Source organism: Zea mays, chromosome 5, assembly GCF_902167145.1.
Source record: "Zea mays cultivar B73 chromosome 5, Zm-B73-REFERENCE-NAM-5.0, whole genome shotgun sequence".
NCBI lineage: Eukaryota > Viridiplantae > Streptophyta > Magnoliopsida > Poales > Poaceae > Zea > Zea mays.
Genome location: NC_050100.1, coordinates 137,183,069 through 137,326,773, shown reverse-complemented (window position 1 = coordinate 137,326,773; position 143,705 = coordinate 137,183,069). Strand labels below are relative to the sequence as shown.

The following is a 143,705-nucleotide window of genomic DNA, read 5'->3' as shown; positions in this document are numbered from 1 at the left end:
TTACCTATTTGGGTCGGATTATTACTACTTAGTCTGATGCTATTGCTCAACTCTAATCAATGAACATGATGTGATTATCTATGATACGCTGTTTTCCCGTTCTTCTTTATGATTATACTTGTGGCATTTAAGGGGACTCGAGCGGTTTCTCGAGTGCCTCTCCGTAAGGACCTGTTCTATGGATGACCGCCCGGGAAAACAGTGCAACCATGAGGGTGGAATGGGGTGCCCTTAGCTGAATAATTAGAGGATCCGGGATGTAGTTCACTTAGCCGTCGTGCCGTCAATGGGGCTCGGTGTATGCGGCTCGCTCTGCCAAGTTTGGGTTCGCCCCTTGGGGAGGAGTGCGGTGCATTTAGGAAACCTAACGGGTGGCTACAGCCCCGGGGAATCTTTGTAAAGGCTACGTAGTGAAACCCTGCCTATTCACCTTGGTAGTGTTTAAGGGTTTGATCGGCCCGAGGCAAGAGGGAATCACGGCTTGTGGGTAAAGTGCACAACCTCTGCAGAGTGTTATGAAACTGATATATCAGCCGTGCTCACGGTTATGAGCGGCCAAGGGAGCTCCAGAGATTAGTGATACTTGATCAGAGATATTTTGGTACAGGTGGCAATGAGATTGATGGTTCTGGTTATGATTATGGTATTGGTAAGTGGTATTCTTTCCGTTTGGAAAGGATACATTGGGTTAATAACTTGGGTTAATGTTAAAACCTGGCTTTCTACTAGTAAGTAATAACCTGACCAACTAAAAGCAACTGCTTGACTTATCCCCACATAAAGCTAGTCCACTACAGCCAAACAGGATACTTGCTGAGTATGTTGATGTGTACTCACCCTTGCTCTACACACCAAACCCCCCCCCCAGGTTGTCAGCATTGCAACCACTGCTCAGGAGAAGATGAAGCTGTGGAAGGAGACTTCCAGGAGTTCCAAGACTACGACGAGTTCTAGGTGTGGGTTAGCGGCAACCCCCAGTCGGCTGCCTGTGAAGGCCGTGTTATCTACGTTTCGTTTTCGCACTTTGATTTATTGTAAGAACTATATGGACGTCTCAGACGTATGATGTAATCGACTATTATTTCCCCTTTTAATACTATTTGAGCACTGTGTGATGATGTCCATGTTATGTAACTGCTGTGTACGTGAATAACTGATCCTGGCACGTACATGGTTCGCATTCGGTTTACCTTCTAAAAACCGGGTGTGACATAAGTGGTATCAGAGCCGTGCTGACTGTAGGACCGCTAACCTAGAGTAGAATGGTCGTTCTAAGGACTATAGACCTCTGTCTCTGCCTTGACTTTGATATCTCTTCAAAAGTTGGTCATACCGACCAAACCTATGTTCTACTATATATTATACCTTGCTAAAAATTGTGTTTCATTCTGATCCTTCATTTACTTATTACTTGCTGGTCATATTAATTCTGTTCTCACCCTTTTGCTTGCGATGTCTTTTGTAGATGGCTCGACTTAGACACACTGCACGAAAGTCCGTCATCCCCTTCTTACCCTCCCGCCTTGCTGAGCGTCCGCTTCGCCGTCCCGTGGCCGGACAGTCCAGCCACTTGGAGAGACTGCACCACCGCCTGCATGAGGAGCAGGAACGTCGACGACAGGAGCAGCAGAGCTCTTCCTTCTCGCTCCACCAGGAGATAGAGTCTGTGAGGAGCTGCTCTCCTGTGCTTCCCCTGGAGGCGCCCCCTGCACCACCACTGGGCGTCCCAGCTTCTGGAGTAGCTGCTGGAGGAGACCCAGACGACGGAGATGGCGACGACAGCTCGAGCCACGACACCGACTTCTCTGCTAACCTTGAGCCGGAAGGATGGGTTGCTCGACCCATCACTCGCGACGCCGCTCGCGGGTGTCACTTCCACGATGCGCTCGACACCCTGCTACGTCGGGCATTTGACCGGCATACTTGGTCCGTCGAGTATCGCTGTGTGGTCTACCAGCACAGTCGCGGGGTCTACCCGGATCGCTGGGAGGCAACTTGCTTGGTGCGCTGCCCGGAGAACAGTCTCCAGGGAGCGGAGGCTTGCTCAGAGCACTATTCTATCTCTGAGCGGGACTCAGCTGAGGCAGCCATGCAAGATGCTGCACGGCGTGCGCTTTCGCACTACTGCTCGGTTTTCGGTGGGGCAGCTGACGGCCTTGACCTGAAGTATTACCCCCGCCGTTCATCTGGCAGCACAGGAGGCGTGATTGTCTCACCTGTCGGTGAGGGCAATCCTAGGTTGAGCAGCACAGTCAACCTAGCCGCCGTGCTAAACACGGAGCTGGACCATGCATTAGACGAGCTGAGTAGGGCTCGTGCTGAGATCGCCCTGCTGCGGGCTGAGCGTGCGGAACGTCGTCACCTGGACGGTGGTTCCCCCGCTCCCGTCGGGACTCAGCACCCGTACCGCTCACCTCAGCGTGGACACCAGTCTTATGGCAATCCCGACTGCAAGACCAAGATCAATCTAGAACCATAGATCGTTAGAGTTGAATCTTGTAATTAATACGAAATAAATATATACATGGAAGCTTCAGTCTTAGCGTTAGTCTCGGTCTTAGTTAGTTTTAGTTAGACAGGGTAGTTTGCTATATCCTGTGCATTTATGTTTGTCATGATGAACTATGTTTGGTTTGGATCTTTGTAATGATTGTCACCAGAGTGTGGGTATCCCCTGCATTTTGGTTTACATATTATGTCAATAAAGTTAGTTATATAGTTGGGAAAACCTTTATTCTACTTTCCTCTTTATCTGAGAAGCTGTGTGGTCTGTGTTGGAGATCAGTGAAGATGCTCATCTGTTCAGTGCTGTTGGAGAATTCTATACTCTTTTCTTATGCTGCAAGATTTGCCAGATCAGTTCTGATGTGTGGTTGCGTTCTGCAGATGTCAGAGAACAGGCGCAGAGGAGGAAGGCGTGCTCAGCAGGAGCAAGCCGGTCAGCAAGATGAGGCGCCCCAGCAGCAGCAGCTGCCGCCCCCGCCCCCGATGTCGATTGAGCAGATGTTTCTGATGCAGACTCAGGCAGTTCAAGCCATCGGTCAGACTCTGGCCGCTATTCAGCAGCAGCAGCAGCAACAGCAGCAAGCACCACCCCAGCCTCAGATGCCTCAGATGCCTAGAGATAAGCGTGCTGAATTCATGAGAGGTCATCCACCAACGTTCGCTCACTCTTCTGACCCCATGGATGCTGAAGATTGGCTGCGCACTGTGGAGCGAGAGTTGCATACCGCTCAGTGTGATGACAGGGAGAAAGTCTTGTATGGTCCCCGTCTGTTGAGAGGAGCAGCCCAATCGTGGTGGGAGTCTTACCTCGCCACCCATGCCAACCCCGACACCATCACCTGGGAAGAGTTCAGAGGTAGCTTTCGTCAGTACCATGTGCCTGCAGGTCTGATGACAGTGAAGAAGGAGGAGTTCCTGGCCCTTAAGCAAGGGTCATCGTCTGTCAGTGAGTATCGGGACAGGTTTCTGCAGTTGTCTCGCTACGCTCCCGAAGATGTCAACACCGACGCCAAGCGACAATACCGTTTTCTGAGAGGCTTGGTTGACCCTCTGCAGTATCAGCTGATGAATCACACCTTCCCGACATTCCAGCACCTGATTGACAGAGCAATCATGACAGAAAGGAAGCGTAAGGAGATGGAGGATCGTAAGCGCAAGATCAGTGGACCCCAGCCTGGAAGCAGCAGCCGTCCCCGTTTCTCAGGCAATCAACCTCAGCAGTTCAGGCAGAACCAGCGTCCACCTCAGCAGCATCAGCAGCGTCAGCAGTATCAGCAGTTCCAAAGGCAGTATCCTCAGCATCAGTACCAGAATCGTCAGAGCAATCAGTCAGGAGGAGGTCAGTTTCAGAGGCAGAATCAGCAGACACCTCGTCTTCCTGCCCCAGCAAATCAGCAGAACAGTCAGGCAGCACCAGCTCAGGTTGGAAACAGGGCATGTTTCCACTGTGGAGAGCAAGGCCATTGGGTGATGCAATGTCCGAAGAAGGCAGCCCAGCAGCAGTCAGGCCCCAATGCCCCAGCAAAGCAGAATGTGTCTCAGCCTGGAGCAGGCAACCGCTCTCAGCAGCGCTATAATCATGGAAGACTGAACCACTTGGAGGCCGAAGCAGTTCAGGAGACCCCCGACATGATAGTAGGTATGTTCCCAGTCGACTCCCATATTGCAGAAGTGTTATTTGATACTGGAGCAACACATTCTTTCATTACTGCATCATGGGTAGAAGCACATAATCTTCCAATTACTACCATGTCAACCCCTATTCAAATTGACTCAGCTGGTGGTAGAATTCGAGCTGATAGCATTTGTTTAAATGTAAGTGTGGAAATAAGGGGGATAGCGTTTCCCGCCAACCTTATAGTAATGGGTACTCAGGGAATAGATGTCATCCTAGGGATGAATTGGTTAGATAAGTATCAGGCAGTTATCAGTTGTGATAAAAGGACAATCAAGTTGGTGTCCCCACTAGGAGAGGAAGTGGTGACCGAGTTAGTCCCGCCTGAGCCAAAGAAAGGAAGTTGTTATCATATGGCTGTCGATAGCAGTGAAGCAGACCCAATTGAGAGTATCAAGGTTGTGTCTGAATTCCCATATGTGTTTCCAAAGGATTTACCGGGTATGCCACCAGAGCGGAAAGTTGAATTTGCTATAGAGCTTCTTCCTGGAACCGCCCCCATCTCTAAGAGAGCTTACAGAATATCTAGACCAGAGTTGGTTGAGCTTAAGAAGCAGATCGATGAGCTGTCAGAGAAAGGTTACATCCGGCCAAGCACCTCGCCTTGGGCCGCCCCTGTCTTGTTTGTGGAGAAGAAAGATGGCACCAAGAGGATGTGTATCGATTATCGAGCTTTGAATGAAGTCACGATCAAGAACAAGTATCCTTTGCCCAGAATAGAAGATCTGTTCGACCAGTTGAGAGGAGCCAGTGTGTTCTCCAAGATCGATCTGAGGTCAGGTTATCATCAGCTCAGGATCCGACCTTCGGACATTCCGAAGACGGCATTCATTACCAAGTATGGTTTATATGAGTTCACAGTGATGTCTTTTGGTTTGACCAATGCACCAGCGTTCTTTATGAACTTGATGAACAGTGTATTCATGGATTATCTTGATAAGTTCGTGGTGGTATTCATTGATGACATTCTGGTTTATTCTCAAAGTGAAGAAGAGCATGCAGATCATTTGAGGATGGTATTGCAGAGATTGCGAGAGCACCAGTTGTATGCAAAGTTGAGCAAGTGTGAGTTCTGGATCAGTGAAGTCCTGTTCTTGGGTCACATAATCAACAAAGAAGGATTGGCTGTGGATCCGAAGAAAGTGGCAGACATTCTAAACTGGAAAGCGCCAACGGATGCTCGAGGAATCAAGAGCTTCATTGGAATGGCCGGATATTATCGGCGATTCATTGAAGGGTTTTCGAAGATTGCGAAACCAATGACAGCGTTGCTAGGCAACAAGGTTGAGTTCAAGTGGACCCAGAAATGCCAAGAGGCCTTTGAAGCGCTGAAAGAGTAGTTGACAACAGCGCCTGTCCTAGTCTTGCCTGATGTGCACAAGCCCTTCTCTGTGTATTGTGATGCTTGTTACACAGGTTTGGGATGCGTGTTGATGCAAGAGGGAAGAGTTGTGGCTTACTCGTCCCGACAGCTGAAGGTTCATGAGAAGAACTACCCAATCCATGATCTAGAGTTGGCAGCAGTGGTTCACGCACTGAAGACATGGAGGCACTATCTGTATGGACAGAAATGCGATGTTTACACAGACCACAAGAGTCTGAAGTACATATTCACTCAGTCAGAATTGAACATGAGGCAACGAAGATGGTTAGAATTGATCAAAGACTATGAGTTGGAGATTCATTACCATCCAGGAAAAGCGAACGTAGTGGCAGATGCTTTGAGCAGAAAGAGTCAAGTCAATCTGATGGTCGCTCATCCGATGCCTTATGAGTTGGCCAAAGAGTTTGACAGGTTGAGTCTCGGGTTTCTGAACAATTCGCGAGGAGTCACAGTTGAATTGGAACCTACCTTGGAGCGCGAAATCAAAGAAGCGCAGAAAAATGATGAGAAGATCAGTGAGATTCGGCGATTGATTCTAGATGGCAGAGGCAAAGACTTTCGAGAAGATGCAGAAGGTGTGGTATGGTTCAAAGACCGCTTGTGTGTTCCCAATGTCCAGTCTATTCGGGAGTTGATTCTCAAGGAAGCTCATGAGACAGCTTATTCGATTCACCCTGGCAGTGAGAAGATGTATCAGGATCTGAAGAAGAAATTCTGGTGGTACGGAATGAAAAGAGAAATCGCAGAGCATGTGGCTATGTGCGATAGTTGTCGAAGAATTAAGGCAGAACACCAGAGACCAGCTGGATTGTTGCAACCGTTGCAGATCCCTCAGTGGAAATGGGATGAAATTGGTATGGATTTCATAGTCGGATTGCCTCGCACTCGAGCCGGCTACGATTCCATTTGGGTAGTAGTGGACCGTTTGACCAAGTCAGCCCACTTCATACCTGTCAAGACCAACTACAACAGTGCAGTATTGGCAGAATTGTATATGTCTCGGATCGTTTGTCTTCATGGTGTGCCAAAGAAGATAGTGTCAGACAGAGGAACGCAGTTCACCTCTCATTTCTGGCAGCAGTTGCATGAAGCCTTGGGCACGCATCTGAATTTCAGTTCAGCTTATCACCCGCAGACAGATGGCCAGACCGAAAGAACCAATCAAATTCTCGAAGGCATGTTGAGAGTCTGTGCGTTGCAAGATCAGTCCGGATGGGACAAGCGATTGCCTTATGCAGAGTTTTCCTATAACAACAGTTACCAGGCCAGTTTGAAGATGTCACCGTTTCAAGCGCTGTATGGAAGGAGTTGCAGAACTCCATTGCAATGGGATCAGCCTGGAGAGAAGCAGGTGTTTGGGCCAGATATTTTGCTTGAAGCCGAAGAGAACATCAAGATGGTCCGAGAGAATCTGAAGATAGCGCAATCAAGGCAGCGAAGCTATGCAGACACAAGAAGAAGAGAGCTGAGCTTTGAAGTCGGAGACTTTGTCTATCTGAAAGTGTCACCGATCAGAGGAGTCAGAAGATTCGGAGTCAAAGGCAAGCTAGCACCCCGCTACATTGGTCCGTATCAAATTCTCTCAAAGCGTGGAGAAGTGGCTTATCAGCTCAGCCTGCCAGAGAATTTGTCTGCTGTGCATGATGTCTTTCATGTGTCTCAGTTGAAGAAGTGTTTGCGTGTGCCAGAAGAGCAGTTGCCAGTGGAAGGTCTTGAAGTCCAGGAGGACTTGACCTATATTGAGAAGCCAGCTCAGATCCTTGAGGTTGCAGATAGAGTCACCCGAAGGAAGACCGTCAGAATGTGCAAAGTCAGATGGAGTCACCACTCTGAGGAAGAAGCAACCTGGGAGCGTGAAGATGATCTGATGGCCAAGTACCCGGAGCTCTTTGCTAGCCAGCCCTGAATCTCGAGGGCGAGATTCTTTTAAGGGGGATAGGTTTGTAACGCCCCGAATTTTGCAGTTGAATTTTTTTCTTTTCTTTACTCGCCAAAATTCGGGCGTTACCTTTCCCTTTTCTTTTTCCCCTCGCTAAACCTTGACCTTTTTCAAAGTTTAGCGGGATTCGGTTTGGAATTCCCGTATGTATAAAAACCCTAAATACTTTATGTTGTTTGATGCACCATGCCGCCCTTGCATTTTTGGTTGTTTGAAAGTGCAATCGCATTCATCTAAAAGATCGGATTTCGAGAACAAGCGGAAAATCTTTTATCTTTATTTCTCTCTCTTTCTCTCTCCCCTTTCTCTCTCTCTCCCGCGCCCTGGGCCGACCCCGGCCGGCCCAGCCGCCCCCTGGCGCCCCCCCTTGGGCCCAATTGGCCCAAGCCGCCCCCCCACCCCCTCTATTTTTCCCAATTCTCTCTCCCTCCCTCTCATTTTCTCTCATTTTCTCTCCCTCACCCTAAGCCGCCGCCGCTCCTGCCCCCTACCCTAGGCCGCCGCGCCGCCCCCTGCCGCCGGCCGCCCCTCGCCGTCGATCCCCGCCGGTGAGCCCCCTCCCCCTCCTCCCTCTCCTCCCTCCCCTCTTCTCTCCCCACCCCCGCGCGCCCCCTGGCCGCGCCGGCAGCCGCCCCAGCCCCGCCGTGGCCCCTGGCCGCCGCTGGCCGGCCCTCGGCCGCGCCCAGCCGGCCCCGGCCGCCGCTGGCCCGCCCCGGCCGCTCCCCTGGCCGCCCTGGCCCGGCCGCTGGCCGCCCCCAGCCGCGCCCCGCCCGGCCGCCAGCCGCCCCTAGCCCGCGCCCCGGCCGCCTGGCCCCCTGGCCGCGCCCCCCTGTCCCGGGCCGGTTCAGCCGGCCTCGGCCCCGGCTCAGCCGCCCCCGGCCCCAGCTCGGCCGCCCCCCGCGCTCGGCCGCCCCAGCTCGGCCGCCTGCCCCCGGGCCGGTTCAACCGCCCCTAGGGCCGGTTCAACCGCCCCCCCCCCCCCTCTGTTTTTTTATTTTTTTTATTTTATTTTATTTACTTTCTGTGATCATAATTACTGTATTTTAAGTAGGCTAATCACTGTTCATGCTATGGGAAAATAGGAAGTTTAATTTAAAATTCCGTTATGCTATTGATTCACGTAGTTAATTGTTTACCCTGTGCAATGTTGATCAACTAAAAGTGATTAGGTTTCCATTAGTATATATAAATATATATAACAGAATTATTTTGTTAAAAACCAATTGTGTCATTAGTGCATAAGATTTAACCCCCTGCGAGACCTTTCCCGTTTCTTTCTAACCATAACAAATGCGTTATCGAATGTCATACTTGGTGCATATTCACTTTATTTGTTATCTTGTATGGTGTACTGTTCTTTTGTATTAAATATGTGGATGGATGTATGTATGTTTGCGCTCGCATAGAGAACGATCCGGTCGAAGAGCCCGAGGAATTCGCAGGAGAAGCCCCTGAGCAGCAGTCGGTTGGTGGAGGCAAGTGTCCTTTGACCTATCTCTGTCCTATTCATTATTTAATTCACCTCCCGCATTACACATTTATACCTAAGGATTGACTAGCTTTTGTTATCCATGTCCTTGTTTACCTATTTGGGTCGGATTATTACTACTTAGTCTGATGCTATTGCTCAACTCTAATCAATGAACATGATGTGATTATCTATGATACGCTGTTTTCCCGTTCTTCTTTATGATTATACTTGTGGCATTTAAGGGGACTCGAGCGGTTTCTCGAGTGCCTCTCCGTAAGGACCTGTTCTATGGATGACCGCCCGGGAAAACAGTGCAACCATGAGGGTGGAATGGGGTGCCCTTAGCTGAATAATTAGAGGATCCGGGATGTAGTTCACTTAGCCGTCGTGCCGTCAATGGGGCTCGGTGTATGCGGCTCGCTCTGCCAAGTTTGGGTTCGCCCCTTGGGGAGGAGTGCGGTGCATTTAGGAAACCTAACGGGTGGCTACAGCCCCGGGGAATCTTTGTAAAGGCTACGTAGTGAAACCCTGCCTATTCACCTTGGTAGTGTTTAAGGGTTTGATCGGCCCGAGGCAAGAGGGAATCACGGCTTGTGGGTAAAGTGCACAACCTCTGCAGAGTGTTATGAAACTGATATATCAGCCGTGCTCACGGTTATGAGCGGCCAAGGGAGCTCCAGAGATTAGTGATACTTGATCAGAGATATTTTGGTACAGGTGGCAATGAGATTGATGGTTCTGGTTATGATTATGGTATTGGTAAGTGGTATTCTTTCCGTTTGGAAAGGATACATTGGGTTAATAACTTGGGTTAATGTTAAAACCTGGCTTTCTACTAGTAAGTAATAACCTGACCAACTAAAAGCAACTGCTTGACTTATCCCCACATAAAGCTAGTCCACTACAGCCAAACAGGATACTTGCTGAGTATGTTGATGTGTACTCACCCTTGCTCTACACACCAAACCCCCCCCCCCAGGTTGTCAGCATTGCAACCACTGCTCAGGAGAAGATGAAGCTGTGGAAGGAGACTTCCAGGAGTTCCAAGACTACGACGAGTTCTAGGTGTGGGTTAGCGGCAACCCCCAGTCGGCTGCCTGTGAAGGCCGTGTTATCTACGTTTCGTTTTCGCACTTTGATTTATTGTAAGAACTATATGGACGTCTCAGACGTATGATGTAATCGACTATTATTTCCCCTTTTAATACTATTTGAGCACTGTGTGATGATGTCCATGTTATGTAACTGCTGTGTACGTGAATAACTGATCCTGGCACGTACATGGTTCGCATTCGGTTTACCTTCTAAAAACCGGGTGTGACAATATATATGCTTATTAATGACATGATAAATTGTAAAGGTTATGCATGGTAAAATAGTACTAAGTTTAGTGGGACTCTAGGGTTTTTTTTGGGTATACTTAAGGGTTTTATACTTTCATCTTTGATATTTTTGAATGATATTACACTCTTTAATTATATTTTTATGTTCCCTGAGTTCCTTGGAAGGTTTTGGTTGTACATTATCTATTTCTCCCAAAATTCCCATTTTCTTCCTATTGTGCTTCTTATTAAGCATTTTTGAACTATCATGGTTAGTTAACATTTTCCAAAAATGCTATAAAAATTACAGTGGGTAAGCCATTATCTCTGTGGGTTATTCTAGAAGTTTGAGGTTGAAATTAATTCAGATACTACTTGTGCAAAATTAACAAAAGTAAGGGTAAAAGGACACTTTACACTATAGCTCTAGTTTCTGTGGGGTTTCTGGTTCAACCTTTATTTTTACCAAGATTCCTAGGGAATAATAGGTCTTTGTTTTAAAAATCATAGAAAAAGGCCTACTGAATATTTAGTTGTGATTTTCTAAAGTTTAATGCCAAAAAGGTACTTAAAACTAACTTGTTCTTTGAAAAATATCAAACAACAGAACTCATATTTTTCCTATATTCAAAATAACAAAATATTAGTTATCCCAAGGTTTGGGGTGCTTTCTCCTCAGGATTATTTTTCTGTGATTTTTCTATGTTTTCATTGTTTCCATAAAATAAAAGGTAATGCATTTCTTTTGTACTAACAGAGGGTCTAACAAACTTTTCCAGTGAACTATGTTGGATAAGTGGGCTAGCAAAAATTTGGTTGCCCCCTGGTTCTTATTTTAAACCACCTTTTTTATTTTCTTTAACTTTGGGCCAAAATGAGTTTAAATGGTAAACCCTTCTTTAATTTGGTGCACTGAGGATTGTACTATTTTTGAACAGATTAGGGGATGGTTAAGTACTTCTCTGATTTTTCTTAACCCTAGTCTAACAGTGTAGCTATTTTTTCCTCTTTTATTTAGCTTTTGGCCAGAGTACTATTTAATTCAAAACTTTAAAATCTTCTGCAATACTTAGGGTGTTTTGTATTTTTCCTAAGTAGTTCACATTATTCAAAACCTAGCAAAATTGGTTTGACTCATTTTGGTTGAATAAAACTGAAGTTATGAATTTTACAAGCTCTGTTTGTATTTAAGTGAGAAATGTTTAAAAGGTTTTCTGGAAAACCAGTTTACACCGAGGACCCTGGGCTTTTCCTAAAACAATCCTTTAACTTATACCCTTGCGCAACTATTCATCTGAGTCTCTGACCATTCAAAACCCCCCCTGACTTCTTTTCCTTCTTCCCCGAGGTCCTTCCCCCTTTTGAACAGTACCCGCGGAAGTAAATAGGGCGGCACGGCTTACCAGCGGCGAGGGAGGTCCAGCAAAGGGTGGGGTTGGCTCCAGAAAGTCCTTGCGGTCACGACGAGGTACGACTCGACGACGGTGATGGCCGAAATCGGCCGATCCACGTGCGCAGGCGGGCGAGCTCGTCGGCGACGGGTGCTCCGGCCTATCCACGGCGATATAGTTCAATCCAAGGGCACGGGAAGCTTCACGGGGTGCTAAGGAGTCTACCCGTGCAAGGAATTGAAGAAAGGCTCACCGTGGAGCCCGGTCTACGCTCGCCGGCGATCTGGTGAAGTCCGGTGACCCTGAATCGGTGTCTCCGGCGAGGCAGAGCTCGATTCTTGCTCTGGGAGTTTCACTGAGGCACGTAGAGTCTCTGTCAAGGGTCGCACGGGGCTAGGAATGGCTCGGTTGGCCGGTCTACGGTGGTGGGTGCTCAGGCGACCGCTGGCACGCCGTGTGCAGGGCAAACACCTGTGATCTTGCACTCCGGCGAGGTCAAGAGCGAGCGGGGGTGTACGGTTGAAGCCTTGGCTGGCTTTATAGGCGCGGGCGCGGGCAGTGGCACGGGCTTGGCGCGGCGCGGCGCGGGGCGCGCGGGGTCGGGCGCCGGGCGTGCTCTAGCGAGGTCAGGGCGCGTCGAACACGTGGAGGTGTTTTTCTATCCTTGTTCAAACGCTTGCTGGGATCGCAAACGTGAGAATCTTGGCAAAAATCCTGTGCAGACCTCTTCCTGGCACTAGGGCTATCTCTTGTATGTGAGTTCCAATGAGAGATATGCCCTGGCTAGGGAGATATGTGGACGCCAAAACTGGGTTGTCTCATTGTTCACCCCGAGACAAAAGTGATGTCAAATCGTGTCAAATGGCTTTGGCTCGGGTTCAAATTTTTCAAGTGGGTTCCTTAGGTAGTTTGGCTCCTTTTTGGTATTCAGACCAAGTGGTTTTGGCGCCATTTACTAAGTGAACACGCCTGATCTTTAGATTAGGGTTTATTTTTGACGTTGAGAAGATTAGAGAGCTCTAGTGTGCTCTCTACTTAAAGAATGGATTTGGGGTCTTTAAGGGGCCTTTTTGTAATGATTCCTTTACTGTTTTTGTAGATACATTAGTGTACTTAAATTTTGGTTAAGGATTAGAAACAAGAATTGGCCATTTGATTAGCTTGCCCACTAATCCCTTGCTTGGAAGTCTAGTGCTTTAAGCGGTCTAGGGTTTAACCTCCTTTGCCCAAGGTGACAATTGCTCAAAATGTTTGGGTAAAGATTTTGTCATTAACATTTCTTAGCTAATCCAGGGTTTCTAAGGTTTTGGGGCTCCCTCTCCTCCACTTAAACACATGTGATGACAGGTCATGAGTGCTTGCATTGAGCCAGGGCCTTGGGTAACACCTGGGGTGTTACAGCCCTCCCCCCTTAAAGGAATCTCGTCCCGAGATTTTGGGTAGGGATCCTTTAGAGGGGTACCAATAAGGTGTGCTGGTGTGTTGCATTTTCCTTTAGCCAAGTTTCTCTAGTTAACTGCTCTTTGAATGCCATTCTCTTTGCAACTTCAGAAGGAAGTCCTTTTAAAGTTATTTTCAAAGCTTACTTTACCCTTAACAACTAAGTTTTTCTTATATTTTGATTCAAAGGGCAGGTGGGGGTGGGGGTTTTGGGTTACGTACCGACTCCTTTGGTTAGAAAGTTGGGGAAGCGAGAATGCAGAAAATCCTCAGCCTCCCAAGTAGCCTCTTCTACGGAATGGTGGCTCCACTGAACTTTATACATCCTGATCGACCTTGCCCGAGTTGACCTCTTCTTTTGGTCCAATATCCTAACGGGGTGCTCTTGATAAGACAAGTCTAGTTCTATCTCCAATTCTGGTGCCGGTAGCACTTCCATGGGAAAGCGAACACACTTCCGTAGCTGAGATACGTGGAATACATCATGAATTGCTGACATATGCGGTGGCAATTTTAATTGATATGCTACATGCCCACAAGTCTCTTTGATTTCATAGGGCCCAATGTAGTGAGGAGCTAACTTGCCCTTGATTCCAAACCTCTGAACACCTTTGGTGGGTGACACCTTAAGATAAACATGATCTCCCACTTCAAATTGTAGAGGCTTCCTCCTCTTGTCATGATAACTCTTCTGCCTGGCCTGAGCAGCTTCTAGGTTCTTCTTAATGACTCTGACTTTCTCTTCAGCTTCAAGTACCAGGTCAGGTCCAAAGATTTCCCTCTCCCCAGCTTGTGACCAATTTAGCGGTGTCCTACACCTTCTCCCATACAGGGCCTCAAAAGGTGCCATCTTTAGGCTGGACTGGTAACTGTTGTTATAAGAGAATTCTGCCAACGAAAGGCACTTGTCCCAATCCTTACCATAGTGTAGCACACATGCCCTCAACATGTCTTCCAAAATCTGATTCACCCTTTTTGTCTGACCATCTGTTTGCGTATGGTATGCTGAGCTTCTTATTACATGGGTCCCAAGTGATTCTTGCAACTGCTCCCAGAAACGTGCTACGAATGGTGCTCCTCTGTCAGACACAATAGTCCTTGGTATTCCATGCAAACGAACTATCTGGCCAATATAAATTTCTGCATACTTTTCTGTCCGGTGGGTGGTATGTACTGGCAAGAAATGAGCTGTCTTGGTCAACCTATCCACAATGACCCAAATAGAATCGCGGTGCCGGGAGGTATTGGGCAATCCCACAATAAAATCCATGCAAATATCCTCCCATTTCCAAGATGGTATGGGAAGGGGCTGTAAGGTGCCTGCCACCTTCAAATGACTGGCCTTGACTCTTTGGCAAGTGTCGCATTCAGATATATACTTAGCAATTTCCCTCTTCATTCTAGTCCATCAGTACAAGGATCTGAGATCATGATACATCTTGTTAATGCCGGGGTGCATGGAGAATTTGGAAAGGTGAGCTTCATCCAATATTCTCTTTCTGAGCTCGGGATTCTTAGGAACAACCAATTGGTCTCCAAACCATAGAATTCCTTTGCTGTCCTGACGGAAGCATTTGTATTTGTCCACCTTTTGTTCGATCATTTCCTTAATGACTTGTACACCCTTGTCACCAATCTATGCCAAGACTATCTGCTCATGTAAAGTGGGCTCCACTGAAATATAACTCAAGGCACCTGAGGAAACAACTTCTATGTTCAGCTTGCATAACTCATCGCACAGAGTGGCAATCTTGGAATCCATACTCACACAGTTGCACTGGGCCTTCCGGCTTAAGGCATCTGCCACAACATTGGCCTTGCCAGGATGGTAATGCACTTCCAAATCATAGTCCTTGATTAATTCTAACCATCTTCTCTGCCTCATATTAAGATCCACCTAAGTGAAAATATACTTGAGACTCTTGTGATCGGTATAGATATTACAATGAGCTCCCATCAAATAATGTCTCCATATCTTCAAAGCATGAACTACGACTGCTAACTCCAGATCATGAGTGGGGTAGTTCTGCTCATGAGGCCTGAGTGCTCTAGATGCATAGGCAATAACTCGGTGGTCTTGCATCAAGACACATCCCAATCCAGTACCTGAAGCATCACAATAAACCTCAAAAGATTTGGTGTTATCAGGCTGTGCTAGCACGGGTGCGGTGGTCAGATGTTGTCTCAATGTATGAAAGGCATCCTCACATTTCTGACTCCATTCATACTTTACTCCTTTCTTCAACATTTCAGTCATTGGCTTTGCAATCCTGGAGAAATCCGGAATAAATCACCGATAATACCCTGCCAATCCTAGAAAACTCCGAATCTGCCGTACCGTGGTAGGGGGCTTCCAATTCATCACTTCTTCAACTTTTTCAGGATCAACCGATATCACATCCTGAGAAATGGTGTGACCCAAAAATTTAATTTCCCTCAGCCAGAAATCACATTTGGACAACTTGGCATATAAGTGATGATCACACAGTCGCTGAAGTACGATATGTAGATGCTCAGTATGCTCGTCTTCATTCTTGGAATAAACCAGAATATCATCAATGAAGACCACCACAAATTTGTCCAGCTCTAGCATGAACACTGAGTTCATCAAATACATGAAATAAGCCGGGGCATTGGTCAGCCCGAAAGACATCACCAAGTACTCATAAATCCCATATCTGGTGGAGAAAGCTGTCTTCGGAATGTCACTGGCACTGATCTTAATCTGATGGTAGCCAGAGTGAAGGTCTATCTTGGAAAATACCTTGGCTCCCACCAACTGATCAAACAACACATCAATGCGGGGCAATGGATACTTATTTTTGATGGTCACCGCATTAAGAGGGCAGTAATCAACACACAATCTTAGACTCTCATCCTTCTTATTTACGAACAAGGTCGGACATCCCCATGGCGAAGTACTTGGACGAATGAATCCTTTGTCCAACAACTCTTGTATTCCGACAATTCTGCTGGAGGCATCCTATAAGGTTTCTTGGATATAGGGGCAGTTCCGGGTTGCAACTCAATTGCAAACTCTATGTCTCTATCGGGTGGCATCCCTGGCAATTCATCCGGAAAAACATCTGGGTATTCACAGACCACTGGAATCCTTTCGACGGGTGACTCTATCATGGTGAATGCACAGGAACGGGTACAACCTTGATTAGGCAAATATAATGTAGTTTCACCACAAGAAGGAGAGTGTATCTCAATGGCTCTTGCTACAATATCAATTACTGCCTGATGCCTTGATAACCAGTCAGTTCCTAATATGATATCCACACTATCCAATCCCAAGATAAGGAGGGTGGTTCTAATCACAAGACTACCAAATTTTATAGGCACCTGCCTGTTTATTTGATAGGTGGCAACCCTGCCTCCTGGTGTTGAAATTGTAATACCCCCATTGGTGTGATGGAAATGTAACTGGCATTTGGCACTAAATTTTGCACTGATAAAACTGTGTGATGCACCAGAATCAAAAAGAATGATTGCAGGATTATTCAAAACAGAAAAGATACCAGTCATGATGGGTGCTCCCTCTGGAATGTCAGCCATGGTGGTGAAGTTCAGTCTGCCTTGTCTCACTTGCACCTTCTGCCTCTTGCCTTGATTCTGATTGGAATTCTATCCCTGCCTCTGCTCATTCCTAGGGCAATTCTTGGCATAGTGTTCAGTGTTACCACAAGTGAAACATCTATTGTCATTGGCCTGACGGTATTGCTGCTGTGGCTGATTGTTGTTCCTCTGAACTGGGGGCTGAGAGCGGTTGGGTGCCTGCTGCTGCTGTGGTCGGATCACCCAACGTCCTTGCTGATGCTGAGGTCCCCTATTCTGAGTATCAGATACAATCCTGAAGCGCTGAGGCTGGGTTGAAGGTCCTTCCATAGGGGTCTTCATCTTCTTCTCTGCCTGACGGGTTGTGATGCAGTCCTCCTGGGAAATGGCCATGTTGACTAACTCATTGTAGCTGTTGGCCCTGACTGTGTTGAGACGGTCGCGGAGCTTAGCACTGAGGCCCCTCCTGAACATGTCCCTCTTCTTCTCATCAGTATCTGCATGATAGCCTGCATACTGCACAGGTCGTTGAAGGCCTGAGCGTAGTGCAACACAGTATGATTCCCCTGAGTGAGTGCCAGAAACTCATTGAGTTTGCGGTCCATGATGCCTGCCGGTATGTGATGCCCTCTGAATGCTGCCTTGAACTCTCTCCATTCCACCACGTGGTCAACTGGCTGCATAGCGAGGAAGTGGTCCCACCAAGTCCACGCGGGTCCATTAAGCAGTGGGAATTTGGATTCCACTACCCTGAGCCAAACATCGGCATCAAGTGGGTCCTCTGCCCGAGTGAACAACGGTGGCTGAGTGCTGAGGAACTCCTGATAAGTGGCCGCTGCTAGGGGACGCTGATGGTGATCACCACCACCATAATGCTGAGGTGGCGGTTGACGCTGAGCCAACTGTCGCAGAATCTCATTCTGTTGAGCCATCAGTTCTTGCATGGTAGGGGTGGTGGCGGGGGTGGAGGAATGCGCTCATTCTGTCCACGGTGCGCCCTTCCTGCCATCTGAAAATTTAGGATGCTCTTAATATTATACTTCTGATGTCAGGGTTCATACGTGGTGAAAGATTCAAAAAGGACAAGATTTGCAAAATGCCAACATTTCCTTGCATACTTCATAAAAGATACCACATGACATAAAATTTCCTTCATAAACTAAAGTTGACATCATCCACCATCCATAATTCCAAAAGAGTTTGTTACGATTACATCAACGATCAAAAGACTCAACTCTGTCTAGCCTAGTACCCCAAGGGTGCAAAAGCTAAGCTAGCTTCGAGGAGTTCTACCGCCACACACTCCTAACCCTATCCCTGCAACCTAATGAGCAAACGAGGCAACGCTTGACTCGGGGGAAGAGGGTCTCCCTGAGCCAGCAGTGTCCAGGCTGGATGCGGGCTACGGCTCCACTCCTCCCTCGATGTCAACATCCTCGTCGGCCTCCATGTCCTGAATCTCCTGATGGTGCATATCCAAGTGCCGGTTGGCTTCATCAAGTTGCTACTGAGTGTTTATAAGTTGATCCTCGAGAACTTCGATGGTGTTCTCCCTGGCTCCCACTAGCTCCTCAAGCTCTTGGATCTGGGTGGCCATCTGCTCCACCTGGAGGTCCTTTTCCACCATTTCAGTGGATAGGTCTACCACAAGTTCCTCACTGTTATCCAGTGTGATCTTAGTAGCCTCAACAAGCCCATTAGCTGAGACATTGCCTCTCCTCGCACCGCTTGCAGGCGGTACAGGGCAATCATGCATCGCACCGTCAAGTGAGCAGTCTGCCCTAGGTAGAGAGCCCACACATCCTTGGCATGCTCCACTCGATCCTTCCACATTGGGTCATCCTCCTTTTCAGTGGGGAACAAACCAATGGGGTGAGTGGACAGCTCCAAGGGGTGAAAGCCACAAAAGGTCGTCAGTCCGTGGAGGGCAATGACCTCGATGGTGTCTTCAGCCCGGTATCCGAAAGACTCGGAGTCCAACGAACGCCAGCCCGGCTGCAAGGGATGAGGCTCCAAGGTCATCCTCACCCTACAGCGGGGTACCCGGTGCTCCTCAAACAGCTACATCGCGTACTAGGGAGGCGTCGTATAACCGGCTCCCTGCAGCACTTCCCACAAGATGCGGGGAAAGCCCTCTCGTGGAAGTCCGTCCGTGTGGGAATGTGCGTTCCCTCCTTCCGAGGATCCGTGAGAAGTCATCTGTGCACGGGTAAGCGTAAGTGGAAAAAGAAAAAGAATTATAAAAATAAAAGGGGATTTAATGCTCGGCCCTTCGAAGGTTATGATAAGGTCACTGAGCATACTTAATCTTTCATTATCATGCATTTAAAGTTCTTACCCAATTACCAAGTAGTTTAAATAAAGGATGCATGCATGCTCATCCTAAACAACATCACATCAACTTAGAGGGAATAGGGAAAATCCCCATCCCTTACAGTAGCCGGTAGGGCTCACTCAATTAGCCACCTAGCTACCCTCCCATTATCCTAAGGCTTCACGCTCTATGTTCACCCTTATCGCCTTACCGCTCAATCCAACATGGGTTTCTAACATGTTTTACTTTTCAAAAAGGATGGTGATTATAGTTTACTAATTCCTCTGTGGTGGTACAAGCTCCGATACCAGCTGTGGCGGAACCACCCGAATTATTCCAACTTAAGTGCCTAAGTCCCACCTTAACGGCTAGACCACACTTAAATGGGAATAAAACGTCGGTCCCTCGGATCTAGTCCGACGAGGCCACTAACAGGATCAAGTACCACGTACTCACTCGATGATGAGGCACAGAGCAAATAAAATAAAACATAAAACCATACATTAAGGAGTATTAAATTTATTACAACATCATCGGAGTTTAGCAAAAGCAGTGATCATTGTTCGGAATACATCGGAATAAAACTAACGAAAAAATAAACGGAGAGATGGGGAAGCCTGTCCCATAAATCCTCATGCTCCTCCTCTACCGAGGTAGGGTCCCACTCGACTGTCCAACCCGGTGGCAAGATGGACGGCCAAGTAACTCCAGCAACCATGTCCTCCAGAGAACCTGTAAAATTATGCCACAAGCAAGGCTGAGTATATTAATACTCAGCTAGACTTACCCGGTGTGGGGAGTCTACTCCTCTACCTCTAGACATGCAGTTGTTTGGCCGAGGGGTTTGGTTTGCCAAAAGCACTAGCTGAGTCTAAAATCAAGTTTTAGCTTTTTCAGGTTTTAGTGTGACTCTCTTAAGACTAAATGTGTACCTATCTAATCATACATGGTATCAAGCATTTAGCATTCAACATCTTTTGCCAAGTCAACACATTTCCACTTGTTACTCAATGTAGCAGCATGGATCAAGCAGTCTCATTAGCTGCAAGAAGCAGACGATTCGAATCGAGTTTCAACCTTGCAAGGTAAACCTAAACACACGACGTGGCGAGGCACTCCATCCCCACACACATCAACCGTCCCCATCGATTCCCCGTCAGTAGAGAGGGGCTCACCGCCTTGGCGTACAATGCCTCACTGACCCCGACTTCCGTCGTGCAATGACCGCACTTGTACACACCATAACCGGAATGGGAGACCACGTCTCAGGTCGCGTGAGGAGGGCAATCTGCTGCCAGGTTCTCTCAGGTACTAGGCTTACCGATTTACCATATTTCTCGGTATGTGCTTAGTACGTTCAAACGCTTGACACACGGTACCACACCTTAATCCTTATTCCAATTTCCGTCTTGTAGACAATAAATCCCCATGGATTGTTGTCCACCGACCAACATCATTATGATATGAAAATGGATACAACCAGTTCCTGACCTCGCGCGAGTGCTAGAAAAATCACTCGACTTCTACCGAGATCCCTAATTTAGCAAAGCAGCTACTCGACCTAGCATACTAGTATCCATCACAACGGAGAACCTGAGTTCGTGCAACTAAGGTTCCAAACAACTCCTACACTTAAGTGCACATTTCAAACCTACAAACAATAAGTGTAGTAAAATAACATAATAAGTAGGTTATGCATAAAACCGGGGCTTGCCTTCCAAAGTTGGGACATGCAGATCCTCGAGGGTAGGGTCTGGTGCTGGATCCTGGGCTACCTCCTGAGCAACTCCTTGCTCTGGCACGAGGATGTACTCCCTGTCAGCGAGATTACAGTCTATCGAATGCAATGAATAAGATATATGCTTATTAATGACATGATAAATTGTGAAGGTTATGCATGGTAAAATAGTACTAAATTTAGTGGGACTCTAGGGTTTCTTTTGGGTATACTTAAGGGTTTTATACTTTCATCTTTGAGATTTTTTAATGAAATTACACTCTTTAATTATATTTTTATGTTCCCTAAGTTCCTTGGAAGGTTTTGGTCGTACATTATCTATTTCTCCCAAAATTCCCATTTTCTTCCTATTGTGCTTCTTATTAAGCATTTTTGAACTATCATGGTCAGTTAACATTTTCCAAAAATGCTATAAAAGTTACAGTGGGTAAGCCATTACATTTATGGGTTATTCTAGAAGTTTGAGGTTGAAATTAATTCAGATACTACTTGTGCAAAATTAACAAAAGTAAGGGTAAAAGGACACTTTACACTATAGCTCTAGTTTCTGTGGGGTTTCTAGTTCAACCTTTATTTTTACCAAGATTCCTAGAGAATAATAGGTCTTTGTTTTAAAAATCACAGAAAAAGGCCTACTGAATATTTAGTTGTGATTTTCTAAAGTTTAATGCCAAAAAGGTACTTATAACTAACTTGTTATTTGAAAAATATCAAACAACAAAACTCATATTTTTTCTATATTCAAAATAACAAAATATTAGTTATCCCAAGGTTTGGGGTGCTTTCCCCTCAGGATTATTTTTCTATGATTTTTCTATGTTTTCATTGTTTCCATAAAATAAAAGGTAATGCATTTCTTTTGTACTAACAGAGGGTCTAACAAAATTTTCCAGTGAACTATGTTGGATAAGTGGGCTAGCAAAAATGTGGTTGCCCCCTGGTTCTTATTTTAAACCACCTTTTCTATTTTATTTAACTTTGGGTCAAAATGAGTTTAAATGGTAAACCCTTCTTTAATTTGGTGCACTGAGGGGTGTACTATTTTTAAACAGATTAGGGGATGGTTAAGTACTTCTCTGATTTTTCTTAACCCTAGTCTAATAGTGTAATAGTGTAGCTATTTTTTCCTCTTTTATTTAGCTTTTGGCCAGATTACTATTTAATTCAAAACTTTAAAATCTTCTGCAATACTTAGGGTGTTTTGTATTTTTCCTAAGTAGTTCACATTATTCAAAACCTAGCAAATATGGTTTGACTCATTTTGGTTGAATAAAACTGAAGTTATGAATTTTACAAGATTTTACACCGAGGACCCTCGTCTTTTCCTAAAATAATCCTTTAACTTATACCCCTGCGCAACTGTTGGGGACTTGTTCTCAAATGCTATGAATCAAGAACAAGGCAACATAAAGTGTTAAATATCAAAGCCCTTCGTCCTTCAAATCATTATTTCCCTTCGGATATAACGAATTTATGACGAAGGTCATGAAGGACATACCCTCATGATTATGATAAAATATGGAAAGCATTCGAACAAAGTACAGAAAGTAACATAATTTCTGTAAACATTATTATTAATGTATTTCCATTCATACTACTTGTGTAAACAATGATAAATTACAAATGTACCTTCGGCTTGAAGGAAAAAGAATACAGGCGTGACGCAAAAGTGAATGCCAAGTCAGCGTGAACAGTACGGGAATACTGTTCACCTATTTATAGGCACGGGTCGCAGCCCATGTAAAATTACATTAATGCCCTTTTCATTTATCAATAACTCTATAGTAATTCTTCGAGGTTTAATCTAGCTTTTCATCTTTAAGTCGGTTTCCCTTTCCGCCATTATGCCGAAGCTCTTCTGCGCATAGCTTCGTGATCGTCTTATCCTTCGTCGTGATTACCGTCCCAGTTAACCTTCGTCTTAACCATGCTTTTGTATACTCGCAACTTGACTTCGAAGCTACCTGTTCACATATTTCTTTTGGAGAACATAGTCAAATTACGTTTTTGAGGACCTTCGAAAACCGAAGGCCCCCAACAGTAGCCCCTCGCAATATTAATTTGCTGTAAAGATAAATTTATATTGCGATATGGACGAAGGCTATGGGCCGAAGGTCCGAAAAAACACCTTCCTTTTGCTAGAATAGCAACAGTCATTGACAAGCGGGACCCTCCAGTTTTCGACATAATGGGTGTATAAATAGGGGCTCGCTACAAGTTATTTGGCACGCTCTCTTGCCATCTGTTTTACCTGCTCAAATAGCTTTCTGCCCACAAATATTTGGTTGCCTCCCTAGTTTTCAGCTTCGGAAGCAAGAGGCAGGAATTCCGAAGGGATGTCTGAAGAGAAGAAAGTTGCTGCCGAAATGAAGCTGAGCCTTTCTGAGGAGAAAAATCTGGACTTCATTGAATCAATAGCGAAAACAAATACAGAGAAAATTACTAGGGAGATTTTGGAAGGCTTATCTGAAGATACTGGTGAAAGTGACAGTTATGATGCAGACAGTGGGGGTGAGGATTCCGAAGATCGACCATGGCGACCAAGCCATTCAGTCTTCGGAAAATCAACTATTGGGCAAAGTCACCTTGAAAACATGAGGGGAAGATATTTTCGAGATATGTCCATCGTGAGGGCAGATGACGGAGAGAAGACTGTGCCGACTCCCGAAGATAATGAAGTCGTGATCTTTCGAAGCTTTTTTAAAGTTGGGCTACGATTCCCTATAAGCAGGTTTGTGGTAGAAGTTTTGAAAATATATCAGGTTTACCTTCATCAACTTACCCCTGAAGCAATAATAAGAATGAGAATCTTCGTCTGGGCTGTGAAGAGCCAGGGCCTAGAGCCAAGTGCGAAAAGCTTTTGCAATATACATGAGTTATTATATGAGACGAAACCCTGGGGTAAAGAGCAATATCATAACAACTTTGGTTGCTACAGCTTCGGTGCTCGCTCTGGATCAAGCTGTCCAGTGCCAACCTTTCGGAAGAGATGGCCCGGAGAATGGATGAAAGAATGGTTCTATGTAAAAAATGATTTGAAGGTTCGAGAAGATATTAAGGATATCATCATGTGCCCTATCTGGCAGCGCTTCGGACTCCGGAAACCGAAGGTAGAAATGGATGAAATAGCCGAAGAATGCCAACGGGCCTTCAGCGTAGTCTGCTCTTTTATTGGGACAAGGGATTTAATACAAGAACACATTGCCTTCAGAGTGTGGCCTCTTGCAGATAACTGGGAAATGCCGAAAGAAACTGTTAAAGAAACTGACGAAGGTGGGCTAGTCAGGCTGAAGTATACATTCAAGTATGGAGACAAGTTCGTTGAACCAGATGATGATTGGTTAAAGAGCATTGAGACTGTAAGTGATGAATTGCTTGGGGTATATTCGAAGGCCGAAGACACTGCATTGTCAGCGGCCTTCGGAGGCCGAAAAAAGAAAAGACTCAACCGAGTATTTGATGCAATCGGGTTTGTCTACCCCGACTACCACTATCCAATGCGGGGACAAAAAAGAAAAGGCACAACTTCTGCGAAAGAAACTGCTTCAGCCGCTCCTAGCGAGCCAGCGCCGAAGAGAAAAAGGGTAAAGGTTCTCACACACCGACCACGCTATATTGAACCAGCCACGGTGCCTGAGTTCGCCGGTGAGACATCTTCGGCCACCGAAGCTAAAGAGCCAAGCCTGATGCCAGAAGTCAAAGAGTTGGCCGAAGTGCCAGTGACAGAAAAGATGGAAGAACCAAAGACGGAAGAAGCGAAAGCATCAGCTGAGGGAGTGAAAATATCAGAAATTTTAAGTCCTTCAGAAGAAATTGAAGCAGCAAAAATTAAAAAGGGGCCAACAGTGACCCCGAAAAGAAAAAGAATGGTTAATGTGCTAGATGTTTTGGAAACAATTAAATTTTCAAGCATAACTCCAAAGAAGACCGCTGAAACTTCTGAAGCGTCTGCTGAAGTATCTGTTGCTGAAGCTCCGAAGCAATAGACTGGAGTTGAAACCGGGCCTTCAGAGCCAACCAAGGTAATACCTTTGGAAACAGAAGAAACGAAAATTGCAAAGGCAACCGAAAAAATGAAAATGTCAGAGCCAATTTTGGTTGAAGAAATTGATACCGCTACCCCCGAAGCATCTTCCAAAATATACGATTATATTGTGCGACATGCTTCGGGGAATAAGTTATCCGAAGAAGAAGTTTTTGAAGCTAATCACTATGCCAAAGAATTGAAATATCTGAAGGGGGCACTAGTGTTCAATGGGACGAACGAAGAAGATTTCCTATACTGCCTCCCAGATAACAAAGAATTATCCGTCTGTCGGGAGATGGCTAGAAGTATGGGGTTTCCGAAGCTTGAAGCTGGATTATGCGCTATGACAAAGGACGATCTTGCGGATAGTCTTGCGTACAATAGCCTGAAGGTATGAGAACTGCGCGTTTGGAAATTTTATAATTCGCAACTCATTCTTTTATTCTTATACCAACTCTTTTACATATAGGGTTTAATACTAAGCAACGCGTTGAGAGCGCAAAAGAGTGCCGAAGACGAGAGCTATGAAATTGCTTTCAACAACCTACGATCAGAGGTTATTAAACTGAGAAACGAAGCTCTGGAAAAGGATAAAATTCTGCTTACATTGGTGGACAAGGTAAAAGAGGACGAAGCTGCTTCAAAGGCCCAGGCTGAAGCCCAAAAACGCGAAATTAAAGATCTTCAGAAACAGCTAGCTAGAGCTAAAGAAGAACGTATACTTGAAGAGACAAAACGAGAGCTTAGTGATCAATGGGCCAATCATTTAGAAATAAGTGTTAAAGAGCTTCGTGCTTCCCAGAGAAAATACTATGTTAAATCCATAGAGTGCGTTAAGAAGATAAAATCCAGCTTCGCCAACGTTGGCGCATTCTCTAGTGAAGAGAATTTCTCAAGAGGCAATCCCGAAGGTCCAATGGAATGGATCAGTCATGAAGCAGAGGCCTTCGAGGAAATCCTGAATAGCCGTGGTGACATATGTGCTTTTTTGGGTGCTAGAGGAATTGCTACTGTTTTGGAGAGGAAAGGTTGCGAGCATGTAAAATCCTTAGCGCAGTCCGAAGCTACTTTGTCCTCCGAAGACATTAAAGACCCCTCAGCCGAAGCAAGCATGGTCGGCGGAAAATTCTTCACCGATATCTGGGACAACGGCGGCCGAGAAATGGCGCAAGAAATTATTCAAAAGAGTGAAAAAGGCATCCACGATGCTAGAAAAGTGACAGAAGCTGCCGAGAAAAGTACAGAGCCCGAAGGGCAAATAGGTATTAATTAGTGGTTTTTATTATGTTGTAATTTTTAATTCCAGACTTTGTTCGCGGTTTGTAATAGTAATATAGCCGTATCTTCTCTTCCCTCAGAACCTGCTGAGGCATCTCCGGGCCCCCACCCGAAGGGGGACGATGAAATTAGAAAAATGGCTGAAGCCATTATGGACAAGGTTGTCGACCAGCTATTGAACGAAGCTGCAGAAATAGTTCTTAAGGAGGATTAAACGCTATTGTAGAAACATTTGGAACGTAACATGTGTAATACATTGTAACTTTGAATGTAATATATAATCTATTTATAGTTTAATTCTTTACGATGCATGAAATTTTGCATACATACCATTTTTTGAGCCTTCGGCGAAAAAACACATTCCCTTCTTTTCATGCTTCGTGAAGAAAATCTTTTATATATCACAAAAATTTGCATATTTCTCTGATGAAGAATATCCAAGCTTCGTGAAATATTCTCCGAAGCTATAAAAAAGTTTTATGTTGCCTCTCTAATGAAGCTACACTTCGCCTCGATTTATCTTGTGCCTTAGCACGATTTTCTCTTTTCCAAAATATTCTCCGAAGATCAACATTGTATCCCCTTGTTCCACATGCAATATGTTGTATGATGCTTATGTTATGCAAAAATAATGTGATGATGTTATGTTATGCAAAATGATATTTGTGCCGCAGATACATGTCCCTGTAATAGAGCACACACACTTTTTATATCAGCGCTGACTTTTCGCTGTAAGCCTCCCTTAGGAGCTTCTTCGCCTTTTACTTTCAGCGGAATCAGCGTTTATTTTTCGCTGTAAGCCTCCCTTAGGAGCTTCTTCGCCTTTTACTTTCAGCGGAATCAGCGTTTATTTTTCGCTGTAAGCCTCCCTTAGGAGCTTCTTCGCCTTTTACTTTCAACGGAATCAGCGTTAATTTTTCGCTGTAAGCCTCCCTTAGGAGCTTCTTCGCCTTTTACTTTCAGCGGAATCAGCGTTTATTTTTCGCTGTAGGTTCAGAAAACTTACACTGCGCTCCCTTAGGAACGACTTTTCACTGTTTTTGAACAATTTGCACTGTGTCCGTTAGAACAACTTTTTGATAATACAAAGGTCCTTCATGCCACCATAAATTTGTATGCTTCGGCAACTCAAGCCTATGGAAAGGACATATTTTTATTATGGTAAAAGACGAAAGTGTTACAAGAAATTGAAAAACGATAAAAGACACTTAAACTTCTCATAATTGTTCCTTATTAACAAAAAGGTAATACTGAATGTAAAAATGCGAAAAAACTGTTGTTGAGGTAGGATATTTATCAATAAATGTGCTTCGACTCTGGCACAGTGCTATTGACTGTGCGAGCTTCGGACTCCTCTCTGAAGTCTCTCTGAAGGTGATTGTGCTGACTCCCTTCTGGCTACTGTCCTCGCTGCGTCGGCGGTGGTGGTGGAGGCTGCTGCCAAGATGCTTGGGGTTGGCTTGCCGAAGCAACAGAAGCTGCAGGGTGGTTGCCTACATATTCTGGAATATAAGGCGAATGATACAAAGCAGTATGCATGACCTGCTTCGGCTGACTTTGTTGCGCAGCTGCTTCTGCTATCTCCTTCTGCTTCTGGATGGTAACGTGGCACATCCTGGTGGTATGGCCCTTGTCTTCACCACAGAATAGGCAATAAATTTTTCTTGGCTGATCTCCAAACCTTCCCCCGAAGCCCCTGGCGCCTCTGCCCCTTGGCGCTGGCGGCCGAAAAGAACTTTGCTGCTGCCCCGAAGCTTGTGAAGAGTATTGTGGCCTTTGCTGCTGGTTCCCTCGATCATCACTTTGAGTAGAGTTATGAATTGACCTAACGTGCCTCGGGTGAAATCTTCCTCCGAAGCCCCTGGTCATTTTAGAGAACCTGAATGCTTCCTCCCTTCTTTGACGGAAGTCATTGTCAGCTCGAATATATTCGTCCATCTTCTGGAGCAGCTTCTCCAAAGTTTGTGGTGGCTTCCTGGCAAAGTATTGCGCTGAAGGTCCCGGCTGAAGCCTCTTAATCATGGCCTCAATGACAATTTCATTGGGCACTGTTGGCGCCTGTGCCCTCAGACGCAGAAACCTTCGGACATACGCCTGGAGGTATTATTCGTGATCCTGAGTACACTGAAATAGAGCTTGAGCAGTGACTGGCTTCGTCTGAAACCCTTGGAAGCTAGTTATCAACATATCCTTCAACTTCTGCCAAGAAGTGATTGTCCCTGGCCGAAGAGAAGAGTACCAGGTCTGAGCAACGCTCTTGACGGCCATGACAAAAGATTTTGCCATGACTGCAGTATTGCCACCATATGAAGATATGGTTTCTTCATAGCTCATCAAGAATTGCTTCGGGTCTGTATGACCGTCATACATGGGGAGCTGGGGTGGCTTGTAAGACTAGGGCCATGGTGTAGCCTGTAATTCTGTTGAGAGAGGAGAAGCATCATCGAAAGCAAAATTTCCATGATGGAAATCTTCATACCAGTCGTCCTCATTGTGAAAGCCTTCCTGATGGAGCTCTCTGTGTGGAGGCCTTCGGCGCTCTGGTCATCTTGAACAAGATGACGAACCTCTTCGGAAGCTTCGTCTATCTGTCTCTGAAGGTCAGCTAGACGAGCCATCTTCTCCTTCTTGCGTTGCACCTGTTGCTGAAGGATCTCCAGGTTTTGGATCTCCTGATCCAAGTCATCTTCCGGAGGTGTTGGACTAACAGCCTTCCTCTTCTGGTTTTGGGCCTCTCTGAGAGAAAGGACGTCCTGATTGGGATCCAGCGGCTGTAAAGTACCAGCCCCTGTCGCTGAAGCTTTTTTCGGCGGCATGACGAAGGTGATGCTTGCCGAAAGTGTTCACGACTAAAAAATGGAAGTGAGTTCACCGGAGGTGGGCGCCAATGTTGGGGACTTGTTCTCAAATGCTATGAATCAAGAACAAGGCAACATAAAGTGTTAAATATCAAAGCCCTTCGTCCTTCAAATCATTATTTCTCTTCGGATATAACGAATTTAGGACGAAGGTCATGAAGGACATACCCTCATGATTATGATAAAATATGGAAAGCATTCGAACAAAGTACAGAAAGTAACATAATTTCTGTAAACATTATTATTAATGTATATCCATTCATACTACTTGTGTAAACAATGATAAATTACAAATGTACCTTCGGCTTGAAGGAAAAAGAATACAGGCGTGACGCAAAAGTGAATGTCAAGTCAGCGTGAACAGTACGGGAATACTGTTCACCTATTTATAGGCACGGGTCACAGCCCATGTAAAATTACATTAATGCCCTTTGCATTTATCATTAACTCTATAGTAATTCTTCGAGGTTTAATCTGGCTTTTCATCTTTAAGTCGGTTTCCCTTTCCGCCATTATGCCGAAGCTCTTCTGCGCATAGCTTCGTGATCGTCTTATCCTTCGTCGTGATTGCCGTCCCAGTTAACCTTCGTCTTAACCATGCTTTTGTATACTCGCAACTTGACTTCGAAGGTACCTGTTCACATATTTCTTTTGGAAAACATAGTCAAATTACATTTTTGAGGACCTTCAGAAACCGAAGGCCCCCAACAGTAACTATTCATCTGAGTCTCTGACCATTCAAAAAAACCCCTGACTTCTTTTCCTTCTTCCCCGAGGCCCTTCCCCCTTTTGAACAATACCCGCGGAAGTAAATAGGGCGGCGCGGCTTACCGGCGGCGAGGGAGGTCCGGCGAAAGGCGGGGTTGGCTCTGGGAAGTCCTTGCGGTCACGACGAGGTACGACTCGACGACGGTGATGGTCGGAATCGGCCGGTCCACGTGCGCAGGCGGGCGAGCTCGTCGGCGGCGGGTGCTCCGGCCTATCCACGGCGATATAGTTCAATCCAAGGGCACGGGAAGCTTCACGGGGTGCTAAGGAGTCTACCCGTGCAAGGAATTGAAGAAAGGCTCACCGTGGAGCCCGGTCTACGCTCGCCGGCGATCTGGTGAAGTCCGGTGACCCTGAATCGGTGTCTCCGGCGAGGCAGAGCTCGATTCCTTTCTCTAGGAGTTTCACCGAGGCACGTAGAGTCTCTCTCGAGGGTCAGACGAGGCTGGGAATGGCTTGGTTGGCCGATCTACGGTGGTGGGTGCTCGGGCGGCCTCTGGCACGCCGTGTGCAGGGCAAACGCCGGTGATCTTGTGCTCCGACGAGGTCGAGAGCGAGCGGGGGTGTACGGTTGAAGCCTTGGCTGGCTTTATAGGCGCGGACGCGGGCAGTGGCACAGGCTTGGCTTGGCGCGGCGCGGGGCGCGCGAGTCGGGCGCCGGGCGTGCTCTGGCGAGGTCAGGGCGCGTCGAACACGTGGAGGTGTTTTTCTGCCCTTGTTCAAACGCTTGCTGAGATCACAAACATGCGAATCTTGGCAAAAATCCTGCGCAGACCTCTTCCTGGCACCTAGGGCTTTCTCTTATATGTGAGTTCCAATGGGAGATATGCCCTGGCTAGGGAGATATGCGGACGCCAAAACTGGGTTGTCTCACTGTTCACCCCAAGACAAAAGTGATGTCAAATCGTGTCAAATGGCTTTGGCTCGGGTTCAAATTTTTCCAGTGGGTTCCTTAGGTAGTTTGGCTCCTTTTTGGTATTCAGACCAAGTGGTTTTGGCGCCATTTACTAAGTGAACACGCCTGATCTTTACATTAGGGTTTATTTTTGACTTAGAGAAGATTAGAGAGCTCTAGTGTGCTCTCTACTTAAAGAATGGATTTGGGGTCTTTAAGGGGCCTTTTTGTAATGATTCCTTTATTGTTTTTGTAGATACATTAGTGTACTTAAATTTTGGTTAAGGATTAGAAACAAGAATTGGCCATTTGATTAGCTTGCCCACTAATCCCTTGCTTGGAAGTCTAGTGCTTTAAGGGGTCTAGGGTTTAACCTCCTTTGCCCAAGGTGACAATTGCTCAAAATGTTTGGGTAAAGCTTTTGTCATTAACATTTCTTAGCTAATCCAGGGTTTCCAAGGTTTTGGGGCTCCCTCTCCTCCACTTAAACACATGTGATGACAGGTCATGAGTGCTTGCATTGAGCTAGGGCCTTGGGTAACACCTGGGGTGTTACACTTCGGAACAAGGGCCCATTGCTATTCATGGAAGTGAAGAAGCTGCCAGAAAGGCCGAAGGAAATTGGACAAACTCAAAAGCGATCCACAATATAGATGGAGCCGAAGCTTGTGAACAGTACAAGTACATAAGAGAGAAGGCTGCTTCGGCTGATCAGCCGAAGACCATGCTTCTATGTGAAGACATAGCAGAGCAGAAGGTACTGCTGGGGTCTCAACTATCTGAAGAGCAGGAGAAAACTTTGATAAGGTTTTTATTCAACAACAAAGATGTTTTTGCTTGGTCGGCCAATGATCTATGTGGTGTCAACAGAGACGTCATTGAACATTCACTCAATGTCGACCCATCCTTCAGGCCAAGAAAACAAAGGCTTCGGAAAATGTCTGATGATAAAGCCGAAGGTGCTCAGAATGAAGTAAAAAGGCTTCTCAGTGCTGGTGTCATCAGGGAGATAAAATATCTAGAGTGGCTAGCCAATACTGTTATGGTGAAGAAGGCCAATGGCATATGGAGAATGTGTATTGACTTCACAGATCTTAACAAGGCCTGTCCAAAGGACAAATTTCCATTACCAAGAATAGACTCTCTTGTAGATGCAGCAGCTTCTTTAGAGCTTATGAGTCTGCTGGATTGCTACTCAGGATATCATCAAATATGGATGAAGAAGGAGGATGAGTCGAAGACTAGCTTCATAACTCCCAGTGGCACCTATTGTTATCTTTGGATGCCTGAGGGGCTCAAGAATGCTGGAGGAAGTTTCAGAAGAATGACAGCCAAGGTCCTTCATTCCCATATAGGCAGAAATGTGCTAACATACGTTGATGATATCATAGTAAAAAGCATGAAGCAAGAAAGTCACATTACTGATCTGCAAGAAACATTTGCTAATTTCAAGCAAGCTGGCCTGAAATTAAATCCAGAAAAATGTGTCTTTGGAGTGAAGAAGGGTAAGTTCCTTGGCTGTCTAGTTTCAACGAAGGGGATTGAAGCTAACCCAAGCAAGATCGAAGCTATCCTTCGGATGGAGCCGCCAAGCACAAAGAAGGGGGCCCAAAGGCTGACAGGAAGACTGGCATCATTGAATAGATTCATATCTAGATCAGCAGAAAGAAACTTGCCATTCTTTGAAATACTAAAGTCAGCCAAAGTTTTTCAATGGGGCCCAGCTCAACAGAAAGCCTTCGAAGAGCTGAAGCAATACTTGATTGATCTAACAACATTAACTCCACCTGCACCAGGGGCTCCATTACTATTGTATGTGGCAGCTTCGCACTCTGCAGTGAGTGCGGCGCTTGTACAGGAGAAGCTTGAAGGACAAATTAAAAAGCAAGCACTAGTATACTTTGTCTCCGAAGTTCTAAGTTTATCAAAGAAAAATTATACAGAATTGGAGAAGGTGTTGTATGCTGTCTTAATGGCCTCAAGGAAGCTTCGGCATTATTTTCAAGCATACCACATAATTGTTCCTTCGTCACAGCCCCTAAAGGATATTATGAGGAACAGAGAAGCTACTGGAAGAATTGGAAAGTGGGCTACGGAGCTTAACGAATTCAGTATTGACTATATGCATAGATCCTCAATTCAGTCCCAGGCGTTAGCAGACTTCATTGCTGATTGGACGCTAGGGGCTCAGGAAGAAGAAGCAAATAAAGATGCCGAAGCTTGGACAATGTTCTGCGACGGTTTCTAGGGAACCTTCGGTGCAGGTGCGGCTGCCGTCCTAGTTGCACCTTCCAAGGTCAGAACATGCTATGCAATAAGGCTTGACTTCAGCTGTACAAACGATATTGCTGAATACAAAGCTTTACTTTTGGGGCTTCGAAAGTTAAAAGCAATGGGAATAAGAAGGGCAGTCCTTAAAACAGACTCTCAAGTTATTTCTGGTCATATTAACAAAAGTTGCAAGACAAGAGATCCGAAGCTTTCGAAATATCTGGACACAGTTCGAAGGCTTGAAGCTTCTTTCGAAGTATTTTTGTTAAGAATATTCCAAGAGGGGAAAATGAGCATGCTGATCTGCTAGCCAAGTCAGCGGCACAGGGGCTTCCTCTACCTTCAGAAGTATTTTTTGAGACAATAAGAGCACCTTCGATTGAACTCCTCGAAAGAGCAGTACTCACAATATCTCATGTCCATAGTGAAGATTGGAGGACTGAGATTATATATTTCCTCCAGGGTAACTGTCTCTCGGATGATGAGGTTTATAACAAAAGAATGGAAGCCAGAACAAGACCATATGTCATAATAGAAGGGGAATTATATAAACACGGAGTTTGCTCCCCACTTCTCAAATGCTTATCCAGAACCGAAGGTATAGAACTAATGAAGGAGATACATGCAGGATTGTGTGGATCCCACATTGGGTCCAGACCTCTTCTGGGAAAGGTTTTTCGATAAGGATTGTGTTGGCCGAAGGCAGCTTCGGACGCAACAGATTTGGTTCAAAAATGCGAGAATTGCCAAAAATGTGCAAGGGATCAGAAGCAACCCTCGTCATTGACTCAGCTAATACAACCAACTTGGCCATTGCAAAGATGGGGCCTGGATCTGCTAGGTTCACTTCCACCAGCGCAGGGAAACTTGAGATATGTCATGGTGGCGGTAGAAAAATTTTCTAAGTGGATCGAAGCGAAGCCTTTGGCTACAATAACTTCGGCTACAGTCCAAAAATTCTTCTGGCAGAATATAGTTTGTCGCTTTGGTGTGCCGAAATCTATAACTGTGGACAATGGAACACAGTTTGATGCTGAAACTTACAAAGATTTCTGCGATCAGATCAGCACGAAAATTCATTTTGCATCAGTCAGGCACCCAGAATCAAACGGACTAGTTGAAAGGGCAAATGGTATTATAATGACGAGAATAATGAAGTTAATCTTTAATCAACCCAGAGGAAAGTGGCCAGATGAGTTGGTTAAAGTGATGTGGAGCCACAATACAACTATATCAAGATCAACAGGTTTTACACCATTCAAATTATTGTTTGGCGACGAAGCTATAACCCCCGAAGAGGCTAAAGCAGGGTCAATAAGAACAGTAGCTTCGATAGAAGACGAAGCTAATTATTCTATGGAAAAAGATACTATAGAAGGGACCAGACTTCAGGCTGTGGAAAATATCAACAAATATCAAGCTGAAACAATAAAATGGTGTGATAGAAAAGTTTGGTTGAAAGTCATTAAGCCAGGACATTTGGTGCTTCGGAGAGTAGCCAACCCTGACACAGTAGGCAAGCTTCAGCTGAAGTGGGAAGGACCCTTTCTGGTAGTATCTTCGTCAAGACCTGGTTCTTACAGATTAAAGGACATGGACGGCAACGACATTCCTAGATCTTGGAATGCGGATGAGCTTCGACGATATTATGTATAAATTGATGTAATCTTTTTCATTTTTTCTATGGCACCCTTTTCCTTTCCAAAGGGGGAGAAAGGTTTTAGTGGGGCCATAGTTTGTAATTTCTCCTTTCTTATTCAGCTCTACGAGAGCAAAATCCCCCAAGATATGTGAATGTAAAATCTGAGCATGCACCATCGAGTGCAGAAAAAAGAAAAAAACAGGGAGAAGCTCGAAAGACGTCCCTAAGGGGATGCAGAGCACGACGAAGCTACAAAAAGTCGTTCCTAAGGGAGCGCAGCGTAAGTTTTCTGCTCAAAAGTCGTTCCTAAGGGAATGCAGAGCCAAATACCGCCGAAATATAAGGCGAAGCGCGAAAAGTCAACACGAATACCGCCGAAATAGAAGGCGAAGAAGTTCAAAAGACGTTCCTAAGGGGATGCAGAACTTACACCGAAAAATAAGTGGTGCAGCCGAAAAATAAACGGCAAAGAAACTTCAGTCATTCCTAAGGGAATGAAGGTTATGAATGTGGCTTCGTATGTGTGTGTTTGGGCATTCATTTGCACGATACATTACATCATACATTGCATTCATAAACATTCATTTAGACATACATAGGATCATCATCATCATATCATACAGAATCAGACAGTTGCTTCGGCTCTAAGGATACGGCTTCGAAAGCAGATTTATGCTTCGTTGTGTACGAAAAGAAGGGAAGGTGTTTTTCGCCTTCGGCTCAAAAAATACAAGTTTCGTCCACATCAAAGCAGTTCATATATGGACGGAAAGGCAAAAATATATTACAAGGTATGGACAAGTTTACAGAGTAGTATATGATTCTCAAATTACAATATTCTTTACAAGGATAATACAAGAGTTTTTCTAGAGTTTTTTCACAACAAGGTTTTCGGCTTCATTATCATCTGCTAAGCTTCAGATCATCTGCTAAGCTTTGGATCATCTGCTAAGCTTCGGCTCAATGCTCATCGGCTTCGTCATCTTGTACATATCAAAGCATTATAAGGTAAATTCAAGTTCCAAGGAAAAGGTAAGCACAAGGTATGAGTTTATTACCGGTTTAAGGTGACTTCGAGCTTCATCACCAGCCAAGTTTAGCCCACTCTTTGCCCAGATTTGAGTAACGAATCTGTTTCCGACGCTTCGGGCCAGGCTGGGGATGTCATCCAAGTCTGCTGGTGACAGACTGAAGTTTGGTTTGTTTACAATATTTCCATGTGTACAGCCAGCCTTCATGAAAGCGACAGTTGTGCCTTGAGAAGCTAGCAGAGCACAAAAGTCACCATGTCCAGCTATAACTTCGTCGAGAGCATCAACTTCACCTTCAATATAATCAAATGTGCCCGGCAGGTCTTCAATCGAAGGTTTAAACTTTTCGGAACTGGCTCCAACTGAGTTGAAGACCTGCTTCAGCCATTGAATGCACCGGCTGCCGAAGCCTAAGCATTTTTCTTGAAGATCCTTGAGTGATTTCTGCAGATTTGAACTTTTTTCAACTTCGGCTTCAAGTTTTGTTTTGAAATCTTTCTTCTCTTGCTCAAAGCTTTTTGACTTTAGGGAAAGTTCACTGTTGGGGACTTGTTCTCAAATGCTATGAGTTAAGAACAAGGCAACACAAAAAATGTTAAAGATTAAAGTCCTTCGTCCTTTGAAGCATTATTTCCCTTGGGATATAATGATTTTCGGACGAAGGTCATGAAGGACATACCTTCATCAGCACAACATATAATAATGAAGAAAGAATCATGTGAAGTATGAAAGATAATATAAACAATTATGTATTATTATCAACTCATTTCTATTTAATTATTACAGAAAAATAGAAATGATATTAAATTACAAATGTACCTTCAGCCTGAAAGAAGGTAAGAGTACAAGCGTGACGCAAAAGCAAATGCCAAGTCAGCGTGAACAGTACGGGAGCACTGTTCATCTATTTATAGGCACGAGACGCAGCCCATGTAAAATTACACTCATGCCCATTACATTTGCTAATGACTCTATAGTAACCCATCGAGGTCTGAATAGCCTTTTCCTTTTTAAGTCGGTTTCCTTCTCTGCTATTGTGCCGAAGCTCTCCTGCACACAGCTTCGGCTCTGCGCCAACCTTCGTGCTCTTTGTGCTTCTTCACACTGTGGTTCTGATCCGAGTCCGAAGATACCTGTTCATGTATTATACTCCAGAAACATTGTTAAATCATGTTTTTGAGGACCTTCGGAAGCCGAAGGCCCCCAACATTCACTGTTCAATCTGGAGATCTCGGCTTGAGCTTCTGCTAGTGAACCTTCCATCGTTTGAAGCACGAAGTCTTTCTTTTCTAGGACAGCTTCATGATCTTTAATCTTGTTCTCTAAGCCCTCAATTATAACTTCGTTTTTCTTGTCCTCGAGGTCTTGTTACATCCTCAAGGCTTTGCTTAGTAGTAGGCTCTGACAAAATAACCTTCATCAGAAAACATCTTCATATCAAAACAATAAAAAAGTTAAGGGAAGAGTTTTACCTTAAAGTTAGAATAAAACAAGCTGTTGGCAATATGTTGTCGCCGGTATCTGCTGAGGTCAGCCTCAAGCTTCGGAAAGCCAACACTCTTTGATAGAGTGCTGACAACCTTCGCCCCCAACTTGGTCCCGAAGGCATCCTAAACTCTCTTCGGCAACACCACCGAAGAGCAGCGCCCCCGGCTGATATAGCATAGTCCCTCAGTTCTCCTTTTTCAGCCTTAGACAACTCTTGCCCAATTATGTTTTGAAAGTTGAAATTCTTTTCTTCCGAAGCATCTTCGGCAAGCTCCTTCTCTTTTCCAGGCATCTTCTCCCTTTTTTCAGGCACTGCAGCCAAGATTTCCTCAGTAGCTGCAGCAGTTTCTTCCTCAGCCATATTCAAAATCATTTCATCAATGACAGAAAGCGTGTTTTCCAAATTTGTGGCTTCGGCTGCTGCGGCTTCGGAAGTAGAAGATTCGGCAGGAACAGCTTTGACTGCTGCTGTTTTCGGCGCTGAAGCCGACGACGGTGTTTCTTCAATAGCCTCAATGACAGTAATAATTCTTCGCATTTTTGGTTCAACGGGCTTCTCGGCAGCCGAAGGCTCCTTCTTCTTCTGTAAAAGCTTCATCATTTCCAGTCCCAGCGGACTTAGCTTATTAGGTAGAGATTCGGTCATTACCTTTAAAATTTCTTCAGCGTCAGCGGCAGAAGGTGTTGAGGGAATTTCTTCTTCTAAATCAGCTTTTGGCTTCGGAGCTATGGCTTTTCTTTTCTTCGAAACGGCCACCTTCGGCTTAGGACTGAATTTTTTCTTTTTTGCTAAATTTTCATCTTCTTTTATCATTTTGGCAGCTTGTCTTTGCATAACACTGATAGCACTTTTTCGTTTTGGCCCTTCGGCACCTTTGCTTAACCTTTCATAGTCTGGGTATTCAAACTTCAGAGAAAACCTTAATCCTGCTTTAAAGAAGCTTCTGAAGACTACCACCTCATCATTTTCTGGCTTCGGAGTGATTTCTTCTCCGCCAAAACGAATCAGCTTCTTCTCGGCTTCCCCGAAGTAGCCTAGCTTTGTCATCATCGGCATATCAGCTGTGGAGACAGTCGACTTCCCAAAATCCAAGTGGCTGGGTTTGGATGGCATAGTGGTGTTATAATCTATCTCTTCTTCATCAGCATCACCCTCTTCAATATCTGCCTGCTCGGCTTCGGCAGCAGGTGCACCTTCGTCAGAAGCACCCTCTGGCACAACCAGGCCTGATTGTCTCATTACTTTGGAGATTGGAGCAGTCTAAGCAGCTTCGGCCTCCTCTCCGTTGCATGTAACCCTAGCTGTTGAACGCACCCTGGCCATTTGATGCTGAATTTCTTACGTTTTGACGAAGTTGATTACTTTTTATCTTTGCTGAAGCTCCCTCTTGTGACGAAGCTAAAGCAAAACGATGCTTTGATTGAGAATACGGTGAATAAGCTTCGGCTGTGGTCAAATTTTTTCGGCAGCACAACAGTGCAATAGTAGTAAATGTTGTGGTAACTTCACACCTACCCGTCTGTTTATATAGTGCTGCAGGTGGGAAGGTAAATCGTCAAGCCGCTTGCACCCGCTGAACAGTCGCCTGCAACCACTAAACAGTGGACCATAGTGAGCGAGAAGGCGAATCACCAGACCACGCGTACCCGTCGTATGGTGGGACCACCTTACACTCGGAATATTTAAATCGTTTCTCGACAATGAGCTCAGGGAAGGTGTTTTTTGGACCTTCGGCATTCCGAAGCCTAAGAGAATTTTTCACGGCTCGAGCTCGTTACGAAAAACGATCTGGCACCGTGAAGGGGCTACTGTTGGGGGTCTGCTTCGTCGCCGAAGGTCCCATAAGAATAAACACCTTCGGAAGATCAACACAGAAGCAAAGCCGAAGCTATTGATCGGGGAGCTTCGTAGAGTACTTCCAGATTCACCGACTTAAAGATGAAATGACCAATCGGCCCATGAGAACTTGTATTATGATTGTAATCATTTGTAAAGGGCATGAATGTAATTTCTCACAGGCTGCGTCCTGTGCCTATAAATAGATGAACAGTACCCTTGTACTGTTCACGCTGACTTGTATTCGCTCGTGCGTCACGCTTGGATTTTTGCCTTCTGTCAAGCTGAAGGTACAAATGTAATTAAATATTGTCTTTATCTATTCAAGGTTATATAATAAAGATATATTAAGGACGTTATATGATTATTCATGTTATCTTTCATGTTTCATATGCTTCATCTTTCATTAACATATACTGTGATGATGAAGGTACGTCCTTCATGACCTTCGTCCGAAGATCATTATATCCTAAGGGAAATAATGCTTCGAAGGATGAAGAACATTAACATTTAATATTTTGTGTTGCCTTGTTCTTAACTCATAGCATTTGAGAACAAGTCTCCAACAAACCCCATGTTGTAGCACAACAACAAAGGTCTAGAGAGAGAACCCTAAGAGTAGCTAAACCATGGTATGAATCCGCTCTGTCATGGTAAGTCGCTTCTTGTGGCCTAGTTCATCCTCCCTATGCACTCCTACTCACTCAAGAAGTTGGTTTACCACATTGCCTCCTAGTGCCCATCATCATTGGAGCATGGAGTAAACCTTGGGCACATGATGAATCTATTTCATCAAAGCGTCTTGCGAGAAAATTGGGCAAAGGCATGCAGGTGGGCCAGAGGCCTATGCTAGTGTCCGAGAGAGGTCATATCTCTAGATGCTATCAAGATGTCCTCCATAAAACTCAATATAATTCGTTGGGACCCAACTAACACTAGTCTTGCTCGTGCCCTGGGGACCTACCTCATCTCTGACGAAGATAAGGGCCCATGATGTCGGTGGACCTAGTCTTGACATCCATCACATTGTCTGAGGCTCTCCTAGCCTAAAACGCCTGGCCCCTAGGTCTCTCAAGACTTTAAGAATCCCCAGTGTTCTAGAGCTCTCCTAGTCACCTGAAACCCCATACCTCTGAGGCCCTCGACCTTAGAGCATTGACCAATGCCTGAGTTCCCAAATTCTCTAAGGGTCCACGACCCATTAGGTCAAGAATGAGAGATCATGCACATAAAGGAATATGGTTTGCTCTACCATAGAGCAGGGCGACTTTAGAAAGTACATTGCCATTACCGTGTCTGACTCTACTTGATATGCTCACGTGATACTAACAGTCTAGATAGGTCCTTGTCCATCATATTAAATATGATGGATGACATTGCGGACAAGGAAGCACACCGTTGCCATGACATAGATAGGAGGCAGACTTAAGACCATTATTCAATACCTATCATTGTCTCTATAGCCACACTTAAATGAACCAATGCACTAGTGAGCATTATAAAGTACAAACTTTTATATTGACTACCAACTATCATGTACCCTATAGATATAGATATTAATTAACATACTAGTACAATGTTCATGTGTTCCTACGGTGCACAAGAACAAATGTTACACTTTATCTTAGTCAGAAGGTCTAGAAAGGTATGAGTTGAAAAGGAGCTCTACCCTCTTTTATAGTTTTCTCAATCGCTCGTCCTCCTCTAGCTAGTGGGATGGTACTATGTGGATGTGATGGCTCTACGTGCGACTCCCTATAGTGTTGGGCTTTGGTGGTTTCTCAAGGCCCATATGTAGGGCAACGACTCACTAATGTGCGCTTGGGTGTTTTTAGGGCCTATCCATGGGGTAAGGGTCCACTGGTAGGGGAGGGGAATAGACTATTGCGTGCGACTTCATGTAGTATTAGGCTTGAGTGGTTTCTCATGGTCCACCTATGGGGTAACGACCCACTAATGGAGCTTAGGTGGTTTTTACGGCCTATCTAGGTGGTAAGGACCCACTGGTAGGAGAAGGGAATAAACCTACACACTTCACCCATAATATAGGACGACCGTCAAAATCGATGCTTTATAATAGTAGAGATTTTCTCTTATATGTATTTATGATCTAGGGCTCAGAGTTATTTCATATAATCTCTTATACTTGAAAAACCAATACTAGGGCTCATGGTTGTACACACACTTAGAGCAACTCCAACCATGAGTGTTATAGTTAGTGTTGGTCACTTGTTCTTAAATGCTATGAATAGAACAAGGCAACACAATTGTTAAAGATTAAGGAACTTCATGCTCTAAAGTATTATCTCCTTCCGAATATAATAATCTTTAGACGAAGATCATGAAGGACAAACCTCCATCATTTTATGAGAATAAGAATTCATGGAGATAATATATGTCATTCATTCATTCATTCATGTATTTATTCCGCAACATATGTACATGAACATTGACAGAACTTATATTACATTGATAGCTTCGGTTTGATCGAAGGTGTTGACGCGAGAACAATTACCATCCAGCGTGAACAGTACAAGGGTACTGTTCACCTATTTATAGGCACGAGACACAGTCCGAATAAAATTACATTTATGACCTTAACATGTGTTCATAATTATAACATAAATCATTAGGGACTAGCTAGTCTTTTCCTTTTCGGCTCAGCATCATGCTTGATCTTCGACACCACTTTAAACCAAAGTTGTTGCTCTTTGGCTATAGTTTCGGCGTTCATTGTTGTTATTTTCGGGCTATATCTTCGTCTTAAAGACCTTCGGTAGAAAAGAAGACTGCCATCATGAACCTTTGTTTGTGACGAAGCTCCTGTAATATTCGACATTGTTCTAGAAACAAATGGTTAGTCGTGTTTTTGACGACCTTCGGAAGAGGAAGGCCCTCAATAGTAGCCCCTCACAATATTAGTTTGTTTCTTTGTAACAAATTCAGACTGCGACATGAACAAAGGCCTTTGGCCAAAGGTCCAAAAAACACATTCCCTTTGCTAGAATAGTGAATTATTCTTAATCGTGGGCCTCACTGCTCAGTGGTGCCTCGTGTATATATACAGAGGCTTGCACTATGAATATTTTTCATGCTATTTAGCTTTTTGTGTTGTGATTGACATTTTAGCTTTCTTCTTCTGTGAGCGCAATAGTTTTTTGAGCTTCAGCTTTTGCTGTGATCATCACTAAAATGGCCAAATACAAGAAAACTGTAGACCCCACATTTGCTGGTTTCTATGAAGCTATCTGGGGATTCCAGTGATGGCGATAGTTTTGATTTGGAGAGTGATAACGAAGATTTCGAAGATCGGCCATGGAGGCCGAGTCATGTTGTTTTCGGAAAATCCACTATTAAGCAAGGACAAATTGAAGCGATGAAGGGAGAATATTTTGATGATATATCCATTGTGAGGGCTAGAGGAGAGAGTATTGTTCCTCTTCCTGAAGCAGACAAAGTAGTGGTTTTAAGTGTTTTATGGAGGTTGGGCTTCGTTTTTCCTTGCACAGGATGTTGATTGAAGTGTTAAAGACATTTGAGATATACCTTCATCAGCTTACTCCCGAAACTTTAATTAAAGTGGGAGTTTTTATTTGGGCTATGAGGAGCCAAGGGCTGGAGCCAGATGCAAAATGCTTCTGCAATATTCATGAATTATCCTATCTGATGAAGGCAATTGGGAAGGAACAGTATCATAACAACTTCGGGTGCTACAGCTTTGTGCACCGCTCTGATGTGAGGTGTCTTGTGCCAACGTTTCGAAAGAAATGACCGGGCTCTTGGATGAAACAATGGTTTTATGTCAAAAATGATTTAGGCAAGAGGGAAGATGTGAGTGGTATGATCCAGCACCCCATACGGTCACGCTTCGGCATCAGGAGTCCATCGATTGCAAGTGGGTACGAAGTGCATGCGTGTTTGATGGCTTTCCACATGGTGTGTACTTACATCAGTACCATGGATTTGGTTCAGGAGCGTATTGCTTATAAGGTGTGGCCACACGTTAATGACTGGGAGATGTTGAAGGAGACTGCTGCTAGTTCTAGCGAAGGTGGTCTGGTTTACCTAAGATACACCTATCGCTACAGAAATCGGTTTGATGAGCCGAATGATGACTGGCTTGAGGCTGTCGAAGCTACCAATGACGAGCTATTGGGAGCTTACACGAAGGCAGAGGATGAAGCCATGACCACTGCCTTCGGCGCTCGTGGAAAGAGGAGCTTGAATAGAGTTTTTTATGTGATCGGATTTGTATCTTGATTATTGCTTTCTATCCGAAAACAAGGTTCGAAGAGAAAAATAGCAATTTTGTTTTCTTCTACCGCACCTAAGCCGAAGAGAGGTAAGGTTTTGACACATAGGTCGAAGCCTCATTCCTTAGAAAGGATAGCTACAATACTTGATACAAAGAGGATAGAGATTGCTGAACAGGCTGGAGTTATCCCCTTGGCTTTGGAGAAAATTCCTACCGTGACGGTCGAAGCTAGTGCTGGTCTAGCATAAGAGTCGGAAACACAGAGCTCACAGGCAGAAGAGCATTTGACAATGGGGTTGGTGAAGCTAACAATTGCTACAACAATGACTGCTAAGAAAAGGAGGATGGCCAGTGTTTTGGATGCTGTTTTAAAATCTACAAAGATACCGACTCCTGCTTCTACTGAAGCTCCCAAGGATAAAACTGAAGATCTGAGGGAGGTATCCACTACAAGCGCTTCTCCCACTCACGTTGAAGCTTAAACTTCGGGGGCTAAGCCAGCAGAACTAGCGAAGGAAGATCTTCATGAAAAGCCAACATTGCCTGCTCCTGAAGCACCTTTTCTCAAGTTGATTTAGAATATATTGTTCGTCATGCTTCGGGGAAACAGCTATCCGAAGAACAAATTGCCGAAGTGCAACATTATGCAAGGGATCTGAAATACCCCCGGGGATCCTTAGTTTATGGAGGGAGCGACGAAGATGACTTCCTTTACTATCTACCAGACAATAAGGAGATTAATGTTTGTCGGGAAATGATGGACAACATGGGATACCCGAAGCTTGAGCTTGGTCTGTTTGTAATGACAAAGGACCAACTTGCAGACAGCCTCGCTTATAGCAGCCTAAAGGTTTGTATATTTTGTCTTTGCATTTGGTAATTTTTGTTATGATGAACTATTTTGTGGTAATTCTTCTTCTTATTAATATTATTATTTGCATGTCTTTTGTTTGTCAGGGCCTAATTCTTAGCAAAGCTTTAAAGGCTCAAAAGGATGCAGAAGATGAGAGCAATTAGATAGCAATTGGAAATCTTCGTTCGGAAGTCATAACGCTAAGAAATGAAGCTCTCAAGAAAGATAAAGTCCTGCTCTCCTTGATGGAGAGATTGAAATCTAGTGAAGCCAGGCTGTCTAGCCTTTCCGAGGCAGAGCAAAAGATGAAGGAGTTTGAAGATAAGCAACAGAAGGATGCAAAGCGTATTTCTGACTTAGAGTATGCACTATCTGTTCAAGTAGGATTACACAGATCCGAGGTGCATGGATTGGAGAAGAAACTCGATGAAGTGACTGATTTTTTTGTTTGTTAGGGTATAATTCTTAGCAAAGCTTTAAAGGCTCAAAAGGATGCAGAAGATGAGAGCAATTAGATACCAATTGGAAATCTTCGTTCGAAAGTTATAACGCTGAGAAATGAAGCTCTCGAGAAAGATAAAATCTTGCTTTCCTTGATGGAGAGATTGAAATCTAGCAAAGCCAGGCTGTCTAGCCTTTCCGAGGCAGAGCAAAAGATGAAGGAGTTTGAAGATAAGCAGCAGAAGGATGCAAAGCATATTGCTGACTTAGGGCGTGTTTGGCATGGCTCTAGAGCAAAATTCCAAGGAGGAGCTGGCCAGGGCATGCCAAACACCATAACTCCAGAGTTGTAAACTCTATGGAGTTTTTGGAGCTCCAGTACAATTTTTTGGAGTACCTCTTTTGCTGATATGAAAACTCCAAAAAAAAACAACCTAGTCATGGAGTTTGAACTTATTTACCCGCCACTACCACCATTTATGAAAAACAATCTAAACTATGGAGCAGAGCTGCTCCACCTAGAGTTTTGGAGTAGAGCTACTCTGGGGTGGAGCAGAGCCATGCCAAACACGCCCTTAGAGTATGTGCTATCTGTTCAAGTAGGATTACATAGATCCTAAGTGCAGGGATTAGAGAAGAAACTCGATGAAGTGACTAAAAATTTTAATGTCGAGCAAACAAAACGCGAAATATCTAACAATGAACGACTAAAAGTTCAGAAAAATGTCGAGGAGCTTCGTCGAGCAAAAGAGGAATGCTACAATGTTGCCATGGAATGTTGTAGTAAATTGAAAAATAGTTTTGCCAAAGTTGGTGCATTCTCTATGGAGCAAAATTTTATCTGTGGCGATCCTGATGGAGTTATTCGGTGGATCAGCGGTGAGGCCAAAGCTTTTGACAAAATTTTCAGTGATAGAGGAGACTTCTGCGCCTTCGTCGGCATCCGTGGAGTTGTGTCACTCCTTGAGAAGGTTGGATGCGAGCATGCAAAGGCTACAGTTCAGCCAGAATTCTCGGTCTCAGCCAATGACACCAAGAACCCTTCAGCCGAAGTCGTTGCGCTGAGTGGAATTTTTTTCTGATGTCTAGTTGAGAGGTGGCCGGGAGATAGCTGACGAAGCTTATCAGAAAAAATGAGGAGTCTCATGCTGCTTTGGAAGAGGCGAGAAAGGCTGAAGCAGTTGAAGAGCGTGAAAGACTTATATGTATGCATGTCGTGATTCTAGCTTCGTAAATTGTTTTAGCTTTTGAACTAAAGAACACTTATACTATGGTGGAGCCAAACTTTCTCCCCCTCTAGAGCCATATGACCCTAAAGCTGATCCATCTCTGAAGGGGGCTCTTGAAGTAATCAGGATGGCTAACGAAGTTGTCGACGAAGCTGTAGATAGGCTTCTAAACGAAGCCGCTGAAAAAGTCCTAAAGGAGGATAGTTAGGCCTTGCTTGCTTGAACTGTAGAATCTTTGTATGTAGTTTCCCTTTTTAAGAAACAATTATTAACTATATGTATATTCAATGATGTAATATATTTCTTTGTGGAGCGTGAAACCTTCGTACGTACCATTTTTGAGCTGTAGGCGAAAAAACACCTTCCCTTCTTTTCACGCTTCATAAATAAAAAAGAAACCCCCTTTTTTGCCGAAGTAAATTTGAAGGTATTTGTTGTAGATGTTGCATAAGAATACCATTGTCGAAGATTCAAACTTCGTATAAAAACTCCTCTACAAAGGGCATAGATCTTGCATTATTGATACGCTTCTCTCGTGACTCTTTGTCGAAGATAGACTTAACCTCATGGGTTAGCCAGTATGTTTAAAGGAGCAATTTTCCTTCTTTTTCCACTTTTTCTGATGATGCAAGATGATGAATGATGCGATGTTATGCAACATGATATGATGATATGATGCAACTAATGTTAAAGCACGAATCATAAAAGTAAGGCTATGCATCCCCTTAGGAACGACTTTGGAGTCTCTTCACCTTTTACTTAGGTGGTATTTTAGCTCTGCATCCCCGTAGGAACGACTTTGGAGCTAAGCTCTGCATCCCCTTAGGAACGACTTTCCAACTTCTTCACCTTTTACTTAGGTGGTATTTTAGCTCTGCATTCCCGTAGGAACGACTTTGGAGCTAAGCTGTGCATCCCCTTAGGAACGACTTTGGAGCTTCTTCACCTTTTACTTAGGTGGTATTTTAGCTCTGCATTTCCGTAGGAACAACTTTGGAGCTTCTTCACCTTTTCTGTTACACTCGATGGTGTAACCCCAGATTCATTACAGCAGGCCGAAGGTTGTGCCTTCTTATATTGTCTTTGGGGAAAAACATAAAGGCAAGAAAAGCAAAGATTATAGTAAGTATGATTTTTTTATTGAACCGTTGTATTGTTTCAGTATATGTGTCTCGACTCTGGCACAGTGTTGTTGACAGTCCGAGCTTCAGACTCTTCACATGTATCACGTTTTTGTTGTGCCTGGCGATGCCCTTTTGGCTACTGATTGCGAGGTAAGGTTAGAGCTATGGGTGGTGGTGGTGGTAGCGGGGCCCATGCAGCTTGTGAGTGACTTGCCGAAGCAACTTATGCTATGGACTGCTGGTTGCCCACATATTCAGGGATGTATGGAGAATAGCACGAAGCAGTATGTAGAACCTACTTCGGCTGATTTTGTCATGCTTTGGCTTCAGCTATTTCCTTTTGTTTCTGGATCGTGACTTGGCACGTCCTTGTTGTATGTCCCTTATCCTCTCCACAGAATAAACAAAACAACCTTCTTGGTTGGGAGCTGAATCTTCCACCGAAGCTTCTTCCTCCTCTGCCTCTTGGAGCTGGTGGTATGAAAGAGCTTTGTTGTGTCCCTAATGACTGAGAGGTGTGCTGATGCCCTTGAGTATGATTTCCCCTGTCATCGCTTGAGCTAGGGTTATGGATCGTCCTGACATGCCTAGGGTGGAGTCTTCCTCTGAAGCCCCTGGTCATTTCGGAGTATCTGTAGGCCTCTTCTATTCTCTGTCCAAAGTCGTTGTCAGCCCTAATATATTCGTCCATCTTTTGCAGAAGCTTCTCCAAAGTTTGCGGAGGTTTCCTAGTGAAATATTGTACTGTTGATTCTGGTCGAAGCCCCTTGATCATGGCTTCAATGATAATCTCATTTGGCACCATTGGCGCCTGAGCTCTGAGACGGAGAAACCTTCAGACATACGCTTGTAAGTATTCCTCATGGTCCTGCGTGCACTAGAACAGAGCTTGGGCAGTTACTGGTTTCATATGGAAACCCTGGAAACTGGCTACCAGCATGTCCTTCAGCTTCTGCCATTACGTGATTGTTCTCGGGCGAAGGGAAGAATACCATGTCCAAGCCACGCTCCTGAGTGCCATGACGAAGGATTTCGCCATGACAGCCGTGTTGCTACCATATGATGATTTGGTCGCTTCGTAGCTCATAAGGAACTGCTTCAGGTCGGAATGCCCATCGTACATGGGGAGTTGTGGCGACTTATACGAAGGTGGACATGGGGTAGCCTGCAACTCTGCTGCTTGGGGAGAAGCATCATCAAAAGCAAAGTTACCATGATGGAAATCGTCATACCATACATCGTCATAGTTTGGGCTTTCCAGACGATGCTCTTTCTGTTGTGGTCTTCGTCCTTGTTCGTTGTGCTGTGTGATGTGGCACATTTCCTCGGCAGCTTCATCAATCTTCTTCTGGAGTTCAGCTAGTCGAAGCATCGTCTACCTTCTTTTCTCCACTTGCTGGTGGATAGCCTCTAGGTCTCTGATCTCTTGATCTAGCTCCTCTTCCTCTGGTGTTGGGCTGATGGCCTTTCTTTTTTTGGTTTCGGGCTTCTCTCAGAGGAAGTCATTCTTGGTTGATGTCTAGTGGCGCGTGGGCAGCCCCTGGCGCTATTGCCTTCTTCGGTGGCATGACAAAGGTGGTTGCTAGAACACGAGCTGTTTGTCAAAGGTGGTCGTTTGAGTTCACCGGAGATGGGCGCCAATGTTGGTCACTTGTTTTTAAATGCTGTGAATCAAGAACAAGGCAACACAATTGTTAAAGATTAAGGACCTTCGTCCTCCGAAGCATTATCTCCTTCCGAATATAATGATCTTCAAACGAAGGTCATAAAGGACATACCTCCATCATTTTATGAGAATAAGAATTCATGGAGATAATATATGTCATACATTCATTCATTCATATATTTATTTCACAACATATGTACATGAACATTGACTGAACTTATATTACATTGATACCTTCGGCTTGATCGAAGGTGTTGACGCAAGAACAATTACCATCCAGTGTGAACAGTATGGGGTATTGTTCACCTATTTATAGGCACAGGACACAGTCCGAATAAAATTACATTTATGACTTTAACATGTGTTCATAATTATAACATAGTCTTTGATCAACTCTAACCATCTTCGTTGCCTGATATTCAGCTCCGACTGAGTGAATATGTACTTCAGACTCTTGTGGTCTATGTAAACATCACATTTCTGCCCATACAGATAGTGTCTCCATGTCTTCAGTGCGTGAACCACTGCTGCAAACTCTAGGTCATGTATTGGATAATTCTTCTCATGAACCTTCAGCTGTCGGGATGAGTAAGCCACAACTCTTCCCTCTTGCATCAACACACATCCCAAATCAGTGTAACAAGCATCGCAATACACTAAGAAGGGCTTGTGCACATCAGGTAAGACTAAGACAGGCGCTGTAGTCAACTTCTCTTTCAGCGCTTCAAAGGCTTCTTGGCATTTCTGGGTCCACTTGAACTCAACCTTGTTGCCTAGCAAAGTTGTCATCGGTTTTGCAATCTTCGAGAACCCTTCAATGAATCGCCGATAATATCTGGCCATTCTAATAAAGCTCTTGATTCCTCGAGCATCTGTTGGCGCTTTCCAGTTCAGAATGTCTGCCACTTTCTTTGGATCCACAGTCAATCCTTCTTTGTTGATTACGTGACCCAAGAACAGGACTTCATCAATCCAGAACTCGCACTTGCTCAACTTTGCATACAGCTGGTGCTCTCGCAATCTCTATAATACCATCCTCAAATGATCTGCATGCTCTTCTTCACTTTGAGAATATATAAGAATGTCATCAATAAATACCACCACAAACTTATCAAGATAATCCATGAATACACTGTTCATCAGATTCATGAAGAAGGTTGGTGCATTTGTTAGGCCAAAAGACATAATAGTGAACTCATACAACCCATACTTGGTAATGAATGTCGTCTTCGGAATATCTGAAGGTCGAATCCTGAGCTGATGATAACCTGACCTCAGATCTATCTTTGAGAACACGCTGGCTCCTCTCAATTGGTCGAATAGGTCTTCTATTCTGGGCAAGGGGTACTTGTTCTTGATCGTGACTTCATTCAGAGCTCGATAATCGATACACATCCTTCTGGTGCCATCTCTCTTCTCCACGAACAGGACAGGGGTGGCCCAAGGCGAGGTGCTAGGCCTTATATAACCTTTCTCTGACAGCTCATCAATCTGCTTCTTGAGTTCAACTAACTCTGGTCCCGAAACTCTATAGGCTCTTTTAGAAATGGGGGCGGTGCCAGGAAGAAGCTCTATAGCAAACTCAACTTTCCCCTCTGGTGGCATACCTGGTAAATCTTTCGGGGATACTAAAAGGGAAATAGGCTTACACCTTTTCCTAAATTGATTTTGGTGGTTGAATTGCCCAACACAAATAATTGGACTAACTAGTTTGCTCTAGTCTATAAGTCTTACAGGTGCCAAAGGTTCACAACAAGCCAATAAAAAGACCAAAGATGGGTTCAAATAAAGAGAGCTAAAGACATCCCAAAAGGCATCCTGGTCTGGTGCACCGGACTGTCCGGTGTGCCACCGGACAGTGTCCGGTGCACCAGGGAACTCGAAGCTGAACTTGCCACCTTCGAGAAAATGGGAGGCCGCTCCGCTATAATTCACCGGACTGTCCGGTGAAGCACCGGACAGTGTCCGGTGTCACACCGGACTGTCCGGTGTGCCAGCGAAGCAATGGCTACTTCGCGCCAACGGTCGACTGCAACCGCATTCAATGCGCTACAATACGCGCCAGAGTCAGAGCAGCGCCAGACGGCGCACCGGACAGTCTACAGGACCTATCCGGTGCACCACCGGACAGCCCAGAGGCCTCACCAGTCAGAGCTCCAACGGTCAGAACCTAACAGTCGGCTGACGTGGCTGGCGCACCGGACTATCCGGTGCGCCATGCGACAGACAGCCTCCCAACGGCCACTTTTGGTGGTTGGGGCTATAAATACCCCAACCACCCCACCATTCATGGTATCCAAGTTTTCCAACTTCCTACACCTTACAAGAGCTATAGCATTCAATTATAGACACAACCAAAGAGATCAAATTCTCTCCCAAGTCCGGAATCACTCCAAATCAAATAGTGAGTAGAGAGAGCAACATTTGTGTTCATTTGAGCTCTTGCGCTTGGATTGCTTCTTTTCTTTCTCATTCTTCTTGTGATCAACTCAACTGTAACCAAGGCAAGAGACACCAATTGTGTGGTGGTCCTTGCGGGAACTTTGTGTTCCGTTTGATTGAGAAGAGAAGCTCACTCAGTCTAAGTGACCGTTTGAGAGAGGGAAAGGGTTGAAAGAGACCCGGTCTTTGTGACCACCTCAACGGGGAGTAGGTTTGCAAAAACCGAACCTCAGTAAAACAAATCCTTGTGTCTCACTCTTTGTTTGCTTGCGATTTGTTTTCCGCCCTCTCTCGGACTCGTTTATATTTCTATCGCTAACCCGGCTTGTAGTTGTGCTTAAGTTTACAAATTTCAGATTCGCCCTATTCACCCCCCCTCTAGGCGACTTTCAATTGGTATCAAAGTCGGTGCTTCATTAGAGCTTAACCGCTCGAAGTGATGTCGGGAGATCACGCCAAAAAGATGGTGATAGGCGGTGAGAAGTCCGCTACAAGCCACGGGAAGGCTCCATCAAGGGAGTCCGCCAACAAGAAGAAGGATGGATCCCCTTCACACATTTGATAGCACAAGAGTGGCGAGAAGAAGAAGAAAATGAAGAAAGTGGTCTACTACGAGACCGATTCTTCCTCGCCCTCTACATCCGGATCCGACGCCGCGTCCGTCACTTCTAAGCGCTAAGAGCGCAAGAAGTATAGTAAGATTCCCCTACGCTATCCCCGCATTCATAAGCATACTCCATTACATTCCGTCCCATTAGGCAAACCACCGGCATTTGACGGTGAAGATTATTCTAGGTGGAGTGATATGATGAGATATCACCTAACCTCACTCCACAAAAGCATATGGGAGGTTGTTGAGTTTGGTGTACAGGTACCATCCGTAGGGGATGAAGATTATTGTTGGGTCTATGCTTCGTCGCCGAAGGTCTTCAAGGGTGAAGCGGCTTAAAATGTGTGAGCAGGTATCTTCGGACTCGTATCAGAAAGGGAAAAGCTACAAAGGTTGACACAGCGCCGAAGCTGTGAAGCATGAAAGCTTCGGCATGTTCGCAGAAAAGGGAACCGACTTAAAGATGAAAAGGCCATTTAGACCTCGATAGAGTGCTATAGAATTGTCACCAAATGTAAAGGGCATGTATGTAATTTTGTATGGGTTGTACCCCGTGCCTATAAATAAGTGAACAGTACCCCCGTACTGTTCACGTTGACTTGGCATTTGCTTCTGCGTCACACTTGTATTTTCATCTCCTTCCAAGCCGAAGGTACATTTATAATTCGATATTGTCTCTATTTCTCTATGATGATATAATAAAATTAAATGGATGATGTTATATGATTATCCATGCTATCTTTTATGTTTTGTATGCTTCGTCTTTCATTAACGTATACTGTGATGATGAAGGTTCGTCCTTCATGACCTTCGTCCGAAGATCGTTATATCCTAAGGGAAATAATGCATCAAAGGACGAAGGACTTTTTCGTTTAACATTCTCTGTGTTGCCTTGTTCTTAACTCATAGCATTTGAGAACAAGTCCCCAACATTGGCGCCCACCTCCGGTGAACTCACTTCCACTTTTTGAGCTGATGGCTTCGTTCAACGACCAAGCTGGAGCTGCTTCGGACCCGAAGCTGGTGCTCCCGATCACAGGTGGCTCGTCCTCAGAGCCAGCTAACAAGAAACAGAAGAAGGAAGCACAGAGAAGGGTACAGCATGTTGGGGTGCAAGGACCCTTCATCAAGTCAAGATGGTCTCACATTCCTATTACCTTCTCCCAAGAGGACCTTCAGCTCAAAGATTACCCACACAACGATGCCATGGTTATCTCTTGTGTTATCAAAGGATTTCTGGTCCACAATGTCTTGGTTGACACAGGCAGTGCAGCTGACATCATATTTGCTAAGGCCTTCAGACAAATGCAAGAGCCAGAAGATAAGATTCATGATGCTACACATCCTCTCTGTGGCTTCGGAGGAAGACAGATTGTAGCATTGGGCAAGATCACCATGTCAGTGACCTTCGGGTTCATCAACAACACTAGAACTGAGCAAGTTGTGTTTGACATTGTCGACATGGAATACCCTTACAATGCAATTATTGGTCGTGGTACTCTCAATGCCTTCGAAGCAATCCTTCATCCTGCCTATCTTTGCATGAAGATACCTTCGGATCAGGGACCCATCGCTATCCATGGAAGTCAGGAAGCTGCAAGAAGGGCCGAAGGTAATTGGACTGACTCAAAAGCAATCCATAACATCGATGGAGCTGAAGCTTGTGAACAGTACAAATTCAGAAGGGAGAAAGCAGCTTCAGCAGACCAGCCGAAGCCTATGCTCTTATGTGAGGACATAGCAGAGCAGAAGGTGCTGTTAGGCTCTCAGTTATCCGAAGAGCAGGAGAAAACCTTGATAAGGTTTTTGTTCAATAACAAGGATGTTTTTGCATGGTCAGCCAATGATCTCTGCGGAGTTAATAGAGATGTTATCGAGCACTCACTCAATGTTGATCCATCCTTCAGACCCAGAAAGCAAAGGCTTCGGAAAATGTCAGATGATAAGGCCGAAGGTGCTCGCAACGAAGTCAAAAGACTCCTCAGTGCAGGAGTTATCAGAGAAGTGAAGTACCCAGAATGGCTGGCTAACACTGTTATGGTAAAAAAGGCCAATGGCAAGTGGCGAATATGCATCGATTTTATAGATCTTAACAAAGCTTGCCCGAAGGATGAATTCCCACTACCAAGGATAGATTCTTTAGTTGATGCAGCAGCTTCTTCAGAGCTCATGAGTCTGTTAGACTGTTATTCAGGCTATCACCAAATTTGGATGAAGCAGGAAGATGAGCCGAAGACTAGCTTCATAACTCCAAGTGGCACATATTGCTATCTTCGGATGCCTGAGGGGCTCAAAAACGCTGGAGGAAGTTTCAGCCGAATGACTGCGAAGGTTCTCCAATCTCAAATAGGCAGAAACGTGCTAACTTATGTTGATGACATCATTGTAAAAAGCACGAAGCAGGAGAATCATATTGCTGATCTGCAGGAGACCTTCGCCAGTTTCAGACAAGCTGGCTTGAAGTTAAATCCAGAAAAATGCGTCTTCGGAGTAAAGAAGGGGAAATTTCTTGGATGCTTGGTTTCAACAAAGGGGATTGAAGCCAATCCAAGTAAAATTGAAGCTATACTTCGGATGGAGCCACCAACTACAAAGAAGGGGGCTCAAAGATTGACAGGAAGATTGGCATCTCTCAATAGATTCATATCCAGATCAGCAGAGAGAAACTTACCATTCTTCGAAGTGCTGAAGTCAGCCGAAGTCTTTCAATGGGGACCAATCCAACAGAAGGCCTTTGAAGAGCTAAAACAGTATTTAATAGATCTAACAACACTGACTCCACCAATGCCAGGGGCTCCTTTGTTATTATATGTGGCAGCTTCGCACTCAGCGGTAAGTGCAGCGCTTGTCCAGGAGAAGCTTGATGGTCAAGTCAAGAGGCAGGCCCCAATATATTTTGTATCCGAGGTTCTTAGTTTGTCAAAGAAAAATTATACAGAGCTGGAGAAGGTATTGTATGCTGTCTTGATGGCCTCCAGGAAGCTTCGGCACTATTTCCAAGCTTACAACATAATTGTTCCTTCATCACAACCTCTGAAGGATATTATGAGGAATCGAGAAGCTACTGGAAGGATTGGAAAATGGGCTGCAGAACTCAATGAATTTTGTATTGAATATGTTCATAGATCTTCGATTCAGTCACAGGCGCTGGCAGACTTTATTGCTGATTGGACGCCAGGGGCTCAGGAGGAGGAAACGAATAAAGACAACGAAGCCTGGACAGTGTTTTGTGATGGATCTTGGGGAACCTTCGGAGCAGGAGCGGCTGCTGTGTTGGTTTCACCTTCCAAAGTCAAAATTTGTTATGCGGCAAAGCTTGATTTTAATTGCACAAATAACATTGCTGAGTACGAAGCATTGGTTCTAGGTCTTCGGAAGTTAAAAGCAATGGGAATCAGAAGGGCCATACTTAAAACTGATTCCCAGGTTGTTTCGGGTCATATTGACAAAAGTTGTAAGGCTAAGGATCCGAAGCTTGAAAAATATCTGGATATGGTTCGAAGAGTCGAAGCTTCCTTCGAAGGGTTTTGTTGGGGACCTTCGGCGTCCGAAGGTCCTCAAAAACAGGATTTAACAGTATTTCTGTAGTACAATGTGTGAACAGGTATCTTCGGACTTGTATCAGAAAGGGAGAAGCTCAAAAGATACGAAGGTTGACACAGTGCCGAAGCTGTGAAGCAGGAAAGCTTCGGTATGTTCGCAGAAAAGGGAACCGACTTAAAGATGAAAAGGCCATTTAGACCTTGATAGAGTGCTACAGAATTATCACCAAATGTAAAGGGCATGTATGTAATTTTGTATGGGTTGTACCCTGTGCCTATAAATAGGTGAACAGTACCCCCGTACTGTTCACGCTGACTTGGCATTTGCTTTTGCGTTACACTTGTATTTTCATCTCCTTCCAAGCCAAAGGTACATTTATAATTCGATATTGTTTCTATTTCTTTATGATGATATAATAAAGTTAAATGAATAATGTTATATGATTATTCATGCTATCTTTTATGTTTCATATGCTTCGTTTTTCATTAATGTACACTGTGATGATGAAGGTTTGTCCTTCATGGCCTTCGTCCGAAGATCGTTATATCCTAAGGGGAATAATGCTTCGAAGGACGAAGGACTTTATCGTTTAACATTCTCTGTGTTGCCTTGTTCTTAACTTATAGCATTTGAGAACAAGTCCCCAACATTGGCGCCCACCTCCGGTGAACTCACTTCCATTTCTTGAGCCTTTCAACATCTTCGGCAAGCATCACCTTCGTCATGCCGCCGAAGAAGGCTTCAGCACCAGGGGCTGGCACGCTGCAGCCGCTGGACCCCAATCAAGACGTCCTTTCTCTTAGAGAGGCACGAAGCCAGAAGAGGAAGGCTACCAGTCCAACACCTCCAGAGGATGATCTAGATCAGGAGATTCAAAATCTGGAAATCCTTCAGCAGCAGGTTCAACGCAAGAAGGAAAAGATGGCCAGGGTAGCTGAATTGCAGAGGCAGATAGACGAAGCCTCTAAAGAAGTTCGTCATCTTGCTCAGGACGAGCAACATCGAAGGCCTCACCATCAAGACCTTCATCAGGAGGGTTTTCCCAACGAAGATGATTGGTATGACAATTTCCACCATGGGAATTTTGTTTTTGATGATGCTTCTCCTCTGTCCGCTGAGCTGCAGGCTACACCTTGGCCTCCGTCCTACAAGCCGCCTCAGCTCCCTGTATTTGATGGCCACTCAGACCCGAAGCAGTTTTTGATGAGCTACGAAGCAACAGTGTCTTCGTATGGTGGCAATGCTTCAGTCATGGCCAAATCTTTCGTTATGGCTGTCAGAAGTGTTGCTCAAACCTGGTATTCCTCCCTTCGACCAGGAACAATCACCTCATGGCAGAAACTGAAGGATTTGTTGTTAACCAGCTTTCAAGGATTTCAGACGAAGCCGGTCACTGCTCAGGCTCTGTTCCAGTGCACTCAGGATCACGAAGAATACCTTCAGGCATATGTCCGAAGGTTCTTGCGTCTAAGGGCACAGGCACCAACGGTGCCCAATGAAATTGTCATCGAGGCCATGATCAAGGGGCTTCGGCCAGGTCCGTCAGCTCAGTACTTCGCCAGGAAACCTCCTCAAACTTTGGAGAAGCTTCTCCAGAAAATGGATGAATACATTCGGGCCGACAATGATTTTCGCCAAAGAAGGGAGGAGGCTTTCAGGTTTTCTGAAATGACCAGGGGCTTCGGAGGAAGGTTTTACCCGAGGCATGTGAGATCAATTCACAATTCTACACAAAATGATGACAGAGGAAGCCAACAGCAAAGGCCACAATGCTCCTCACAGGCTTCTGGTCAACAGCAAAGCTCATTCCGGCCACCAGCTCCAAGAGGCAGAGGCGCCAGGGGCTTCGGAGGAAGATTTGGTGATCAACCGAGAAGAATCTTTTGCTTATTCTGCGGTGAGAACAAAGGCCATACTACCAGGATGTGCCATGTTACTATACAGAAGCAAAAGGAAATAGCTGAAGCAGCAGCACAACAAGCCCAGCCGAAGCAGGTTATGCATACAGCTTCGTATCATTCGCCCTACATCCCAGAATATGTGGGCAACCATCCTGCAGTCTCTGCTGCTTCGGCGAGTCAGCCTCAAGCTTCCTGGCAACAGCCTCCGCCCCCACCTCCGTTGCAACAGGGCCAGCAGCCAGAAGGGAGCCAATATGCTCCACATCAAAGGGACTTCAGAGAACAGTCTGAAGCTCGCACGGTCAACAGCACCGTGCCGGAATCAAAGCACATCTATTGACAAATATCCTACCTTAATAGCAATCTTTTTCATTCAGTTTTATTTTCTGTAATAAAGAACATTGTTTAGGTTTCATGAATTAGTTTCGTTGATTCCTACAAGAAAAATATGTTTTCTTCACAGGTTTGTGATAATAAAAAGGACCTTCGGACTATCGAAAATTCTTCGAAGCAATAACAAGTCGTTCTAAGGAACGCAGAGTAAGTCTGACGAAGTCACAAAAAGTCGTTCCGAAGGGAGCGCAGTGTAAGTTTTCTGCTCCAAAGTCGTTCCTAAGGGAATGCAGAGCTTATACCGCCTAAGTAAAAGGCGAAGAAGCTCCAAAGACGTTCCTAAGGGAATGCAGAGCTTATACCGCCTAAGTAAAAGGCGAAGAAGCTCCAAAGACGTTCCTAAGGGAATGCAGAGCTTATACCGCCTAAGTAAAAGGCGAAGAAGCTCCAAAGACGTTCCTAAGGGAATGCAGAGCTTACAGCGAAGAATCAGCGCTGATACAAAAATATTGTGTGGGGATATGTGTGTATCTTTCGGAACAAATGTCATCTACATAACATAACATCATCACATCATTTTGCATAGCATGAGCATCATACATCATGTTGCATATGGCACAAGAAGGGGACACAGTATTGATCTTCGGAAGTATGCTTTGAAAGAGTGAAAATCGTGTTGTCACAAGGAGACACAATCTTCATCTTCGGAGTATAGCTTCGGAGAATGTTTTCACGAAGTTTGGATATTCTTCATCTGAGCACTATGGACATTGTTGTGATACATAGAAATTTTTCTTCACGAAGCATGAAAAGAAGGGAAGGTGTTTTTTCGCCAAAGACTCAAAAAAGGTATGTATGAAAAGTTTCATGCATCGTAAAGAATTGAACCATAAAGAGAAATAAAACAAATATGTTACATACAGGATTACAAGATATTACACATGTTACATTTAAAATGTTTTTACAATAGCATCTAGTCTTCCCTAAGTACCACTTCTGCAGCTTCGTTCAACAGTCGATCGACAACTTCATCCATAATAGCTTCAGCCATCTTTTTAATCTCATCGTCACCCTTAGGCCGTGCACCCGGAGATACTTCAGTAGGATCTGAGGAAGGACAGGACACGGCTGCTTTACTGTTACAAGTTGCAAACAAACCTTAAAGCCTAAGATTACAACACGATAAAAACTATTATTTAATACCTAATTGACCTTCGGCCTCTGCGCTCTTTTCAGCAGCTTCAGCCACTTCTCTAGCATCATGAATGCCCTTTTCACTTCTTCGAATAATTTCTCCGGCCATTTCCCGGCCACCATTATCCCAGATATCGGTAAAAAACTTTCCACCAATTATGCTAGCTTCGGCCGAGGGATCTCTTGTATCTTCGTAGGACAAGGCAGCTTCGGACTGTGCTAAAATTTTTACATGTTCGCAGCCCTTCTTCTCTAAGATAGTGGCAATCCCTCTGGCGCCAGAGAAGGCACATATATCTCCTCGGCTATTTAAAATTTCTTCAAAAGCTTCAGCTTCGTGGTTAATCCATTCGATGACACCTTCGGGATTGTCTCTTGAAAAGTTTTCCTCACTTGAGAATGCGCCGACCTTGGCGAAGCTAGCCTTTAATTTCTTGACACAATCTATAGATTTACTGTAGCATCTCTTTTTGGACGAACGAAGCTCTTCAACAGTCACTTCTAGGTGATCTGCCCATTGATCGCTGAGTTCACGTTTTGTTTCTTCAAGTATGCGTTCTTCCTTGGCTCTGGCCAGTTGTTTCTGAAGGTCTTCAATTTCGTGTTTCTGAGCTTCAGCTTGAATTTTACAAGCAGCTTCGTCCTCTTTTATTTTATTTATCAATGAATATAATATTTTGTCTTTTTCGAGACCTTCGTTCCTCAGTTCAATTACTTCGGAACGAAGGTTGCTCAGGGCTATTGTACACCCTTCGTCTTCAGCATCTTTTTGTGCTCTAAGAGCATTGCTAAGTATCAAGCCCTGCAAAAAGAAATATGTGTGTCAGTGGGTTTAAACGAGCGGAAAAATACAAGGATTTCATATATCGTACCTTTAAGCTATTGTAAGCCAGGCTATCGGCCAGATCGTTCTTCGAAAGCACTGAGAGCCCGTCTTCTAAAGTCGGGAATCCGAAGCTCTTGCTCATCTCCCGGCAGACAGAAATTTCCTTGCTGTCGGGAAGACAATACAAGAAGTCTTCTTCTCCACTGCCATTAAATATTAACGCCCCCTTTGGATATTTCAGTTTTTGGGCATAATGCTAGGCCTCTTGTTCTTCTTTTTCTGATAATTTTTTCCCCGAAGCATGACGAAAAATATAATCACGAATTTTGGGGGATGCTTCGGGGGTAACAACACCAGTTTCTTCAAAAGTTGGCTTTGTTATTTTTTCTGCCTCACTTTCCAAAGTTTTTGCGGGCTCTGAGGGCCCAGCTTCGGCTTCAATTTCTTGCTCTGGAGCTCTAAAACCAGAAATTTCAGCTGTTGTTTCAGGAGTAACAGCAGCCTTCTTCGGAGGTGTGCTCGAAGATTTGATCGTTTCCAGTACATCTAGCACATTAGCCATTCTCTTCCTCTTCGGAGTTGCGGCTGGCACTTTTTCATTTTTTGCTGTCCCAATGATTGCTGTAGGACTCAAAACTTCTGATGTTTTGGAGCCCTCAGTTGCTTCTTTTACCTCTTCAATTTTTTCTGTGGACGGCGCTTCGGTTTTCTCTTTTGTTTCTGACAACAAAATGTTTGATTGTTCTGATTCTATCTTTGGTGGCACTTCGGCCGTTTCTGCGATCTCTGGCAACAAGGCTGGCTCGGTTGGTTTTTCAGCTTCGGTGGCCGAAGAAGTTTTCCCGGTAAACTCGGGCACCGAAGCTGGTTCAATATAACGTGGCCGATGCGTAAGAACCTTTATCTTTTTTCTTTTCGGTTCTGGCTCGCTAGGAGCAGCTGCAGCTTCTTCTTTTGCAGAGGTTGTGTTTTTTCTCTTCTGCCTCCGAATGGGATAGCAATAGTCAGGGTAGACAAACCCGATGGCATCAAATACTCGATTCAGTCTCTTCTTTTTTCGGCCTCCGAAGGCTGCTGACATCGCATTATCTTCAGCCTTCGAGTAGGTCCCGAGCAGCTCATCACTTAAATTGTCAATGCTTTTCAACCACTCATCATCTGGCTCAATAAATTTATCTCCAAATTTAAAAGTGTACTTAAATCTGATAAGTCCACCTTCGTCGGCCTCTTTAATGGTTTCTTGTGGCATTTCCCATTTCTCCGCAAGCGGCCACACCCTGAAGGCGATATGCTCTTGTACTAAGTCCCTTGTTCCTATAAAAGAGCAGACAACGCCGAAGGCTCTTTGGCACTCTTCGGCGACTTCATTCATTTCAACCTTCGGCCTCCGAAGGCCGAAGCTTTGCCAAATAGGTCGCATGATTATACCTTTGATGTCTTCCCGTGCTTTCAGATCATTTTTTACATAAAACCATTCTGTCATCCAGCCGCTAGGCCACCTCTTCCGAAAAGTTGGCACGGGACAGCTTGACCCAGATCGAGAAACAAAACTGTAGCAGCCAAAGTTATTGTGATACTGTTCTTTACCCCAAGGTATTGTCTCGTATGATAATTCGTGCATATTGCAGAAACTTTTTGCATCAGGCTTCAGACCTTGGCTTCGCACGGCCCACACGAAGATGTTCAGCCTTATGATAGCCTCGGGGGTAAGTTGGTGAAGATAGACTTCAAAAATCTTCAGCACTTCCACGACGAAGCTGCTCAAGGGCAATCGCAGCCCAGCCTTCAAAAAGCTTCGGAATACTACGACTTCATTCTCTTCAGGGTGTGGACAAGTCTTCTCCCCTTCGTCGGCCCTCACAACGGACAAATCCCGGAAATACCTTCCTCTCATGTTAACAAGATGATTTTCTTTGATAGTTGATTTACCATAAACTGAATGGCTTGGTCGCCAGGGGCGATCTTCGGAGTCTTCGCCACCGCTGTCTACATCATAACTTTCACTGTCACCAGTATCTTCAGACAGTCCTTCCAGAATCTCATTGGTGATTTTTTCTGTGTTGGTCTTCGACATCGCTATAAGAAATCCTAAGTTCTTCTCTTCATCAAGACTCAGCTTCATTTCAGCAGCAGCCTTCTTAGCAGCTTCAGACATCTTCGGAAACACTAAAAAACTATTTTCAAATCCGAAGCTTCAAAGCTAAAAGCTTAGCAAAACACAGTGCACAAGAGCTAAAAATCGAGTGAGCGGGAGTGGTTGGCCAGAAAGCGTGCAAAATGAGTTTGCGGTATGGCCGTATTTATACGCTCGGTGCGTTGAAAGTTGAAAGACCCCACTTGTCATTGAATGTTGCTATTCTAGCAAAGGGAAGGTGTTTTTTCGGACCTTCGGCGTAAAGCCTTCGTCCATATCGCAATCTAAATTTATTATTTCAAACAAATTAATATTGCGAGGGGCTACTGTTGGGGACCTTCGGCATCCGAAGGTCCTCAAAAACAGGATTTAACAGTATTTCTGTAGTACAATGTGTGAACAGGTATCTTCGGACTTGTATCAGAAAGGGAGAAGCTCAAAAGATACGAAGGTTGACACAGTGCCGAAGCTGTGAAGCAGGAAAGCTTCGGTATGTTCGCAGAAAAGGGAACCGACTTAAAGATGAAAAGGCCATTTAGACCTCGATAGAGTGCTACAGAATTATCACCAAATGTAAAGGGCATGTATGTAATTTTGTATGGGTTGTACCCTGTGCCTATAAATAGGTGAACAGTACCCCCGTACTGTTCACGCTGACTTGGCATTTGCTTTTGCGTTACACTTGTATTTTCATCTCCTTCCAAGCCGAAGGTACATTTATAATTCGATATTGTTTCTATTTCTTTATGATGATATAATAAAGTTAAATGAATAATGTTATATGATTATTCATGCTATCTTTTATGTTTCATATGCTTCGTTTTTCATTAATGTGCACTGTGATGATGAAGGTTCGTCCTTCATGGCCTTCGTCCGAAGATCGTTATATCCTAAGGGGAATAATGCTTCGAAGGACGAAGGACTTTATCGTTTAACATTCTCTGTGTTGCCTTGTTCTTAACTTATAGCATTTGAGAACAAGTCCCCAACAGGTTTTCTGTCAAAAATATCCCTAGAGGACAAAATGAACATGCTGATTTGCTAGCTAAGTCAGCAGCACAGGGGCTGCCCTTACCTTCGGATGTGTTCTTCGAAACAATAAAAGCACCTTCGGTGGAACTTCTTGAAAGAGCAGTCCTTAACATATCTCCTGTTTTTAGCGAAGATTGGAGAACCGAGATCATCTCTTACCTTCAGGGTAAATTCCTTTCAGATGACGAAGCTTATAACAAGAGGATAGAGGCAAGAGCTCGTCCATATGTCATGATAGAAGGGGAGTTGTACAAACATGGAGTTTGTGCCCCGCTGCTCAAATGTTTATCCAGAACCGAAGGTATAGAGTTAATGAAAGAAATACATGCAGGCCTGTGTGGATCTCACATCGGATCTAGGCCGTTACTTGGAAAAGTTTTCCGTCAAGGGTTTTACTGGCCGAAGGCAGCTTCGGATGCAGCAGAATTGGTTCAAAAGTGCGAAGGTTGTCAGAAATGTGCAAGAGATCAAAAACAACCTTCGTCCTTAACACAGCTCATACAACCCACTTGGCCATTGCAAAGGTGGGGCCTTGACTTGTTAGGTCCGTTACCACCGGCCCAAGGGAACTTGAGGTATGTTGTAGTAGCTGTGGAGTATTTTTCTAAATGGATTGAGGCGAAGCCTTTAGCCACAATAACTTCGGCTACCGTCCAAAAGTTTTTCTGGCAAAATATTGTTTGTCGTTTCGGGGTGCCAAAGGCTATCACTGTGGACAATGGAACACAGTTTGACTCCGAAGCTTTCAGGGATTTCTGTGACCAAATTGGTACGAAGATCCATTTTGCATCAGTTAGGCACCCGGAGTCAAATGGACTCGTTGAAAGAGCCAACGGCATTATAATGACAGGAATAATGAAGTTAATCTTCAATCAACCCAGAGGAAAATGGCCAGATCAGTTAATCAAAGTGGTGTGGAGCCACAACACAACAACATCAAGGTCTACAGGCTTCACTCCATTCAAGTTGTTATTCGGTGACGAAGCAATAACTCCAGAGGAAGCTAAAACCGGATCAATAAGGATAGTAGCTTCGGCAGAATCAGATTCCGAAGCTGCTTATTCTATAGAAAAAGATGCTTTAGAAGGGATCAGACTGCAAGCCGTGGAGAATATCAATAAGTATCAAGCTGAAACAGTTAAATGGCGGGATAGAAAGGTTCGGCTAAAAAATATTGAGCCAGGGCACTTGGTCCTTCGGAGGGTGGCCAACTCGGAAACAGTGGGCAAATTGCAGTTGAAATGGGACGGGCCTTTCTTAGTAGCATCTTCGTCAAGACCCGGTTCATACAGATTGAAAGATATGGACGGCAATGACATTCCTAGATCTTGGAATGTGGATGAGCTTCGGCGATATTATGTATAATTCGATGTAATTTTTCATATTTTTTATTTTTTATTTCTTCTTTCATGGCACCCTTTTCCTTTCCGAAGGGGGAGAAAGGTTTTTAATGGGGCCATCACGTGTAATTTTCTTTTTTAGTTCTATAAGAGCAAAATCCCCCAAAGAATGTAAATGTAAAAGCTGAGAATGCACCATCGAGTGCCAAAAAGAAAAAACGAAGCTCCAAAGACGTTCCTAAGGGAATGTAGAGCTTACAGCGAAAAGTCAACGCTGATTCCGCCAAAAGTAAAGGCGAAGAAGCTCCAAAGACGTTCCTAAGGGAATGCAGAGCTTACAGCGGAAAGTCAACGCTGATTCCGCCAAAAGTAAAGGCGAAGAAGCTCCAAAGTCGTTCCTAAGGGAATGCAGAGCTGAGGTGTGATTGTTTTTAAGAAAATAATGGCTATGAATATGGCTTCGGATACGTGTTTGGCCATTCATTTGCACATCACATTACATCATCGCATTTGCATTCATAAACATTCATCTAGGCATATGTAGGATAATCATCTTCATCGCATAAAATGGTTGCTTCGGCAAGAAGAGAAAAAAGAAAGGGAAAAAAGAGCTTCGTGCACAAAGAAGAAGGGAAAATGATGTTTTTTATGAAGGAAGAGCTTCGGGAAAAAGGAAAAATGTTGTTTTCTATGCTTCGTTGCGTACGAAAAGAAGGGAAGGTGTTTTTTCGCCTTCGGCTCAAAAAAGGAAATTTCGTCCACATCAATGCATTTCTCATACATCAGTGAAAGGTTAAGGATATATTACAAGGTATGAACAGCATACATTAAAAACAAGTTTTTGTTTACATTTACAAAAGTTATCTCAAAAGTTTTTCAAGTACTGTCTGCAGTCTACTATCTAAATCTCCAAGGAGCTTCGGCTTCGGCGTTATTTTTGATCATCAGCTTCGGCTTCGTCATCCTACATGAATAAGGTCGTTGGAAGTCAGAGTCAAGTTTACAGGAAAAGGTAAGCACAAGGTATGATTTCTTACTGGATCAAGGTGGCTACGAGCTTCGTCTCCAGCTTTCTCTCGACCACCTTTTGTCCATATCATTTTTACAAATCGATTCGAGATGCTTCGGGCAAGATCAGGGATGTCATCCAGGATTGATGGTGACAAAGTAAAATTTGGCCTATTGACAATTTTCCCATGATCACAGCCAGCCTTCATGAAGGCTGCAGCAGTCCCTCGAGAAGCCACCCAGGCACAGAAGTCACCATGCCCAGCTATGACTTCGTCGAGCTCGTCAATCTCCCCCTCAATGTGTTCGAAGGTTTTTGGTAGATCTTCAGCTGAGGGGGTAAATTTTTCGCTGCTAGCTCCAACCGAGTAAAAAATCTTTCTTAGTCGTTGAATGCACTTGTTGCTAAATTCCAGGCATTTTTCTTGAAGATTTATCAGTAGTTTTCTCAAATCCGAATTTTGCTGAGCTTCGGCTTCAAGTTTTGCATTGAGATCTTGTTTTTCTCGTTCGAACTGCTCAGACTGGCGGAGAAGCTTCGAGTTCAGTTCTGATATTTTTGCTTTAGCTTCCGCCAGTAAGCCTTCGGCTGCCTGGAGCTCAAAGTTCTTTTTCTCAAAAGCATCTGATTGCTCCTTTATTTTGTTTTCCAAATTTCCGATTATAATTTCATGCTTTTTATCTTCAAGATCTTGCTGCATTTGCAAGGCTTTGCTCAATAACATGCTCTACATAAACACAACCTTCGTCAGACATGTTTTTATTAGAAGCAATAAAAGTTAAGGGACAAGTCATTCACCTTGAAGTTGGAGTAGAATAAACTACCAACGACATGTTGTCGTCGGTAGCGGCTGATGTCTGTTTCTAGCTTCGGGAATCCAATACTCTTGGACAGAGTACTGATAACTTTGGCCCCTGTTTGGTCCCGAATACACTCTAATTTCTCGTCATCAACGCCTCCGAAGAGGAGTGCCCCAGGTTTGTATCCACAGGATTGGGCATACTCTTTAAGCTCTTCTATTTCAGCTTTTGTTAGATGTTCTCCAACTAAGTTTTGGAACGCGAAGGCTTCGTTTTCTGAAGCTTCATCAGCAATTTCTTTTCCTTTCTTTGACGCTGCGGTCACAGTCTCTTCGGCAGCAGTGGCAGCTTCTTCTGCAGCCATGTCTAGCAGCATTTGGTCAATATGTTCAATTGTGCTCTCTAAATTCAAATCTTCAGCTGAGGTAACTTCGGCGGCTGCGGCCTCCGAAGGTGCAATTTCAATATCTGCCCCCTCTGCAGCTGCTCGTGTTTTTTGGGCCGAAGCTCTTGGCGGCGTTTTGTCAATTACCTCTGTCACGGTAATGATTCTTTGTTTCCTTGCCTTGATTGTTTTCTTCGATTTCTCGGGCTCCTTGTCCTTCTGAAAAAACTTTGTCAGTTGAGGACCCAGTGGACTTAGCTTCGCAGGTAAGGATTCAGTCATTACCTTCAGAATTTCCTCAACAACAGCAGCAGAAGGTGATGCGGGAGTTTCTTCTGCTTCGGATATTTGTTGCTTCGGAGAAGAAGCTTTCCTTTTCTTCGGAATTTTCTTCGTTACTGGCTCTTTTTCACCTTCATCTAAGGCTTCAGTTACCCTTTTTCTTTTTTGGCCTCCGGCACCTTTGTTCAGATTTTCGTAGTCTGGGTATTCGAAACCCAAGGCGTCCAACACTCGATTTAGCCTTCGTTTCGGACGGGTGCCGAAGGCTGCGGTCATCAATTGATCTTCTTTTTTGGAATAATTGCCAAGTATTTCATTACACATTGCTTCAATCGTATCTAGCCACTCTTGGCAAGGTGCTTTAAAGTACTTTTTAAACTTGAAATAGTAAGGTAAACGTACGAGTTCACCTTCTTTCTTTTCCCCCTGTAGCTTCGGCATTTCCCATTCTCTCAAACTGGGAAAAACTTTGAATGCTAAAAACTCTTGAACCAGGTCCCTTGTGCTGATATGCTCTGCAATAATTCTGAATTCACTCATTGCTTGTTGTGTTGGACCTTCGGGTGTCATATTGCAGCGAGGTCGGGTTTCTCCGAAGATTAATTCCAGCGGGCTTTGTACAAGCTTTTCCTTGTCGTCATCAACCTTGACATAGAACCACTCTGATTTCCAGCCTGCTGCCCACTTACTTCGGTAGCTAATTACAGGGAACTTTGTAGTTTTCCGATATGCAAAGTTATAGCAACCAAAATTATCGTGCAATCCATCTTTTCTAGCCTTTGTTTGATAATGTAGCTCGTGAACCCGGCAGAAGCTGTCTGCAAATGGTTCCACTGCTTGGCTTCGGAGTGCCCAGATATAAACAATAAGCCTAACGATAGCGTTAGGGGTCAGCTGATGAAAATAGATACCGAACCTCTTCAGTACCTCTCCAATAATCCCATGTAGGGGGAACCTTAATCCAGCCTTTAGAAAACTTTTAAAAATAACAATCTCATCCTTCTCTGGCTTCGGCGTAGTCTCTTCAGTAAAAAGCCCGCTTTTACCATCTTGGACAAATCAGCCTTCGAAACAGTAGATTTCCCGAAGTCCAAGTGGCTCGGCTTGCTTGGCATGGCAATGCGGTAATCGTCTTCGGAATCAGTTTCCTCAATATCTTCTTCCTCTGCTTCAGCGATTGCTTGTTCTGCTTGTTTTGCATCATCATGAGGGATCTTTTCTGAAGTCACTAGACCCGATCGTTGCATGGCTTCGGAGATGGGAAGAGTCTCCGAAGCTTCAGTTTCCTCCCCCTCGCGCTCAACCCTGGCGGTAGAGCGGACTCTGGCCATTCAATTATGAACTTGTGAAACTTTAAAATTTTCTTCCTCCGAAGCAGGTTTCAAACTGGAGCTTCGTTCGTTGCTTACAGACAAGCTTCGGCGATGGTTAAAAATTTTGGCAGGAAAACAGTGCAAATAGCAATGAATGCTGTGGTAACTTCACACCTACTCGTCTGTTTATATAGTGCTGCAGGTAAGAAGGCGAAGCGCCAGAGTTTTTACACCAGGCGCACACCCGCTTGCGCTCGCTGCGCGGTGGACCGCAGGGACAAACAGTAAACTCTGCAAGGTGGGACCGCTGCGTGCTGGGAAATTAAATCGTTTCTCGGCAACGAGCTCAGGGAAGGTGTTTTTTTGGACCTTCGGCTCCCCGAAGCTTAAGAGACTTTTTTCACGGATCAAGCTCGTTACGAAAAACGATCTAGCACCGCAAAAGGGGCTACTGTTGGGTCTATGCTTCGTCGCCGAAGGTCTTCAAGGGTGAAGCGGCTTAAAATGTGTGAGCAGGTATCTTCGGACTCGTATCAGAAAGGGAAAAGCTACAAAGGTTGACACAGCGCCGAAGCTGTGAAGCATGAAAGCTTCGGCATGTTCGCAGAAAAGGGAACCGACTTAAAGATGAAAAGGCCATTTAGACCTCGATAGAGTGCTATAGAATTGTCACCAAATGTAAAGGGCATGTATGTAATTTTGTATGGGTTGTACCCCGTGCCTATAAATAGGTGAACAGTACCCCCGTACTGTTCACGTTGACTTGGCATTTGCTTCTGCGTCACACTTGTATTTTCATCTCCTTCCAAGCCGAAGGTACATTTATAATTCGATATTGTCTCTATTTCTCTATGATGATATAATAAAATTAAATGGATGATGTTATATGATTATCCATGCTATCTTTTATGTTTTGTATGCTTCGTCTTTCATTAACGTATACTGTGATGATGAAGGTTCGTCCTTCATGACCTTCGTCCGAAGATCGTTATATCCTAAGGGAAATAATGCATCAAAGGACGAAGGACTTTTTCGTTTAACATTCTCTGTGTTGCCTTGTTCTTAACTCATAGCATTTGAGAACAAGTCCCCAACAATTATGATGAGGACAAGGTGGCCCAAATCGAGCACTTCAACTCCCAAGCCACTACTATACTCCTCGCCTCTCTAAGTCGAGAGGAGTATAATAAGGTGCAAGGGTTGAAGAGCGCCAAGGAGATTTGGGACGTACTCAAGACCGCGCACGAAGGAGATGAGGTGACCAAGATCACCAAGCGGGAGACGATCGAGGGGGAGCTCGGTCGCTTCATGCTTCATCAAGGGGAGGAGCCACAAGAGATGTACAACCGGCTCAAGACCTTGGTGAACCAAGTGCACAACCTCGGGAGCACAAAATGGGATGACCATGAAATGGTCAAGGTTATTCTAAGATCACTTGTATTTCTTAATCCTACTCAAGTTCAATTAATTCGTGGTGATCCTAGATATAAACTAATGTCTCCCGAGGAAGTGATAGGAAAATTTGTGAGCTTTGAGTTGATGATCAAAGGCTCTAAGAAAATCATCGAGCAAGGCGCCTCCACCACACCCGACGTGCAACCCATTGCATTCAAAGCAACGGAGGAGAAGAAAGAAGAGTCTACATCAAGTAGACTCCCCATCGACGCCTCCAAGCTCGACAACGAGGAGATGACACTCATCATCAAGAGCTTCCGCCAAATCCTCAAGCAAAGGAGGGGGAAGAATTACAAACCCCGCTCCAAGAAGGTTTGCTACAAATGTGGTAAGCCTGGTCATTTTATCGCTAAATATCCTTTGTCTAGTGATAGTGACAGGAATAACGACAAGAGGGGAAAGAAGAAAGAAAAGAAGAAGTACTCCAAGAAGAAGGGCGGCGATGCCCATATTTGTCGGGAGTGGGACTCCGACGAGAGCTCCACCGACGAGGACGCCGCAAACATCGCCATCAACAAGGGTCTTCTCTTCCCCAACGTCGGTCACAAGTGCCTCATGGCAAAGGATGGCAAAAAGAAGAAGGTAAAATCTAGAGCTTCCACTAAATATGCAGCATCTAGTGATGAGGCTAGCTCTAGTGATGATGAGGATGATTTGCTCACCCTTTTTGCCAACTTAAACATGCAACAAAAAGAAAAATTGAATGAATTGATTAGTGTTATTCATGAGAAGGATGAACTCTTGGATAGCCAAGAGGACTTCCTTATTAAAGAAAATAAGAAGCATGTTAAAGTTAAAAATGCTTATGCTCAGGAGATAGAAAAATGTGAAAAATTAACTAGTGAGCTAAGCACTTGCCATGACACTATTTCCAACCTTAAATTTGAAAATGATAAATTGATTGCTAAGGTTGAGAATATAAATGTTAGTGATGATTCTCTTGTCAACCTTAGAAATGACAATGCTAATTTGATTGCTAAGATTGACAAATTGAATGCATCTCCCTCTAGCCTTAAAATTGAGAATGAAAAATTAATTGCTAAGGCTAAAGATTTAAATGTGTGCAATATTTCTATTTCCAATCTTAGAGATGAGAATGCTATTTTACATGCTAAGATTGTTGAATTAAATACTTACAAACCCTCTACATCTACCATTGAACATGTTACTATTTGTACTAGATGTAGAGATATTAATGTTGATGCTATTCATGATCACCTAGCTTTAATTAAACAACAAAATGATCACATAGCTCAACTTAGTGCTAAGATTAATGAGCATGACTTAGAAAATGAAAAATTTAACTTTGCTAGAAGCATGCTCTATAGTAGGAGACACCCAGGCATTAAGGATGGCATTGGCTTCCAAAAGGGAGACAATGTCAAGCTTAATGCCCCTTAGAAATTGTCTAGCTTTGTTAAGGGCAAAGCTCCCATGGTTCAGGATAATGAGGGTTACATTTTATATCTTGTCGGTTATCCGAAACACAAAATTAGGAGAACTCATTCTAGGAAGTCTCACTCTGGCTCTCATCATGCTTTTATGTATAAGAGTGAGGCATCTAGTTCTAGGCAATCCACTCATGTTAAATTGCCTAAGAAGAAAACTCCTATTGCATCAAATGAGCCTATTATTTCATTTAAGACGTTTGATGCATCATATGTTTTAACTAACAAATCAGGCAAAATAGTTGCCAAATATGTTGGGGGGCAAACACAAGGGGTCAAAGACTTGTGTTTGGGTACCCAAGGTGCTTGTTTCTAATGTAAAAGGACCCAAGACCGTTTGGGTACCTAAGAACAAGGCCTAAATTTGTTTTGTAGGTTTATGCATCCGGGGGCTCAAGTTGGATAATTGATAGCGGGTGCACAAACCACATGACTGGGGAGAAAAGGATGTTCTCCTCCTATGAGAAAAACCATGATCCCCAAAGAGCTATCACATTCGGGGATGGAAATCAAGGTTTGGTCAAAAGACTTGGTAAAATTGCTATATCACCTGACCATTCTATTTCCAATGTTTTTCTTGTAGATTCTTTAGATTACAACTTGCTTTCTGTTTCTCAATTATGCAAAATGGGCTACAATTGTCTTTTTACAGATATAGGTGTTACTGTCTTTAGAAGAAGTGATGATTCAGTAGCATTTAAGGGAGTGTTAGAGGGTCAGCTATACTTAGTTGATTTTAATAGAGCTGAACTCGACACTTGCTTAATTGCTAAGACTAACATGGGTTGGCTCTGGCATCGCCGACTAGCCCACGTTGGGATGAAGAATCTTCATAAGCTTCTAAAGGGAGAGCACATTTTGGGACTAACCAATGTTCATTTTAAGAAAGACAGGGTTTGTAGCGCATGTCAAGCAGGGAAGCAAGTTGGTGTCCATCATCCACACAAGAACATCATGACGACCGACAGGCCACTTGAGCTACTCCACATGGATCTATTCGGCCCGATCGCTTACATAAGCATCGGCGGGAGTAATTATTGTCTTGTTATAGTGGATGATTATTCTCGCTTCACTTGGGTGTTCTTTTTGCAGGAAAAATCACAAACCCAAGAGACCTTAAAGGGATTCTTAAGACAGGCTCAAAATGAGTTCGGCTTAAGGATAAAAAAGATTAGAAGCGACAACGGGATGGAGTTCAAGAATTCACAAATAGAAGGCTTTCTTGAGGATGAGGGCATCAAGCATGAGTTCTCTTCTCCCTACACACCACAACAAAATGGTGTAGTGGAGAGGAAGAATAGAACTCTACTTGACATGGCGAGGACCATGCTTGATGAGTACAAGACTTCGGACCGGTTTTGGGCGGAAGCAATCAACACCGCTTGCTACGCCATCAACCGTCTCTACCTTCACCGAATCCTCAAGAAGACATCGTATGAACTCCTCACCGGTAAAAAGCCCAATGTTTCATATTTTAGAGTCTTTGGTAGCAAATGCTTTATTCTTGTTAAAATAGGTAGAAAATCCAAATTTGCTCCTAAGGCTGTAGAAGGCTTTTTACTTGGTTATGATTCAAACACAAGGGCATATAGAGTTTTTAACAAGTCCACTGGACTAGTTGAAGTTTCTTGTGACATTGTGTTTGATGAGACTAACGACTCTCAAGTAGAGCAAGTTGTTCTTGATGAGCTAGATGATGAAGAGGCTCCGTGTGTCGCGCTAAGGAACATGTCCATTGGGGATGTATGTCCTAAGGAATCCGAAGAGCCTCCATATGCACAAGATCAACCATCTTCCTCCATGCAAGCATCTCCACCAACCCAAGATGAGGATCAAGCTCAAGATGATGAAAATGAAGATCAAGAGGAGCCACCTCAAGAGGAGGACAATGATCAAGGGGGAGATGCTAATGATCAAGATAAGAAAGATGATGAGGGTCCAAGACCGCCACACCCAAGAGTCCACCAAGCAATACAACGAGATCAACCCGTGAACACCATCCTCGGCGATATTCAAAAGGGGGTAACCACTCGATCTTGTGTCGCTCATTTTTTTTGAACATTATTCCTTTGTGTCTTCTATTGAGCCATACAGGGTGGAAGACGCATTAAGGGATTCAGATTGGGTGTTGGTAATGCAAGAGGAACTCAACAACTTCACGAGGAATGAGGTATGACATCTTGTTCCACGTCCTAACCAAAATGTTGTAGGAACCAAGTGGGTCTTCCGCAACAAGCAAGACGAGCATGGTGTGGTGACAAGGAACAAAGCCCGACTTGTAGCCAAGGGTTATTCACAAGTCGAAGGTTTGGATTTCGGTGAAACCTATGCACCCGTAGCTAGGCTTGAGTCAATTCGCATATTACTTGCCTATGCTACTTACCATGGCTTTAAGCTTTATCAAATGGACATGAAAAGTGCCTTCCTCAATGGACCAATCAAGGAGGAGGTCTATGTTGAGCAACCTCCCGGCTTTGAAGATAGTGAGTATCCTAACCATGTCTATAAACTCTCTAAGGCGCTTTATGGGCTCAAGCAAGCCCCAAGAGCATGATATGAATGCCTAATAGATTTTCTTATCGCTAATGGCTTCAAAGTCAGAAAAGCCGATCCTACTCTCTTTACTAAAACAATTACAAATGATTTGTTTGTATGCCAAATTTATGTTGATGATATTATATTTGGGTCTACTAACAAATCTACTTGTGAAGAGTTTAGTAGGATCATGATACAAAATTCGAGATGTCTATGATGGGGGAGTTGAAATATTTCCTAAGATTTCAAGTCAAGCAACTCCAAGAGGGCACCTTCATCAGCCAAACAAAGTACATTCAAGACATACTCACCAAATTTGGGATGAAGGATGCCAAGCCCATCAAGACACCCATGGGAACAAATGGGCATCTCGACCTCGACACAGGAGGTAAATCCGTAGATCAAAAGGTATACCGGTCGATGATAGGTTCTTTACTCTATCTATGTGCTTCTCTACCGGATATTATGCTTTTCGTATGCATGTGTGCAAGATTCCAAGACGATCCTAAGGAAGTTCACCTTAGGGTCGTAAAATGAATCTTGAGATATTTTGTTTATACTCCTAAGTTTGGTCTTTGGTACCCCAAGGGATCCACATTTGATTTGATAGGATATTCGGATGCTGATTGGGCAGGGTGTAAGATTAATAGAAAGAGTACATCAGGGACTTGTCAGTTCTTGGGAAGATTCCTGGTGTCTTGGGCTTCAAAGAAACAAAATTTTGTAGCTCTTTCTACAGCCGAGGCCGAGTACATTGACGTAGGCCATTGTTGCGCGTAATTGCTTTGTATGAGGCAAACCCTTAGGGACTATGGTTACAAATTAACCAAAGTTCCTCTCCTATGTGATAATGAGAGTGCAATCCGCATGGCGGATATTCCCGCTGAGCACAGCCGCACTAAGCACATAGCCATTCGGTATCACTTTTTAAGGGATCACCAACAAAAGGGGGATATCGAGATTGCATATGTTAGCACCAAAGAACAATTAGCCGATATCTTTACCAAACCATTAGATGAGCAAACTTTCCAAACTTAGGCATGAGCTAAATATCCTTGATTCTAGGAATTTTGATTGATATTTTGCACACATAGCTCATTTATATAACTTTGATCATATCTCTTTCATGTGCTATGACTAATGTGGTCTTCAAGTGTATTTCATGCTAAGTCATAGATTGAAAGGGAAATAGAGTCTTCGGCGAAGACAAGGCTTCCACTCCACTCCATCGAATTATTCATCGTTCGCCGTCGCTCCGCACCGCTCTCCAACCTTGGTATAATCTTCACTCATATATTAAGTACCAAAGGGGAGAAAGTTTGATAAGGGCTTATATTTCACTCACAAATATCCGTTTTTGGCGATTCATGCCAAAGGGGGAGAAAGTATTAGCCCAAAGCAAAAGGACCGCACCACCACCAATTTCAAAAATATAGTCAGTTTTTCAATTGGTATCTTATTTCGATATAATTTCAAATTGGTATAACCTTTTTCAAAATTCATATCTAAAACCCTCTTGAACACTAAGAGGAGAATTTCATTAAGAGTGAGTTTTGTTTAGTCAAAGGAAAAACATTTGAAATAGGGGGAGAAAATTTCAAATCTTAAAAATGCTTCTCAAAATCTTATTCATATACCTTTGACTATTTGCAAAAGAATTTGAAAAAGAATTTCCAAAACTTTTGCAAAAACAAAACAAGTGGTGCAAGCGTGGTCCAAAATGTTAAATTAGAAGAAAGCATCCATGCATACCTTATGAAATGTATATTGGTTAAATTCCAAGTAACCTTGGCACTTACCTTATGCAAACTAGTTCAATTCTGCACTTATATATTTGCTTTGGTTTGTGTTGGCATCAATCACCAAAAAAGGGGAGATTGAAAGGGAAATAGGCTCACACCTTTTCCTAAATGATTTTGGTGGTTGAATTGGCCAACACAAATTATTGGACTAACTAGTTTGCTCTAGATTATAAGTTCTACAGGTGCCAAAGGTTCAACACAAACCAATAAAAAGTCCAAGAAAGGGTTCAAATAAAAAGGAGCAAAGAAAACCGAAGGCTGCCATGGTCTAGCGCACCGGACTGTCCGGTGTGTCACCGGACAGTGTCCGGTGCACCAGGGAGAATTCCCTCCAACTGCTAAGCTTCGGTTTTCTGGAATTGCCCTTCGCTATAATTCACCGGACTGTCCGGTGTAGCACCGGACTATCCGGTGTGCCAAGCGGAGTAACGGCTACAGCGCCAACGGTCGACTGCAAAAGTGAACATTGAACAGTGCTGACTGCGCGCGTAGAGTCAAAGCAGACGTCAGATGGCGCACCGGACAGTGAACATGACCTGTCCGGTGGCCCACATGTCAGAAGCTCCAACGGTCGAATCCTAACGGTTGGGTGACGTGGCTGGCGCACCGGACAGTGTCCGGTGCGCCCATCGACAGCAGAGTTCCCCAACGACCATTTTGGTGGTTGGGGCTATAAATACCCCCCAACCACCACTCTTCAAGGTACCCAAGCATTCACTACTACTCATTCAATACAAGAGCAATACACAACACTCCAAGACACAAATCAAAGCCACCGATCGAATCAAAGTCCACAATTCAACTCTAGTTTTTAGGACATGTGAGAAGATCGACTTGTGTTCTTTTGTTGTTCTTGTTGCTTGGTTGGCTTTCTTCTTTCTCTCATTCTTACTCTCAAAGCCTTGTAAGCGAAGCAAGAGACACCAATTGTGTGGTGGTCCTTGCGGGGTCTAAGTGACCCGGGAAATCAAGGAAGGAAGCTCACTCGATCTAAGTGACCGTTTGAGAGAGGGAAAGAGTTGAAAGAGACCCGGTCTTTGTGACCACCTCAATGGGGAGTAGGTTTGCAAGAACCGAACCTCGGTAAAACAAATCACCATGTCATCCGCTCTTATTCGCTTGTGATTTGTTTTCGCCCTCTCTTTCGGACTCGACTTTGTTTTTAACGCTAATCCCGGCTTGTAGTTGTGCTTAAACTTTATAAATTTCAGATTTTCCTATTCACCCCCCTTTAGGTGACTTTCAACATCGAAGACCACAGAACCCGAAGGAGCTCTTCAACCATCGCCACGCACTTCTGAGGAACCATGTGGAAAGGGGCTTTGGGGGTGCTTAAAAGCGCTTCCCCATTCTCAAAGTTGCCACGTTCCACACACTGGAAAACCAAGTAAAGATACCTATAGCTGCTACCATCTTCCACAATCTAATCCGATCACTTCATGGTGATGAGGATTGGTTAGATCATCAGCCGGATAATATTGATCCATCAAACTTTGTTGCTCTACCAAGTGGTGATCAAATGAGTGACCCAGGCACTACACAAGGCAATGCTTTAAGAGATACCATCGCCCAAGAAATGTGGGCTCAATACCAACAACATCTAAATTAGTATTTTCGTGGTTGAATAAGTTGTAATAATTTAATTAGTAGTATTGTAACATGTAAAACAACACTTTAAGTTAGTAGTATTGTAAAATGTAATAAGTTTTTTCTTTAAAAAGCTATGGTTGGAAAAGGCTCCCCAAGGTTCAACATAGGTGGTTCCCCAAAGTTGCGTAGGTTCATTCCTACAACAAGTGCTACTAAAAAGAAGACTTCTCCTAAATGCAGTGGGGCAAAAAAGAGTGGAAGTTCTCCAAGAGGTATTGTGTTCAATGTTTCTTCATGCTTTCTTATAAGTTTTGTATTACTGATGTGTGACCATTGTTTATGTAGTAGTGAAACAAAGAGCGGATTGGAATCCAGACCTTGAGAGGTCTCTGGTTGACATTCTCCATGAATTTAAAGATAGTGGATATAGAGGTGACAATGGTTGGAACTCCGAAGGGTGGAATAGAATGGTCAAGGAGTTTCATGTGAGGAACAAGTATGTCTCCTTTACAAAGTCCCAAATTCAGGATAAAGAAGGTCAGCTGAAGAGAGACTACAAGATGCTCAAAGCAGCAAAGCAACAGAGTGGGTTCACCTGGAATGAGAAAAGGAATATGGTTGAAGGACCACCAGCTTTGTGGGAGAATCTCATGGTGGTAAGTTGATTTCTTGAAATTCAATTATCAAATTAGTTAGGTAGGATAACCTTATAATGATAATCTCATATTTGATCAATGTTTTTTTAATTGTGCAGACATTTCCTAAAATGAAGAAGTTTAACAACAACAAGGCAACCTTCCCGCTCTTTGATGCTTTGGGAGAGCTTTATGATGGTAAGTTTCCAAACATCATAAAGCTTACTGGATTTTCTACAAAACATCATAATCCTTATGGGTACAATGTCTGCAGATGAAAATTTGTTAGTAGTCGAGTGCTTTTTTAATGTAACTTCAGCACTAAAAGGAGACTTGGCTGAAGGGACTCGTGCTCTGGGTAGAGACATATTTTTGCTAAGTTTATATTTCTTTGTTATTGTGTAGGACACTTGGCTGAAGGGACTTGGAATTGCACTTCTCTTGAGGCACCGCAAGAGGAAGAACCGAATGAGCAACTTCAGGATGCAGAAGATAGACCACAAGGCTTTGATCTGAATGTTGTTCATGATGTAGATGATGAAGTTGATGATGCACTCACTGAAAGGAATGAAGATATGCTTCAAGGAAGGGCTAATACTCTGTCACGAGATGAAGAAAGTGGACAGCGAAGACCTGCTGCGTCAAGAAACAAGCAAGAAAAGGAACCAAAGAAGCCTGGAAAGAATGATAACATAGAAAATATGATGAACAAATACATATAAATGAGGAGCAAGCAAGTAGAAGATGAAGATGCAAGAGAAAAGGAAGCAAGAGAAAAGGAGACAAGAGAAAAGGAGGCAACTCAAAGTGAAGATTTCTCCATCAAAAGGTGCATATCAGTTCTGAATGCAATGGAAGAAGTGACCAAACTGGAGAAGGCAAAAGCATATTCAGTCTTCAACAAGAGCAAAGAGAATAGAGAGACTTTCATATGTGCATGTGAAGCGGATCAAGAATCAGCTTTGATTTGGCTAAGAAATGGGATGGCTTAGTAGGTATGATATTTGTGTCTTTACCTTCCACTCAACCATATTCACTTGGGCCTTTATCTTCCAATCTAATTGTTCCATTTGTTTGGACAGGTTTGGGTGATCAATCGGTGATGCTTAGCACATCTGGAGGTTTCTTATTTTGAATTGACATGCTTAGTTCTAAAGTGATGTTTCTTCTTAGCACATCTGTTCTATCTCTTAGCTGTTGAAAATGTTAGTCTATCAAGATTGTTCTTTGCGTTTGTTGGCAAGACTATAATTTGTTTGTTGCTTTGCTGTTTAAAACTATTTGGTTGGTGATGCTTAGCTGTTGCTTATGTTGAACATGTTGCTTTGTTGGTGCATTTAAAACCATTTGGCTCGTATACTTGAACAAGTATGTTGCTTTGTTTTACTGTTGTTGCAAAGTATGTTGCTTTGCTAGAACAGCAACCTTTCAACTTTTATCTGTTGCTGCTGGAAACCATGTCTGTTGCTGCCGAACAGGGCAAAATTGCTGAAGCTGGAAGCGTTTCAGTTAAATTACTTCTTAGGCTGGAAAGAGTGAAAGACCCGGATTCACTAAGGTAGTGTTTGGTTGAGGAGCCAAGTAGAATGGAGCCGTTCCATCCCTGATTCTAGGAATGGAGCCGCTCTGTTCTGTGTTTGGTAATCTGGAACGGAGCGATTCTGTTTTTTGTTTGGTTGCAGAGTGAACGGAACGGAGTGTGACTGTGAGAGTGGGATTGGAACGGAGCGGCTCCGTCCCATTGATTTTTTTGGAGCGGAATGATTCCGGATCTGAGGAGAATATTCCCTAATTGGAGTCATTCCGTTCTAGTTACTTTGTAACCAAACAACAACAAAACTGGGACAGAATGATTCCATTCTATTTGGCTCTTCAACCAAACACTACCTAAATCCTGGTCTGGAACAGTTACGGCTCTAGAATTGATCTCATGCTGCCGAACCGGCCCTAAACCTGACCTTATCGTTGCCTCGGACTACAGCCCGTGGCGGTGGGTCCACGCCACACCCACCCACACACGAGTCGACCCACCGCACCGGCGCCGGCTCGCCGAGCGGACTGATAAATTGTCCCCCGCTCCCGAGCTGAGTGGTCGTTCCGTAGAAGCTTTCGTGTACCCTTCCCATCCCCGCCGTTCTCTCTCTCTTTTCCCACTCTCCCACACTTCCTCCATTGTTCCCTTTTTCTCTCGCGGAGTAGCGGTGATCCAGACACCGAGTGTCCTACGCGTCACGGACCGTGCACATGGCGGCGGGGTCGATCCGGGTCACCATGGAGGTGGGCGCCGACGGCGTCGCGCTCATAACCATCGCCAACCCGCCCGTCAACGCGCTCCACCCCATCAGTAAGCAGCCGACCGACGCCTCCCTTCTTCCTCGGTGTTCAATTATGCCGTGATTTTCTTTTCGGTGGAGTTTCGTTTTTGCGGCCTAATGCCGTCGTGCTCCCCAACCTCACGTGCAGTCATCGCCGGGCTCAAGGACAAGTACGCGGAGGCCATGCGCCGTGACGACGTCAAGGCCATCGTGCTCACCGGTCAGATCTCTCATCTCTCCTCTTCACTATTTAATTTGGCCTTCTATCAGTAGTCCCGTATATTGGGGAGTCGGGATCGTGTCTCTACATATATATCGCCGTACAAGGGGATAATGATATTAGTTGTACCACCTTTTTTAATGTTTGGTGCCATCCACGTTTGATATGGATAGTTGTGGAACTGGAAACATTGCTTTCCTAGTTTTCTACTATTTCTTCTCACCCCAATCCATCTTGCTCAAGTAGGCAGAGATGGAACTCAAGTGGTGGAAGCAAGAAAACAGGGCCGATACTTCGACATAACACTAGTAAACTGAAAGTACCCTGACACGTTTTTAAGTTATTCGACATAACACACATTTTCACCTTTTTTTCTCTTGTTTAATTGGTAACTAATGTGGTCGTGCTGCCAAATCCGTACACTATACTGGTATATGAAAGAGCTGTTCTGTTTCTGATTCTTTTCATTGTCCTGGATTCTGAATTGCCTAGGTGCTGGAGGCAAGTTCTGTGGAGGATTTGATATCAACGTTTTCACAAAGGTTCACCAGACTGGTAACGAAATGCCTTTCACTTGTGCTGTTGTTAGCTCTATGCCAGGCTTTCTGCTTATGAGCTGTTTGCTCGTTACTTCACTTACACGTGCAATATTGGTTGCATGCAGGGGATGTATCACTTATGCCGGACGTATCTGTTGAGCTTGTGTCAAATATGATGGAAGGTAATGTTTTTTGCCACATCACTTGTATGTCACTATATCTTTTGGCATGCCATATCTTTTTGCATATGTTTTTGTTTCTACCAATATCACAATTCCTGGACCCATTTATTTGCAGAGGGAAAAAAACCTTCTGTTGCAGCCATTCAAGGTCTTGCATTGGGTGGTGGCCTAGAGTTGACTATGGTATGCAATTTCTGCCAGATGTTGCCAGAGCTGATTGTTAAGCTTGCTGCTAAACCTAGTCTAAATCCATTGTATCTGTAAATGACATGATCAGGGTTGTCATGCTCGGATATCTACTCCTGAAGCTCAACTTGGATTGCCAGAGCTAACCCTTGGCATCATCCCTGGATTTGGAGGTATGGATATATCTATGCCTGAACAGATAACTATTTCTACAGTTACCCTGCTTTGTATTGGACTCTATCATGTCTTGGATCTAACTGTGTTAACTTATTATCTAGGTACTCAGCGTTTGCCGAGGCTTGTAGGTCTACCCAAAGCGATTGAAATGATGCTGGTGAGCTATTGAGTTCATCTGTTTCTTGTATAAGTGAATTCTTCCTTTTAAATTGGTAAAAACCCATTAACTAAACTCTACAGCTTTTCCCCCATGAAATCAATCTTGATTTCAGTATATTATTTTAGGTTGTGACTATAAGCTATTGAACTGTATGGATGGTGTCTAGGGTAGGGAAGGGATGAAACAACCAGTAACAGCTTAGCCAATGAAAGTACTGGGCAGATGGGAGGTAGGCTTAAGGGGATTGTCAATGAGTAACAACGCTAGGGTACTAGAAAGAGAAAGAGGGAGCAAGGAGCAGGTAGGTGGTCATGTTGATCCTTGAAACCAGTGGGAGCCAGCACACGGACACTTAAGAGAGGTTTGGGCTGCAATATGCGTAATATCCTGTTTACTTTTCTGTGTGTTGCCTCACCAGCACACACCCACACGCTTTATATCTGCATTATGCACAAAAGTCCATTACAAATGTTCTAATTCTAACAACACTCCCCCTCAAGATGGGCAAAAGATATCAACCATGCCCATCTTGTTACATATTGACTCGTTCTCATTTGGGCCTAAACCTTTCGTGAGGCAATCAGCTAATTGATTACAAGATTTGATGTGCTCTAATCTTAATACCCCAATATCTATCTTCTCCTTGATAAAGAATTTGTCAATCTCCACATGCTTCGTGCGCTCAAACTGAACTGGATTGTTTGCAATATTTATTGCAGCAACATTATCACAGTGGAGTCTCATAGTTCCATTCCTCAACACTTTCAACTCCTCTAATAGACGCTTCAGCCACATCATCTCACATATGCTTAATGCCATTGCCCTATATTCAGCTTCTGCAGTTGACCTAGCCACCACTGCTTGCTTCTTGCTTCGCCATGAGACAAGATTACCTCCAACAAACACACAATATCTAGATGTAGATCTTCGGTCATCTCTACTACTTGCCCAATCGGCATCACAAAACCCTTCCAAGTTCATGTGTTTGTTCCTTTTAAACCACAATCCTCTCCCAGGTGTTCCCTTCAAGTATCTCAAGATGCGATAAACAACATCCATATGTCCTGTCCTAGGATCATGCATATACCTGCTCACCACACTTACTGCATAGCATATATCAGGTCTTGTGTGGCACAAATAGATCAATCGCCCAACCAATCTTTGATATTGTAAGTAGAGGGACTCTAACTCTCATCAGAGGATGACACTATGAGTTGGGGCAATTTTCTGTTTATTTCTTCAAACACTACACAATGCCATACCCGTCTAAGGGTCGGGATACATATTTATAGCCCAAGGGGCTGCAGCATATGCTTCCTAGAGTTGCGAATATGCTGTCCTACAAACTGCACTAACCACTAGGTGCTGTTGTACTCTAGTCAAAAGGAAAAACTGCAGCAAGCTGCTGTCCTCCAAAAGCTGAAACTGAAAAAAGGAGATGCCTGCAGGCTGTCCTCGCAGTCAAAAGACTGCTGCTGTGCTGCCTGCCGCAGTCCTTGCTGTCTGCTGCAGTCCTTGCAGTCAAAAACTGCTGTGTTGCTGCTGTCCTGCAGCAGAGATGCTGTGCGGACTGCGGACTGTCCTCCACACATGACTTATTCCATCATTCTCCCCCTAAGTCTTGTGTGTCGCCTTGTGGGAAAGTTGAGCCATTCCGGACCTGGAGCAAAGCTCAACAAACTTAATCTTCCCAAGGGGCTTGGTGAGCAGGTCTGCAAGCTGATCCTTGGTGTTGATGTAGCGCGCCTTGATGCTCCCTTCTGCCAAGCAGTCTCGGATGAAGTGGTATCTCAGCCGGATGTGCTTGCTCCGTTCATGGAACACGGGGTTCTTGGCCAATGCTAGAGCGGACTGGCTGTCCACCCTGAGTTCCACCGCTCCAGTGTCTCTCCTGAGGAGATCACCGAGCAGTCGAGCCAGCCAGAGCGCCTGAGTCGAAGCAGTGGACGCCGCTATGTACTCGGCCTCGCAGCTGGACATGGCCACCACCTGCTGCTTGACCGATTGCCAGCTAATGAGGCACTTGCCGAGGAAGAAGAGGATCTCGCTTGTGCTCTTGCTAGTGTCGATGTCGCCGGCGTGGTCGCTGTCGCTGTACCCGACAAGGTGTGCCTCCCCAGGGCACCTCGGGTAGTAGAGACCGTGGTCGAGAGTCCCCGCAACATAGCGGATGATCCTCTTCACAGCCTGCTCATGCTCCGTCGTCGATCGTTGCAAGAACCGACTAACGTAGCCGACGGAGTATGCCAAGTCAGGTCGTGTGTGGACGAGGTAGCGAAGGCTCCCCACAAGACGCCGGTACTGAGTAGCATCCACCTCCTCCATCGTGCTGTCGCGACTCAGCTTCAGCCTCTCCTCCATCGGAGTGAGAGCTGGGTTGCAGTCGGTGAGCCCAGCCAGCTCAACAATGCGCCTGGCATAGGCGGTCTGGCGAAGTGTGATCCCGGAGTCTCCCTGGTGCACCTCAATCCCCAGGTAGAAGGAGAGATGCCCCAGGTCACTCATTTGGAAAGTGGCCTTCATCTCTTCCTTGAACGCTGCCACCTCTGCATCCTTGGCGCCGGTGATCACCAAGTCGTCGACGTAGACACCCACCAGCAGGGCATTATCTCCATTGCCCCGCCGATAGATGGCCGCCTCGTGCGGGCTTGGCATGAAGCCCATCCTCTTGAGCGTGGAATCCAGCTTGGCATTCCACGCCCTTGGTGCCTGTCGCAAGCCGTAGAGAGCCTTGCGCAGGCGCAACACCTTGCCCTCCTTGCCAGGGATCGCAAAACCTGGCGGCTGGTGTACATAGACCTCCTCCTTTAAGTCGCCGTTAAGAAACGCCGACTTGACATCCATGTGATGAACATGCCAGCCCTCCAGGGCTGCCAGCGCAAGGAGGAGTCGCACGGATTCCATCCGTGCTACAGGGGCGAAGGCATCGTCGAAGTCGATCCCCTCCTGCTGTAAGAAACCGCGTGCCACCAAGCGAGCCTTATGCTTGACGATGGCGCCGGCTTCATCCCTCTTCAGTTTGAACACCCACTTAAGGGTGATCGCGCGATGACCATGAGGGAGATCAGCGAGCTCCCAAGTGCGGTTCGTCTCAACCGCGTCCATCTCCGACTGCATCGCGGCACGCCAAGCCGCATGTTGCTCGGCCTCCGCGAAAGACCGAGGCTCACCATCGTCGCATGCAAGATGCAACTCTCCTGCCAGAATGCGAGATGCAGGGCCTGGCACCGATGGGTCGATGAGAAGGCCCTCCACCCTTCGATACCGCAACGGCTCGCCGTCGTAGCACGCGTCGACGCGCTCCTCGTCGCGGGACAGAGGGGTCACGAGCTCCACTGGGTCGTGCTCGACACGAGCTGGTGTCGGAGAGGACGTTCCCGGAGAGGGTACCGTCGGTGCTGGAGTACGTGGTGGCGAAGAGCTCGCTGTAGCCGGAGTCGTGGCTGGAGTGCGTGGTGGTGAAGGGCTCGTTGTAGCAGAAGCTGGAGAGTGTGGCGCTGGAGTCGGTGGAGACTTGGGGGCTAGGGTAGACCTGCTCGGAGAAGAGTTGCCTACTCCCCCAGCTCCCTTAAAGTGGACGTACTCGATGGTGAAGTCGTACGTCGGAGTCGTGCCGTCGTCCACCGCCTTGTCCCACGCCCATCCTCGCCCTTCGTCGAACACTACGTCGCGCGCCGTGCGCACACGCTGTGTTCTTGGGTCAAGGATGCGGTAGGCCTTCGAGCCCTCCGCGTAGCCAATGAACACCCCCGAGGTGCTCCTATCGTCGAGCTTGCTGATGTGGCCAAGCTCCTTGGTGAACGCGAGGCAGCCGAAGACTCGTAGGTGAGAGACCGCCGGCTTGCGCCCATGCCAAGCCTCGTACGGTGTCATCCCGTTGAGAGCCTTGGTGGGCGAGCGGTTGAGGATGTAAACCGCTGTCACCACCGCCTCTCCCCAGAAGACAGCTGGCATTCCTCTCTGCTTGAGGAGAGCCCGAGCCATCCCCACAACCGTCTGGTTGCGCCGCTCGACGACGCCGTTCTGCTGCGGGCTATACGGCGCGGAGTAGTGACGCTGAACGCCCTCATCCGCGCAGTACGATGCGAACTCAGCCGCCGTGAATTCGCCGCCGTTGTCGGTGCGCAGCACGCGCAGCTTGCGGCCGCACTCCGCCTCCGCAGCGACCTGCACACGCCTGATGGCGTTCGCAGCCTCTCCCTTGCTGCCAAGGATCATCACCCACATGTAGCGGGAGAGATCGTCGACGAGCAGCAAGAAGTAGCGTCGTCCTCCTGGTGTGGCTGGTGTCACCGGGCCACACAAGTCCCCATGCACGAGCTCGAGCCTCTCCTTGGCTCGGAAGCTCGACTGCTGGGGAAAGGGGAGTCGTCTCTGCTTTGTCAACACGCAGACATCGCAGAATTGCTCCACATGGTCAAGGCACGGCAGGCCTCGTACCATCTCCTTGGCGCTGAGCCGTTTCAGGGCTTCGAAGTTAAGGTGCCCGAAGCGCTCGTGCCACTGCCATGCCCCGTCGTCTCGACGAGCAGCAAGGCAGCAAGGTTGTGCCACCTTCACATTAAGGATGTAAAGCCGATTTGCACTCCTGCGTACCTTGGCAAGAAGGCGACGAGAGGGATCCCAGATCCTCATGACTCCGTGCTCGACCTCCACGCGCGAACCGTTCTCATCCAGCTGTCCCAAGCTGATGATAGAGTTCCTCAACGCGGGGATGTAGTAGACTCCGGTGAGCAGCCTGTGCTCACCAGACGCGGCGGTGAAGACGACTGAGCCGGCGCCCTTGATCTCTACGCCGGAGGCGTCCCCAAACTTGACGGAGCCTCGGACGCTAGAGTCAAGCTCGGTGAAGAACTCCCGTCGGCCGGTCATGTGATGAGTGGCGCCGGTGTCGAGGCACCATCCTTCGATCATGTCCTTGTTGGAGCCGTCGCCGAGGAAAGCGCGTGCTTTCGACTCATCAAGGTGGAGGAGTGCCGCTGCGGCCGGTGCCGCTGGAGATGGCTCGATGCTTGCATGTGCCAGGAGCAGGGCCTCCTCCTCCGCCTCCGCCTGTGCGACGTTGGCCTGGCCACGTCGTGGCTGCCGACAATCCCTGGCCCAGTGGCCAAGCTTGCCGCAGTTGTGGCAGCCGTCGTCTCGTGCCGGCTTCTTGTTGCCGACGGCGCCGCCTTGGGCACCTCCACGTGCACCACCCTCAGCATGTCCTCGCGCCCCGGCCTGGGCGCCTCCACGCGCCTTGCGCGGCTTGCCGCGTTTGCGGCCTCGTGTTGAGGAGGACTCCCCCTGCTTCTTGTCACCCTGGCAGGCCTCCCACTGCTCCCGAGTGAGATGTAGCTTCCCGCCGATAGTGATAGGCCCAGAGAGAGCCTGTGGTTCGTCGCCGTCGACCACCTTGAGGCGACCAATCGCCTCTTCGATCGTCATCGTGGAGAGGTCTAGCAGAGACTCGATCGAGCGAGCAATCTGCCTGTACTTCTCGGGGATGCAACGGAAGAGCTTCTCAACAGCTCTCTCCTCATCGTAGGTGTCGTCGCCGAACTGCACCATCTTCTGCAACAGAGTGTTGAGGCGGAGAGCAAAGTCATCAACATCCTCACCTGGCTTGAAGGCCAGGTTCTCCCACTCCTTGCGAAGTGCCTGCAGTGTGGTCTTGCGGGCACGATCGCTGCCGATGCGGGTCGCAGCGATGGCGTCCCAGGCCTCCTTGGCAGTCCGCTTCTGGGAAAGCGAAAACTGCATCTCGGGCGGGACTGCAGCAATGAGGGCATCCAGCGCCCGCCGATCCTCATGGTAGTCGACGTCGTCGTAACGAACTGCTTCCCACATGTGGCGAACCTGGAGCCGTACCCTCATCACCGCGGCCCACTCGACGTAGTTGGTCTTGGTGAGGGTAGGCCACCCACCGCCGGGACCGATGTCCCTGACAATGGCTTGGGCCATGCGACGACCATGGTACCGATCCGGGGAGGGAGAACCGCGCCGCCTGTAGAGGCCGCGATCTCCGTCGACTCGGTCGCCGCCGCCGGGAGCACCGCCGGCGCGTCTACGCCCGTCTGGGCTGCCGCCGCGTGCGCCCCCGCCTGGAGCGCCGTCAGCGTGTCGGCGCCTATCCGGGCTGCCGCCACGCGCGCCCCCATGGGGATGCGCGGCTGCCCACTGTGCCGCCTGCTCTCGCGCTGCTTCCCTCGCCAGCCTGAGCTCGTCGTCGGTGTTGTCGTCGACAGAAGCAGAGCTGCCAGCTCTACTGCCGCGCAGAATCTCGAGCTCTGTTGCCGCCGCACGTGCAGCATCCGCCGCCTCCGCTGCTTCTACTTCCGCTCTCGCCGCTGCCAGTTCCGCCGCCGCCAACCGTGCTGCCCTCGCCGCTGTCGCTGCAGCCGCTGCTGCTGCTCGCTCGCGTTCTTGTGCCGCGGCGACCTCGGCCTCCTGCTGGCGCCGCGCACTCGAAGTGGCCGAGCGTAGGGACATGGTGGGCTAGTGAGGGGTCGCTGCGTGTGGAAGAGGCTGTCTCAGACGAAAGGCTGCTCGTCTGAGCAGGGGAGGAAGGAACAGTTGGAGCTCTTGCTACCGACTGAGTGTGGGGAGAGGCACGGGAAGGAGATGAGCACGAGATGTTTAGGCTGCAGGATAGTTTGCCTCTGATACCAATTGTAAGTAGAGGGACTCTAACTCTCATCAGAGGATGACACTATGAGTTGGGGCAATTTTCTGTTTATTTCTTCAAACACTACACAATGCCATACCCGTCTAAGGGTCGGGATACATATTTATAGCCCAAGGGGCTGCAGCATATGCTTCCTAGAGTTGCGAATATGCTGTCCTACAAACTGCACTAACCACTAGGTGCTGTTGTACTCTAGTCAAAAGGAAAAACTGCAGCAAGCTGCTGTCCTCCAAAAGCTGAAACTGAAAAAAGGAGATGCCTGCAGGCTGTCCTCGCAGTCAAAAGACTGCTGCTGTGCTGCCTGCCGCAGTCCTTGCTGTCTGCTGCAGTCCTTGCAGTCAAAAACTGCTGTGTTGCTGCTGTCCTGCAGCAGAGATGCTGTGCGGACTGCGGACTGTCCTCCACACATGACTTATTCCATCAGATATGTCTCTTTGCTGACAGGATCCCCTAACTCAGCATGGATCTGGTGATTTTTATCAATAGGAGAGCAACATGGACGGCACCCCAACATTCCAGTTTCTGTCAACAAGTCGAGGACATACTTTCGTTGGGAAAGAACAATTCCCTTCGATGATCGAGCAATTTCAATTCCAAGGAAATACCGAAGCAGTCCCAGATCCTTTATCTCAAATGCTTTCCCTAGCTTCTCCTTCAACCACTTGATCTCTTCCACATCATCTCCAGTGATCACAATATCATCAACATAAACAGCCAATATAGTGATAGATGAACCCTTGTGCTTGAAGAAGACTGTATGGTCAGCATTACATTGGGAATACCCCATACCACACACAACACGTCTAAACCTGTCGAACCATGCACGTGGTGACTGCTTCAGGCCATAGAGTGACTTCTTAAGTTTGCACACCTTCCCAACAGTCTGTCCATTCGCAAACCCAGGTGGAATTTCCATATAGACCTCTTCCTGTAGGTCACCATGAAGAAATGCATTTTTCACATCTAGTTGGTAAAGGGGCCATCCAAAATTAACTGCGCATGAGATCAAAGTTCTAACAGTGCCCATCTTTGCCACTGGTGCAAAAGTCTCATCATAGTCAATCCCATATGTTTGACTGTATCCTTTTGCGACCAGTCTTGCTTTGTACCTGTCTATCTTTCCCTCAGGGGTCTGTTTTACAGTGAAGATCCACTTACAGCCCACAGCCTTCTTCCCTTCTGGGAGCATAGCAAGTTCCCATGTTTTGTTCCTTATGAGAGCATGTAATTCTTCTTCCATAGCCTCCTTCCACCTTGGATTCTGTTTTGCACATCTCCAATCTTTCGGGATGGACACAGTCTGCAGGGATGCAATGAAGGTTCTATATGCAGGCGACACATGACAGTATGACATGTAGTTAGCTATATCATACTCAAAGCCAAAGCGAGATGGAGGTTTGCCAGCATTGATTCTATGATTCCTACGTTGTGCAAGGGGTAAATCAACATGTTCAGGAGAAGGAGTAGTATTACCCATTTTAGGCAGGGGCGAGGAGTTTGATGGAGAGAGACCTGAGGAGAGATCTAGGACTGGAGATGCAGGTGATTGAGGCTCTGGCTGCATGAGTTGCTCCCCCTGATTTTTATACCGCCTTCTTTGATACACTATTACTTGTTTCTCATTAGTCTTCATATCATCTATCCTTACTTCTTTATCTTGATTCCCTCCTGTGTAGTCTCTTGGACATGGAATTGTCCCAACAATTACAACTTCATTGTCATCATGAACCTCATTCCTTTCCTTGGAACCATTAGTCTCATCCACAAGAGATGGGATTCTCCCAACAATTGCCTCTTCTTGTGTACTATTCTCTCCTTCTTTAGTGTCAATTCCACCCTCTCTACAGTCACTTTCATTGACTGAAGAGAACTCATCAAAGAAGTGATCAAGATCACACTTGTTTGAATAGTATGGTTCAAATTCACGGAAAGTCACATCCATACTTACAAATAACCTTCTCCTAATAGGGTCCCAACACTTGTATCCCTTTTGTGTAGATGCATAACCAACAAATACACACTTAACGGCTTGAGGATCCAATTTACCCACTGAAGGTCGATTGTCATGCACAAAGCAAACACAACCAAAAACTCTAGGTGGGACTTTAAACTCACGTTGTTCCCATAAGAGTTCAGCAGGTGATCTCATACCCAGTACCCTAGATGGCATGCGATTGATCAGATATGCAGCTGTCATCACTGCCTCACTCCAGAGATACTTAGGCACATTCATTTGAAACATCAGAGACCTTGCCACTTCTAACAGGTGTCGATTCTTTCTCTCGGCCACACCATTCTGAGAAGGTGTACCAGGACATGTGGTTTGATGAATAATCCCTTGATCTGAAATGAATGAGATAAACTCATTGTTCACATACTCAGTTCCATTATCAGTGCGAAGGATTTGAATCTTGGCATTAAATTGATTAGTGACCAGTTTGTAGAAATCCTTGAAACATCGAAGTTGACAAACCATTTAAAGCCACTCACAGATGTAGTTGAGCAAGGACCCCAAACATCAGAATGTATTAACATAAATGGATCACTGCTACGAAGTCCAATACTAGGGTAAGTAGATCTGGTGTGCTTGGCAAGCTCACATGCATCACACACAAGAGTTCCTTTCTCCATTCCCTTAAAGGATTCAGGGTACAATTTACTCAAGCTCTCAAAAGGTACATGTCCTAATCGACGATGTAGCAGCATGATTTCCCTTTTATTTCCTTCAGTTGTTGCTGACAAAGCTTGCTCCTCTTGACTGATGAACCATAGCCCATTACGCCTGACTCCAGTCCCAATCCTCTTCCCAGTTCTCTTCTCCTGAAAAACACATGATTGTTCATCAAATATAGCTAGACACTTAAACTGATCAATGATTGAGCTGACAGAGAGGAGATTGACTGGGAATGATGGTACATGCAAAACTGATGATAGATTAATGGATGGTGTACACTCTATAGACCCTACACCATGAATGAGTTGGGAGGTACCATCAGCAATTTGGACAGTTTCAGGATGAATAGAATGAGAGTATGTTTTAAAAGAGTCAATTAGTCCTGTGACATGTCTAGATGCTCCTGAATCTATTATCCAATCTCTATGACTTCTACATGAAGATGCAAGAGCTTGTGCCTGAGTACCTGCGCCCGAATGGGCGTAGTTGGCAAAGTTACCGAAGTGCTGGGTGGATGTAGTTGCCACAGAACCAAGAGGAGTGCTAGTTGGGCACTCAGATTCTTTTTCCTTATGCCATTCTTCCCACCGCTTAGCTTGTTCCCCAGTCAGGGTGATTGAGGGGGTGTCTTCAGTGACCACAACATTAACACGAGGGGCACCACGACCTCTACCCCTGGCACGGCCACCACGCCCCCTTCCATAGCCACCACGACCTCTTCCATAGGTACTACGAGTGGCTCCACGAGTTCCACCACCTCGTTCACCACTGCCACGAGGATGAGGACAATTGTAGCTCAAGTGTCCCTTCTCACCACAATTATAGCAGTCTCTATCATCAGTTGCAGTGTAGGCTGATTTCACAGAATCATTAGCTGTCATTACCCGGAGCCTGCTTTCCTCATTAATCATTGCTGACACAACCTCATCCATGGTAGGAAGACTCTCTTGGTGACAAAAGGCAGCTCTCCTGCTCTCAAAATCTGGATCCAGATTCTTTAGAAAGTGAGTCACTCTCCTGTCCTCTACCCACTTGTGGACAACTTGTGCATCCTGAGGACAAACCATTTGCAGAGGAGCGTAGTGATCTAGTTCTCCCCACAAATACTGAAGTTCACCAGCATATTGTTCCACTGGTCTCCCTGTCTGTTTCACTGCATCTGCCTTACTTTGGATCTCCATCATCATCATCACATTCCCCTTTCTTGAATACATATTGCTCAAGGTCTTCCAAATTTGTGCAGCAGTGCGCATGGCTTCAACCATCTTACTCACAGACGAAGACATGGATGCTAACAATTTTAATTCAGATGATATAGGCAAAGTCTTGGGGCCAATCATACCTAACCCCATGAGTTCCTGAATCATACTCCTCATCTCATTTCTCATCTCACTTTTTGTGATTAGTGGATCCTCTTCTTCCTTGTCACCACGAATCATTGCTCTTTTTTTAGCCTCTTCTTCCAACCTTTTTGCTTCAGTCTCCTCTGGACTCATCATCATTAATGCCCACAAACACTAAAACGAACCAGGCTTCCTTCCCTTCTCTCTATCAGTAGTACCTTCAACCTCTGCAGCAACACCACCTCCACTAGACGTAGCAGCAGCACCCTCTCCCTGCAGCAGCACTTCCTCTTCCACCGCTACCTGAACGCACACTGCAGGGCTGCACCAGGGAGAACCCGCCTGACGTCCTCGCCCTCCGGGTCCACCAGACGAGCTCGGGGCAGCCGATGGACAGGAGCTGAGTGCTCACGCAGGGCTGTTGGGTTGCAGCGTGCCGGGTACGGAGCTGGCGGCTGCCGCAGCCGAGCGTGGAGACGAAGAGGCGGCCCAGGATAGCAGCCTCGAGCTCAGCTTCGGCCTCCCTGCAGACTTCGCCCGGCCTTCAGATTTGGACGCCGCCAGGGAGGAGACGATGGTGGCTGGCGGCGGCCATAGAGGCACCGAGAGAGGGAGGAGGACGGAGCAGGAGGCAGACCCAAGCGTGGCAGCGAAGAGCCTCTGCGCGAGCGGCAGCACAACAGCGCCGTCCAGCACCAGCACAGTCGCGGACGGGAGGCGGCGCGCGGCGGAGAGGCAAACCCTAGCTCGATACCATGTTTACTTTTCTGTGTGTTGCCTCACCAGCACACACCCACACGCTTTATATCTGCATTATGCACAAAAGTCCATTACAAATGTTCTAATTCTAACAACATATCCTATGTTCTTTTGCTACTCATCGATTGATAAACATAAAGAAGGAAAATATTACGAGCTTGAACACCAGTGAGCATCAAGACCTAGCTCCCTCTCATCTCTTGGTTGTGGGAGTTCTAGCCTACTGATCCTAACCCCCCTTTATGCTTGCCCTTTGTAGAGGAAATTCTATTGGCTTGGAATCAGTCTGAATCCAATCGAATGGACGCCTTAAAACGTTACTCAACCACTCCTTTTTATAGTGCAAGGGAGGAGAGATATAACATGAACCTCAGATCTCACTGGCTAAAACCCAACTACTCTGTTCTTATCCTGTCCGTGAAGTTGTACTAGGGCCAATTCCCTGTTCATGGCATAGTGTCGCAGTGTTAGAGGTATCCTTTCCTAGACTACCAGTGTTAGAGATATCCTTTTCCAGGCGGTAGCCATACCTGCCACAGGGGCAGGTATGATACGTCACATCTACGAACATCAGGGTCTGTGCTGTTCAGTACAATGTAGTTGGTAGTAGATGTAGCCTTTTGTACAATTATATTTTATGGTACACCACGCGTGTGCACGTGTGGCTATAGGATCAGTGCACATACTGTATAGTAGTTTTAAGTACCCTGCAACCTAATTCGTGTCAACAACATGCTCGTCAGACCTGTAATGTTGCCCATCACACATTTAATTTGTTGTACCTTAGTCCTATTCATGAAGCTAACACTAAGGAGTAGCGTGCAGGCCTTTAGATATGGGACCCCTTTCCTAGGGCTGTACCATCCTTGGTGGGTCTAGTCACATCCTTCTGTTTTTGTGACATGATTATACTTAGTTGTGCCAAGTTCTTTACTCCCATGGGGCTCTAGGTCCCAAATGTCTGGAGCTTGGCCGCTCTCACGACATGAGTTCGAAGACTCTTAGGGACCTCACGACCGGTAGAGGGCCTTAAGTGTCTATGTGATGTTAGTGCTCGAGGGAAGAATTACCTCGAGCACTCATAGCCTTCTTATCACCCCGAGGTGTCTAAGGTGAAGAATGGGCGTGTTTTGGTGGGTTCTGCTTGCGTGATGTGCATCTTGTTGAGGCATACATCACAAGACGTTGAGGCCAGCCCCATCATCAACCAGGACATGCCTAAGCTTGATGTCGTTGATGGTGGGGTAGACGACAAGAGGAAGAATTCTTGTGCTTGCCATGTTATTGGGCAGTCAGAGAAATCGAAGAAGATCAGGTTATTGGCCCACTTGAGCGGCCTGATGGAGTGGTGCTGTGGGACAACAATGTGCATGTCTTGTTGCATGAGCTGCAGGTCTCGCTGGGAAATCAACTTCTCGATGGCTCCTTGGATGACATCCACCATCCGCTTTGGGTCTTGAAATTCCATGTCAATGTCATTCTCCTCAGAGGATGTGGTCCAAGCAATCTTGGGCTTCTGGCCTTTCCTTTTCTTTTGGGTCCCAAGCCTGCTTTTGTTGCTGCAGTTTGGGGGCGTCGTTGCTTCAGGCGCCTTTGATTGGGGCATTTTTGGTCATAGAGTTGGAAATGCTCGACTAGATCCTTGACTGTCCTACACTCAGCTAGGTCATGAGTGGTAGATCTGTGTCAGGTGGGGATAGTCTTTGCCCGGGAGGTTGGGTCGTTGTTGCCCTCTGTGGTAGCACAAACTTGGGGGACCCTAATACCTTGCCCTTCTTTCGGGGCTTGGTTTGGGAGGTTTTTGACCCCTGCAGTCCTGACTGCGTGTCACGGGGAGCGTGCCACGCTTTACCCATAGCGGTTCGTGCACACTTGTCTGCCAGAGAGAGCAACTCTTTGACGCCCTAGATATTGCGGGTGGCTAGCTTCTCGAGCATCTTCTCGTCACGTATGCCCTGTCGGAAGGCAACAATGACAGAGGCGACCGAGATGCCGGGATTGGTGTTTCGGACGCAAAAACGCTGCACAAAGGTGAGGATGGACTCACCAGGTTGTTGGTGTGGAGGTTAGATTGCGCTAGGCTGGGAGTAGGTTCCCTCAAAGTTGGACATGAACTGTCGATAGAGCTCTTCACAACACCATATGGAGGCCTTGGAGAGGTTTATGAGCCATGATTGAGCCGAGCTAGTTAGAGCCACATAGAAATAATTCGCCATAACCTTTTTGTCGCCCCTGATGTCGAGAAAAGTAGTGGCATAGATCTGAAGGAACTCGGTGAGATTGATCATCCCATTGTACTTCTCTAGGATATAGGGGTGCATTTTTTTCTGCTAAGCCACCTAGCGAAGCGTGGGGGCGAGGGCCATGCACCTGGCCCCGAACGAGTGATTCCTGTGGCCAACGTGCGTGCACGCAGGGGGCACAACAAGGGGCAAGGAACTATGGTTGGGTGTCCATGCCTTCATTGTGTAGACCCTAGGGCATGCCCTATGCTTCGTGGCGCTGTTCCTGTGGTTGGCATGGTGCTCGATGCTGATGTCAAGACGGCGACCAGAGCCACAGAGACCACGATTGGGGCCCGGGAGCACGTAGAAGGCACACTCCAGTTTGTTACAACCTTCTCTTGGTTGACCTTGACTGCAGTTATGAACCTAGCGGCGTCTTGTCGCCACTGCACAACAACTGCTTCATTGGCATCCGGGGCTGATGGGTTGCGGAGGAGCCTCCATGGCGTCAAGAGGGCTCTGAAGACATCATTGACACCAAAGTCAAGGCATCGATGAGCCCGTTGAGTTGACCAATGCAGGGAGGAGCCATGCTTGGAGGTTGCTTCCCCTTGGTTGCGACGCAAGGTTGGGTGAGTGACATGTGTAGAGCGGTCACTCTCCTCCACGGTCGTGAGGGCATGCGACATAGCGCCCCAAGGCACTGTGCACCCTAGCCGAGACGCGAGCCGAGGCCTGCCCTAGGGGGCAACACTATGTAGACCCACCGAGGCACATTTGGTGGGCGGAATGGTGAGGACAGTGTGAGATTTCGACACCTCTTCCGGTATGGCTCACGGTACGAGTTGCTAGAGGCTGGAGCAAATGTCAGATACAACTGCTCGAACTAGTGAATGTGCTGGGTTACTATGGTCGTGCTACACAAAAAACACGACAGACTCGAAAGGAAAAACATCGCTCCCTACCTAGCACGCCAAATGTTGTTACGCAACAACACCAGGGTACCTAGGTTGGGTATCAGAAAGAGAAAGAATTAGGGGGGAGCACGACACAAGTCGATGGTTGTGTTGATCCTGGGCACGAGTGAGCTAACACGTGGTCAGTTAAAGAGGTTCTGACTATAGTAGCGTAATACCCCATGTCCTCTTGGTACTCACCGATTGATGAACACAAAGGATAAAAAGATTATAAGCTCAAACACCAGTGGAAATCAAGACCTTCTAGCTCCCTCTCACCTCTTAGTTGTGGTAGTTCTAGCCTACTGATCCTAACCCCCTTTTATGCCTGCCACTTGTAGAGGAACTTTTATTGACTTAGGATCGATCTTTTTTTTATAGAACGCGCAAGAGAACTGCGCATCTTATATATTAGAGGAAAAGAAAACATTACAATAGAGGAGATGTTGTTGAGCAACTCTCCCAAAAACCCTCATAAACCCGAAGGTTATTACAGATTGGTGCTGAAACTTGACCCGACCTCGCCCAGGGCAGCAACTAAGCCCAAGCTCCCAAACTCCTTAGCTCCTGCTATTACCCAGCAAGCGTACTCATCCGAGAAACACCTAAAAATCCTGGGTAATGAAGGAGACTCCCCATGGAACACTGCTCTGTTTCTCTGAAGCCATAGACACCAAGCCCCAGGATGATCAGAGAGTTAAGCCCCTTTTTTCTGGTCTTGACAACCCTAAGGCTTGCCTTTCCCCACCAGTTTGCAAAATTCTCCTCATCAGTTGTCGGAGTGAGGTGCCCCAAGCCAATAGCAGCAAGAATTGTGTGCCAAAATTGTCGGGCAAAAATGCACGCAGTAAGGAGGTGCTGAATTGTCTCTTGGGCTTGATCACACATTGGGCAAACATCTGGGTGTGGCATTCCCCTCAACTGTAATCTGTCGGCTGTCCAACATTTGTTCCTTATTGCCAACCAAAGGAAGAACTTGCATTTAGGAGGAGCCCAGGTCTTCCATAATCTCTTCCAAGGCTCAAAAACAGTAGAACCGAAGAGAAGGACTTTGTAGCAGGATTTAGAAGAGAACAACCCTGATGCCTCGTGCCTCCAAACATGGCGGTCTTCCTCCTGAGAAAGCTGCACCTCCCCTAAAGTATCCCATAAGAGAAGAAAATGTTGAATTCCAATCAAGGAAAGGGGGGGGGGGTTTGATATGTGCTATCCATTGCCTGTTTTCAAGAGCCTGACTTAGGATCGATCTGAATCCCTCTCTTTTATAGTGTAAGGGAGGAGATGTTACATGAATATCAGATTCCATTGCCTAACACCAAATTACTCCATTCTTATCCTTTTCTTGGAGTCGTACCAGGGCCCACCCCCCCTACTTGTGGCATAATGCCAGATGTATCCTTTTCTAGGCGGTTGCCATACTCGTCGAGGGGTAGGGATGATATGTCGCATCTACGGGCAACGAGGCCCATGCCGTTCAGTACATTGTGGTTGGTAGCCGGTGTAGCCTTTTGTACTTCATTATATTTCATGGTATACAAGGCATGCACACATGTAGCAACATGATCAATACATGTACCATATAGTGGCTTTGAGTACCCTGAAGCCTAAGTCATGGCATCAACACGCTTATTAGGTCTATAATGTCATCCATCACACATTTAGTGTGTTGTACCTAAGTCTTATCCATTAAGCTAACACTAAGGAGCAGTCTGTATGCCTTTAGATGTGGGGCCCCTTGTTTGGGGTCATACCATTCTTAGTGGGCTCAGTCACATCTTTTGGTCTTCACGACAAGATTGTACTTGGCCGTGTCAAGTCCCTTGCTCTCATGGGGCTTCAAGCCCTGAAGGGTATGGGCCTGACCGATTTCGCGATATGAGATTGGGGACTTTTAGGGACCCCGGGGCTAACAGAAGGCTCCGAGAGTATAAGTGTTGTTAGTGCTCGAGGGACGGACTGCTCCGAGCACTCTAGCCTTCTTATCGCCCCAGGGCACGAGGGGCCCGCTGTACAAGTGGTAAATCAAGGGTGGGTTGAAGCCCTAACCTCTATCTGCCTTTTAGTGCTTTGGAAGGATTGAGTCGGCTACCCCAAACCTTGCCCCGCATTGCCCTCAAACTTATAGATCATGATTGGTTTAGGTGGCCCAACTGAGCCTGTATGAAATTTGGAGCCAAGCTGAGTTGGGAATGTATGCAATGGACCAGACTTGTTTGATTAGTTTCGTTTCTTTGTTCTGCTAGGTCCAATGCAAATTTTGATTGGTTGGCTGGGTAAGAAAGAAGCAAAAATAAAAATAGTTCATATAACAAGTGAGATCTAGTTTTGTTTATAAAATGTCAGGAACACAAAAGTGAAATCGGTTTCTTAATTGGATGCATTAATCCTTGGGCAGTTCCCTACAGCATAAGGTGCCTTGGGTACTTGGCCATTTATTTTCCTCCTTGGGCATTAGAGGCAGTTGATAAGATTAGAAAGGGTTTTCTTTGGCAAGATCGCAAGGAGGTCAAGGGAGGACACTGTCTGGTTGCCTGGGGGAGGCTGTGCAGACCCCTCCATCTGGGAGGTTTGGGAATTTCTAGTTTGAAGGAATTATGCTGGGTTCTCCGTATGAGATGGTTGTGGCTACATAAAATTGATCCAGGCAGGCCTTGGGCAAACCTCCCTATACAAGTTCCTAAAAAGGCAGGATCTTTCATCTCCACTGTTTTGGTCTCAGAAGTGGGAAATGGAGCACACACTCTGTTCTGGACAGATAAATGGCTCTTGGGTCAGAATGTGTGCAATCTAGCGCTTAGGTTATTCACCATCATTCCCAAAAGGATTGCTAATAGGAGAACTGTCCTCGAGGCTCTTTCCAACAGAAACTAGATATCTGATATAAAGGGTGCCTTGTCTGTTGGAGTTATAGTGGAATACTTGAACCTTCGGGAGATTCTATCAGAAATAGTGTTGCAGCCTGAAGTGGAAGATAAGCATGTATTCAATATTGCAGCAAATGACAATTATTCGGCTAAGTCGGCTTATGATGGTCTTTTTGTTGGATCAACGTCCTTTGGTCACTACCATCTGGTATGGAAAACCTGGGCACCTCCAAAGTGTCGGTTTTTCCTTTTTGCTGGCGGCAAATAAGAGATGCTGGACTGCTGACAGGCTTGCTAAGAGAGGTTTGGATCACCCAGCTAGGTCTCTTATGTGATCAGTAAGCTGAAACTATTGACCATATCCACTTGTCTCTTGTGTGTTCACAAGAGTGTTCTGGTTTAACTACCTTAAACCTTTTGGTTTTCAAAGGCTGGCTCCTCAGCTAGGGCTTTCATCTTTCATGATTTGGTGGGAGCAAATATCAGGAATGGTCACTAGTCTTCCTGGAAAAGGTCTCAACTCACTTGCTGCCTTGGGGGCATGGACAATTCGGAAACTTAGAAATAGTTGTGTTTTTGATGGTTGTACTCCTAGTTTGCATTTGCCCCTTAGGTTAGCTAGGGAGGAGAGGCAGTCTTGGGAAATGGCTGGAGCTAAAGGTCTTTCATACCTTGCTGCCCTCCTTCCTGAAGACTAGGGTGTTGCTGGGTGAGTTTGATGGATCTTTTCAGTTTTCTGTGTTTTTGGCCTCCCTAAGGAGACCTTGTACCTTGTATCATGTCTCTTTGACCTGTATTTCTTTCTTCTTCTTAATATATTGAGGCGCAGTTCGCTTGCATTTTCTAAAAAAAACTTTGGATAATTTACCCTTGGAGCTTTGGAGGTCCTGGGGCATTAAGGGTCCCGGGCCTCAGAGCGCCCTAGGGCTTGGAGGGCCATGGGGTCCTCTGTATTTTTGAATGGTCATTTCATTAGAATATTTTTGTAAACATGTCACCCGGTGTCGGGCCTTGGGAGCAATGGTTTCGTTATGGTGGGTCCCGTAGTTAGTCTTCTGTGTTTGGGATCCTTGAAGGCGTCTTTGCAATAGCGGGGGTATGACTTTCCTCAAGTGTTGGCAGGGATATTTAGTGGGTTCTTGTGCATAATCATATGCTTGTTCCAGAAGAATATATAATAGTACCCCTTCATTACAACGTACCCTGTGATATTTGCTTGTTTCTGATCATATAATCATGTGACTTTTTGGGTCAAATGTTGATAATTTTCCATACCTGAAACTAGTTGATTTCAAATTGTCGATGCCAAATAGTGAAGCCATGTCTCGCTGCTTTAGAAAATTTTGGCATATTGAATTTATATTTGGCTGCTTACTCTGATATCAATTGATGAACACATTTTGGAAACATAGAGAGATCATAAATATGAATCTTTGCTTAAATCTTTAATGAGTCTATTTATTTCTATCATAGCCTTCATTTAATTCAAGAGAAGCCAATCAATAGGCATCGAGTTACTTATTTTGTGAACTGTGGTTGTAATGACATGTCTGTGAACAAGTTCCATGTTTTTAGTTAATTATTGTAATGATCTAGCATGTGGCGTTTCAGTCTTCTGAACTGGACATCTGGTATGACTTCTACAGCAAAGTAAGTTCATTGCGGCAAAGGAAGGGAAGGAACGTGGTTTGATTGATGCCCTTTGCTCTCCTGATGAATTGATAAAGACATCACGTCTTTGGGCTCTGGAAATTGCTAATTGCCGTAAACCTTGGATGAGATCTCTTGGCAGAACAGATAGGCTTGGATCACTATCTGAAGCTCGTGCTGTATTAAATGCAGCAAGACAGCAAGCAATGAAGGTTGCACCAAACATGCCACAGCACCAGGCCTGCCTTGATGTAATGGAAGAAGGCATATTATATGGAGGTCAAGCTGGTGTTTTGAAGGTATGTGTCTGTACCTGCTTCTTTCAAATAGGGAATTGAGGCGAGAATATCTACTATTTTCAACTTCTCTTAGTTATACAACTAGCTAGGCATCTTATTTCTCAAGAATTTCCATAGGCTATGTAAAACACTTATATATGTGTGAAATAATCCTGCAATGGAGTGTAGGCTGTCTTAGCTTTTATTTTGGCATTTGTGCTGGGATCAATGCTCTTTGACTAAAAATAGTAAACACCTTACAATAGTGGATGGTACATTCCTGTTTCTTCTGCTTTTAATTACAGCCTATTTACATGTTTACTTAACAGACACCAATAAATGCAGGAAGCCAGGGTTTTCAAGGAACTGGTGGTAGCACCAACATCAAAGGCTCTTGTCCATGTTTTCTTTGCACAACGTTCCACGACAAAGGTTGTCTTAGTGTAGTTTACCTTTCTTTTGTGATTTACCATCAAATCATCATCCAGTCCTTGAATACCTTCAAACCTCATATGCATCACCCTTTCCTTTTAATTATTTGGAAATGTTTATGCAGAATTTGTTCATTTGTATTGTAGTAACATGATTGGATTTCTTCAATTAGAAAAAAATAATAAAAAACCTGTAGATGAAGACAAGTTCAGTGAAGCTGAATTGCTGCAGTGATTTATGCTTCTGATTCTGTATAGGTGCCAGGTGTAACTGATGTTCAACTGAAACCAAGGCCAATTAGAAAAGTTGCTGTTATTGGTGGTGGTCTGATGGGCTCTGGAATTGCTACATCACTTCTTGTTAGCAATATTTCTGTTGTGCTCAAGGAAGTGAACCCTCAGTTTCTGCAAAGGGGAGAGAAAATGATAGCAGGCAATCTCTTTATACAGCTGTTGCATTTCTTGAGAAAATGTTCTAATTTATCTATGCCTTTTTGAGTTCTCCATGTGCTTGAGCTTTGGGATTGTCTTTAAAGTTAAATTTATAAGTTACCTTACTGGTAAATCTAACAACCTTTGTAACAGGTAATCTTGAGGGCCTGATAAAAAAAGGTTCACTAACAAAGGATAGGATGCACAAGGCCATGTCGCTTTTCAAGGGCGCTTTGGATTATTCAGATTTCAAGGATGTTGATATGGTTATTGAGGTTAGTGTTCATATGTTTTTTTGAATCTGTTGCGATTGAACTACGTTTTGTGTTCATGAATCTCATGAGAACTGTATTTAGTTACATAATTCATGTGTACATGTTCATAGAATATTTGTTTGTTAGGTTGGTGTGACACATTCCTCTCTTGCAGGCTGTTATTGAGAAGATTCCTTTGAAGCAATCGATATTTTCTGACATTGAAAAAATCTGTCCGAAACATTGCATACTTGCGACAAACACATCCACCATTGATTTGAATGTTGTTGGCGAGAAGACAAATTCTCAAGATAGAATTATAGGGGCTCACTTTTTCAGGTTTGTGAATTCTGATTACTGGATTTGTGGAAGATCTTAAATACTAGCGGTGCAAAAGCTAATAACTTCTGGAGTACGAGTAGTCGAGTATGCTTATGAAGTATGGGTTAACACATTTATTAAAATACAAAAATGTACTGCAGTATTTCAGTTGAACTACAGATTTCTAATATCCACACATTGCTGATGCTATTATGCTATGTTATTTTCAGCCCTGCTCATATTATGCCCTTGCTTGAAATTGTCCGGACGGAGAAGACATCACCACAAGCTATCCTTGATCTCATCACTGTTGGGAAGATAATAAAGAAGGTCCCTGTTGTGGTCGGCAACTGCACAGGATTTGCAGTCAACCGTACATTTTTTCCTTACACACAGGCTTCTCATCTTCTAGTTAGTCTTGGTATTGATGTTTTCAGAATTGATCGAGTAATAAGCAGCTTTGGCATGCCAATGGGACCTTTTCAGTAAGTGCTTTGGCTCTGTTTCCTAACATTTGTATGATGACCATTATAAATGTTCATCTTGAAAAAGGATTTAATTTTACAAAATTACGTAGGAAGTGCAACTCATACAAAAAGTTAATGAAACTATCCTTGTGAAGTCATACCACATTTTTTACTAAACTGTGTCAGGCTTCTGATTTATATCATTATAGGTTGAACCAAGAGATGAGTACGGTTAAAATGTATCAGGTAATCTTGAGGGCCTAGTTAAAATGTAGAAGGTGCTACTCTGGGGCTTGAACCATTGTGAATGTATTCAGTACTAGATTACTTGTCCAAATTATCTTCCTTTTTTAGATGGGAACCAACCATCACCTGGTTAAAATGAGTTTGGTTCAGGCTCTTTGACGCTTGGAGGACCAAGAGATGAGTTTGGTCCCAAGAAACACAAGTAGACTGATGGGTATCCAGGCACCTGGCCCAGTCGGCATCAGTGTAGATGATTAGCTCATGGGTGGAGCGTCGAAGGTGGAGGTCGTAGTTGATAGTACTCCAAAGATACCGAAGGATCTACTTGACCACACCCAAGTGTGGCTCACGAAGATTGTTGAACGACATATGCGATGTCGAGCCTGGTGAAGGTGAGATACTGATAAGCATCGCTGCATCGGCGAGGCTACGGTAGGCAATGGGGTCACTGACAGGAGCGCCATCTCTAGAGAGCTTGGCCTGCGTGTCCACCGAGGTCACACAGGGTTTGTAGTTCAGCATGCTAGCCCGCTTGAGGATGTCCAGGATGGCAGGATGTACTGCCACTACTGGAGGAAGAGGCCCTTGGAGCGACGCTCAACGACAATTCCCTGAAAGTGATGAAGGGGCCCCAAATCCTTCATGGCGAACTAATGCTGAAGAGCGGCGGTGATCCGGTGTAGGAGAGCCGAAGAGCAGGTAGTGAGCATGATGTCATCAACACAGAGGAGCAGGTATACAGTGTCATTAACACGTCGATAGATGAATTGAGATGTGTCCGACTTGGCCTCGACAAAATCAAGAGAGAGCAGATATGTGGTGAAGCGTCTGTACCAAGTGTGAGGGGCTTGTTTCAGACCATAGAGGGACTTGTTGAGTTTCCATACAATATCAAGGTGAACATGATCAACAAAGCCAGTAGATTGATTGCAGTAGGTCTCAGTGAGATTCCTATGAAGAAAGGCATTCTTGACATCCAATTGATGAATTGGCCAAAAACAGGAGAGTACCAAAGTGAGGACGGTACGACCGGTAGTAGGCTTCACGACAGGATTGAACATCTCGTTGTAGTCAACATCAGAATGTCGAGTAAACCCCTGGAGAACCCAATGGGTCTTGTACCGATCCAAAGAGCCATCCACCTTCCGCTTATGTGTCCAAACCCACTTGCCAGTCACTACATTGCCACTTGGGGGATAGGGAATTAGATACTAGGTGTGATTGGCAAGAAGGGCCTGATACTCTTCCTCTGTAGTACACAACGTCAATAAGGATCGAGACATGCCTATACGTGATGTGGTAGCAGGCACCAGAATGGGACTGAGCGAGTGATCCAAGTAAGGAAGTGATCATAGCGCTTGTTGAGGCCGCAGAGGAGGTTGAGGACGAGCATGTGATTGAAGACAGAAGACGGGCTCCTCGAGGTCAGAGAGGGAGGCTGCCATGCGCTTCATTTGACGACAGTATTCGGTGACAGAGAGGTTCCCTTGCAGAAAGTTCGAAAAGCAACATCAAGGTGGAGAGCACGAGCCTCACGGTTGTCGAGGAACTGCTCCTCGATGGCAACCCAAGCCTAACGGGCAGTGCCACCATGCCAACATCCTACAACTCAACAGTGACGGTCCCCAAGGATCTACGAGAGGACCACACTATTCATCTGCCACCAGGATGGGATAGTGAGGGATGCAGCGTTGGTGAGGACATGGTCATCTATAGGGCGTAGCGCTGGACAGTGAGGAGGAATGGAGGATGAAGTGACACTAATGGGCGCAAGTGGAGAAAGCTGGGTCGAGGATGGGAACCGGAGAGTGGATGTTGTAGACACCCGCCGCCTGGGCATGGAAGTTAGTTATAACTATGGCCTCATACTCTGAGGGAGGAGCGACCATCGGGGGCGCTGGCAGGGGCTCAATATATGGGGGCCGAGCAGGTGACGTTTAGCATTGGCTAGCTGTCGGGCGAAGGCATCCACCTCGGTGAGTCGCCCTCCCAGGCGAGGGCAGCAACACATTTGCATTTTCGAGCAGCGACAACAGCCGTCTTAGCAGTGGTGAGGGCTGCGACCAAGGTGGGGTTAGTGGCGACAACGCCGAAGGGCAGAAGTGCGTCAGAGTCGTTGACCAGAGTGGTAGGGGCCAGTGCCTCATCGGTCAGGGTGGTTAGCCACATGGCTGGCCAGACCCCCAAACGCGTGAGGAAGGTCTGGCACGGCTAGCCAGGATGCGGCCGCGGTCGCAACTGGGACAAGGGTGGCTGACGCGACCACTGTGGTCCAGCGGTGGGAGAGGAGGGGAGGGGAAGGTGGCGCCCCGGCCATAGGGAGGGGCAGTTGATGGTGGCCAGGAGAAGTGACTGCTTGGGAAGGGAGGGAGGGAGAGAGAGAAACTGGTTTTGATACCATGTTGGAAGCCCTAACCCTAATCAGGGTGGGCTGTGTATATATATTAGAAAAGGAGTACATGGGCTGAGCCAAGGTCCATAACCCTTATACTGATTACAATAAGAAATACAAGCATCTAACAATTCTTCCTTGCTGTCCTATAGACTCCAAGATGTGGCTGGGTATGGAGTGGCTTTGGCAGTAAAAGATATCTACGCTGATGCCTTTGGAGAAAGAAATTTGGGCTCTAACCTTGTGGGCCTGATGGTAAAGGATGGACGACAAGGTATACTTCGTAACCTATTTTTGTTTATTTCATAATTTGATCTTATCTTATATGATGGCACAAACCAGTCAATATATGAAGGCTCATTTTGTATATTTTCTTGAGAAGTGAAAATTTCAAATTATTGTTTTACAGGAAAGGTGAATGCCAAAGGTTACTACATTTATGAGAAGGGTGCGAAGCCAAAGCCAGACCCTAGTGTTAAGCATGTGATCGAGGAGTACCGAAAGCAGGCAAACACAATGCCTGGTGGAAAGGTATTGTTCTCACTCCTGTCTAGCACATAGCTTGTGCATTTATTAGAATTTTCACTATTCCTGTGTTGAGTAGGATCCTTATTTGACCAAATATATTTTTTGCAGCCTGTTACTTTAATGGATCAAGATATTTTGGAGATGATTTTCTTCCCAGTTGTGAATGAGGCATGCAGGGTTATGGATGAAAATGTTGTAATTCGAGCTTCCGATCTTGATATTGCTTCTGTTCTTGGAATGGGCTTTCCCAAATACAGGTAAGAATTGCTTGAATTTTTAACTGTATTTATATGTTTATATAGTTACCTCTGTACAAAAAATATTTTTTACTTTCTTCCATTGAACCTGCAGTTTTCATCTCTGGCACATTCATTTTTGCTCATGTTTGCCAAATGAATTTACAATTTGAATCCATGGATCCCAAATCTCACTAAAACCACAGGTTGATGATACTCATGGAGGAACACTTAAATAGATCATATTAGACAAAACACAATGGGTGAGATAAGTGGCATGTCTTAAACCTTAGCACCTGCGAAAGGGCCTCTAGCCGAGTTAGATAGGTGGTCTAAGTAGCAATCCTCAGGTTCTGGGTTCGACTCCCCGTGGGAGCGAATTTCAGGCTGTGGTTAAAAAAATCACCTCGTCTGTCCCACGCCAAAGCACAGGTCTAAGGCCCGGTCCCCGTTGCGGTCGCGGTCGTTTCTCACATGGGCTATGTATGGGTGAGGCAGGGGTTCAGGGGTTTTCTCGACCTGCGTTTGAAGGTCTTCTTCTTAATATAATGACCGGGTGCTGTCTTACCTCCCGCGGGTTGAGTTTTTTTTTAAAAAAAATTAGCACCTTGCTAATGCACTGATACAACAATAATTACGTGGGCTAAACTACCATCCTATGATTGTGTGGCATATGGTATCTAACATGTGTATAGTTTATCTAGTTATTGATCTGGTTCCTCATTGTTTGAAATGTCTGAGACTCCTGTATATACTTGACTTTTATGTAGTTCTTTAGAGAGTTCTTTTAATATCAAACCAAATTCTATCTTTACATCATGCAAGCGTCCACATCACTCAGTGTCAATACAATATCGACCTCTTTTAATGCAATGATTATTGTCCTCAATTTACCATTTATGCATTTCCTGATTTCCACACTGTATTGTTTATGGATTTAAGGTGGTATGGTATGGTGCTTATTATGAGTATTTAGTTTGAATTTACTTTTTTTTCCAGGGGTGGTCTTGTCTTCTGGGCTGACACTGTTGGAGCGCCTTACATACATTCGAAGCTAAGCAAGTGGGCCGAAATGTATGGTCCCTTCTTCAAACCTTCATCGTATTTGGAACAACGAGCTAAAAGTGGTGTACCATTGGTAAGCTCTCACTGCCACTCAGCACTCATGAGTGTGTACCTTATAAGACGTCTGATTCTTTGCTAATCAATGTTGGGTCTGCAATTTAATATAGATGCACATAGATATTCCAATTTGATATAGATGCGATTTTACCTCTGATCTTGTGCTAATCATTTAGCACAAAATTTCCGATTCGTCTATATAGGCCACAATGGAGCAGGCTGTTCGTCATGCTAACCATTTTGTTATTCTCCGCAGAGCGCACCAGGAACATCACAGCAAGGTTCGGCGAGGTCGCGCATGTGAGGTGCTGTCCAGCATTGGGAAGAAGAATTCAGAATACTTGCGGCCGGGATGAGCCATAGACGGCTGCTTCGCAGATCAAAAACACCTCCTTGAATACAAATAGGAGGCACAGAAATGATGAAAAATAAATGGTTTTGCATAGCTGTAACAGTTTTGGTGCCTTGAACTGTAACTATGGCAGAGTTTCTGTGAACAGAGTGGCATGCATTAATTATACTTGACCACTCTATATGTCGCTGTTTGTATAATTTTCAATACGTACAAGAACTAAAATATATTATTGGATAGTATTTTTTATAATAAACTCATCTGTTGCTATACTTTATTTAAATCTACAAAGAAAATTTGACTCGTACGGATATCATGTCGATACCTACCAGGGAACTTAGGACGGCGTCGTCGTCTCGAATTAATCGCTTGCACTAAGCTGGACGGCCGCCCGCTGTGATCCAGCGAACAACCAGGACGGCCGGTCATGGCGGCAGGGACGATGATGCGGGTGACAATGGAGGTGGGCACAGACGGGGTGGCGCTCATCACCATGTGCAACCCGCCAGTGAACGCCCTGCACCCCGCCAGTAAACCCCGCCAGCTTTTCCTCTTCGCCTCCAGTGCTTTTCGACTTGTTTCCTCTTCCTGATGGTCCCATCGGGAGCCGATGCAGTCTTCGCTGGACTCTGGGAGAACTACGGCGAGGCCATGGCCCGTGACGACGTCAAGGCCATCGTGCTCAAAGGTGAGGCCTCCCCTCACTCAATTCCACAGCAGGGTCTGTGGATTTCGTCGTGTCTCTGCTCTTTTGATCTCTGTTTATTGTTCATTTTAGTGAAAAACATCGATTTACATCATTTGGCATTCTAAAACTTCACTAGGTGCTCGAGGGAAATTCTGTGGAGGTTTCGACATCAATACGTTCTCACAAATTCATCGGACCGGTAAGGAGTAGGGCTGGACGAAATGTTCGTGACTCGTTGGCTCGCTCGGTTCATGGTCAGCTCGGCTTGGATCGACTCGTTTGAATTTTTTTACGAGCTGAGCTGACATACTAGCTCGGTTTATTAATGAGCCAGCTCGGTTTGTTAACGAGCCAGCTCATGAACTAAACGAGCTACCACATTCAAGCAAAACGAAGCTACATGCATATCATTTACAGAATAATTGATGAACATGTTATATATATGTGAGGTGTCTATGACCTATAAGTTAAACTAATGATTAATGAACTATGTCTATGTGTTAATTTATCATTGCAAATATAATTGTGGGTTAAACTGATGAACATATATGTGAATTGTGAATTGATGAGCGATGAATTATGTTAATTTGGTGTTACATTGACGTAGTTTGTAAAACTATGAGTATAATTATTATTTTCTATTGTTAAATTAGTTCGAAATTAACTAAAAAATAATTATTATGTATATATTTTTTTTCTGCTCTGGCTCGCGAGCTAAACGAGCTCGCTCGAGCTATTAAACGAGCCGAGCCGAGCTGACTCTGTACCTCGTTAACTTAACAAGCCGAACCGAGCTGAGCTGGCTCGTTATCCACCCCTAGTACTAAGGAGGTGCAGTAACGAATCGTGATCCAAATGTTTTTAGTCTCTTAAAATAATTTTAGTTCAAACATAAATAAAATATAGTTCGATCCTAATTCAATTCAATTCTTAAATTTTATAGTGTAAAACCTAGAGCTCATCACCACCCTTAATGGTAAGTGGTTGACTTCTTGATGGTCTTTCCACCATTTTCTTACACATCCAACATGGCCTCGCAGGAGACATGTCGCTTCTGCCAGACTCTGTTAAGTTTGCGTCTTATATGATGGAAGGTAAGTTGTTATTTTTCCATGGTTTCTTCTTTTATGCTACTATGTTTTGTACACCCTTGTTTCTATCGTTACAATTTTGTGTGCAGAGGGCAAAAAGCCTTCCGTTGCAGCCATTCAAGGCCTTGCTCTGGGTGGTGGACTAGAGTTGACGATGGTGTGTTAGCCTACGTTACTCAACAGGGTCACAACTCATTCGTGATTTGTAGCTCAGCCTAGCCTCTGAATCCTTCGTACATGTAAATGGCAAAAATTTCAGGCTTGTCATGCTCGAATATCTACCCCTGAAGCTCAACTTGGATTACCAGAGTTAACTCTTGGCATAATTCCTGGATCTGGGGGTACCTATGCATATTTTTCGGACAGTTTGAACTACGGCTCCAGTTCTTTTGCTTTGTATTTGTTCTTGTTGTGGATCTGATTGAGCCTACTTGTTATGTAGGAACCCAGCGTCTACCGAGGCTTGTAGGTCTGCCCAAAGCAATACAAATGATGCTGGTGAGTGTAATCTGTTTCATTGTCAGTTAATTCATCCTTCTAGACTGGCAAAAGAACAATCACTAAACAGGAATCCCGTGCAAGTATTAAATGCATGATACATGGACTTTAAGTTGAGAATGTGTGAAACCAATCAGTAGGCATGCTATAATTTATTTTATTGATATGCCTCATCTGAGATTAGAGGTGCATCGTTTCAGTTACACCTACCGTGTTCTTTTTACAGCAATCAAAGTTCATTATGGGGGACGAAGGAAAAGAACAAGGTCTTATTGATGCCCTTTGCTCCCCTGATGAATTGATAAAGATGTCACGCCATTGTGCCCTGGAAATTGCTAATGGTGGTAGACCGTGGGTAAAACCACTCAGCAGAACAGATAAGCTTGGCTCACCATCTGAAGCTCATGCTGCATTAAGTATGGCAAGACAGCAGGTGAAGAAGATTGCAAGAAACATGCCGCAGTATCAAGCCTGCCTTGATGTAATTGAAGAAGGTGTGCTATTTGGAGGCCATTCAGGTGTTTTAAAGGTATGTGTCTTTCTACTGTCCTACAGCTGCTTGTTTATGAAGGACATATGAAATATTGTCTTTGTTTTTAGACTTGATTTAGAAATAGATCTTCCTTGGTACCTGATTTGCCATGAACTTCTAGAAATTAAACCCTTACCAATGTTGGGAACTGTTTCATATTTCTATTAAGCTCCATTTTTTGTCTTGAACATGCCGGAGAGCTGTGTTCTTTATATTATAGAGAGAAAACCATTAAACCCCTTTTATCAAGACGATCATGTTGATATGGTGAATTCTGCAGTAGAATGTATTGATTACTTCAACCAACTTTTATTGAAAATAGCTTACTAATTTGGCATTAATTTTGGGATCAACGGTCTTCTAGCATAGTTCAACTCGACCCACTACTAGGCAACACCGGCAGCTGATTCTTTTGTTTACTGTACCTTGTACAAGTGTTTATTGACATGCCTGAATAAATTCAGGAATATAAGGTTTTCAAGGAGTTAGTGCCATCACCAACAGCAAGGGCACTTGTTCATATCTTCTTGGCACAGCGTTTGAGCACAAAGGTTGTCTTTGAGTGTATCCATACCCGTTCTTTTCATGACTTAGTTTTCATTTGGTTGCTATGTCTTAGTTTTTTCTTTTGCAGAAGCAGACCTTATACAATTTTAGAAATACTCCCAAAACTTGTAACTGGCCTCTGTACATCACCTTTTCTTTACAAAAATGATATTGTTTACAAGAACCAAAGTACCAGTTTTTTATTCCATTAAATTGTGAAGCTTTCAAGTTCTTTCCAACACAATGTTTTTTCCTTACATTATTATGATCCCAATTGACATCAGATTGTTAAGCATCCACTTTGTAATAATTTTTATTTGTAGAGATGAGATGAGTAGTTTTCTTAGTTATTGGCTTCTCATTCAAACAGTCAAGCTTTCATGATGTACTAGACAATCTTAGCTAAGTATGTGAGGAAGCAATTTAAGCTGCATTTCTGCAGTATATCAAGTAAATTTGTTCTGCCCCCACCTTATCTTTTGATGGAACTTGGATAGCTTTATTTGTTTCTGACTCCTACAATTTTTTTGACGGTAAATTATGACTCCTACAATTGACTGTGTATAGGTGCCAGGTGTCACTGATGTTCACCTAAAACCTAGGCAAATTAGAAAAGTTGGCATTATTGGTGGTGGTTTGATGGGCTCTGGAATTGCAACTGCACTTCTTGTTAGCAACATATCTGTTGTGCTCAAGGAAGTAAACCCTCAGGTTCTGCAAAGGGGACAAAAAACGATAGCAGGTCAATCATGTTAAATTCTTGCTGATTTTCTTAGATAGTTATTTTGTATATGGTATTATTTTTCAGTTTTCCTTGCATTTTCGAAATTTAACTTTCCTTATGATCTTGGCTAATTAGTTAGATTTACATGTTATCTTACAGTTAAATGTCCATGATCTTTCACACAGCTAATCTTGAGGACCTGGTCAAAAGGGGCTCACTTGCAAAGGACAGGATAAATAAGGTCATGTCACTTCTGAAAGGCACTCTTGATTATTCGGATTTTAAGGATGTCGATATGGCTATTGAGGTAATATTAATATATTTATGATTATCAGCAAAATAGTCTCATTACTTCTTACATGTGCATTGAGAATTTCTTTGGGTAACTGCAGTCGTCATGTACTGTGTCCATGGATTATTCAACTAAAATATCAAAGATAGTTAGCAGACGCTCTCTTCAGGTTCTTGTGACATTGTTTTCTTATCCTTGTAGGCCGTTATAGAGGACATTCCTTTGAAGCAATCAACATTTTCTGACATTGAGAAGTTCTGCCCACCACATTGCATACTTGCAACAAACACATCTACCATCAGTTTGAATGTTATTGGCAAGAGGACAAATTCTCAAGATAGAATTGTAGGGGCACATTTTTTCAGGTTTGGTATTTCTTACAAGTATGGTGTTTAGCACATAGCAGATCTTGAATACTAGCAACATAAAACCTTCTTATTTCTTCAGTGCAGTTACTGCTTAGCTATAAGTGCGTCAAAAAGTGCTCACTGAACACTGAAGGCACGTGATGCTAGTTGATGTGATTTACTCTGGCACAAATATCAGTGTGCATGCGCGTGCATCCTGAGTGTGTGCTAAGGCTTTTCTGGGCTTCTTGCATTACAAATAACCAGTCAATTCTGCTCTTTAGAGTAGCAGAAAGCCAGAAACTGATGTTTGCAAATGATATATTGTAGTATGATTCACATCAAATTTAGACACCTATACCTTGTATCTTTTTTATCAGAATTTACGAAAGCTACGCACAGACAAATTATACTGAACATTCACATAAATTTACAGAAGTACATCATAGACAACAAGATTACGTCTTCTAGGATTTTTCAGTTTCAGATGTTATTGGTGTTGTACTTGTTGTGAATACACTATGCTAATACCATGTTGTTTCCAGTCCTGCCCATATTATGCCCTTACTTGAAATTGTCCGGACCGAGAATACATCAGCACAAGCTATCCTTGATCTTATTACAGTTGGGAAGATAGTAAAGAAAGTCCCTGTTGTGGTTGGCAACTGCACAGGATTTGCAGTTGAGCGTGCATTTTTTCCTTACCGGCAAGGCTCTATGTTTCTAGTTGGCCTTGGCGTTGATGTTTTCAGAATTGATCGAGTAATAAGAAACTTTGGCATGCCAATTGGACCTTTCCAGTAAGTGATTTGACTCTGTTTCCCTGACATGTGTACTTAGAAGTAGACGATCAATATTCACTATAAATATTAGATACCAAAATGAATTTAACTATACAGATTGAGGGAGGTCTATTTTGCCACTTTGTTCCTCTTCGTTCTTTTGTTAAATTTACGAATTTAGCACAGGCTATTTTCTTGTTCTGTATTATCCTCGTGGACTTTACTAAACCCATTTTGTTTTGTTGTGACTTGGTTGTGTTCTCAATATCTCTACAACCGAAGTTTCCAACATGCATAATGTTAGAAAGTACTGGCATTCTGTTTAGCTTGGTCAGACCATTGATTACAGTTGGAACTATATCAAATGAGCATGCAATGGTCATATTTCCTTCTTTTACTTGCATCTGTCACTTGCATATTCATGCAAAAAATTGTCAAGGGCCTCCCATGAGCTTACCTCAGTGTGTGAACAAACAAATACTCCCAATTAGTTGTCTCCCATTCTCATCCTCATTATCATGTCCTGTTCACTGTGATGAATTATGTACAAGGGAAAGTTTGTTACTGAATTGTTTCTCCCAACTTAGTGATGTATGCATTTCTTTATAATATATAATTTGAACCATAGCATGTAATTTCATTAAAATAAAGGGTCAGTTTGAATGATGTCCCTCCTCCAGTAATCCAACATGTTTAGGATTTAGCCATTATTTGGGGGAAAAGACAACATACTTTGGATGCTGTGCTGTGCCTTAGCTGGCTTGTTACCATGAGCGGTACAGTTATATCATTTGATATGTCTTTGTTCCCCTTCAGATTACAAGATGTGTCTGGATATGGAGTGGGCTTGACAGTAAAGGACATCTACGCAGCTGCCTTTGGAGAACGAAATTTCAGCTCTGAGTTGATGGATTTGATGGTACAGAATGGGCGGCATGGTATACTTCCTAGACTGACTTTGCTAATACAATACTATTTTCTATATATTACAGAATGGCACAGGACAAGCAATACATGAATTCACATTTTGCTTGTACATTGTTCTTAAGAATTAAATTTTCTGTGCTTTATTTACAGGAAAGAGTAATGGCAAAGGCTATTACATTTATATGAAGGGTGAGAAGCCAAAGCCTGACCCTAGTGTTCAGCATGTGATTGAGGAGTACCGAAAATGTGTGAAGATAATGCCTGGTGGACAGGTTTTACTTTCTCACTCTACTTGTCTGAAACATGACCTGCGCGATTTGTTATTCTACACTTATCGGGAAATATCATGATTTGACAAAGTTATGTTTCTTGCAGCCTGTGACATTAACAGATCAAGACATATTGGAGATGATTTTCTTCCCAGTTGTGAATGAGGCATGTAGGGTTATGGATGAAAATGTTGTGATTCGGGCTTCTGATCTTGATATTGCATCTGTCCTTGGAATGGGTTTTCCCAAGTACAGGTACCCAAAGAGTTGCTAGTCTTTAACCGTATCCATATGCTTCGTAAAACACTGTGTGCTATTAAACAAAATTCTTTCAGTGAACCACAGACACACACACGTACACGTATAGGCATGTTCTGAGGATACTTCTAGAAGAGTCATTTCAGATACTAGTTGTCTCGGTCATCTGTAGCTAGTAAGCAGTAAGTAGTCGATCATTTGCATTCTTCTCACTAGGGTTAAATGGTATAGGTACTGGAACTGAACACTTGACATTTTGCATAATATACCATTGATGCGTGACTTTTGCTATGCACATAGTTATGTTTAGATACATAGTAAAAGCTATGTATTTGGAAAAGCCAGAACGACTTCCAGTTTGGTATAGAGGGAGTACTAAACTGCTGTATATACTTTTTGAAAAGGCAGGAGGTCTGCCAAGATATATTGATAAGAAGAATAACAAGAGGTTTAAGTCAATACAGTGACCGAAGTACTAGGCAAAGATCCAACCTGAAGAGAAGCAAACAAAAATAAAAAACAGACCCCACTAAATAGTTGTTAAGGGGTAACTAGGTGCTTGGCCCCTGCCAAAATCCAGGCTGCTGTCTCACTCTTGATTTTGGCAATGATTTGTTGGCAGCTCGAGAATCTGCGATCAAAGATTCTCGCATTTCGTTCTCGCCAAATCTCCCAGTTTACAAGGATCAAAAGTGATCTGATGCCTTTTCTATTGCATCCCGGCAAAAAAGCCAGCTTTTCCCACCAATGCCCCAGCTCGGGGGGTCGCCCCTAGTTAGACGGCTTCAGGCCCTGAACAGCTACCCAGACAGCAACTTCCTCCCAAATTCTTTTGATGAAACGACATTCCACAAAAAGATGAAGCCCCGATTCCTGGGCAGCACGACACAAGACGCAAGTTGGTTCATGGGGCCAATTCCTGGCGGCTAATCGATCTGCTGTCCAAATGCGATTTTGAATTGCTAACCAGCTGAAAAACTTGCATTTTGGAGGCGCCCAGTTCTTCCAGATGATGAGGTCATAATTTGTGTGAACAGAGCCCAAAAATTGTGCCTGATATGCCGATTTGACTGTGTAGCGGTGATCCACAGTGAAATTCCAGGTGATGGCATCATCACGCTCTGGGTGAAACTGGATCTTTTGGACTTCAGACCAAAGAATGCAGAACTCATGAATGTGGTGGGGAGTAATCGGTCTGTCGAACAGCGCAAGATCCATGATCCAGGCATTGTTTGTGACCGCCTCCGCTAAAGATTTCCTCTTATTTCTTGATATAGAAAAGAGACGAGGCGCCAAGTCCTTTGGCCTTTGCCCCCTCACCCAAGCGTTGCCCCAGAAGGAGATTTTAGAACCATCACCAATATCAATGGTCGTCGATGCCGCAAAAAGCAGTCTATCAACATCAGAGCAAGGAATCTCTAAGTTGTCCCAAATATTCTGTGATGAGGTGCAATTATGCCAGAGCCATCGCGCGCGCAAGGCACGCGCAAAAGCGCCCAAGTCAAGAACTCCCAAGCCCCCAAGGGATTTTGGCCTCGCCACCCGTTTCCAGTTGACTTTGCACTTTCCGCCCGTCAGTCGTTCAGAACCAGCCCAAAGGAATTGTCTTCTTTTGGAGTCTAGAAGGCTAATCGTTGCCTTGGGAGCATTAAGGGCGGTTAATAGATAAATTGGTTGTGAGGTAAGCACTGTTTTCACCAGATTTAAGCGCCCTGCCACTGAGAAATTTCTCCCATTCCAGCTGCTCAGTTTGTTCAATACTTTGTCCACCAAAAACTGGAAGTGCTCCTTCCTGAGTCTAGTTGTGGAGAGAGGGAGGCCCAGGTACCGGATCGGGAAGGTTGCTCTTCTGGCTGGGAAGCAACTAAGAATGTCATCAAGGGGTAGCCCCTGGCAACGGATTGGGACGATCATGGACTTCTGAAAATTGGTCATCAGACCAGAGGCCTCGCCAAATGAGGTGAGCAACTTGACAATTGTCTCAATATCCTCTTTTTTCGGCTTAACAAACAAAGCTGCATCATCAGCATATAGCGAGATCCTAATGCTGGGCGAGCTGTTTCCCAACTTGCTCAATGCTCCACTGTCCGCGGCGATCTTTAGAATTTTTTGCAAAGGGTCTATCGCCAAGACGAACAGAAGAGGGGAGAGAGGATCGCCTTGCCTGAGACCTCTCTCATGATGAATAGGAGGGTTAGGGACCCCGTTAACGAGCACTCTTGATGTTGAGGTGGAGAGGATAGAAGCGATCCAGTCAGTCCACCTCACAGGGAATCCCAAATTGCGGAGTAAGGCAATCAAGTAATCCCAGCGGACGGAGTCAAAAGCTTTTTCAATGTCTAGCTTGAGGAATAGCGTGGGCGAATTAATACGCTGGAAGCGCCTAACAGCGCTTCTAACTGCAAGGAAGTTTTCATGAATGCTCCTTTTTTGAATGAAGGCACTTTGGCAAGGTGAAACTAACTCATTCATTCTCGGCGCCAGACGAAGAGCCAGGGTTTTGGTGATAATCTTAATGAAAGAATGGATGAGGCTTATAGGTCTGAAGTCCCCAGCTACCTCCGCGCCTTCCTTTTTGGGGATTAGAATGATGTTTGCTGAATTGATTAATTGGAGGTTGAGGCATCGATTATTATAGAAAGCATTCACTGCAGCCATGAGATCATGTCTTATAATGGTCCAACAAGATTTAAGGAAAACACCAGTGAAGCCGTCCGGCCCTGGAGCCTTATCTCCTGGTAAAAGATCAATACTTCTCTTAATTTCCTCCTCGGAGAACGGCGCGTCGAGGCTTGATAGATCAAACTGCTGGTCAGAGATAATGTCCCAGTTAAGGTCGATAGATCTAGGGGTTGGCCGCTTTAAAGCATTATGGAAGAAATTTTGTAGCTCTTGCGCTTTTTCATTGTGCGAGAAGACCCACCCATTACCGCTCCGCAACCGTTGAATGAAATTTTTTCGCCTCCTGGAGCCAGCTTTCCGGTGGAAAAATTTAGTGTTGGCATCTCCGAATTTAAGCCAAAGCATGCGTGAGTTTTGCCTGTTTCGTGCCCTTTCAATTACCGCATAGCCAAGGATGCGCATCTTCAATCTATTTCGGAGGTTCACTTCCATGTCGGACAGTCCCCTATTTTCTTGTGCCATGTCCAGTCTTAGAATAACTTCTAGGGCCATATACATAAAGAGTCTAGCATCAGGTATTAACTTGGAGCTCCATTCCTTAAGCGCCTTGGCCGTGAACTGCAGTTTGTAGTACAGCCTATGAAAAGGCTCACGATGTTGGGTCGGTGCCAGCCAGGCTTGCTCAACTGTATGCTGGTAACCTGGTAATTTGGTCCAGAAATTCTCAAATCTAAAGGAACGTGGACGCCTCGGCATAGTAGTATTGGATAGGAGCAACGGGCAGTGGTCAGAGACCGAGGATGATAGTGCATGCAGACCAAATATTCCGAACATCTCCTCCCATTCAGAGTTGCAGAAGAATCTGTCTAGTCTTACGAGAGTGGGATGTCGTCTCTCATTGCTCCAAGTGAACTTCCTGTTTTGCAAAGGAATTTCTTTCAAGTCGCAAATGTCAAGAGCTTGCCTGAACAGAAGCATTAGGCGAGGGTTGACTCTAGAATTGTTTTTGTCGCTTGCTTTGTATGTGCAGTTGAAATCCCCAAGGACCAACCAGGGGGAAGGTGAAGGAGGCCTCTGTGCACTCATCTCTCTTAGAAAATCAGGCTTGCGGCCTCTACAAGATGGTCCATAGACGACTGTCAGGTAGAAGGAAGCACAACGATCCTTAAGAGAGACATTTGCAGATATGTGGAATTCTCCGATAGTAAAATTGGACAATTCGAGTAGGTCGCTATCCCAAAGCAAAAGAATACCACCCCGTGTTCCACTAATTCCTTCCGCAGGTTTAAAACTGAATTTATTAAGCTTTGGTCCTCCAAGCGCCATCACAATGGACCTGTCGACCGTTGATAATTTAGTCTCTTGCAAACAGGCAAGATGGCAAGTGGTGGTGGAGATCATCGCGCGCACTGCATCTCGGCGCGCTTGCAAATTTAAACCCCTAACATTCCAGCACAGGATGCTAAAGTCAGACATGGAGGAGAAAAGCACCCCGATTAATTGCCGACAGCTGGATGAAATTGCAGCACTGCACAATAATGACAGTGAAACATAAAGGGGCCACCAGGGCCAACACAAGCATGGCTGTTATAGGTCTGAAGCAAAACAGCAACCCAATACAGTCCAGGGTGCTCACAAAAGTAGTAGAAACTGAGCTGAGACTCATTGACATAACAAAAGCAGACCCTCATCATCTAACATGGAGCTAAAACAGCCATCAATCAAGCCGCAGTAACTGCTCTGGCCTCTGCATGCATGGCGTCCACCTCCTCTTGGATCTCAGCTATAGCATCTCCAGCAATTCCCAGCAAGGCCTTGTCGAGGCGAACTGTGTCTGGCGTATCCAGATTGAACAGAGCATCTAGGGCCGTCCCCATCTCCACAGTCAGTGGCTTCTTGAACCAATCCTGAAATTCCTGCAAAGCAGTATTAAAATCAGCAGCGTCATCTTTTGCCAAGAGACCAAGCTTGCGGCAGAGGACGCGCTGGGCCCGTTGCATGACATTCGTTCGAGGGCCGTTGGCAAGTCTGGCGCTACGACGTACCATCGAAAGGTTGAAGCCGTGTCGCTGCTTGATTCTTCTAGCAGGTGCTGCAGGAATAGTAGACAGAGTGGTCGCTGGTGTTGTTACCCCCTCCGAAGGATGTAGCACTGGTCGCTCGAGTATGGCAGGCGAGGGCTTGGTGAATATGGTGTTGAGTAGATGGCTTTGCGCGGTGGTTGACACCGCAGCAACATCTGTTGAAGGTTCATGCACCGCAGCTATCATCCGAGAGGAAGCGTCGACATTGGAGTCCTTTACAGCTTCGGCGTTGTAGCCCGCAGCAACCGTGCTGCAGGGAGAGCCTAACAGCACATGGTCCTCCTCAGACTGCACCAAAGGCAGTAGCTGCATAGCAGGGCATGTTGGAAGGGAATCAAGAATAGTTGTGAATGCTCGCTGCACTGGGATGAGACTTACGTTGTCTGCGAACTTCATCCTGCTGCCATCCCAGACAGCAAGGTTGCTGTCGCCAGCAGCAGCCCCAGGGACCGGATCGACTTGGCCCTTAGGCACCAAGCGCGGTCGCCTTCGGTACACGCAGCCAACGCGGTAACGACCTTTAGGAAGAGCTGCAGCCTTCACAGCAGGGCGCGGAGAACCGTCGTTGCCACCACCGCGTGAGCTGCGGATGCCGGGACTGCAGGCGCTTGGTGGAAATCTGGGGCGAGCAGGATGCCGTGGGGGGGTCGCTGAACGGCCACGCCGGACAGCAACACGGGTGGAACGGCGCACACGGCTGCGTCCACGTATCGCCGGGTCACGACCAATCGCCGGGTCACGGCCAACATGTGGCGTAACCAACGACGTGCCTCCGGCATGACGAGGCTGCTGATCGCCATGAAGGTGGTGACGAAGTTGCTGATCGCCGTCGAGGTGGTGACGCCGCCTGGGTGAGTCATGGCGCTGGCCATGGCGCGACCCCGAGCGCTCCCGCTCGCGGTCCCTGGGAGCCCGCGAGATGCTACGAAAGAGCCGGGAGCTCCAACTGTCGTCGCGTCCTGGGCGGCGACCACGACGGTCACTATCACCATCCTCATCCCTGCGACGGTTGCTGCGAGGTGGTGGAGGGTCGTGACGGTCACGTGGTTCGCACTCGCCGTCAACAACACCAAGCCTCCAATCATACGCACGTGAATGCCCATGGCCATCCCTGGTAGGGGGGTCTTCCACCATATCAAGGTGGACGATGACCCTGAAGGTTAAGCCGCTACGCCCCGCCGGTGTGGCGTCGTGGGCAGTGCTGCTCCTGTCAACAATGGTCAGCCACGTTACCTTAGGTATGTCAGACGGGTTTCGCGCCCACGCCCACAGATTGAGCGTCGTAGCATCCTCCATTCGCAGCGACTGGGCTTCAACGTAGTCCAGCACACAGGACTTAGCCACCGCACGCTTGGCGATGCCATCGTTCCATGCGTGCAGAGGGATGCCTTCCAGGCACAGGCGCACGTGGGAGCCGAAGACGCTGTGGTCGCCGTGGACGGGGAGCTGCCACGGCCTGACGCGGATGTCGATGTTGTTGTAGGTGAAGTCGCGCTGCGCCACAGCCGTGTCCCGGTGATGCTGGTGTTCAAAGGTGACGAGGAAGTCCTCTGGATAGTGTCTCACCACCTTGATGTCTTCTTCGCGCATCCTGAACCTAGAGCAGAAAGCCCTTCTTACTGTGTTGGTGCTTGTCGCCGGTCGAACGCCGCCGAGCCAGGCCCATGCCGCGTGGGTGCTCAACCGCGCCAGCTCGCTGTCCATGTCCCGAGAGGACGCGGCAACAGCGAAAGTCTCCTGCGGGCGCTCCATGGGGTTGCCAGGCTTCACCATGTTGACTTGGCGCAGAGGAGGGAAGTTGACGTTGTCGAAGCAGGGAGGTGGTGGGAAGGCAGAGGGGGTAGAAGCAGCAGCACTAATCTTCTTGGGACATTGCCAGGCTCTGTGTCCAGGGCCGCCGCAGTTGAAGCATTTCAACGGATCCCTGCAATCAATGGCGTAGTGCCCTCTGGCCAGACATCGGAAGCATTTACCTCTCAGGCTTACCTTAAGATTTTTGTTGTCCAGATGGCGGAACCTTGAATGCTCGGTTGTTGGCTTCAATGAAGTCGCAGGCGAATTGAATCTCTTGCGGAGTCGCCGATGGACCGTTGTCCAGCCAGGCAAATCTTCAGCGCCGGATTCCGCGGATTTGCTGCGTTGAGGAGTGATGGGACGCAGGCCTGGGTATTGAAGTCGGTGGGTAGCAGTCCCATCCCGGCCGTGCGGAGTGATTTTCGTTGGAGCAGCAGACGCGTCAAAGCAGGAACGATGAGATTGGTCGGCGGACAGAGCTGATTCGGCGAACCTAACTCTCCTGGTGCAGGCGGCCTTAGCTGTCGACGAACCGGCGGCAGGCTTGAGGCAGGACCGCGTCGAAGAAGAAGTCCCGGAGTCAGATCTGGGAATGCGGGCGTCCGCGTCGAATGCTGGAATCTCCACCGAGGCAGGGTGGCTCTGGAGGATGGAGGCCTGATCAATGGGGTGATGGAGGGGTTGGGGTTGGTTTTCCGGCGAGCAGGCGGGGGGAGCGGCAGCGGCGGCAGGTGCGGTGCTAGCCGCCGCGAGGACGGGGAGAGCGTCCATGCCACTGCTGTATATACTGAATTTCTGCTTAGTTATGCCTTGAGTTCCTATGCTGTCAGAGAAATTTGTACCCTTTTGTTGAAACATCTGTAGCCACTAACCAGTAGGCAAACCAAGATATAGCCTGTGGACAAACTGATTTTTAACCTCCATATAGAATTTATGTTATTTCTTCATTGCATTGTTTTTTAGTATAAGGAGGTGCAGTGCATGTTCTGAGTGTTGGATTCAATAGCTATTGCTATGATTTGTTTGAAGGGGTGGCCTCGTTTTCTGGGCTGACACTGTTGGGGCACCTTATATACATTCAAAGCTAAGCAAGTGGGCTGAAACTTATGGTCCCTTCTTCAGACCTTCGTCATATCTGGAACAAAGAGCTAAAAGCTGCCTTCCACTGGTACTCCCTTGCTCCCGTGTTATTCATTAGCATGTTTGATTATTGACTAACTTTCTGGAATGTAAATACATTGTGCCTGAAGTTATACGTTATCAAGATGCCAATTTCCATGGCTGCAGTAGTTTTTCTTTTTCCTATGGCGTTCTTGATTTTGATGGCTGCCATTTGGCAGACTGAAAACTCTTGGGCTCATGATGGGAATCTTTATTGTGGTGGTCTACTGCACTATTTACTTTTGGTTTGCAAACACGAGCCTCCTCATTCTCAGGTAGTTGGACTTTTGATTTGGTGTTAGTGGTGGCGGTAACCGTTTAGGGTAAAGTAATCGACAGAGCATCCAGTAGAACATTGGTTCAACATCCGCTGCTAAGAATACACAACTTCAAGCTATCAGTAATCAGTTTGTTTAAATTAATGATGCCATATTCTTTGCAGAGTGCACCAAGCTCATCTCAGCAAGCTTCGTTGAGGTCACACATGTGATGTGCTATTTCAGCGGTTACCAGGGTGATGGCTCGATGCTTGTGTACTCGAAAGTTGGTTGGCATTGGTACAGGAAAATGCCATATTTTTCTCTTGTTCTGATAATTGGGCCCGCCATGACAATCTGGGAGAATAAATGGCTAGCATCCTTTTGCAGTTTTGCTGGTATAATTTTGATTTTTAATTTGTATTTAATCTGCTTTAAATTATAAGACCTTTTAATTTTTTTTTCTAGATACATCATTTTTATTTTATCTCAAAAAGTGAAAGGGCTCTAACTAAATTGGTTAGATGATATGAGTACCACTCTTTAGATGGTCTATAAGGGACAAATTCTCATTGCACGGGGAACAACTTTCATAACTTTTTTCGATAGAGGCTCCGATTAAGTCGATCTTTTTTTTTTCTATGGACGAGTTTTTTTTATATATCAAGATTAAAAAAGGCACTATGCAGTATATACGCGCCTCGGCAATTTCTAGGTGTTTTGCCATATTTGCTCGCAACATTTGTAGCCGAATAAATTTTATATAAAAAAGAGAGACAAATAGACGTATCTTAAGCATCTACAACAACAAACCCTAAAATAAAGTCCTAAAATTTGAAATAGAACCATATTTAGAATGTTTAGGGTCTTAAAAGAAATGTTTACTCCAATAGTCAGGCCTTAAATAATGCTATTTAGGAAATAAATCGTGATATTAGGAAATAAATGGTTAGAGATTAAGTGAAAATGAGGATATGGCTCCAGTATATGGGTACTATATTTAGAAACTGAGAGACCGAGTCCTATAACCATTTGATGAAATTTTATAAAATAGGGCCGCTGTTGAAAGTATGTATTATGATTTTGAGCCCTATATTTAAAATAGAACCATGTTTAGAGTTTCTCTTGGAGATGCTCTTAGAGCATCTCCAACAACAAACCCTAAAATAGAGTCCTAAAATTTGAAATAGGACCATATTTAGAATGTTTAGGGTCTCAAAAGAAATGTCTACTCCAATAGTCAGGCCTTAAATAATGCTATTTAGGAAATAAATCATAATATTAGGAAATAAATGGTTGGAGATTAAGTGGAAATGAGGATAGGGCTCCAATATATGGGTACTATATTTAGGACCCGAGAGACCGAGCCCTATAACCATTTGATGAAATTTTATAAAATAGGGTCGCTGTTGGAAAAAAGTTTTATGGTTTTGAGCCCTATATTTAAAATAGGACCATGTTTAGAGCCTCTCTTGGAGATGCTCTTAGTTGATACAAAAGTGACGTTCCGATAATGTTCCTGTATTAATACGAGTGGATAGCAGACCATATATTTTGCAGGTAGATACAAATATAAGTGGACAACATACTATACCAGCAACACAAGTGAGAGATAAATAGAAAATAGTAAGTTAGATACTTATCTGAATGATCTCAGCTATCCCCTATCCATCCATCAGACTTTATCAGCAGAAATGGATCACATATCTTAAATCACGAACAAATGGGCAGCAGTACAACACATGACATGCTACAATTCATAAATGGCAAAATTTGCTGGAGGACACCATTGGCAAGATGTAATTTATTAATGGCAAATTTTGTTCGAGGACAACTTTGAAACGTGTATTTGGAATCAAGAATTCGCTCACTTTCATTATAAATTCATGGCTATTTGCTTCTGGACACCATGCATAATAAAATGATTATTTCCACCGTCCAAAGAGTGGAAACCGAGGATGTGTTTGGTTGCTTACACCAAGGTGGCCCGTGGTGATGAGGTCAGCTTGGTCTACTAAATCCAGCATATGAGGGTGTAGGCAGTTAGCTGTATGTATTGAGAGCATCTCCAATAACTCTCAATTGATACTCTCAAAACAATAATTTAGGAGTAAAGGTGAAAAACTTGTTAGCGCTGATCCAGGCGCTAATCACTGCGTTGAGAACCGTTGGCAATGCTCTCTGTATAGATGCGGACGGTCCGAGGCCAGGGGCCGGACGGTCCACGACTTGGTGCAGTGCTCAGGATCCCTGACTGACGGGCCGGACGGTCCGTGCCTAGAGGCTGGACGGTCTGCACGTGCGCAGGGGCGGCAGAGTTCGTCGGCGGCGCCTGAATCTCGCTCCCGGGAGGGACCCCGTTGGGGAGGAGAGATCCTAGGCTTTGTCTAGGGTCGGTACGCCACCCTAGATACCCCTAATCGACGTAGAGTCAAAGAGAAGTGAATAATTTGGGGGTAGGGAAAGGCTAAACTAGAAATACTCCTAATGCATAAGTAAAAATGAGAAATAAACTTGATTTGATCGATTGTGGGGGTTCAATCGGTGAAAGGGAAATAGGGTCAAACCTTTTTCTAAATGATTTTGGTGGTTGAATTACCCAACACAAATAATTGGACTAACTAGTTTGCTCTAGATTATATGTTCTACAGGTGCCAAAGGTTCAACACAAACCAATAAAAAGATCTAAATTAGGGTTCAAAAGAAAGGAGCAAAAGAAACTGAAGAGAACCCTGGTCTGGTGCACCAGGGTGGATCGATTTCAAACTCTTCACCTTCGGGTTTCTGAGTCCGCGCTCCGCTATAATTCACCGGACTGTCCGGTGTGCCAGCGGAGCAACGGCTCCCAAGCACAACGCTCGACTCTAACGGTCGTCTGAAAAGTGAACAGTGCACGGATAGTTCGCGCAGATTCAGAGCAGCGCCAGAAGGCACACCGGACAGTGAACAGTACCTGTCCGGTGTGGCACTGGACTGTCCGGTGCACCAAGATGTCAGAGCTCCAACGCTCGAAACCGTCAGAACCCTAAAGGTTGGGTGACGTGGATGGCACACCAGACTGTCCAGTGCGCCCATCGACAGCAGCCCTCCCCAACGACTGTTTTGGTGGTTGGGGCTATAAATACCCCCCAACCACCACCATTCAAGGCATCCAAGTTTTCAGCCATTGCATTCAATACAAGAGCTCTAGACTTCACTCCAAGACACAAACAGGAGATCAAATCCTCTCCCAAGTCCAAAATCACTCCAAACACTTAGTGACTAGTGAGAGAGAGATTCTCGTGTTCATTTGAGTTCTTGTCGCTTGGATCGCTTTTCTTCTTCCCCATTCTCATTCTGAAGACACTTGTAACCAAAGCAAGAGACACCAATTGTGTGGTGGTCCTTACGGGGTCTAAGTGACCCATTTGATTGAGGAGAAAAGCTCACTCAGACTAGGTGACCGTTTGAGAGAGGGAAAGGGTTGAAAGAGACCCGGTCTTTGTGACCACCTCAACGGGGAGTAGGTTTGCAAGAACCGAACCTCAGTAAAACAAATCATCTGTCATCCGCTTTCATTTTCTTGTGATTTGTTTTCGCCCTCTCTTTTGGACTCGGTTTTATTTCTAACTCTAACCCCAGCTTGTAGTTGTGCTTAAAGTTTATAAATTTTAGATTTGCCTATTCACCCCCCTCTAGGCAACTTTCAATTAGTATCAGAGCCCGGTACTTCATTAGAGTCTAACAACTCGAAGTGATGTTGGGACAACACGCCAAGAAGGAGATCATGACCGGCGGTGACAAGTCTACAAGCCACGGGAAGGCTCCATCGGGGGAGTCCGGCAACAAAATGAAGGGAGCCCGTTCACATACCAAGTCGCATCGGAGTGTCGACAAGAAAAAGAAAATGAAGAAAGTGGTCTACTACGAGACCGATTCTTCGTCGCCATCCACCTCCGGCTCTGACGCTTCGTCCGTCACTTCTAAGCGCCATGAGCGCAAGAAGTTTAGTAAGATCCACTTACGCTATCCTCGCATTTCTAAATATACTCCATTACTTTCCATCCCATTAGGCAAACCACCGGTTTTTGACGGTGAAGATTATTATATGTGGAGTGATAAAATGAGGCATCACCTAACCTCACTCCACTCTAGCATTTGGGACATTATTGAGTTTGGAGCCCAGGTACCATCCGTAGGGGATGAAGGATATGATTCAGACGAAGTTGCCCAAATCCGGCACTTCAACTCCCAAGCCACTACTATACTCCTCGCCTCTCTAAGTCGAGAGGAGTATAATAAGGTGCAAGGGTTGATGAGTGCTAAAGAGGTTTGGGACGTGCTCAAGACCGTGCACGAAGGGGATGAGGTGACAAAGATCACCAATCGGGAGACGATCAAGGGGGAGCTCGGTCGGTTCGTCCTCAACCAAGGAGAGGAGCCACAAGCCATGTACAACCAGCTCAAGACCTTGGTGAATCAAGTGCGCAACCTCGGAAGCACAAAATGGGATGACCATGAAATGGTCAAGGTTATTCTTAGATCACTCGTTTTTCTTAATCCTACACAAGTTCAATTAATTCGTGGTGATCCTAGATACAAGCTAATGTCTCCCGAGGAGGTTATAGGAAAGTTTGTGAGCTTTGAATTGATGATAAAAGGCTCCAAACAAATAATCGAGCGAGGCGCCACCTCCACACCCGAGATGCAACCCGTCGCATTCAAAGTGACGGAAGAAAAGAAGGAAGAATCTACATCAAGTAGGCTCCCCATCGACGCCTCCAAGCTCGACAATGAGGAAATGGCGCTCATCATCAAGAGCTTTCGCCAAATCCTCAAACAAAGGAGGGGGAAGGATTACAAGCCCCGCTCCAAGAAAGTATGCTACAAATGTGGTAAGCCCGGTCATTTTATTGTTAAATGTCTATTATCTAGTGATAGTGACAGGGGCGACGATAAGAAGGGAAAGATGAAGGAGAAGAAGAGGTACTACAAGAAGAAGGGCAGCGATGTTCACGTTTGTCGGGAATGGGACTCCGATGAGAGCTCCATCGACTCCTCCTCCGACGAGGACGCCGCTAACATCGCCGTCACCAAAGGCCTCCTCTTCCCCAACGTCGGCCACAAGTACCTCATGGCAAAGGACGACAAAAAGAAGAAGGTAAAATCTAGAGCCTCCACTAAATATGCAACATCTAGTGATGAGGATAGCTCTAGTGATGATGAAAATAATTTGCTTGCTCTTTTTGCCAACCTAAACATGCAACAAAAAGAAAAATTAAATGAATTGACAGGTGCTATTCATGAGAAGGATGAACTATTGGATAGCCAAGAGGAATTCCTTATTAAGGAAAACAAAAAGCATGTTAAAGTAAAAAATGACTATGGAAGTAGAGAAATGTGAAAAATTAACTAGTGAGCTTAGCATTTGTCATGACACTATCTCTAACCTTAGAATTGAAAATGCCAAATTAATTTCTAAGGTTGAGAAATCAAATGTTTGTGATGATTCTCTTGTCAACCTTAAAAATGATAATGCTAGTTTGATTGCTAAGAATGACAAGTTGAATGAATCACTCTCTTGCCTTAAGATTGAGAATGATAAATTAATTTCTAAGGCTAAAGAATTAAATGTTTGCAATGTTTCTATTTCCAATCTTAGAAATGAAAATGCAATGTTACATGCTAAGATTGATAAATTAAATGCTTGCAAACCCTCTACGTCTAGTGTTGATCATGTTACTATTTGTACTAGATGTAGAGACATTAATGTTGATGCTATCCATGATCACATTGCTATGATTAAACAACAAAATGATCATATAGCTAAACTATATGCTAAAATTGCCGAGCATGAACTAGAAAATGAAAATTTTAAATTTGCTCGTAGCATGCTTTATAATGGGAGACGCCCTGACATTAAGGATGGCATTGGCTTCCAACAGGGAGACAATGTCAAGCTTAATGCCCCCAAGAAATTATATAATTTTGTTAAGGGTAAGGCTCCCATGGCTCAGGATAACGAGGGTTATATATTATGTCCTGTTGGTTATCCCGAGCATAAGATTAGGAGAATTCATGCTAGAAAACCTCATAATGTTTCACATCATGCTTTTATGTATAAAAATGAGGCTTCTAGCTCTAGGCAATCAACCCATGTTAAATTGTCTAAAAATAAATCTCTTGTTGCATCAAATGAACCCAATGTTTCATTTAAGACTTTTGATGCATCTTATGTTTTAACTAACAAATCAGGCAAAGTAGTTGCCAAATATGTTTGGGGCAAACACAAGGGCTCCAAGACTTGTGTTTGGGTACCCAAGGTGCTTGTTTCTAATGTGAAAGGACCCAAGACCATTTGGGTACCTAAGAACAAGGCCTAAACTTGTTTTGTAGGTTTATGCATCCGGGGGCTCAAGTTGGATAATTGATAGCGGGTGCACAAACCACATGACTGGGGAGAAAAGGATGTTCTCCTCCTACGAGAAAAACGATGATCCCCAAAGAGCTATCACATTCGGGGATGGAAATCAAGGTTTGGTCAAAGGACTTGGTAAAATTGCTATATCACCTGACCATTCCATTTCCAATGTTTTTTTATAGATTCTTTAGATTACAATTTGCTTTCTGTTTCTCAATTATGCAAAATGGGTTACAACTGTCTTTTTACGGATATAGGTGTTACTATCTTTAGAAGAAGTGATGATTCAGTAGCATTTAAGGGAGTACTCGAGGGTCAGCTATACTTAGTTGATGTCAATAGAGCTGAACTCGATACTTGTTTAATTGCTAAGACTAATATGGGTTGGCTCTGGCATCGCCGACTAGCCCATGTTGGGATGAAGAATCTTCACAAGCTTCTAAAAGGAGAACACATTTTGGGACTAACAAATGTTCATTTTGAGAAAGACAGGGTTTGTAGCGCATGTCAAGCAGGGAAGCAAGTTTGTACCCACCATCCACACAAGAACATCGTGACGACCGACAGGCTGCTTGAGCTACTCCACATGGATCTATTCGGCTCGATAGCTTACATAAGCATCGGCAGGAGTAAGTATTGTCTTGTAATTTTGGATGACTATTCTCGCTTCACTTGGATGTTCTTTTTGCAGGAAAAATCACAAACCCAAGAGACCTTAAAAGGATTCTTGAGACGGGTTCAAAATGAGTTCGGATTAAGGATCAAGAAGATAAGAAGCGACAATGGGATGGAGTTCAAGAACTCTCAAATTGAAGGCTTTCTTGAGCAGGAGGGCATCAAGCATGAGTTCTCTTCTCCCTACACACCTCAACAAAATGGTGTAGTGGAGAGGAAGAATAGAACTCTACTTGACATGGCGAGGACCATGCTTGATGAGTACAAGACTCTGGACCGGTTTTGGGCTGAGGCGATTAACACCGCCTACTGCTCCATCAACCGGCTCTACCTTCACCGAATCCTCAAGAAGACATCATATGAACTCCTAACCGGTAAAAAGCCCAATGTTTCATATTTTAGAGTCTTTGGTAGCAAATGTTTTATTCTTGTTAAAAGAGGTGGAAAATCTAAATTTTCTCATAAGGCTGTAGAAGGCTTTTTACTTGGTTATGACTCAAACACAAGGGCATATAGAGTCTTCAACAAATCCACTGGATTGGTTGAGGTTTCTTGTGACATTGTGTTTGATGAGACTTGTTGGGACTATGCTTCGTCGCCGAAGGTCTTGTAGGAAGAAGCGGCTTTCGGCTGAAGCTGTTTGCATGGGATGGCCGAAGGTTCCTCTTCATGAAGCTTCGGTATTGCAAACCGACTTAAAGATAGAATGACCTTTTAGTCCATAAGGGTCTGAGTCAATGTTGTAAACTTTTATGAGGGGCATAATTGTAATTCTTCACAGGCTGTGTCCTGTGTCTATAAATAGTGAACAATATTCCCTTACTGTTCACGGATTCCGGTAATTGCAATCGCATCATTCGGGAACCAACCTTTGCCAAGGCAGAGGTATAGCTGTATTCAATGATTTAACATATTATAATATGATTCGTTTATGATTCATTTACCTTTGATAACCTTTATTTTATATTATCTTATACAATCTATTAGAATTTGATTACGAAGACTTGACCTTCATAATCATATTCTCATTAACCTTCGTCCAAGGTTCATTATCCTCAAGGGAATAATGCTTCGTGGACGAAGGACGTTAACACTTAACATTTTATGTTGCCTTGTTCTTAATTCATAGCATTTGAGAACAAGTCTCCAACATTGGCGCCCACCTCCGGTGAACTCACTTCCACTTTTTTGAGCTGATGGCTTCGTTCAACGATCAAGCTGGAGTTGCTTCGGACCCGAAGCTGGTGCTCCCGATTACAGGTGGTTCGTGCTCAGAACCAGCCAATAAAAAGCAGAAGAAAGAGGCGCAGAGAAGGGTACAACATGTTGGAGTGCAAGGACCCTTTATCAAGTCAAGGTGGTCCCACATCCCAATCACCTTCTCCCAGGAGGACCTTCAGCTCAAGGATTTTCCTCATAACGATGCTATGGTTATTTCTTGCGTTATCAAAGGGTTTCTGGTCCACAATGTCTTGGTTGATACAGGCAGTGCAGCTGATATCATATTTGCTAAGGCCTTCAGACAAATGCAAGAGCCAGAAGATAAGATTCATGATGCTACACATCCTCTCTGTGGCTTCGGAGGAAGACAGATTGTAGCACTGGGCAAGATCACCATGTCAGTGACCTTCGGGTTCATCAACAACACTAGAACTGAGCAAGTTGTGTTTGACATTGTTGACATGGAATACCCTTACAATGCAATTATTGGTCGTGGCACCCTCAATGCTTTCGAAGCAATTCTTCATCCTGCTTATCTTTGCATGAAGATACCTTCGGATCAAGGACCCATCGCTATTCATGAAAGTCAGGAAGCTGCCAGAAGGGCCAAAGGAAACTGGACTGACTCAAAAGCAATCCATAACATAGATGGAGCTGAAGCTTGTGAACAATACAAATTCAGAAGGGAGAAAGCAGCTTCAGCAGATCAGCCGAAGCCCATGCTCTTATGTGAGGACATAGCAGAGCAGAAGGTGCTGTTGGGCTCTCAATTATCCGAAGAGCAGGAGAAAACCTTGATAAGGTTTTTGTTCAACAACAAAGATGTTTTTGCATGGTCAGCCAATGATCTCTGCGGATTAAATAGGGATGTTATTGAACACTCGCTCAATGTTGACCCATCCTTCAGACCCAGAAAGCAGAGGCTTCGGAAAATGTCTGATGATAAGGCCGAAGGTGCTCGTAATGAAGTCAAAAGACTCCTCAGTGCAGGAGTTATCAGAGAAGTAAAGTTCCCAGAATGGTTAGCTAACACTGTTATGGTAAAAAAGGCCAATGGCAAGTAGCGAATGTGTATCGATTTTACAGATCTCAACAAGGCTCGTCCGAAGGACGAATTCCCATTGCCAAGGATAGACTCTTTAGTTGATGCAGCAGCTTCTTCAGAGCTCATGAGTCTGCTAGACTGTTACTCAGGCTATCACCAAATCTGGATGAAGAAGGAAGATGAGCCGAAGACTAGCTTCATAACCCCAAGTGGCACATATTGCTATCTTCGGATGCCTGAGGGGCTCAAAAACGCTGGAGGAAGTTTCAGCAGAATGACTGCGAAGGTTCTCCAGTCTCAGATAGGCAGAAATGTGCTAACTTATGTTGATGACATCATTGTAAAAAGCACGAAACAGGAAAATCATATTGCTGATTTGCAGGAGACCTTCGCCAGTTTCAGACAAGCTGGCTTAAAGTTGAATCCAGAAAAATGTGTCTTCGGAGTAAAGAAGGGGAAATTTCTTGGATGCTTGGTTTCAACAAAGGGAATTGAAGCTAATCCAAGTAAAATTGAAGCTATACTTCGAATGGAGCCACCAACTACAAAAAAGGGGGCCCAAAGATTAACAGGGAGGTTGGCATCTCTTAATAGATTTATATCCAGATCAGCAGAAAGAAATTTACCATTCTTCGAAGTGCTGAAATCAGCCGAAGTCTTTCAATGGGGACCAAGCCAACAAAAATCCTTCGAGGAACTGAAGCAATATCTGATAGATTTAACAACATTAACTCCACCAACGCCAGGGGCTCCTTTGTTATTATATGTGGCAGCTTCGCACTCAGCGGTAAGTGCAGCACTTGTCCAGGAGAAGCTTGATGGCCAAGTCAAGAAGCAGGTCCCAGTGTATTTTGTATCTGAAGTTCTTAGTATATCAAAGAAAAACTATACAAAATTAGAGAAGGTGTTATATGCTGTTTTGATGGCATCCAGGAAGCTTCGACACTACTTTCAAGCATACAATATTGTTGTTCCTTCTTCGCAGCCGTTGAAGGATATTATGAGAAATAGAGAAGCTACTGGGCGGATTCGAAAATGGGCTGCAGAGCTCAATGAATTTTGCATTGATTATGTGCATAGATCTTCGATCCAGTCCTAGGCGTTAGCAGACTTCATTGCTGACTGGACGCCACGGGCTCAGGATGAAGAAACAAATAAAGATGCCGAAGTTTGGACAGTGTTTTGCGATGGGTCTTGGGGAACCTTCGGGGCAGGAGCAGCTGCTGTGTTGGTCTCGCCATCCAAAGTTAAAACTTGTTATGCGGCAAGACTCGATTTCAGTTGTACAAACAATATTACTGAGTACGAAGCCCTGCTTTTGGGTCTTCGGAAGATAAAAGCAATGGGAATCAGAAGGGTCATTCTTAAAACTGATTCCCAGGTTGTTTCGGGTCATATCGACAAGAGTTGCAAGGCTAAAGATCTGAAGCTTGAAAGATATCTAGACATGGTTCGAAGAGTCGAAGCTTCCTTCGAAGGATTTTCTGTCAAAAATATCCCTCGAGGACAAAATGAGCATGCTGATTTGCTAGTTAAGTCAGCAGCACAGGGGCTGCCTTTACCTTCGGATGTGTTCTTCGAAACAATAAAGGCACCTTCAGTGGAACTCCTTGAAAGAGCAGTCCTCAATATATCTCCTGTTTATAGCGAAGATTGGAGAACTGAGATCATCTCTTACCTTCAGGGTAAATTCCTTTCAGATGACGAAGCTTATAACAGGAGGATAGAGGCAAGAGCTCGTCCATATGTCATGATAGAAGGGGAGTTGTACAAGCATGGAGTTTGCGCTCCGCTACTCAAGTGTTTATCTAGAACCGAAGGTATAGAGTTGATGAAAGAAATACATGCAGGCCTGTGTGGATCTCACATTGGATCTAGGCCGTTACTTGGAAAAGTTTTCCGCCAAGGGTTTTATTGGTCGAAGGCAGCTTCGGATGCAGCGGAATTAGTTCAAAAGTGCGAAGGTTGTCAGAAATGTGCAAGAGATCAAAAACAACCTTCGTCCTTAACACAGCTCATACAACCCATCTGGCCATTGCAAAGGTGGGGCCTTGACTTGTTAGGTCCATTACCACCGGCCCAAGGGAACTTAAGATATGTTGTAGTGGCTGTGAAATATTTTTCTAAATGGATTGAGGCAAAGCCTTTAGCCACAATAACTTCGGCCACTGTCCAAAAGTTTTTCTGGCAGAATATTGTTTGTCGTTTCGGGGTACCAAAGGCCATCACTGTAGATAATGGAACACAGTTCGACTCCGAAGCCTTCAGAGATTTCTGTGATCAAATTGGTACGAAGATCCATTTTGCATCAGTCAGGCATCCGGAGTCAAATGGGCTCGTTGAAAGAGCCAATGGCATTATAATGACAGGAATAATGAAGTTAATCTTCAATCAACCCAGGGGAAAGTGGCCAGATCAGTTAACCAAAGTGGTGTGGAGCCACAACACAACAACATCAAGGTCTACAGGCTTTACTCCATTCAAGTTATTATTCGGTGACGAAGCAATAACTCCGGAGGAAGCTAAAACTGGATCAATAAGAGTAGTAGCTTCGGCAGAATCAGGTTCTGAAGATGCTTATCCTGTGGAAAAAGATGCTTTAGAAGGGATCAGGCTTCAAGCTGTGGAGAATATCAATAAATATCAAGCCGAAACAATCAAATGGCGAGATAGAAAAGTTCGGCTAAAGAATATTGAGCCAGGACATTTGGTGCTTCGGAGAGTGGCCAACCCAGACACAGTGGGCAAGTTGCAGTTGAAATGGGAGGGACCTTTCTTAGTAGCATCTTCGTCAAGACCCGGTTCATACAGATTGAAGGATATGGACGGCAACGACATTCCTAGATCTTGGAATGCGGATGAGCTTCGGCGATATTATGTGTAACTTGATGTAATTTTTTATGTTTTTTCTTTTTCATGGCACCCTTTTCCTTTCTAAAGGGGGAGAAAGGTTTTTAATGGGGCCATCACATGTAATTTCCTTTTTTAGTTCTATAAGAGCAAAATCCCCCAAGAAATGTAAATGTAAAAGCTGAGAACGCACCATCGAGTGCCGAAAAGTAAAAAGCGAAGAAGCTCCAAAGTCGTTCCTAAGGGAATGCAGAGCTTACAGCGAAAAGTCAACGCTGATTCCACCAAAAGTAAAAGGCGAAGAAGCTCCAAAGTCGTTCCTAAGGGAATGCAGAGCTTACAGCGAAAAGTCAACGCTGATTCCGCCAAAAGTAAAAGGCGAAGAAGCTCCAAAGTCGTTCCTAAGGGAATGCAGAGCTTACAGCGAAAAGTCAACGCTGATTCCACCGAAAGTAAAAGGCGAAGAAGCTCCAAAGTCGTTCCTAAGGGAATGCAGAGCTGATGTGTGATTGTTTCTAAGGAAATAATGGCTGAGAGTATGGCTTCGGATATGTGTTTGGACATTCATTTGCACATCACATTACATCATAGCATTTGCATTCATAAACATTCATCCAGGCATATGTAGGATAATCATCATCATGGCATAAGTGGTTGCTTCGGCAAAAAGAAAAAAAAGAGAAGAGCTTCTTCGCGTACAAAAAGGAGAGCTTCGGAAGAAAGGGAAATGTTGTTTTCTATGCTTCGCTGAGTACGAAAAGAAGGGAAGGTGTTTTTTCGCCTTCGGCTCAAAAAAGATAATTTCGTCCACAACGAAGCACTTCGCATACATTAATGGAAGGCTAAGAGCATAATACAAGGTATGAACAGAACTCATTAAAGACAAGTTTAGTTACATTTACAAAAGTTATCTCAAAAGTTTCCTGAGTCTGTCTACAGTCTACTCCTATTTAATCTTCGAGGGATTTTAGCTTCGGCGTCATTCTTTTTAATCATCGACTTCGGCTTCGTCATCCTACATGAATTAAGTTGTTGTAAGTCAAAATCGAGCTTGAAGGAAGAGGTAAGCACAAGGTATGATTTCTTACTGGTTCAAGATGACTCCGAGCTTCGTCTCCAGCTTTTTCCCGCCCGCCTTTTGTCCATATCATTTTTACAAATCTGTTGGAAATACTTCGAGCGAGATCAGGAATGTCATCTAGGATTGATGGTGACAAAGTGAAATTGGGCCTATTGACAATCTTTCCATGATCGCAGCCAGCTTTTAGGAAAGCTGCAGCAGTGCCCCGAGAAGCTACCCAGGCACAGAAGTCACCGTGCCCAGCTATAACTTCGTCGAGCTCGTCAATTTCACCCTCAATATGTTCGAAGGTCTTCGGTAAATCTTCAGCTGAGGGGGTGAATTTCTCACTGCTGGCTCCAACTGAGTGGAAAATTTTTCTTAGTCGTTGAATGCATTTGTTGCTAAATTCCAAACATTTTTCTTGAAGGCCCGCCAATAGTTTTTTCAAATCTGAATTTTGTTGAGCTTCGGCTTCAAGTTTTGCATTAAGTTCTTGCTTTTCTTGTTCAAACTGCTCAGATTGACAGAGAAGCTTCGTGTTCAGTTCTGTTATTTTTGCTTCGGCCTCCGCCAATAAACCTTCAGTTGCCTGGAGCTCAAAGTTCCTCTTCTCAATAGCAGCTGATTGCTCCTTTATTTTGCTTTCTAAATTTTCAATTATAACTTCGTGCTTCTTGTCTTCAAAATCTTGCTGCATTTTCAAGGCTTTGCTCAACAGCATACTCTGCACGAAAACAACCTTCGTTAAACATGTTTTCATTATTAAAAACAATATAAGTTAAGGGAAAAGTAGTTCACCTTGAAATTGGAATAAAATAAACTACCAACGATATGTTGTCGTCGGTAGCGGCTAATGTCCGTTTCTAGCTTCGGAAAACCGATACTCTTTGACAGAGTACCGATAACTTTGGCTCCAGTTTGGTTTCGGATACAATCTAATTTTTCATCATCAATAACTCCGAAGAGGAGTGCTCCTGGTTTGTACCCGCAAGATTTGGCATACTCTTTAAGCTCTTCTATTTCGGGTTGTGACAATTTTTCTCCAACTAAATTTTGAAACATGAAGGCTTCGTTTTCTGAAGCTTCGTCAGCAATTTTCTTTCCTTTCCCCGACGCTGCGGCCGCAGCCTCTTCGGCAGCAGTAGTAGCTTCTTCTGTGGCCATGTCTAGCAGTATTTTGTCGATGTGTTCGATTGTGCTTTCTAGGTTCACATCTTCAATTGAGGCAGCTTCGGCAGCCGCGACCTCCGAAGGTGTGATTTCAATATCTGTTCTTTCCTCAGCCGCTGGTGTCTTCTGAGCCGAAGCTTTTGGTGGTGTCTTGTCAATGACCTCTGTCACAGTGATGATTCTTTGTCTCTTTGCTTTAGTCGTTTTCTTCGTTTTTTCGGGCTCCTTTTCCTTCTGAAAAAACTTTGTCAGTTGAGACCCTAATGGACTTAGCTTCGCAGGCAGGGATTCAGTCATTACCTTCAAAATTTCCTCCACGTCAGTGGTAGAGGGTGATGCGGGGGTTTCTTCTTCGTCAGATATTTTTTGCTTCGGAGAAGACGCTTTCCTCTTCTTCGGAATTTTCTTCTTTGATGGTTCTTTCTCATCTTCATTTAAGGCTTCAGTTGTCCTTTTCCTTTTCTGGCCCCCGACACCTTTGTTCAGATTTTCATAGTCAGGGTATTCAAAACCCAGGGCGTCCAGCACTCGATTCAGTCTTCGCTTCGGACGGGTGCCGAAGGCCGCAGTCATCAATTGATCTTCTTTTTTGGAGTAATTGCCAAGTATTTCATTGCACATTACTTCAATTGTATCCAGCCACTCTTGGCAAGGTGTTTTAAAGTATTTCTTAAACTTGAAATAGTAAGGTAAACGCACAAGTTCACCTTCTTTCTTCTCCCCCTTTAGCTTCGGCATTTCCCATTCTTTTAAACTAGGAAAAACCTTGAAAGCCAAAAACTCCTGAACCAGGTCTCTTGTACTGATATGCTCTGCAATAATTCTGAATTCATTCAATGCTTGTTGTGTTGGACCTTCTGGTGTCATGTTGCAACGAGGTCGGGTTTCTCCGAAGATTAGTTCGAGTAGACTTTGCACAAGCTTCTCCTTGTCGTCATCAACCTTGACATAGAACCACTCCGACTTCCAGCCTGCTGCCCATTTGCTCCGGTAGCTGATTACAGGAAACTTTGTGGTTTTCCGATAAGCAAAATTATAGCAACCAAAATTGTCATGCAATCCATCTTTTCTAGCCTTCGTCTGATAGTGCAGTTCGTGAACTCGACAAAAGCTGTCTGCAAACGGCTCCACCGCTTGGCTTCGAAGGGCCCAGATATAAACGCTAAGCCTAACGATAGCGTTAGGAGTCAACTGATGAAAGTAGATACCAAACCTCTTCAGTACCTCTGCAATAATCCCATGTAGGGGGAATCTTAATCCAGCCTTTAGAAAGCTCTTGAAAATGACAATTTCATCCTTCTCCGGCTTTGGGGTAGTCTCTTCTCCCCCGAAGCATAATAGCTTCTTCTGATTCTCATTGAAAAAGCCCGACTTTACCATTTTGGAGAGATCAGCCTTCGAAACAGTAGAGTTTCCGAAGTCCAAGTGGCTGGGCTTGCTTGGCATGGCAATACAATAATCGTCCTCGGGATCAGTTTCCTCAATATCTTCTTCTTCTGCTTCGGCAATTGCTTGTTCTGCTTGTTCTGCATCATCGCTGGGGATCTTTTCCGAAGTTACCAGTCCGGATCTTTGCATCGCTTCGGAGATGGGAACAGTCTCCGAACCTTCAGCTTCGCCCCCCTCACGCTCAACCCTAGCGGTAGAACGTACTCTGGCCATTTAATTCTGAATTTGTGGAAATTTAATACTTTTTTCTTCCCAAGTTTTTTCTTCTGACGAAGCAGGCTTCAAGTTGGAGCTTCATTCGATTCCGAGAGTCAAGCTTCGACGTTGGTTAAAATTTTTGGCAGCAAAACAGTGCAAATAGCAATGAATGCTGTGGTAACTTCACACCTACTCGTCTGTTTATATAGTACTGCAGGTAAGAAGGCGAAGCGCCAGGATTTTTACACCAGGCGGATACTCGCTTGCACTCGCTGCGTGGTGGACCGCAGAGACAAACAGTAACTCTGCAAGGTGGGACCGCTATGCGCTGGGAAACTGAATCGTTTCTCGGCAACGAGCTCAGGGAAGGTGTTTTTTGGACCTTCGGCTCCCCGAAGCTTAAGAGACTTTTTTCACGGACCAAGCTCGTCAGGAAAAACGATCTAGCACCGCGAAAGGGGCTTCTGTTGGGACTATGCTTCGTCGCCGAAGGTCTTGTAGGAAGAAGCGGCTTTCGGCTGAAGCTGTTTGCATGGGATGGCCGAAGGTTCCTCTTCATGAAGCTTCGGTATTGCAAACCGACTTAAAGATAGAATGACCTTTTAGTCCATAAGGGTCTGAGTCAATGTTGTAAACTTTTATGAGGGGCATAATTGTAATTCTTCACAGGCTGTGTCCTGTGTCTATAAATAGTGAACAATATTCCCTTACTGTTCACGGATTCCGGTAATTGCAATCGCATCATTCGGGAACCAACCTTTGCCAAGGCAGAGGTATAGCTGTATTCAATGATTTAACATATTATAATATGATTCGTTTATGATTCATTTACCTTTGATACCATTTATTTTATATTATCTTATACAATCTATTAGAATTTGATTACGAAGACTTGACCTTCATAATCATATTCTCATTAACCTTCGTCCAAGGTTCATTATCCTCAAGGGAATAATGCTTCGTGGACGAAGGACGTTAACACTTAACATTTTATGTTGCCTTGTTCTTAATTCATAGCATTTGAGAACAAGTCTCCAACAAGACTAATGGCTCCCAAATGGAGCAAGTTGATCTTGATGAGCTAGATGATGAAGAGGCTCCATGCGTCACGCTAAGGAACATGTCCATTGGGGATGTGTGTCCTAAGGAATCCGAAGAGCCCACTCAAGCTCAAGATCAACCATCATCTTCCAATCAAGCATCTCCACCAAATCAAGATGAGGATCAAGCTCAAGATAATGAAAATGAAGATCAAGAGGATGAGCCACCTCGAGAGGAGGACAATGATCAAGGGGGAGATGAAGATGATCAAGACAAGGAAGATGATCAGGATCAAAGACCGCCACACCCAAGAGTCCACCAAGCGATACAAAGAGATCACCCCGTGAACTCCATCCTCAGCGATATTCATAAGGGGGTAACCACTCGATCTCGAGTCACTCATTTTTGTGAACATTACACTTTTGTGTCCTCTATTGAGCCATACATGGTGGAGGATGCACTAAGAGATTCAGATTGGGTGTTGGCAATGCAAGAGGAACTCAACAACTTTACGCGGAATGAGGTATGACATCTTGTTCCACGTCCTAACCAAATTTTTGTAGGAACCAAGTGGGTATTCCGCAACAAGCAAGATGAGCATGGTGTGGTGACAAGGAACAAAGCGACTTGTGGCTAAGGGATATTCACAAGTCGAAGGTTTGTATTTCGGTGAAACCTATGCACCTGTAGCTAGGCTTGAGTCAATTCGTATATTACTTGCCTATGCTACTTACCATGGCTTTAAGCTTTACCAAATGGACGTGAAAAGTGCCTTCCTCAATGGACCAATCAAGGAAGAGGTATATGTTGAGCAACCTCCCAGCTTTGAAGATAGTGAGTACCCTAACCATGTGTATAAACTCTCTAAGACGCTTTATGGGCTCAAGCAAGCCCCAAGAGCATGGTATGAATGTCTAAGAGATTTCCTTATCACTAATGGTTTCAAAGTCGGAAAAGCCGATCCTACTCTCTTCACTAAAACCATTCCAAATGATTTGTTTGTATGCCAAATTTATGTTGATGATATCATATTTGGGTCTACTAACAAATCTACTTGTGAAGAGTTTAGTAGGATTATGATTCAAAAATTCAAGATGTCTATGATGGGGGAGTTGAAGTATTTCCTAGGATTTCAAGTGAAGCAACTCCAGAAGGGCACCTTCATCAGCTAAACCAAGTATATTCAAGATATACATACCAAGTTTGGAATGAAGGATGTCAAGCCCATCAAGACACCCATGGGAACCAATGGGCATCTCGACCTCGACACGGGAGGTAAATCCGTAGATCAAAAGGTAGACCAGTCGATGATAGGATCTTTACTCTATTTATGTGCATCTCGACTGGATATTATGCTTTCTGTATGCATGTGTGCAAGATTCCAAGCCGATCCTAAGGAAGTTCACCTTAGGGCCGTGAAAAGAATCTTAAGATATTTAGTTCATACACCTAAGTTTGGTCTTTGGTACCCCAAGTGATCCACCTTTGATTTAATAGGTTATTCAGATGCTGATTGGGTAGTGTTGGGAGTATGCTTCGTAGCCGAAGATCCTAAAGGAAGAAAACACCTTCGGTAGATTCTATCAGAAGCAGCGCCGAAGCTATCACCTATAAAGCTTCGGCATAATGACAGATCTCGAGACGAAGGGGTGAACCGACTTAAAGATGAAATGACTTAAAGACCCATGATGTTTTGTGTCATTATTGTAGTCAATTGTAAAGAGCATAAATGTAATTTTACACAGGCTGCGCCCTGTGCCCATAAATAGATGAACAGTACCCCTGTACTGTTCACACAATCTTGTAATTGCTGGCACATTACGCTGGAATTATTGCTTTCTGCCAAGACGAAGGTATAAATGTACCTAAATATTATGTTTTAATATTTGGGTTCATATAATAAATTATGTGAATAATGTTATTTATTTTTAGTATATCTTTCTATAATGTTTCATGTTTTATATTTTATTTCATATTGTTTTACAAGTCTGATCACGAAGGTGTGACCTTCGTGGTATTTTGCTCATGGCCTTCGTCCGAAGCTCATTAAATCCTTGGGGAGATAATGCTTCAGCGGATGAAGGGCATTAATATTTAACATTTTATGTTGCCTTGTTCTTAATTCATAGCATTTGAGAACAAGTCCCCAATATTGGCGCCCACCTCCGATGAACTCACTTTCACTTTTTTGAGCTGATGGCTTCGTTCAACAATCAAGCTGGAGCTGCTTCGGCTCCAAAGCTGGTACTCCCGATAACAGGAGGTTCATGCTCAGAGCCAGCCAACAAGAAGCAGAAGAAGGAGGCGCAGAGAAGGGTACATCATGTCGGGGTGCAAGGACCCTTCATCAAGTCAAGATGGTCCCACATCCCAATTACCTTCTTCCAAGAGGACCTTCAGCTCAAGGATTACCCTCACAATGATGCTATGGTTATTTCTTGTGTTATCAAAGGATTTCTGGTCCACAATGTTCTGGTTGATACAGGCAGTGCAACGGATATTATATTTGCTAAGGCCTTCAGACAGATGCAAGAGCCAGAGGATAAGATTCATGATGCTACACACCCTCTTTGTGGCTTCGGAGGAAGGCAGATTATAGCGCTCGGCAAGATCACGATGCCAGTGACCTTCGGATTTGTCAACAATACAAGGACTGAGCAAGTTGTGTTTGATATTGTCGACATGGAATACCCCTACAATGCAATCATTGGTCGTGGGACACTCAATACTTTTGAAGCAATCCTTCATCCAGCATATCTTTGCATGAAGATACCTTTGGATCAAGGGCCTATTGCTATTCATGGAAGTCAGGAAGCTGCTAGAAAGGCCGAAGGAAACTGGACAGATTCAAAAGCAATCCATAATATAGATGGAGCCGAAGCTTGTGAGCAATACAAGTACAGAAGGGAGAAGGCTGCTTCGGCTGATCAGCCGAAGCCCATGCTTTTATGTGAAGATATAGCAGAGCAGAAGGTGCTGCTGGGATCTCAATTGTCTGAGGAGCAGAAGAAAACCCTAATAAGGTTCCTGTTCAATAACAAAGATGTATTCGCATGGTTAGCTAATGATCTCTATGGTGTCAACAGGGATGTTATTGGACACTCGCTCAATGTTGATCCATCCTTCAGACCCAGAAAGCAGAGGCTTCGGAAAATGTCTGATGACAAAGCCGAAGGTGCTCGGAATGAAGTGAAAAGACTTCTCAACGCTGGAGTCATCAGAGAAGTAAAATACCCAGAATGGCTAGCTAACACTGTTATGGTGAAGAAGGCCAATGGTTAATGGAGAATGTGCATTGATTTTACTGATCTCAACAAGGCTTGTCCAAAGGATGAGTTTCCATTACCAAGGATAGATTCTCTAGTAGATGCAGCAGCTTCGTCAGAGCTCATGAGTCTACTAGATTGTTATTCAGGCTATCATCAAATCTGGATGAAGAAGGAAGATGAGCCAAAAACCAGCTTCATCACCCCCAGTGGTACATATTGTTGCCTTCGGATGCCTGAGGGGCTCAAGAATGCTGGAGGAAGCTTCAGCAGGATGACAGCGAAAGTCCTTCATTCTCAGATAGGCAGAAACGTGCTAACATATGTTGATGATATCATAGTAAAAAGCACGAAGCAAGAAAATCACATTGCTGATCTACAGGAAACATTTGCTAACTTTAGATAAGCTGGCCTGAAGTTGAATCCAGAAAAATGTGTCTTCAGAGTAAAGAAGGGCAAATTCCTTGGTTGTCTAGTTTCAACAAAAGAAATCGAAGCTAATCCAAACAAAATTGAAGCCATTCTTCGGATGGAGCCGCCAAGCACGAAGAAGGGGGCTCAGCGGCTGACAGGAAGATTGGCATCTTTGAATCGATTTATATCCAGATCAGCAGAGAGAAATTTACCATTCTTTGAAGTGCTGAAGTTGGTCGAAGTCTTTCAATGGGGATCAGTTCAGTAGAAAGCCTTCGAAGAGCTGAAGCAGTATCTGATAGATCTAACGACGCTAACTCCACCAGCGCCAGGGGCTCCTCTGCTGATGTATGTGGCAGCTTCGCACTCTGCAATGAGTGTGGCGCTTGTCCAGGAGAAGCTTGAAGAACAGACTAAAAAGCAAGTCCCAGTGTACTTTGTCTCCGAAGTTCTCAGTGTATCAAAGAAAAACTATACAGAATTGGAGAAGGTGCTATATGCTGTCTTAATGGCCTCCAGGAAGCTTCGACACTACTTTCAAGCATACCATATAATTGTTCCTTCATCACAGCCTTTGAAGGATATTATGAGGAACAGAGAAGCTACTGGAAGGATTGGAAAGTGGGCTGCGGAATTCAACGAATTCAGCATTGATTATGTGCATAGATCTTCGATTCAGTCCCAGGCGTTAGCAGACTTCATCGCTGACTGGATGCCAGGGGCTCAGGAAGAAGAAGCAAGTATAGATGCCGAAGCCTGGACAGTGTTCTGTGACGGTTCCTGGGGAACCTTCGGGGCAGGTGCAGCTGCTGTTTTAATCGCACCTTCCAAAGTTAGAACATGTTATGAAGTGAAACTTGATTTCAGCTACACAAATAGTATTGCTGAATATGAAGCTTTGCTTTTGGGGTTTCGGAAGTTGAAGGCAATGGGGATAAGAAGGGCGGTTCTCAAAACCGATTCCCAAGTTATTTCCGGTCATGTTGACAAGAGTTGTAAAGCAAGAGATCCGAAGCTTGAGAAATATTTGGATACAGTTCGAAGGCTTGAAGC

At 44.9% G+C, this 143,705-nt stretch overlaps 4 protein-coding genes across 4 annotated transcripts; 3 read left to right on the top strand and 1 right to left on the bottom strand.

Moving 5' to 3' along the window:
* The first annotated feature begins 76,493 nt into the window (after positions 1-76,493).
* Positions 76,494-77,734, top strand: LOC109939776 (uncharacterized). Its single transcript, XM_020538100.1, has 4 exons — positions 76,494-76,649; positions 76,726-77,033; positions 77,132-77,210; positions 77,418-77,734. The coding sequence occupies exons 1-4, from the start codon at positions 76,511-76,513 to the stop codon at positions 77,732-77,734; spliced, it is 843 nt and encodes a 280-aa protein (XP_020393689.1). The 5' UTR covers positions 76,494-76,510.
* A 1,391-nt stretch (positions 77,735-79,125) lies between these two features.
* Positions 79,126-107,271, top strand: LOC100281695 (uncharacterized). Its single transcript, NM_001368081.1, has 18 exons — positions 79,126-79,356; positions 79,476-79,547; positions 80,040-80,102; positions 80,212-80,268; positions 80,384-80,451; positions 80,546-80,627; positions 80,733-80,788; positions 99,926-100,228; positions 100,553-100,639; positions 100,897-101,071; positions 101,224-101,345; positions 101,500-101,663; positions 101,876-102,130; positions 104,903-105,024; positions 105,160-105,281; positions 105,387-105,535; positions 106,514-106,652; positions 106,893-107,271. Exons 1-18 carry the CDS (start codon positions 79,257-79,259, stop codon positions 106,938-106,940), a joined length of 2,184 nt encoding a protein of 727 aa, NP_001355010.1. The 5' UTR covers positions 79,126-79,256; the 3' UTR covers positions 106,941-107,271.
* LOC111589344 (uncharacterized) lies at positions 90,190-98,983 on the bottom strand. The gene is made up of 2 exons (XM_023300183.2): positions 90,599-98,983; positions 90,190-90,278 (listed from the first exon to the last, which is right to left on the bottom strand). The coding sequence occupies exons 1-2, from the start codon at positions 91,632-91,634 to the stop codon at positions 90,235-90,237; spliced, it is 1,080 nt and encodes a 359-aa protein (XP_023155951.1). The 5' UTR covers positions 91,635-98,983; the 3' UTR covers positions 90,190-90,234.
* On the top strand, positions 107,168-122,447 carry LOC103628476 (peroxisomal fatty acid beta-oxidation multifunctional protein). The gene is made up of 18 exons (XM_020538466.2): positions 107,168-107,518; positions 107,605-107,676; positions 107,813-107,875; positions 108,717-108,770; positions 108,857-108,924; positions 109,027-109,108; positions 109,210-109,265; positions 109,492-109,794; positions 110,262-110,348; positions 110,911-111,085; positions 111,253-111,374; positions 111,561-111,724; positions 112,252-112,506; positions 113,305-113,426; positions 113,566-113,687; positions 113,791-113,939; positions 121,472-121,610; positions 122,046-122,447. The coding sequence occupies exons 1-18, from the start codon at positions 107,416-107,418 to the stop codon at positions 122,091-122,093; spliced, it is 2,184 nt and encodes a 727-aa protein (XP_020394055.1). The 5' UTR covers positions 107,168-107,415; the 3' UTR covers positions 122,094-122,447.
* The last annotated feature ends 21,258 nt before the right edge of the window (positions 122,448-143,705 follow it).

Excerpts from the sequence above, each read along its gene's own strand:
- LOC109939776 (XM_020538100.1), top strand. The coding sequence starts at position 76,511 with ATGGTTGGAAAAGGCTCCCCAAGGTTCAACATAGGTGGTTCCCCAAAG. Across the intron at positions 76,650-76,725 it reads GAGTGGAAGTTCTCCAAGAG|TGAAACAAAGAGCGGATTGG; the intron begins GTATTGTGTTCA and ends TTTATGTAGTAG. Across the intron at positions 77,034-77,131 it reads TGTGGGAGAATCTCATGGTG|ACATTTCCTAAAATGAAGAA; the intron begins GTAAGTTGATTT and ends TTAATTGTGCAG.
- LOC111589344 (XM_023300183.2), bottom strand. The coding sequence starts at position 91,634 with ATGATGATGAGTCCAGAGGAGACTGAAGCAAAAAGGTTGGAAGAAGAG. Across the intron at positions 90,279-90,598 it reads CTACGCCCATTCGGGCGCAG|GAGAAGAGAACTGGGAAGAG; the intron begins GTACTCAGGCAC and ends TGTGTTTTTCAG.
- LOC100281695 (NM_001368081.1), top strand. The coding sequence starts at position 79,257 with ATGGCGGCGGGGTCGATCCGGGTCACCATGGAGGTGGGCGCCGACGGC. Across the intron at positions 79,548-80,039 it reads CAAGGCCATCGTGCTCACCG|GTGCTGGAGGCAAGTTCTGT; the intron begins GTCAGATCTCTC and ends TGAATTGCCTAG. Across the intron at positions 106,653-106,892 it reads CTAAAAGTGGTGTACCATTG|AGCGCACCAGGAACATCACA; the intron begins GTAAGCTCTCAC and ends TATTCTCCGCAG.
- LOC103628476 (XM_020538466.2), top strand. The coding sequence starts at position 107,416 with ATGGCGGCAGGGACGATGATGCGGGTGACAATGGAGGTGGGCACAGAC. Across the intron at positions 113,688-113,790 it reads AGATAATGCCTGGTGGACAG|CCTGTGACATTAACAGATCA; the intron begins GTTTTACTTTCT and ends TGTTTCTTGCAG. Across the intron at positions 121,611-122,045 it reads CTAAAAGCTGCCTTCCACTG|AGTGCACCAAGCTCATCTCA; the intron begins GTACTCCCTTGC and ends TATTCTTTGCAG.